We start from the raw sequence: 144,179 nt of genomic DNA on the forward strand, positions 1-144,179 counted from the left end.
TTCAAGCAAGGTGATGATAAAACACTCCCCTTTAAAAAATGACAGGTGTGAAAAGGCTAAACATGATGCATATCTGTGATTTGCCTCATGGCCACGTTTGTAACATGATACTGAAAGCCTGCCATACTGTTGCACTGCACATCATCAGATATGCTGTTTATGTGTTTAGAGGTGAAAATGATTTTGTCCTCTTTTCCATCACCTTTTCATTCTATCTGCACGAATCATTTGTTCACTACTTTGTCCTCTTATTCTTCATTTTTATTTCTTATTACACAATACAGAATCACAGTGTTGCAATGCATCTTCTATTATTAAAGGGATAGTTCACCCAAAAATAAAATTCTGTCTTCATTTACTTCCCCTCATGTCTTTCCAAACCCATATATCTGTATTTTATTCACCTTATTCTTAAAGGGTTAGTTCACACAAAAATGAAAATTCTGTCATTAATTACTTGCCCTCATGTCGTTCCCATAACACCCATAAGACCTTTGTTCATCTTCAGAACACAAAAAAGATATTTTTGATAAAATCCGATGGCTCAGTGAGGCCCATTCACAGCAAGTTAATTTACACTTTCAATGCCCAGAAAGCTACTAAAGACGTATTTAAATGTGACTACAGTGGTTCAACCTTCATGCTAGCAGTGGTTCGGAGTGTGCATCAAACTGCCAAAGTTACGTGAACCATTGAAATTTTTAAACACTTATGACTTAGCTTAGCCTCGTTTACTGAAATCACGTGACGTTCACGCTCCGAACCACTGATTCGAAACAAAAGATTTGTAAAGCTTCGAAGCTTCATGAAGCAGTGTCTTGATATCACCCATCACTAGATATTGTTGAATAAAGTTATTTAGTTTTTTTTGGCACACAAAAAGTATTCTTGTCGCTTCATAGCATTAAGGTTGAACCACTGTAGTCACATGAGCTGTTTTAAATATGTCTTTAGTAGCTTTCTGGGCATTGAAAGTGTAAATTAACTTGCTTTCAATGCAGGCCTCACTGAGCCATCGGATTTTATCAAAAATATCTTAATTTGTGTTCTGAAGATGAACAAATTCGTCTTACAGGTGTGGAATGACATGAGGGTGAGTAATTAATGACAGAATTTTCATTTTTGGGTGAACTAACCCTTTAACGTAAGAGCGGGCATGGCCATTATAACTTGATTGTGTTATGGTCTCGGTTCCATTTATTTTAGCTGTATACTAAAACTGCTTGAGATTGCCAACTGTACTTATTATCATGTTATTATTTTAATTTATTATCGTAATCATACACACATTGGTTTGTATATAGCTCAAATTACTTTTACATTTACAGCATTTTGTTAATGTTCCCATTATAGACCTTATAGCAGCAAACGAATCAGAAGTCCCCACACAATCACAGAAAATAGCTTAATGTGAATAGAACACAAAAGAGAAATTTTGAAGACATTCGCTGGTTGCTCTTTACTCTGCAATTACAATGAATAGGGACTAGGGATTTCAAATTTCAAAAAGGGGGCCAATGCACCTGAGAAATACCATAAAAGTGGTCCGACTTGCGCACTATATTCATAGTCTTCTGAATTCATATGTATGCATTGTGTGAATAACATACTGTGAGTTATTCACTGACAATCTCCTCCAGTGAGCTGTTAACTGCAGTGACCCACAAATTAAGTCAGTGAGTTGAACTTGTCTGATTTGTGAATTAATCATTCTGACGGCTTTTGTGACCTGGATCAACTGATTCATTGATAAAATCTAACTCAAAAGACATATTTGCTCATAAAACACACCAAAGAGAGCTAGGAAAATGGAACATGCGTCTCTTTTATGACACTTTTATGGTGCTTTTACCTTTTTTGAAACTTGAAGCACTTTTAATGTAATTGCATGGAAAAGAGTGACTAGTACAATTCCTCAAAATCCTCTTTTTCTGTTCCACAGAGGAAGAAACTCACACAGGTTTTCTACAACATGAGGATCAGTAAATAATGACCGAATTTTCATTTTAAGGTGAACTTTCCCTTTAAAAGTAAGAATTATATAATAATACAGCTGACTATATATTCTGCATTATGATGCTATTACTGCATGAACAGAGACATGAAGCTGGCGTTGATTTATCACTGCAGGCATGAGACACTGAAGCTCTGAAATCATTGCTGCAGCATGTGCCTCTATCTGAAATTAAGATATAAAACATGCTGACCTACACACCCTCACTCTCAATGACAGCAACACACACACACTTAAATCTCCATACACATACCTGTCCAATGACACCGTTTTGCTCTCTAACAATCTTGCTAATTATAATTGTTAATTAATTTTCTCGCAGTGTCCCCATCAGGAGACTAATAACCTACATTTTACATAATTAGACCTTCAACCTTTTACTCACTCTCCCGTTCCCTCCCTCTTCCTCTCATCCTCTCCTTCTCTTCACATCACCTCTTGGACTCTGTCTCACTCCTGTTCTCTGGATGTTAGTGGGTTAGTGTTATGTCCTAACACTGTTTCTTGCACCCTTGTCCTAATATAACAGCACTGTGGCCGGACCCCTCACTGTCGCCCATCCCTCCGGTCTTCTTCCCTCTTTTAATGTCAGTGTCTGACGGCCATCTTGTCTGCCTCCTCCCTCTCTCACACGTACTCTGTGACCTGGTTTCAGAAGCAGCTGTGAGTGCCACAGATAGCCACCTGTGTGCAGGAGCCTCATGCACCTATTTGTTTTCAGGGGGCACCGGGGGCACTTCTGACTCACTTTTGCTCTAGACCAGATAAGACATGTTTTTGTGTTATTGATGTGTTATTCTAGTGGTATAGTTTTTGTTTAGTGTGCAAAGGGACTGGGTTCAAATTCTCACATAATATATCTGTATATTATTTTATAATTATCCAAGAAAATGATAGGGCTAAGTTAACTTTTGAGCCACTGATTGCCATGCTTTTTTGTTATAATAATATAATAATTTTTATTCTATCTAGAGAGTAGAAAATGAGCATTATTTTTATTGTATATTTTTATTTTTATTCTCTCTCATATATTGTTATATACACAAGAGTTGACATTCGGGTGACGAGTGTGTATTTTCTTTTCTTTTTTTAACCTAATTATCTATTTTATTTTATACACTAAAATCTTAAAAGCTCAAACTTTTGAATGGTAATGTTTTAATGTTTTTGAAAGAATTTTTAATGTTTTTGCTCACCAAGGCTACATTTATTTGATCAAAAATACAGTAAAAACTGTAATATTGTGAAATATTATTACAATTTAAAAATAACTGTTTTCTATTTGAAAAAAAAAAAAAAAAAAAAAAAAAAAGTCAAATATAATTTATTCCTGTTATGGTAAAGCTGAATTTTCAGCATCATTAGTCTTCAGTGTCACGTCACGCTCCAGTCTTCAGTGTCACATGACCCTTCAGAAATCATTCTAATGATGCTCAAGAAATATTTTAAATAATAAATATAATAAAATACTTTTTTATTATTTTTTTGAAGAGAAACATTTAAATAAACAGCATTTATTTAAAAAAAAAAAAAAAAATTGTTTTTGTAACAATGTTATAGTAACTTTTGATCAATTCAATGTATCCTTGTGTATCCTTCAAACCAAAAATTATTTTTGATATTTTTGGTACATTTTTACTAGTGGGCGCAGGAAACTACAGTTAATTTATGTAAGTGAGGATAGCAAAATAAAGTAAATTGTGACATATTATACCCAAAGATTTTTTCATACAGTGGACTACCAGTAAAATTGATAAAAATTTGAGACCAAAAATTATTCAGACACTTTGACCTGACCATGTTTTGCTTGCATGTTATCTGACATAATTAAGATTAATGTTTTCTGACACAGTTTAACTCTGAGATCTTGTCATATTTTATTACCATTTTTTTATACTATAGTGAATAAACTGTAATAATGAATTAAATGTTCAATGTGTCTGAATAAAATTTGGTTTAACTGTATAATATAAAATAACTGTTCAATATAATTATCAAATAAATATTTAGATTTATTTATCGGCTGCCAAATCTGCTGTATAATGCTTTATGTTTCTCTTTTCAGGAATACTGATTTTCCTGTCTCATTCTCAGCGGTTCACTGGAACAGCCGTGAAGGCCTCAAAGTGCTTATGTATGAACATAATGACTGCCAAGACGCCCATCTGTCAAAACACTTTTATAGAGCGAGACTGGCAGCTTTACAGACTGAAGCTGATTATTGATCACTGATCGGATTTCTTTGCTTTCCATGCCACTGGAGCTACTGTCTGACCGAGGACGAGCGAGCCGGTGGCCAACATCTCCCTCTCTTTCTCTCTCTCTGTCCTCTTTCCTCACCCTCCCGTCATCTGTCTCTTTTTTACTCTCTAGAGAGGGGTAACCCAGATTTCAAAAATGAATTGCTGCCTATTTCTCTTCATCTACTCCCTCCTTTTTACTCCCTCCTCTCACTCTCTCTCTCTCTCTCTCTCTCTCTCTCTGTCTCTCTCTCTCTCACTTCATCCCCTCTTTCTGTTGGTAAAAACAGAATCAATCTTGGAAAGTGAAAATCGCCTCTTCCTCACCCCCTCTATACTCTCAATTGGATAAAGGAATATACGGCCATTCACTCCTCCTTCTCTCTTTCCTGGAAAGCTGCTGTATCACTCTTCCCTTCATTCTTAATTTCCTTTTTGGGGTTTGATTCTTCCTTTTTTTTTCAGGTGCGTTTCCTCTCTTGTAGACCTTCTGTTCGGTGAGGTTGTCTCTTTTTTTCTCTTACTTTTATGAGCAAAGGATTGATCGCATAGAATAAAAGAGTCTTAAGAAGAAGTGGGAGGAAGAGGAGAAACCATATTGCCACATTTAGGTATCTGTTGTGTTTGTATTCTTTCTTTCATTCTTTATTTCTTTCTTTCTCATAAATGTAGTCTTTGTCACTCATTGGTGGATGTCCTAAATTCTTTGTGTTTCCTTCATTCTCCAGCTCTGTAGATCTCCTCTTTAATTAATGTGACGATCATTTGTTCAGTGTCGTTATCCTGTTTGATTTGATTGTGTGTGTCATCATTCATTTCAGCTTTTCTTTATTCGTTCTCTTTTATTAATGTGAGTCTGATCGATCCTAATGCACTCCACTTCTGACTGACCTTACATCAGCTAAAAAAACAGCAGCCAGTTCTTTTCATAGATGTCCAGTTGTATGACTTATTTATTGCATTTGTCATTTCAGTTATATTTATTTTAGATGTGTAATATAATATATAACACAGTATAATATAATAATTATATTTTCATTATTAATAATTATATCATGTCATTTTAATTAGAATTTAACCCTCTGGGGTCTGAGGCTGATTTGGGGTCCTGGAGTAGTTTTGATATGCCCTGATATTTGTGCTTTTTTCAGATGCTTATAAACACATTAATGATAAAAGTCTCATTACACTGCATTCAGCACAAACTAGGCTACAATAATATGTGAGCAACAAGTATGTACATGTTTGTATTTGTGAGAGAATTACGTATATGCATGGTTTTTGAAAAAACAAAAGTCACTGAAATAAGGCCTCAAAACACATACTAAACATTTTCTCACAAGACTTTTGGGAACTGTATGTTTTAGTCTTAGAGTTTTTGCTTTAAAATGATGTGAAAATCATCCTGCCTATTCGGTCACATAAAACAATGTATTGATTTTACATTTCTAAGGCGTGAATCTTCATGAATAATGCTGTGATTCACACCTGAGGAGATTAAATGACAATTTAAACTTTAAACTGACATATATTATATTATATTATATTATATTATATTATATTATATTATATTATATTATATTATATTATATTATATTATATTATATTATATTATATTATATTATGATTTAGAATGTGGAGTGACAATGAGCTTGCAAAAAAAATTGGAAGAGCAGGTGGTGGGAATCTGTTTGACATGAGTGAGTGAGTGAGTGTGTGTGTGTGTGTGTGTGTGTGTGTGTGTGTGTGTGTGTGTTTTGAAGTAGGGCAGAAGGTACACTAATCGGTATGTGTTTTGAAGTCCCAGTGGAAGTTTCTCTTGGAGTGTGTATTAACCTCTATTTTACTCTGTTTCTCACCCTCCCTTTCCTTCTTATGGGAATTTCTTCTTTTTATTTCCTCAACATCACAAACTGAACTGCCATCACATCCTATTGAATTCCTTCCTCTATGTTCCATGTCATCTCTTATCCTTGATCTGTGTTTTACCAGACTTTTTTTTTTTTCTTATTTATTCTCCTCCTGTTATAAATCCTCTTGTTGTTCTTTCACCTCTTGGTTGCATAAACCATCTATCCCTCTCCCAGTCTTGTTCTCTGTGTCTTGCTCTGTCCAACTGGTAGCATGTCTACCCCAGTCTCTCCATCTCCATCTCTGTCTCCCCTGGCCCTGTCCTCCCCATCTCCCTCCTCCTCCCCGCTCCCCTCTCCTCTTTCTCCTCCCCCCAGGCTTCCAGTCTTCCAGAGGAAGGGAGCTCTCAAGCACAAGAGGGTCATTGAAGTGAAGGACCACCAGTTCACTGCCCGATTCTTCAAGCAGCCCACTTTCTGCAGCCACTGCACTGACTTCATCTGGTACTTCACACCTTTAACACTGCTGGCCACTTCAGAAACTTCTTCTGAACCCGTAACACTATTATGCTGTAAACTGATACTTTTACCTTAACCTTTACACTGCACTGCATTTATGTATTGATTTAATCCTAAAAACGTAATGCCTGTATCTTGATTCATATCATAACTCTCTCAAAGCTACACTTGCCTCGTGCTTTATAGTTCATACTGAATTGTTATGATATGAAGCCTCTATTATACAGTTAGCTTGAACACCATTTATTAAAAGACCACATTTAAAGACTAAATAACTTAGCATTTATGTTAATAACTTAACATTTACAGTGAGTACACTTTCAATGATACACACACGAGAGGGCAGAAGAACACCATCCCACATGTGTGTTACATGACCGTGCTTGTTCACAGTTCCCTCCATGCCTCATAAAACTCATGCCCTGAGGGGTTTCTTAAATTATGCAGTCCTCTCTGTTTGAGCTGCCATTTAACCACAAGCTTCACAGAACCCGCATGGAACTGTGGCCGGCCATATGGCCCATGCATTACCCACTCATATTCTGTGCCTCATGTTCATTAATACAACTCAAATAGCTTCTGATAGATGCATCTGTTTCTCTTTCTGTCCTTTCATTTCAGTTCATTGAAGTTTTATTATGTCTGTTGGAGTACAGCATTTTTCAAAGAATTGTGAAGTTGGGGAGACTTTTTTTTAGCTTTCTAGTTTTCCTTAACATAAACTACTACAAATCTAGTCTGCAATATATACTGTATTCCAACAGTACGAGTACCATCAAAACATTTACAGGGAGAAAGACATTGAATTTAATTAAATAAATCAGATTTTTACCAATACAAGTGAAACTGCAACATGAAGAAAATAAATGTATTATTATGATTATTATTATTAATAATAATAATACACAGGATGTTTTTTTTATTATATGTATATTATTTATATTATTATTATTATAGTATTTTTGTTTTATTTGCTTGAAAAAAATCTATGCCTAAATTTAATATTTATGTTATATTATTTGAATTGTACATAAGTAAACTTAATGTGATATTTGTCAGTCATACATAAATAAAATGGGTATGATTTCTGCACTCAAAGAAAAAGACTCATGGCATATTCTATTACTTTGCATCTACAGTATTTGTTGAAATTGCTTAGAATCAGCATAAATCTGTAAATTGTGAAAATTATGAGATTGAAACAACTTGAATTTTTTTGAGAATGTATGGTTATTGTATTTTTAAAGGTGCCATCGAACGTTTTTTTACAAGATGTAATATAAGTCTAAGGTGTCCCCTGAATGCTCAAAATACCCCATAGATTTTTTTTAATACATTTTTTTAACTGCCTATTTTGGGGCATAATTAGAAATGCGCCGATTCAGGGCTGCTGCCCCTTTAAATCGCACGCTCCCCAAGCTCTCGACTTTATCACTGCATAAACAAAGTTTACACAGCTAATACAACCCTCAAAATGGATCTTTACAAAGTGTTCGTCATGCATGCTGCATGCATACATCGGATCATGTGAGTATTGTATTTATTTGGATGTTTACATTTGATTCTGAATGAATTTGAGGCTGTGCTTCATGGCTAACGGCTAATGCTACACTGTTGGAGAGATTTATAAAGAATGAAGATGTGTTTATGCATTATACAGACTGCAATTGTTTAATAATGAAAATAACGACGGCTCTTGTCTCCATGAATACAGTAAGAAACAATGGTAACTTTAACCACATTTAACAGTACATTAGCAACATGCTAACGAAACATTTAGAAAGACAGTTTACAAATATCACTAAAGATATCATGTTATCATGGATCATGTCAGTTATTATTGCTCCATCTGCCATTTTTCACTATTGTTCTTGCTTGCTTACCTAGTCTGATGATTCAGCTGTGCACATCCAGACGTTAATACGCTGCCCTTGTCTAATGCCTCAATCATGGGCTGGCATATGCAAATATTGGGGGCGTACACCCCGACTGTTACGTAAAAGTTGGTGTTATGTTGAGTTTCGCCTGTTCTTCTGAGGTCTTTTAAACAAATGAGATTTATATAAGAAGGAGGAAACAATGGAGTTTGAGACTCACTGAATGTCATTTCCATGTACTGAACTCTTGTTATTTAACTATGCCAAGATAAATTCAATTTTTAATTCTAGGGCACCTTTAAAACACATTCACAATACAGAAATCTTACCTGTTCCTTTTATGTATTACTGACAAATATCACATTAAGTGTATTAGTTTGTTTATGTTAAAACTGTGTAATCCAACTGGATGGAAATCTTAAATTTAAGTATTTTTGTGAGTGTAGGGTGAATTCAGGTTAATTCAACTCTTTTTTTTTTTTTTTTTTTTTGACGTTGAGGTGACTGTGACTGCAATCAAATGTACCTAAACTATCCCTATACAGTACATAAATCACTACTGAATCCTATTAACTTGAATTCTCTTTTCCCTCTCTCTGTCTCGTTGCCCTTGTCTTGTCTCAGCCTATATTTCTGAGTATATGTTGATGTTGATGGCTCACATCTCTCAAACCCTGTCGACTGGTCTGAAGGACACTCTTAAAGAGCCATAGATACTCTCAGATGCATTTTAAGAGCAGATCATGCCCAAAGTGTTGGGTGTCAAAGTATCTTATTTTAGTACTTTAGGGATTTATGCTAAGTTGTGTTTTGCATAGCAAAGATGTCATGAGCAGAGCAACCTGTTATTATGGTGAACTGAAGAGCACTTAAATTGCCCGTCGGATGAGGATTTCTTGAAATTACCTTATCTGTTGTGGCCTCAGCAGCTTATGTCTTCTGTTTGCCCTCTGTGCTGATACACATATACACACACTCGACAGCTCTCTGTGATCTGCTCTTTCTCACATATCTATGCAATTACATAAAATATAATTAGACAGCATTATGTGAGTTGTTGTTTGTTTTACAGGGGAATTGGAAAGCAAGGATTCCAGTGTCAAGGTAATGACATTTTACTATATTTAAATTCACACATGTACTCAACTAAAAAGAAAACAGGGGCAGAAAATCCAGAATCACTTATTCGATCTGGGGCTTCCTATCAAAGTCACCTGAAAACTCTTTTCTTCATGCTCATTCATAGCAGTATTTCTTTTTTCATGAACCCTTCATTTTATGGCCTGTTTATGAATTGAGTAAAATTAAACGTTATCATAGATTGCTGTGAATGAGCATGAAGATCCTCTTCCATGTACCCCTCAATGTCTATGGCGGGCATGTGAAGATCAGAAAAGCGGTTTGCTGAAGCAATTCTTATTTGACAAAAGGTAAACTGAGACAGCAAAGTCTGAGCAAAGCCTTTTTTTGACCCAAGATCAAGTCCTGGCTTGTGGTCCTTTCTGATCCCTCTCTCTTTTTCCTGCTTTGCTTCCTGTCTGCTATCTGCTCTATCCTGTATAAACATGGCAAAAAGGCAAAGTAGCAATGGCCTGTAGCTATATGGTGTACGCCCTCCATATAATCTCACTATAATAGTATATTTTTGCTGCATCATTACATTCAAAAGTTTGGGGTCTGTACACTCTTAAATGTTAAATGGGTTAAATGTTTGCCTAACGTGCTGGGCAGTTTTATTTAACTCAACTATTGTTTAAAAATTTCTTTATTGCTGGCCTAAAATGAACCCAAAATAGGTTGGAAATTAAAAATGAGACACATAATTACTAGAGGCAATATTAATCAAAAGGTGAACATTTATTAATAAGCAATTTAATAAATGTTTATTGTTTAAATCATTATTAATTGAACTTATTAATAAATGTTCATTTATTAAACATATTTTGGGTTCATTTTAAGCAAGCAATACAGTAATTTTTAAACAATAGTTTAGTTAAATAAAACTACCCAGCAGGTTGGGCAAACATTTAACCCAACCACTGGGTTAAAACAACCAAATTCCTGGGCTTGTCCATTTTCAACCCAACTTGGGTTGTTGATTTTTTTTTTTTTTTTAGTGTAAGATTTTTTTTTTTTGAATAAATGCATTTTTTTTATTGAGTAAGGAGGAATTAAATTGATCAAAAGTGACAGTAAAGACATTTATAATGTTACAAAAGATTTCTGATTCAAAAAATGCCTTTGAAAATGCTTTTGAACTGAAAAATCTATAGCAGTAATATTAAGGATATTAATATTAATATTAATTATAAATATTAAGGATCATGTGACACTTAAAACTGGATTACTGGAGACTGCTGAAATTTCAGCTCTGCCATCACAAGAATAAATTACATTTTAAAATGTAATAAAATATAAAAGTGTTATTTTAAATTGTAATAATATTTCGCAATATTACTGTATTTTTGAATGCATAAACAACTTCTTTCAAAACCATTTAAAAAAAATCTTTTATCCAAACTTTTGAACGGTAGTGTATATCATGAATTGTCATCATCAGTAAATTGAATATTGTGAATTATCATGAATTATATTAAAAATTGTTTGTTAAATCTATTAAGTGCACTCATAAATTAATTTATTCATCTTTTAATAATCTTCTATAACCCCTAACAAAGGGAATATTAATAAAATGTTCTACCATTTTACTTGTTAATCTGTGATACTTAGATAGGGTTTCTTTTAATAGATATGTATACAATTGATATGTGTTTCTTTTAGTGTGCAGTTTTGTGGTGCACAAACGCTGCCATGAGTTCGTCACTTTTACTTGTCCTGGAGCCATCACTGCTCCCAAAGCAGAGGTATGTATGTAGCGTCTGTTTCTTTCTTTGTTAACTTGTACAGTATGTGATCCCCTTGTCATTAGCATTATTATTTTATTTGTTGTTGTTTTTGTGCTATCACTTTTGCTTGATCATCGTATAACTCTTCTTTTCATGCTTGATTTTCTGCTATGATCACCAGAGTTCATCTTTTATTCTACTGTATTATCCGTACCCCATCTGTCTTTCTCCTCTTCATTTTTGCATGGCAAGCCATTTATTTTTTGGCTGAGTAAGCCAATATGGAAGTAGAACTCACCGTCACACACATTTTTTCCTTTTCCTGACGAGCCTTTTATTGCTTTCTCTTGCATACCTTCTTTAAAAGAGGAGGCTTTGAAGGAAAAAGAATATCAATTTCCTCTCTCTCTTACTCTCTCTTACTCGTGCTACGGTATGATAAAACATGCAGGGGATGTGATATGACGGTGTTACACCGCTACTCACACTCGCGTAGTACAGAGTGAGTGTGAGAATATGTGTGAAAGAGAAAAGCAAGGAAGGGGCTTGTAACACACTCCCTCTGTTCCAAATCCTAGTTAGCAGTCTACGTAGGCAGCACTTTTCATCAAAGGCATCATGGGCCTCTTCCAAAGATTGTTTCAAAAGGGAGACATCTTAATTTTGCTGCCCCCAAATGCACTTTTTTTGGCATTCTTGTGTGGTGAAGGCATTCCCAGAATGCATTGCGATAAACTCATTGAAAAAAAAGTTTAGTGTAATTAAAAAAATGGTTTATTTTTCCTAAAAAAAAAAAAAATATATATATATATATATATATATATATATATATATATATATATATATATATATATATATATGCATATTGGGACATAACATAATATATAATAATAATAATAATAATAATAATTTATTAATAAATGTATTATAATAATATTATTATTATTATTATTATTATTGTTATTATTAATTAATTATTATTAATTATTAATTAATAATAGTTAATTAAATATAATTAATAATAATTAATCATTAATAATTTATTATATACATTACAATAGGACAAGCGGTTTGCTTATATATATTTTTATGCATATTGGGATACAATATAATGTAATATAACATAACATAAGTAAGGCTGTCAAACGATTAATCACATACAAAATAAAAGTTTGAGTTTGCCTAATATATGTGGGTGTACTGTGTGTAATTATTATGTATTATTATGTAAACACATTCATGTATATATTTGAGAAATATTTACAAGTATATGTATTTATTTATATTTTTATATAATTTATATTATATATAAATACATTTTTTGTACATAAAAATATTTCTCTTAAATATATACATTAATTTGTGTGTATTTATATATACATGTTAATTACACACAGTACTCACACATGTATTATGCAAACTCAAACTTTTATTTTGTATGCGATTAATCATTTGACAGCCCTAAACATAACATAATGTAATAACTTTTCTTTTGCTATTTTTGCCAATTCAGTTGAAATTAAAAAGCAGACTGATACAGACAAAAATAATTAATAATATATAATAATAATAATACTTATATATTATTCATTTATAATAATTGATTAAACGATTATTAATAATAATTAATAATTTACTATATTACATTACATTACATTACATTAGGATAAGCTGTTTGCTTATATATATTTTTATGCATATTGGGATATAATATAATGTAATGTAATGTAATATATCATAATATAATGTAATGCAATGTAATATAAGGTAACATAACATAAAACCTTTTTTGTTGCTATTTTTGCCAATTCAGTTGAAATTAAAAAGCAGACATATACAGACAAAAAAAAAAGTTTTTGTTTTTACTTAATAATTTATTATATTACATTACATTAGGAGAATGGATTGATGGATATTATATTGTTTGATATTATTTTGTATTGATACTATATTGATGGATGTTATATTAAGTCTATGGTATTCCTTTGCTCAAATGTGTCATTTGGGTTAAGTCATTCCCAGAATGCATTGGGACAAGCTTATTGAAAAAAAAAAAAAAAAATCCAAGATGGTAGACGAAGTGAGATAAATGTTGATTGTAAATCTATATTTCAATCAATACCAGAAAGTGTTGATAGAAATATTTCAGTGTAATTAAAAATATTTTTTAACAATACACAATATTTGTTTGTATATATTTTTATGCTTACTAGAGTATCACACTGTTAGCTTAGCAACATGCTAACATCAAACTACTGAAATGGATACAAATTGAGAGCATGAAGCAATGTTTGTGCGGCAAGCGCTCTGAATCTTCACTTCTGTGATAGTTAGGATGCTGTCTTAAAAGGCATCTGCAGGCAGTGAGGCAGCTCACTAGGTTTTGGAACAGAGCTACAGTATTTATTATCATCATGTCTTGCTCAGGAGCATAGTTTTTATGAGATTTTTTTCATAAGCAGCTAAATAGAATGATTGTAAAATGAGGTAAAGGAGGAGTGCTTGTGTGCGACTAGGCCATAAGGAAGGGTAGACAATGCCTGTGTGAAAGGCGGATGAGGCAGACTGACAGAGAGGGAGAGAAGTGGAGAGGAAGATTGTCAGAGGGTGAAGAAAAGCAGCGGGCAGCATGCAGAGAGTGAGAATGAGGTGGAGAGAGAGAAACGAGGGTGGGGTGGAGGGGGTTTAGGCATTTAGGAGGATTCAGTTTTCACAGCTGAGCTGAACTCATATATTCATCCACCATTCATCCTCAAAATAGCCCTAGCTAATTGGCTCCCAGTGAAAAAGTCACTTCAAAATGAAGCCTTTCCTCTGGACCTTTAAAGAGAGAGAGAGAGAACCAGAGGGAAAGTAGAATATCTGTGTTTGTTTGCGCATATGCTTGGTGTGTGTGTCTGTGCATAAAGCTTGTCCTATTTATAGAGCAAAGAACAGTATGAGAGGGCTTCTTATCAGACACATAATTTAAATCTCTTTTCCAAGAACTGGGCGTGCATGGTGCCCCTCTTTGTTAAATATGAAAACACATCAAAGTGCAAAGTGCCAACGGACTAAGCAATTAAATAATTAAATGAGTACAATGTTTTTTTCTGTCCTTCTCTCCAGGATCTCAAGAGCAAACACAAGTTTAAAGTACATACATATGCCAGTCCCACCTTCTGTGATCACTGTGGGTCTCTGCTCTACGGCCTCATACATCAGGGCATGAAATGTGCCAGTGAGTCTATACATATATATATATATATATAATATATTGAGCTAAGGATTATCCAAATGAAGTTCATCTAGACCAGGACTTGCACGTGGAAAATACGCGTTATGTGAACGTCCCTAAAAGAAAACGATATCGAAACTTTTGTGAAGTAAGTCAGTTCCTTCAGAAATGCATTCATATAAAGCCCAACCTAATTTAATGTGTAGAATTGTCTTCCAATATTCTGAGCATCGCAACAGTGAGCTTGCTTTGCCCGGTACAGTATTTTCTCTGCTCTTCTCTTTGCGTCCGTCTTCAGCGTGTCCCATCTCTTGCCTCTGATAAAGGCCACACAAATTACATTTTGGGAAATTATTGCAGTGCATATTGTGTGCAAGTCTGGGACAAAAAACGGAACTGGCTGGTTCTGATTGATGGTGGATAGACCGGTGCATCTCTACTACTGGCAACAAAAATAAAGTAGTTTGAACCATACATATTTCACTGCGTTATACACACCAACCGCTGCTGACTTTTCATTTTTGCCATGGCTCTCACAGCTGGTGTGAACAAGCTCGCGTCTTTTGTATCATAAAAATGTTATCGGATGTGATCGACAAGCTGAGAGACCACATATAGAATCAAAGGAATTAATTGACAATATTTTTGGATGTTGTGGGCGATCATATGGTGCATTCCTAGAAACTATACAAATAGGTTTTTCATATTCATGTTTGACCTCAAAGCATACAAACTCTCTAATATAATATAATATAATATAATATAATATAATATAATATAATATAATATAATATAATATATTTTTTCTAAATTCAATCGAAATAATTAAAAAGGAGACTTGCAAATAGAAGTGTTGTATTTACTTAATAATTATATTATATTATATTATATTATATTATATTATATTATATTATATTATATTATATTATATTATATTATATTATATTATATTATATTATATTATATTATTGTTAAGTTCATTCAAGTTTTGGAAGGATTGGGTAAAATTTAATTTACTCAAATTCTTTGTGCATATACTTGTTGGGGTAATCCTGCCAGCCATGCAAGCATATATAAATTATTGTACATTTTAATATTTATTCATTTTTCAAATTACAGTAAGTGATTTTAATTTAATGAATTAAGTGAGTTTCTTGCTCAAATTCTACATGAAGCACAACATTCATATAATTTAAATATTTTTTTTGCAACATTTTTATCCTGATTAAACTGTATCAGTTCTGAGATTAGCATATCATAATTATCAAGATCGCTGTTATTAAATGAACATTAATTTATGTAATGGTATCACACGTGTAGAGTGATGTTTTTCAGGCTTTTAATAGATATCTCATACTGTATATTAGATTGAATTAATTCCCGTTAACTATCGTTTAATCCATGAAATAACAACCGTGTCATCTAATATAATTTGCATGACATGATACACTTTCAGAAAATAATAAAGCAAGCTGTTGCAGCTGACAGCACTTGCTACTTCAGCATGTCGTCTCGTAAGGTACAACGTATGACAATGCATATGTTAACAATTACACTGTTTCTATTAGATTTGGAAGATTTATTAGACAGACTGGTCTTTTTTGTTTTTGGACTTGCAAGAGACTATAAGTACATCACTCTTTCTCTCTGTCTTTTGTTTTTGTGTTATTTGTCTGTTTGTGTGTGACTGTGCGAGAGAGGTTGTGACATGAATGTACACAAGCGTTGTGAGAGCAGCGTCCCCAGCTTGTGCGGACAGGACCACACTGAGAAAAGGGGGCGGATTCGTCTGACTGTGCGTGGAGAGAAGGAAGACATATATGTCACAGGTGAACATACCTGTAACTTCATGGCCTGGTTTTACAGACAGTGCTTAGATTAAGCCAGGAGTTGGCCTTAGTTAAATTAGGACATTTAAGTAGCTATTATAAACGTGCCTTAGAAAAAACATCACTGGTGTGCCTCTTGAGACAAAACAATGACACTGACATATTTTTAGATATGTCATTGCAAGCTGCTTTCAGTTAAAACAACTCAAACGTCCATTTTAGTATGGGACTAGGTTTAAAGGTGCAATATGTAATATTTTCTGTCTGCTAGAGGTCGCTAGAGGCCTATTTAAAACAAAGGCGTAGCTTGATGATGCCACGTTTGAGCGCGGAATCTTGGAACATGTGGTCTTAATTGGGATAGTACTCGGGAAGAAATCATGTTCATGAATGCGATTATTAACGTTACTGTAGTATGAAGCAGAGCAGGACCGAGTGTCGTGGGAGCTGAACGAGGCCGCTGGAGCGATTGCACAACACACGCCTCACGAGCAGCTGAACTTTTATTATGCCACAGTCACCGCCGCCGCTTCCGCTTTTCCGGTCATGAGTATGAGGTAACACAGCAGTGTTTATCACATTAGATACATTTATATGTGCTGAAAATGATGTTATAACGTTACTCTGTGCGTTCGCTCGGCGGCTGCTGTGAGACACTGTTACACACTGCAGTAAGCTGATCGATTTTAGAATATCATATTAAATATTGGATGGCTTTTGTTGATAAATGGCATGAAATTAATTTTAAACCGTATTGTATGATGGAGAAAATTATGTATTACTGTTACTAAAAATAAAGCTGCATCTGATTATGCTATGTTAGCTATTTGACAAATTAGCTTTTTTCTCTGAGGTATGGTAGAGCATGATACTCGCAAAAAATCAAAAATTTGATTTAAACAAAACTAAATATGTTGAGCTATATAACAATAATTAGTTTTCTGTCTATAAATATATCAAAACAGTTGTTCACTTGTCTATTGAAACATGTAAATATTAAAGTGTCTTTGGTGTTTCCATGGTTTCTACAAAATAAAACCGGAAACCGAGGGGAATGTGGTTATGACGCAATTGACAGGCGACTCCTCACACGTCCTGGAGCCTTGGTTAAAATTGCAGTTGGAAACATGACAAAATATATAACACTGGCCTAGTGGTTTTTGCATATTTTACTGCAAAATTCTTACATATTGCACCTTTAAGCCTTGCCTGTAAAACTGGGCTTATGAGTTTTAAAACTGAATGTTATGTTATTACAGTATCTGTTACATATTTTTATTTTTGTGCTGTCCCACATACGAGGTCTTGACATTCTTGACTGTATCCAACAAAACTGATACAACAACGTTATGATGTTGACATAATCCATCTAATTGATATTCGATTAGTTTTTGCAAAAAAATGCTTATTATTAATTAATTTTAAAGGGGTGGTTGATTATGATTTCACTTTTTTAACTTTAGTTAGTGTGTAATGTTGCTGTTTGAGCATAAACAACGTCTGCAAAATTACAACACTCAAAGTTCAATGCAAAGGGAGATATTTTCTATTAAAGAATTCTCTGATTAAGGACTACAACAAACGGCTGGTAGGAACTACAATGAGCTCCTTCCCGAGTTAGTGACATCACTAATCCTAAAATTGACATAAACCCTGCCCCCGAGAACATGCAACAAAGGGGGTGAGGCCATGTTGGGTTGCTTTAGAGAAGAGGAAGAGTTGTTGTAGTAGAGTGTTGTTACAATGCCGTCATTTTACGCCGGACTGCTTCACAAAGAGGGTCAATTCAATGCTTGAGTTGCACAAAAGATTAACATGACGGCACATGATAGTTGATGAGTTGAATCAACTCCACAGCAACTACATACATTTATCCACTAACAGTTCAGAAACATCCAGATCCATTCTATAAGTTGTAACTTCTTCCTGAGTCTCTCCATCAGTTTCTGACTCCGATTTGAACTATGTAAGGCTGAACAGCGTTACTGACAATCATCAATTTGGCTGCGTGAGATTCTCCAGCTTTGTTGTTGTTGAGCAACCAAAGTGCGAGCTGTTAAAGCTCCGCCCTCTTCTGGAAAGCGGCAGTTCATTTGCATTTAAAGGCACACACACAAAAATGGCATGTTTTTGCTCAAATCCAAATAGGGGAGAATTTGACAAGCTATAATAAATGATCTGTGGGGTATTTTTTAAACTTCACAGACACATTCTGGGGACACCAGAGACTTATATTTCATCTTGTAAAAGGGGCATTATAGGTCCCCTTTAATGACCAAAAAATTATGCAACCATGCCATTTACCCCATTACAGAACACAACCATTCAACCCTGTTCACAAAATTATTGTACGAAAAAATTATTAAACAAATGTTTTTCTTTAATTTGATAAATAACCCCTACCAAGTGACAGATTAAAGGTGATACAGAGGATCTTTTCGTCGACTGAGAAACCAAAGACTGTTACTGAGTTTTTGAAATGAGCGCATGCGTAAGAACAGCCCCCCTCCTTCACAGCTCATTTCGAGGGAACGCCTCCCAAAAATCGTGCACGAGTATTGGAACACGAGTGTTTGTTTACCACCGGCATTCACTGTGTCGTGTTAGTGGATTCATTATGTCGGACTCACCGCAGGTAACTCATAATCTGCAGTTGTTACTCCTGTCTCCTGACAAAAACATTGCATGCGGCGCCTGTGGAGTGTGGAAAGTTACTGGAGCGCGCAGCCGCGCACGTCTCTCACAAGGAACGTCATGGCAGTGATTGACAAGCCATAGGGCCAATCGTTTACACGATCATCGTATGTTTTTAAGGCCCTACCTCATGCACAGATGATGTATATTAACATTATTCCTTTCAGTGCACCTAATAAATAGTCTTTTATCAGTTAGTAAAGACAGTAATATTACTTAAAACATCCTCTTTAGCACCTTTAATTTAAGATACATATATATATAACTATAAATATAATATTAATTGTATTAGCTTATATTATATTCATAAATGTTATCTTATTTTAGTGCTATTTTATACAATGTAAAAGAAATATGTAGGTTTATACATGGCCCCAAGTTTTGTTAACTGGGTTGCAAAAATGTCAAACCCTTTAGAAAATGAATAGAAAATGAATGTCTGGCTGTCTTTGTTTTATACTCTGTTCATGGAAAGTGCTATGTAATGTTTATTAAGGTGCTCCTATTTATACCCCAATGAAGAATTATTCCTTTGCTCACAGAGAGAATTTGCTGTTTAAGGAAATACACTGGAGATGCATTATGAGCCGCTTGGCACAACTCAGCTTTCCTCCAGCAGAGGGAAATATGTGCATACAGCATCATCAGTACATGAGGAAAAAGCTAATTATACACACACAATCTGCTGTATTACAATGCATTAGCTGCACTGTGTCAACTTAACTAAGCCTGTGGCTCTTACATCAGCACCGCCATAGAGTCTAATGAGTAGTGAGAAGACTACTAATGCTCTACAGAGAATTTGAGCATTTGAAAAAGCACTGCTGTCATGTTTCATTCTGACAGGTCAATTTAACAGTACAACTAAACACACATTCACTATTCAAAGCATATAAACAGCCACATGTACATTTGTTTTGTTCTATTGCATAAGATGAGTCATGCAAATACTATTATGTATAAACACACATGCTTAGTTCTCAATAATATATATTTTATGTTTTAGTGCATGAGGCACGTAACCTGATACCAATGGACCCTAACGGCCTGTCGGACCCTTATGTGAAGCTCAAACTCATCCCTGATCCAAAGAGCCAGAGCAAACAGAAAACCAAAACCATCCGTTCTACACTCAACCCCATCTTCAACGAGAGCTTCACCTTGTGAGTGTTTATTTCGTTTGTTTGTATGTATGTGTGTACAATCCAGAAGTTGTTACCATGATGCTAGCGTGTTGTGGGTGGTTGCCAAGGTGTTGCTATGCAGTTGCTAAGGTCTTCTAAGTGGATGCTAGGCTATCTCTCTCTTTCCTTCTGTCTGAGTGTAGTTCAGTGCGTGGGAGGCAGTGGGACAGGCGTTTGTCTGTAGAGGTCTGGGACTGGGATCGGACATCGAGGAATGACTTCATGGGCGCTCTGTCGTTCGGCGTTAGTGAGATATTCAGACGTTCCGTCAGCGGCTGGTTCAAACTACTCAACCAGGATGAGGGAGAGTATTATAACATCCCTGTACCCGACCCAGACCTGCAGGTACTCTCAGATCTTGTGCTTTTACTGTTATTATACGTGTATGTAATTCATTTTTGTTGGCTGTGTGTGAGTGTTCTTGTATACATGGTTTATGAAGACACAAATGTGTATAATGACATGGGTATTACAACGTAAACATGGTTTATGAGGACACAAATGTGTATAATGACATGGAAATTACAACGTAAACATGGTTTATGAGGACACTTCCTGTATCCTCGTAAACCAAATGGCTTAAAAAACATACTAAACTGTTTTTTTTTTTTTTTTAATTCAAAAAATGCAGACAGTTTTCTGTGATGGGTAGGTTTAGGGGTAGGGGTAGGGGTAGGAAAGTCCCTTTAAGACAAGTCATTTCACTCGGCGGCCATCTTTGAAACGCCTCTCGGGCATCCTGGGCATCATGCAGCTCCTATCTCTTTGAATGGGGAAACATCAAATTCTCCAAAACTGTTCGCAAACCTTACGATTAAATTTCATATTTGAAATCACCAATGAAATCTAACAACAACCGGCTCATAAATTTAGTTTCTAAACGCTCGAATCATGACAAAAAAAAACTGTAGCTTGATCCAGCCTGAAAAATAATGCGCATGCTCTTCGGAGGCGCGCGTCTGACTGTTTCTATAGAAACCGGTGATTCTAACGGCCGCTGAAGTGACGCGATGACTTTACCAGTCGGCCATTGGCTCTTATTTAGAAGGCGGGACTTATTCCGCCATATTGCGCGTTACACTTTCTCCCATTCAAAACAATACGAGTGACACGTCTTGTGTTATTCTATAGTCTTTGGGGGTAGTGTAGGGGGATAGAATATACAGTTTGTACAGTATAAAAACCATTACGTCTATGGAATGTCCTCACTTGGATAGCAAAACAAACCAGTGTGTGTGTGTGTGTGTGTGTGTGTGTGTGTGTGTGTGTGTGTGTGAAATGGTCACATTTATGGTCTGATCAGCTATACAGCTAATTATTGAACTAAAGTTGATGATTTCAGCTTTAGTAACACTTTTTTGTGTGTGAAAATTGTCACATTTATGATCTGACCACCTTTATAGCTAATTTTTAAATTAAGGTTGATGTTTTTTCAACATTTTTGATAATTTTTTGTAAAGGTTTTATGATTTGGCCAGCTATACAGCTGTTTTAAACCAAAGTTGATGATTTTATTTTATTTTATGTGAAATGTATCACATTCATGTGTATTTCATTTTTTGGTAACACTTTATAATAACATTCTATATGCTAACACTAGTTAATGAAATAGCTAAAATGAAATAACATAATACAGCATTTATTTATCTGGGTAAATTTCTACATTATACTAATATATTTTTAATATTTCAAGTAGTATACATTAATAATAGTAACTGTATTATGAACATGAATTAAAAAAAAAAAGTTGAAAATAATTAGTTTAAAAAAGTTTAAAAAAAATAGTTTTTCCAAATTAACATTAACTTTCATAAAGTGATGTTGTAAGTTAATGAAAATTAAATGAAAATTCTATTTTCAAACCTTTCTGCATGTTATTGAACTTATTGTGAACAGTTCGGCCATGCTTATCTTTTATTTATTTATTTAGTTATTTTTTGACCTTGTAATTTTTTATCAAAATGTCATAACTGGATCTTCTGATGAAACTTCTCTGATTTCTCTCTGGTGACACTGTATGCCAGACGTTTCCAATTATTAAGACCTGACACTTCTTGTAACATATCACGACTTTAACAAATTGAACCTTATTGTGTTCATGTTACCTTTTTTGTATAAATACACCCTTGTATTACCTACTCTAAGCACTCGATAGTGTAGCCATCAAATTTTCAGTTGCCATCTAGAACTTTAAACACTAAAGTCTTCAAGTGACTGTTCCATGAAGCATCATTATTGTGCCCTTGAGCAAAGCACTTTACTCCAGTTTGCTCCAGGAGAGATTATTCTTGTAATAGGTGTATTGCAAATCACTTTAAGTAAAAGTGTCAACATGCAGTATTCAGCCAAGAGAATGCTAATAGAAGCCTTGGGCCATCACAGGTCCACAAATAAACGCGTTGATCTAAAATCAAATGTTCTATTTGACAACATGAAGTCGCAAACAGCCACATGTAACACTCAACCCTGTAGGAAAACATATTCTGTAGATGTCATCTAACCAACTTCTCCAAGTCTTCTTCAGTGAGAACCATAATTGTCACTTTCATAACACACCCACAGGAGGGCAGTATATGTCTGTATTGAAACAAACTATTTTTCTCTTTCTCTCTCTCATCCTGTGTTTCTCTTTTCTGAAGGTACCAGATGCTGCTATCCCACCCTCTATTCCTCCTGCTACGGTTACCGTGACAACGCCTGTTCCTACTGTGACCCCGGCTGCTCTGAGTCCGACTCCCACTGTACTGCACACGGGCAAAGGCCAAGTTGGACTGCACGATTTCAACTTCCTCATGGTTCTGGGGAAAGGGAGTTTTGGCAAGGTGCTTGAAATTACAGTGGGGTCCAAAAGGGAAATAAACAAAGTTTCAGGATTTTGAAAAATGGGAAACAAAGAAATGCTATGATGTAAAATGAAAAGTGCATGCTGCCACTACAGCAAATGAACACCAAATACTAATTCATGTTCATTTTTCAGTTCAACTTTTAACTCAAGGTTTTTGGACCCCGTTGTATGTGTAATAAATAGTTGTATTTCTTTCCTGGTTGTCAAAGGACCAGAAATCTTTCAAGCAAACTCTCTAGACTCAGAGTCAGACAGCACTCCCACGAACCGCCCACTCCGTTCACTGACCGTCTGATGCACCAAAATGGCAAGCGCTGACTATAATCAACAAGTTTCAGTCTGTTTGGGTTGTTTTGGGTCGTTGTCCAAGAGTAATGACAGAGTTTTTTGTTTTTTTAAATTGGTTTATCTGTAAACAAATTATGTTTACAAGGTACTAAGTTGAAACAATGAATGTTTTTAAAGGTAGGGAAGGTAATTTTCAGAGAGGCTAGCAATAGCGAACTAGCTTTGAAAGCATAAAGATCCCACCCTCCCTTCAGAGCGCTGTCCAAAGCCACGCCTCCTCCAAAACACATGAATGCACACAGCCGCAGCAGAGCAGACTCTGCAAAGCATATTAGGGGTAGATGAGGTACAAAATTGGCCTCAAGCTGTTGTACCCCTAAAGGTTCAATTGTTGGACGTTTTCTCTGACAGTGTTCTATTGGTCACATATCTTCAAGCAATATGAATTTGCTGGACAGAGTTCAACAAACGAAATCTGAAACTACTTTGCATGAGTTTGCATTTCCGGTTTCATTAGAACAAAAAGTGTCATGTCACCACCCCTTGAGCGTGGATAAATACATTTGACACATGCCCGCTTACGGCCCCTTCTTTTTAAGCTCTCAAATCACTTGCACATTTGCTGTTGTCCACAGACACAAAAACAGGCCTGAACTCAAACAGTGTGCACTGGAGTACAATTTGAAAGGCTATGTGTTCGGCTGTCAAAACTGAAGTATACTTACGTTTTTCTGTGTACGGTTATGCGTGTAGTGCGCGTGACATAAAATTCATCATCAGCATAGTACGCACACAGCCAGATTTTTCTAATCGCGAATACTCTGGCTGCGTTCCACTCCACTTTTAGACATGCACTCGTGAACTTCCCTAAGCACTTCCCCTCGGGTGAATCCCTGCCGCCATTTTGAAGTGCGTTACGTTCCACTTCGTGAAGTGGTCAAAGGAAAGTTTAAATGGAACTTAGCTCCCTCAATTTTGACCGTACTTCATATGTACACTTCAGGCAGCTCCATATACCACAATGCAACACGATTGTGACGTCACTGCATATCGCGTTTAATTTACCCTACCACAAACAACTCTGTGATAGATTAAATATTTTTTTAACAACCCAAACACACATATATACATACAGAATGCTGCATTAAACAGTTTCGTAATGCGAGAAAATGTAAATAATAAATCAGCTCCATAGCAGATTTCAAGTGATCAAGGGCTTAGGAAGTTCCAGTTCAGCACATTGCAAGGGTTCCGCCAGTAGTGGGCACTCATGCAACATAAGCAATGACGTACATCCAAGTCAACGAGACTGAGGGAAGTTAGCGAGGGAAGGGCATAAAAAAACGAACTGGAACGCAGCCTCTGTATTCTCAGTTCGCACATGCAATTTTTTTGCGCTAATTAGTTTGTCCTCAAGGTGGCAGCACTGGCCCGGCCCATTGTTTTGGTTTTGAAAATGAAACGGAAGAGACAGAGCAACAGCAACCACAAACTACTGGAGATGGCAACCACAATAGAGTACCCCAGGGATGACGTGTTTTTGTAGGCCAACCTGGAAGTTAGCGGCGCACGGGTTCCCTCGATTAAAAGCCTATGCTTTTTCCCATAGACTTTTGGAAAATCGCAGAAAATAAGCTCTGTGTTTAACAAAGGGTTATGACACTTACACGTTTTGTCTATCAAGATAATCTTTACAAGTGAACACAACATTTATAGATTTTGAAGCCTAAATAAAGTGGTCAGATATAAAAAGGCTAACAGTAGGCTATAAACGGACTACAGCACACCATGGTCGCGGATCAACGTCACCACCAAACTTCCTCAAACTGTATTTAAAAAACAACTTTATTTAAAAACATGCTCGCTGATTATGATCTGTGCTGTTATGAATACTTATCCACTTTTTCATGAGAAATGCTGTCCAAATGTCCCGTTTTTAATGATGACGTCTAAAGTCCCCGTCAAAGGAAGTAGTCCCTTTTAGCAATTTGTTAGCAACCGCCGATTTTAAGACACAGTAAAAGTTTTAAAAATCACAAGTGGGTTATAACTGGTGTGTTTTATGTCATAGATCAAAATGTGAAAGTATTTAGAGGCTTTGTTAACCACAGACCTTATTTCAGGCGATTTAGCAAAAACCCATTCAAAAAACCCATAGACTTTAGGGCGTTGGAACCGGAAGTCCTAAAATGCTAACTCGCTTCCGGGTTTTGCCTACAAAAATGCGTCATCCCTGAGGCACTCTATAGACAGCTGCATTGACAAGAGCCTGTGTGAGGCAATTAAGAGATAACCAGCTACTCTAGTTTAAATGAGTACAAAGACATTTTCTCACTTCTGGAGAGAAATAGTGCAAACACTGGATAAGGATGAAGCTTTCTAGCACGTTTCAAGCGCCTTTGTTCCAAATGTCATATACTTTGAAAGGCTTTAACTGTAAAAACTAAAGTTTTGTGCATCAAAACTGAAGTATACTTTGGGCTTCAGTCTAAGTAGGTGGTTTTGGGACAGAATCGGCTGCAAAGCAGACCAGATTTTTATGCGGAAAGTCAGGCTACTTGAGACTGCACTCACCCATCAACAAACACTTCTACTTCTATGTTCTCTGCAGATGCAATAAGGAGTGTGAAGGGTACGGCGTCCTTGGAACTGAATTAGGCCCTTGTCTCATTCGTTCCTGGGCTGCTGCTGCTAATTCAGGCAGAAGGGGAAACGTTAGCTTTTCTGGTCCCAGCTGCAAAGGAGGGGGCTGATTTCCCTATCTAAAATTTGCAGCTGTGGCTCTGCCTCACTTCCTCCAGGAAGCAAAAGCTCTAACTCAAGGCCCAGTGAGATTCGTACCTCATTCACCTTAAAATACCTGTAGATACATAGGCACATGGTCATTTCTGTGTTCGGCCAATCCCGTTAAGTGATAAATAAAGTGCAATTTGTGAGAAAAACCTGGTGGGGTTGCGTGTTCACAAGCAACCCAGGGGATGTTGGAATATTTCAGAGCGAAATGCCTTGTTTTGGTCGAACAAAGCACTGTTCCTCTGTCTGTGCTGAACATAATCTAAATTCTGTTGTCGTGTGTCAGTGCAGAGCACACAAGTGAAGGACTCTGAGCTGTCTGATCCCTGAGGAAGAATGACATGGGAGTGTGTGTGTGCATTTTGCACTCTTTTGTTTGAGCGTGTGGAGGAATGTTTGTTTGCCCTTGTGGTTGTGCTCATTTATATTAAAATTTTTAGAGTAGATGATGTGTACATGTGTTTCTGGTCTGCATACACATGTGCGTACACTTATGTGTGTGAGTGTGTGTGTGCTCACAAGATATTTGGTTATATAAGAGGCCAGGGTTATACTCAGTAGACAGCACATCCTCCAGGGCGCAGAACTGTGCTAAAGAAAGGATAAAAACGAGAGAAGAGATTAAAGAGAAGCGCAGAGGAGAGAAACCTGGGACCCAAAGATAGAAAAATGACACAAAGCATGGGGAAAAAGACACGAAGAGAACAGGATCATACGAGTAAATGAAATGAAAGAATTTCTGTTCATTTTTTTTTTGTTTGATTTGAGGTAATGTTCCCTTATGCATGTTAAACTCACTTTGAATGATGTTTTCTGCAGTCATTTTGTGTTTGCTTAATTGAGTTGCTGCTGGAGGAATGTGTGCTGAGATGATGAACTCTCAATTATTAATGTTCAAGAAATGTTAACGTGAGGTTTCCTTGTCATCCCGCAGGTCCTGTTGGCGGAGGAGAGGGGCAGTGAGCGCTTGTTTGCGGTGAAGGTGTTGAAGAAAGATGTGCTGTTTCAGGATGAGGACACGGAGAGCGCCATGGTGGAGAGAAGAGTGCTGGGCCTCGCTGGGCGACCTCACTTCCTGACAGCCCTCTACTGCGCCTTTCAGACCGAGGTCTGTGTGTTCATCGTTGTGTGTGAGAGCTTGTGTGAATGGTTAATGATTTATAGAAAGTGGGAGCCTGGGAATGAGGTTTATACATGCATATGCATGCACATTTGTAAATTATGAAATATATATGGGCTGAAATGTCATTCGTCCCTTAGTGATGGAACAGATGTGCTCTTCACCTTCAGGGCGATTTTTAAATTACTTTTTTGGCCTTGCACAGCTGGAACATGAGTACTGACATTTTGTGGGTCCTTCATGTCCACACGTGGCCTCCCAGGGCAACGACTAGCTATTTTTAAAGATGAATGCAGTAATTTTTTGTTTGTTTTGTGCTGGTTGATAGTATACTGACACCTAGTGGAGCGGATGCACCACCATCACACTGAAGTTTTCAGGTACTGATGCCATTCTGCATGTGAAAGTGTCTAATAACAGGGGAGTTACCAAGATAAAGCAAAGCATGACATTCACTGCATTTTGGAATTACCGTAATTAAGATATTCCTTGCGAAAAGCATTCACGTCCTTATAAAACTCTGAATTACAATTTGTAAACTGCAACATCATGTGGAAACATTCAAAATGGTGGTGGCTTCAGCAGTAAAATGCAGCTACGTTGTTGCCACATAATATTTCTGTTTAATTATTACTATAATTGACATTATTGTTAATGTGTTAATAATGCAAGATTCATTATAAACAGAAGACATACAATACAGTTTTATGTTAACACCGATTTAGATAAATTGTGGTTTTGTCTATTGATTACTCAAATTATACAGTTAATTTTGGAGTTAATAGTGTTGCCGTAAAAACGTATAATTCTGAGTCCGAGAACATGAACATCCACAAGTAGAATGTACGTGTTGTCATCTGGTAACTACAATAATTACATGTGGTGAGCACACCTAAATATTCAACTGGTCATGTGACTCAAAATGGTCGCCCCCATGAGTCCACCCACTCCATGTAAAAGAAATGGCTTTTATTAGGCTGTTGATATGCCTGTTTTCTTCCCCACATGTGAGTGTTCATCATTTTAAATATTCTTCAAAAGTAATATTTATTTCTATACGTGCAAAATGTTTTGTTTTTTTTTAAATGGGGAAAAAAATTACTGCACCTTGAGTTTCCTACAGCAGATTAATGATTGTGTTATCTATGGACTAAAGCTGTTTAATCATAGTAAAAATGAATGCGTCGTGGTTACTATTCTTCTTTTACCTCATTAAATGGTTGTTTGCATTGGCCTAGATAGGCACCAAAATATTACATTAATTTGCCCTGAACAAGGCTGTTAGCAGTCCTGAGAGGGAGAGGAGTAACAAGAACAGATTGTTGTTACAATTTGACTAACAGTGTTTATAAAACGTCAGCATGAACAATGGATGAACAAAATAGCAGAAGCTATTGACAATGTATTAATTATATTCTTGGAATGCTGTCATGTGAGTCCTAAACTGGCAACCTGGAACAACCTGCATAATAAAAGGTGATTCGTTGATCATTTTGCCACAATTCACTTTGACGTGATAAATAATTTTTCTAGCTAATGAATCTGGAGAGCCTTTTTGCGATGTTAGTTGTCTCATTTTGCTTTGAAAAATGACTTTTCATAGTGCTAATTGTCTGACCTCTTTCAGCAGACACGTATTGCAAAGTGGCAATCAGCCTAATGAAATACATTGGCAGCTGCTGTACTGAAAGAGAGAAAAAGAGGAGTGAGTGTGTGTGTTTATGTCCGGCTTTAATGGTTTGTGAAGGTTTGAATTACTCTTGGTAAATCGCTTGTTTTTTCCCCCGTCGATTGAATTTGTAACAAACACTCAATGTGACTGTTTAGTAATGACCTCTTTGTGTATTTAAACTGTGTCTCATTGTATCAAGTACATGAAATAGAAAAATAGAGTCAAAGCAATCAGTTGCCCAGTGGAAAAATGCAGCATCCCACTGATCAGAAGTTCAAGTCCTACAGACAGCAGATGCTGTAGTCAGATGCCTCTGTAGATAAAGTGGGCTGTTATCTTGTCTTGGCTGTAGGTGACAAATACTGAAGCAACAGAGAAAACTTGCTGGTCTTACAACTTACAACAAAGTTTGTGTAATTCAGGGTGTGTAAAGTACAATTAGTATTATTTATTTTTTTATGTTTTTGAACGAAGCCTCTTATACTCACCAAGGCTGCATTTATTTGATCAACAGTACAGTAAAACAGTAATACTGTGAAATGTTATTAGAATTTAATGTTTTTTCCATTTTAATATATTTTTAAATGTAATTTATTCCTGTGATGGTAAAGCTGAATCTTCAGCATCTTAAAAGGTTAGTTGACCCAAAAATGAAAATTCTGTCATGAATTACTCACCCTCATGTCGTTCCACACCCGTAAGACCTTCGTTCATCTTCGGAACACAAATTAAGATATTTTTCAACTTTCAGATGCCCAGAAAGCTACTAAAGACATATTTAAAACAGTTCATGTGACTACAATGGTTCAACCTTAATGTTATGAAGTAACGAGAATACTTTTGTGCACCAAAAAAACAAAATAACGACTTTATTCAACAATAGTGATGGGCGATTTCAAAACACTGCTTCATAAAGCTTTACGAATCTTTTGTTTTGAATCAGTGGTTCAGAGCATGTATCATACTGCAAAAGTCACGCCCCCCAGTGGTGAACCATTGAAATTTCGAAACGCTTATGATGTAACAAACCCTTGTTTAATGAAATCACGTGACTTTGGCAGTTTGATATGCGCTCCGAACCACTAATTCGAAACAAAAGATCCGTAAAGCTTCGAAACTTCATGAAGCGGTGTTTTGAAATCGCCCATCACTAGATATTGTTGGAAAGTCGTTATTTTGTTTTGTTTTTTGGCACACAAAAAGTATTCTTGTCACTTTATAATATTAAGGTTGAACCATTGTAGTCACATGAACTGTTTTAAATATGTTTTTAGTAGCTTTCTGGGCATCTGAAAGTGTTAATTATCTTGCTGGCAATGGAGGCCTCACTGAGCCATTGGTTTTTATCAAAAATATCTTAATTTGTGTTCTGAAGATGAACGAAGGTCTTATGGGTGTGGAACGACATGAAGGGTGAGAAATTAATGATTGAATTTTCATTTTTGGGTGAACTAAACCTTTTAAGTGTCACATGATCCTCCAGAAATAATTCTAATATGCTGATTTGGTGCTCAAGCAACATTTCTTATTATTATCAATGTTGAAAACGGTTGTGCTGCATGTGTGTGTATATATAATCAGGTACACTTGTTTCAATAGACAATTTCATCAGCCTTTCATAAGCTAGAAAGAAAGTTTTGTTTATTCTTTCTAATGCTTTAAGTTCAACTAAATGTAAAAACGACATATTTTTACCAGATACTTTACACATATATTTAATGTAAATACATTTTCACTAAATTATGATATTATATTAGCCATTGTGTGATCACAAGGTCTTAATTGTGTTCATATTCATGTATTTATTATCTTTTAATTTGATTTGATTGCTAATCTGCTGTGGCATTTGCTGCATTATTTACTTGTATAGCATGAGAACAAGTGAATTGATTGATGATTCATTTTTAGTTCCTATTAGTATTGTGAAGCTGCATATCTGCTGATTATTAATAATCAGTTTTGTGTTGTAGGATCGTCTGTATTACGTCATGGAATATGTGAATGGTGGTGATCTTATGTTTCACATCCAAATCGTTGGCAAGTTTAAAGAACCACATGCAGCGTAAGTTCGGCACTCCTCTTCTTTAACTTTTTATCTTAATCCTGCTTGCTTTTTCTCTGTTTATTCACCTGTTCAGCATCATTCTGTCATTCTGCAGAATGTGTGTTTAATGGAGTTAATGAGAGATTTTCATGTTGGCAGGTTCTATGCAGCCGAGATAGCGGTGGGTCTGTTCTTCCTGCACAACAAAGGCATCATATACAGGTACGAGACATGATGAGAATCTCTTTACACAAGCGCACCATATGTTACAGTCGTTTAATATTCTCTCGCTTTCTCTTTCTCTCTCTGATCCGCAGAGATCTAAAGCTGGACAATGTCCTGTTGGACAGTGAGGGACACATAAAGATAGCAGACTTTGGGATGTGTAGGGAAGGCATGATGGAAGGGGACACCACTCGCACCTTCTGTGGCACACCCGATTACATCGCACCTGAGGTTCCCCTTTGTCCGTCTCCATCTTTCTCCTGTCGTCTGATTCATCTTCTCTTCTTCATGACCTTGGCTCTGTTTACATTAACACTCAGTGGATGTGCGCAGTCAGCACATGTCTGCCCGTATGTGTGCTTTTGCGTGTCTCTGTGTGTGATTTCATTTAGGTTCACTGCGGTGTTTACTACACGGCGACATGATGGACATCCCACTCGAGTGATGTATGTGCTAAATCGTTAATGTTTGTGTTTTGCTGTTTGATGTAAAGGCGATAAGTGCGAATGTGGGTCTACCGAAGTCCAGTATGCGTCAGTACTGTATTAACCCAGCAGTTAAACTGGCTCACATTGATCACATTATGTAAAAAAGAAAAAAAAGAAAAGAAAAAGCCATTGATCTTTGTGTCCCTGTCATTTTGAAAAGATGCAATATGTGTCCCTGCAGGCAAGGAAATTAATCTCTCTTTCTCACGCTGTGACACACACTCACGGCTGACACAGAGACACTAGCATATTTATTGTGTAATTATCTTTAATATGATTTTCATGAGCTTATCTGCACATTGAGAGGCCTGTATTAGCAACTCTGTAAGGGGGATATTTCTAATTGATATGATTTTGAGAATATAACATTATGGATTTATGAAGCATTTAGCAGGGATGGGCAAACTTCAGAATTTATGTTTCGGCTCTTTTTCAGTTTATAAGTTGGAATGTGAGTTCAACTGGTCATGTTCCACGGGATGTTGAATTGGAATTTTAATTGCAATGATGGGAAGTAGAATTTACTGAATTGCAATTCAAAAAAATTCAACACAATCAGACAGCAGAGGAACAAAATTACCAGAACTTACCTAGTGCGTTTTCATCTTGCCATCCTGCTTTTTTGTTTGGCTCCATTTTAAAGAGTATTCTGTCAAGTATCATTTATTAAATATGTAATATTAAAATGATGTATAATGAAATACTTACACTACCATTCAAAAGTTTGGGGTTGTGGCGATTTTAAAATGTTTTTGGAAGACTCTGATGCTCACTGAATTTATTTAAAAAAAATAAATAAATAAAAAATGGTAGTATTGTGAAATATTATTATGATTTATTACTATTTTAGTATGTTTTAAAATGTAATTTATTCCTTAGATGTCAAAGCTGAATTTTCAGCATCATTACTCCAATCTTCAGTGTCACATGATCCTTCAGAAATCATTTAATATGCTGATTTAGTGATTTCTTATTATTATCATCTATATTGAAGTTGTGCTGCTTAATATTTTTGTGGAAACCATGATACATTTTTTCAGGTTTCTTGGATGAATAGAACATTCAAAACAGCTTTTATTTAAAATATATGAATCTTTTGTAACATTTTAAATGTCTTTATTGTCAGTCTTTTGATCAATTTAATGAATCCTTGTTCAGAAAAATGTTATTGACTCCAACCTTTTGAATTGTAGTGTAGTTTTATTTTATTAATTTCAAAAAATTACACATTTTAATGATATTACATATTTTAGATAAATATCAATTTAGAATACAAATATAAATTTGATCACATTTTAATATCATCTAATGTTTTGAGAAATACCACATATAATTTGTACAAGATAGCATGTTTATTGGTAATTCATACTACACTTATACAGTTATATACTGAATCTCATTTTAATTCAAATGAGAATTCTACATCAGCTGTTTGAGTTCAGCTGGAATTCAAAAGCCATTCTCAATTAACATTTTGATAAATCTAGACTAAAAAATTGTATTGTTTTCAGATTGTGGCTTATCAGCCGTATGGTAAAGCAGTGGACTGGTGGTCATATGGAGTCCTCCTTTATGAGATGCTGGCTGGGCAGGTAATTCTTCATCCTCTTCTTCCTTGAGCTTTAATTTTGTCCTTTCCTCAATAGATCTTCATCCCCGGCACCCTCTCCCTCTGTCTCACTATTTTCATCAGCCTCCTTTTGATGGCATAGATGAGGAGGAGCTGTTTCAGTCCATCATGGAACAGAGCGTTTCATATCCTAAGAGTCTCTCTCGGGAGGCTGTGGCCATCTGCAAAGGGGTAATCTACTTCCTGTTCTTTCATCTCTGCTGCCTACTTACTTGGCTCACAGTGCACGCAAAGAACAATCTATTCCATCTTTAATACTAACGTTACCTCCAAAAAATGTGACTTAAATTAGACGACAAGTGTATTTCCATCCTTTTTGTTTTTCTTACTTAAATTCTCCATCTGTTTCTCCCCCAGCTCCTCACCAAGAACCCTGCTAAGCGTCTGGGTGGAGGAGAGGATGCAGAGAGAGAGCTGCGGGAGCATCCTTTTTTCCGCTGGATAGACTGGGACCGGCTGGAGAGACTGGAGATACAGCCTCCCTTCAAACCCAGAAGTGTCAGTATCAACTATCGCAACACTTGTCTCTGTGTGTGGGTCAGGGTTTGCCCCATAAATGTCCCCACAAAAAACTTATGGGCTAATAAACATGCTAAATTATGTCCTAATGAATATGGAAAAATGCAAAAAGCTTTTTGTGATGGTCAGGTTTAGGGGTAGAAATCATTAGCTAAATAAAAACAATAGAAGTAAATGTTAGAAAAAACAAATGTGTACATGGGTTCGATTTCTATTTTCATTATCTAAGGTTATCAAAACTTCCCTTTGGAGGGATTTATGGGGATTTATTCATAAATTAAGGATGGATGGATGCACACTATAAAAAAATCCGTAAAAAATAGGGCATAATGTACTGTATTAATTTGACGGAATTTTCTGTATTTAATTTTTACAGGTGTTTTACCTGTTAACGGAAATGTCTGTAAAATTACTGGATAATGTCCTGGTAATTTTCCGTCAGTACATTATCCGTTTTACAGTGTGGATGGATGGATTATTTTTTTAGCTGAAAATATGTTTTCTTTAGTGGAATAATTTTATATATATATATATATATATATATATATATATATATATATATATATATATATATATATAGTAATTATATAGTAATATATTTTATATATTTATTATATTTTTTATATATTTATCTATTATATACATTTATATATTTTTACGGCAAATAATTTTTAGGGGTATAGAATTTGCTTGTCTGTAGTAATTATAATTAAAATATTATTAATTATAATTCATTAATTATAAGAAACAATAGAAGTTGTGCGATGTCCTAATTTTCTTAAAAAGTTTGTGTAATTGTGTATGTGTGCCAGTTTATTTTTTGCTATTTTAAACCAGTAACCATATAACTGGAAATGTATTAATGTGCTCTGCCTGCTCTTCCTTATTATTTTCAGCATGCATCTGTGTATGTGTGCTTTCGTATTTACTAGTGTTATTTTTTTCTTATGAAGATGGCAGAACCAAAATAAGCCTGACCCTCATTGCCTGTAGCTCTTTGCCCATATTACTCATGCTAATCTATGCGGTTATTATTATGCTGTGTGAACGTATGTGAGCACAGCAAATAAGTGCTCTGAGTTCACAGCGCTGGACTAACGTCAACAGCATCCACTCAGTCTGCTTGATATTTAATAGATATAAACTTAACCCAATTGATTTTGTGTGTGTGTGTGTGTTTCATTCTCACAGGGAGGCAAAAAAGGAGAGAACTTTGATAAGTTTTTCACATCCGCCCCCTCTGCCCTCACGCCCTCTGACCCGGATGTTCTCGCTGCCATAAGTCAAGAGGAATTCCAAGGCTTCTCCTACATAAACCCGGAATTTCCGCCCTCACCCCTCACAGCTGTCTGAGAAAACCTTAATCGATCCTCACCGACCATCTTGTGTTTTTTTTCTGCTCCTGTTTATGATTTAAACTACAGTTACCAAAAAAAATCATTGTGTAATCTGGCTTTAGCTTGCTTACAATAGGAGTCTGTCTCAATTAGACCAAACATTACCTTCTAAAACAACACTACACTGATTTTAATGATCTTTACAGTAAAAAAAAAAACTAAGCATTAATAATATTTAGCCAGTCCACTCTGAGAGCATCAGCCTGAATTATTTAAGGGTCATGCATTCATGCCATTATCTCATTGGACAATAGGATCTTATTGGATATCCTTTTGGATGCTACTAGTAGTTGCCATGACCTAATTATAACTGACTGCACCATAGAAACCAGCATGAACATGATTTCCCCCATGTTTTAAAGTTCACTTCAAGCTGATTATTTAATCTCCGATCAAATTCAGTCTTTGTGTGAGATTCTGTTTGCTCTGGTTTGGTTTAGTTAACCAAATAAGTGTAGACAAGTGAGCAAACACTGGTCATCCTTTTAGCATCTGACAACTGGTATAGAAGCTCAGTATTATGATTTAGAAGTCACACACATGACAGCTAGATGCAAAAAATGATTAATGCTTCAGCATATAAACTACTTGTTTGTGACATGAATGTTACTGTATATGTAGATGCATCAGAATTCAATCCAAATATGATTCTATACAGATTATAAATGTTGGCATCATCTTAGTATTTTACAAAAATAAGTTATTGGGATCCTTGTTCCCATGTTATTGAAACAAATGACTTTATTAAAAATGCTCATTTAGATATTTATGATTTATTCCATATATTTATATGCATATCTATATAAAGTGTGCAGTGTATTATAAAGTATACATGTTAATGTTTATTCAAAATAAATAATAGAAATTTTCTATGAACATCATTTTTACATCAGCATAAAATAAAAAATGACCATGTCATCATAATGTTGTCAAGAAAAAGCTGCCCCAACTGTTATCAACCAAATATTTATTTATTTACAGTGCATAGTATTATTAAACTTAAAGGGTTAGTTCACCCAAAAATGACATTTCTGTCATTAATTACTCACCCTCATGCCGTTCCACGCTCATCTTCGGAACACAAATTAAGATATTTTTGATGAAATCCATTGCCAGCAAGTTAATTTACACTTTCAATGCCCAGAAAGCTACTAAAGACATATTTAAAACAGTTCATGTGAGTACAGTGATTCAACCTTAATGTTATGAAGCGACAAAATAACGACTTAATTCAACAATATATAGTGATGGCCGATTTCAAAACTGCTTCATGAAGCTTTGCGAATCTTTTGTTTCGAATCAGTGGTTCGTAGCGCGTATCAAACTGCCAAAGTCACGTGAACCTTTGAAATTTCGAAACACTTATGACATAATGAAGCCTCATTTACTGAAATCACATTGTTACATGAACTGTTTTAAATATAACTCTAGTACCTTTCTGGGCATTGAAAGTGTAAATTAATTTGCTCTCAATGCAGGCCTCACTGAGCCATCAGAATTTATCAAAAATATCTTAATTTGTGTTCTGAAGATGAACGAAGATCTTACGGGTTTAGAACGACATGAAGGTGAGTAATTAATGACAAAATTTTCATTTTTGTGTGAACTAACCCCCTTAAGTATTACTTATTATTATTGCCAAATTGGTCTCATATCAGCCTTTGAATTCTCGTTTTTACGGATAAATTAATTGGTGTTGTGCTTATTTGGCTGAAGTGGGTACTATATGAATATGGTTATTTAGACACTATGAGGTCTCAGAGATCAGCATGTCCTGCATAGTGAAATTCATGATGTCTGACCTGGAAAGACCTGAGGCTGCACACTGTGCCCAAACTGCCCAACTAAACAACTTGAACATTGCACTGACGTCAAAAAAACTGCCAACAGAAAAGTAGGATGTGGGAAAGAAAGGGCAGGAGTAGTGACAGGTTAGGTGAAAGCAGATGTGTGAAGGTAGGATGAAGATAATTGAAATTAATTTACTAATTAAACATTAGTAAATTACTAATTTAAGTCCATTATTCCTGGAATTTGTAACAAGGCAAAATTTACTGATTACTGCCTGATTTCTGCAGATGTAGTTCCATTTACTTCACACCTGCCTGTAACTTTCTGTTGAACCCAACCACTTAGCAGCGGTGTTTGATTTGGGGTCAGAACTAAACTCTGTAGCAAAGTAGATCTACGCAAACAAACACTGGATTAAAAAAATGCTTAAATATTAATGTACTGATTAGTGAAAATTCCATGTATTTATGTAATTACACTGTTTACGATGTCCATGTGTGTTTCCAATCACAATAAACAGTTAAACCTCAGTATCAAAAATGATTTGTTTAAATGCACAGATAGATAGATAGATAGATAGATAGATAGATAGATAGATAGATAGATAGATAGATAGATAGATAGATAGATAGATAGATAGATAGATAGATAGAACCATTGCACAATAATTTTGTATTGAGTTGTTTCGTGTTTTCAAAGTGTGAAAATAAAATATGATTAAACCTATCACTTTTTTGTGTGTGTGTTCACTCCATCAGTCACCCGTTTGGCCTCGTCTCACTGGTCACGTCTCTGGCGTCTCTGGTGCTGATGAGACGGCAGACCTTTACACACGTCTCTCAATCTCAACACTTTCTCTCTCCACTCATCGCTCCCTCAGTGTCGTCCCAGTGGGCTCGAGTGATATAACAGGATACCCTTAGATACCCTGCCTATTAAAAACTACCCTAACCTCCTTACTGTAACTGTCTTCATCTCCGTCATTCCTCTTTTTGAATGCCCCAGTATGACTTTCTTTTTAGTTCTATGACCTCATCTTCTTTTCTTGAACTGAAGATTTCCAGCATCTGAAAGAATTTAAAAGAAATAAAGTGCTTTCAGAAATGTCTGATTGTCATGTGTTACTGTATATAATTTAGATCTCTGTCTCTCTGTGTCTCTCTTTCCCTCCTTCACTTCTTGAGGTCAGAGTGTACCATGCTATTGATATCATGTCTAAAAATACGTACACTAAAGTATAATGGGACTAATGGAGAAAAAACTGAGATAGGCTTGAGTCGAACATGGATGATGACAAATGTGAGCGCTTATCGGTGCATTCTTCTGAATTTAAACTGTTAGCCGATTAAAAAAATGCTAATTTCTTTAATATCTCAATTAGTTCTCTCAGACAGACTTCTGCTTGTGTCGGCTGCTTCTCAGATGTTTCTTCTGAGAAAAACACCCTAGAAATCATGCATCTCTAAAGTTTCTGAGGAAATGATGCACATTTTCTTTTGTTAAATCCAACAAAGATTCAGCTGCAAATACATCCCTTTGAATTCTGACCAATTGTCAAGGAAAATTGCACTAATATGTCCTGTGTCTCCTTTTCTGACTCACTCATTTACTGTAAATGATGCTGCTCTCTGACTGACTGTCTTCTCACAAAACACTATTGACTAAAATGTCTTTCCCTCCATACTTAAACTAATTTACTGAAGTCTCTTTAGATAAAGGAGAGTGTTGAAATTTGGCAGGTCAACACTTTTACAGACACCAAAATCATTCACACACAATTTTAAAGATTAACTGAAAGTTACAACAGACGAGCAGCTAACTAAATGTTTCAGGTAAAAACATTTCACGAACCTAACTTGAGAACATTATTAAAGACCAGATAACATTGAACGAATGTTTTATTAACGTTACTGGAACAATGTTTGCTCATAACTTTGTCACAATGTTAGCTAAAGTACTGAGACTGGCTCTTATGTATCCAAAATCAGTGATACCGATAAACTAAAAAATCTCTAATATCGGCCGATAACCAATACCATACCAATATACTGTGCATTTGTAAACCATAAATGGATTTCAAAACGTCTTTTCCCAGTCAAACACACTAACACCAAACATAAGCTTCAAGCTAGAAAAATATCTTTCCATCCATCCATCCAAAATGCAAAAGTACATTTTCCATTGCGCATTACTAACCCAAGCCATACTACATATTCACACGCACATTATCTGCGTTGCTTTCGCTCTCTTTCGTTTTGCTGGGATAAAAACGGGGATGGTGAGCGTGAAGATGTGAGGGAGGAGAAGATAACGGGGTATCAGTGGGAAATACGCACGTAAGAGAGAAAAAGAAAGAGGGAGGGAGAGGCGAGTGAGGGAGAGGGAGAGAGAGCGCGGATATTTTGCCAGGCACCCCTGGTGTGAGGCTTGTGCCTGCGCGCTCGCTGCATACTCGTCAGCACCACGCGCACGGGCAGGGTGAGTACACGTTTCTTCAGTCTGTTTTCGTTGTCCTTTACTGTTCTCAACTAATGCGTGACAGTCGAAACACATTTGAACTTTTGTCAAGTGTTATTGACAGAAGTTACAGAAAACGAACGGGTATGTGTTTATGGTTGTGCGTCGACCGTGTTACAAAATTCCAGCAGGTCTGTGAACGCATCGCATGTTATGTTAATATGAGCGGAACATTAATCATAGCACGTTTGAGAGTTGTTTTTGGTCCGTTGTGAATTGTAAACCTCCAGAGTCGTTTAGGAGACTGGCGTGCGGTGAAAACTAACATTTGCAGCTGTTTTTCTGTTGGTGAGTGAATGGTAGCTGAGGTAGTTTTGTGTGTAACTGGCTCAGTCAAGTGCCTCAGGAGGCGCGCGCTGGCATGTAGGTGGGAACTCCATCGTTACTGGGCCAAGGTCTTTCCATACATTAGCCTACATCTGGTTTGGCATTTTTTTTCTCTTCTCTCTGTCCCCGTTCCTTACTGTATGTCTGTTGTTAACACTGTATTTATTGTAATACATTCAGATATCCACTAAACATCTTGGGGTTCCTTTAAACAAAAAGATTTAAAGAGACAGTTCACACACAAAAAATCTGTTTACTGAACCTCATGTCTTTCTTTGCTCTGTGGAACACAAAAGATGAGATTTTGGAGAATGTTTCAACTGCTTTTATTGCAATACAATAAAAGTAAGTGGGGTCCAAAACAACACTGGACCTCATGGACTTTCATTGTAGGGAGAGAAAAAAAACACTAAGACATTTTTTAAAATATATTCTTATGCATTGCACAGAAGAAAGAAATGCATACAGGTTTGGAGCAACAAGAATTTTAATTTTTTGGGGTGAACTGTTCCTTTATATTTTGGATCAAGTGCACTTATCCCACACTGACATCATACTCCATCTGTTTAGAAAGATTTCCTTTAGCAAAGGACAAGATCAGACCCCACAAAAATGCAAAAAAAAGTCAAAATGCAAAAAAAAAAAAAAAAAAAAAGAAGTCGGCGCTGACTGACCGGGGAGTTTGAGGTCAAACTTGGACGGACTGATTTTGTCATGGAGAAGTAACCTCTCTTCTACATCAGTACACGCAGCCTTGAGGGGGTAGAAGCGCTGCGGGCGAAAGAGTCCAGCAGGAAAAAAAGCCTCTCAGTGCAGACAGTCAAGCTGGAGTTTGACACTGTTGTGTTTGCTTCAAAGCACTCAGCACCAGCACTTTTCCTCCACAGTGTTCTCGCTGTGCCTTTTTTCACTGCATTGCAAAATCTGTCCATCATTTGCTGGGGTTCATCATCTGTTGACAGCCAGTGTCAAGGCTTGTGTCATTCTTTGCGGCTGGACGAACGGCAAAAGGTTGCACTTTCTGATATTCACAGATGGCGCTAAGATCTCGTCTAGACACCTGAGATTCAATTTGGAAGCCAAGAGTCTTTTTTTCCCCTCTTTCTTACTTTTGCTCTTTTTCTCCCTCTCTTGTTGCTCAGGGTGCTGCGCTGAATCACCAGCTCTGAGAGACACACAGGAAATGACAGCATGAAAAAGCACACACACACACTCAGACACGTTCTCTCTCACACACACTCTATACAGCCTCTTCAAAAATAACCATCATAAAAGTCGCCATAGCAGCAGCAGCTGAGTGACTGCGGAGACAGGAAACTGATTCTTTCAACCTCATGCGTGTAACCGAATGACAGCATTCATTTCATTAATCTCATGTCAAATAATCTTTAAATAGGTAGAGAGCAAATGACAGGATGAAATCGTTCCTGTATCAGCTCAGCACAGATGCAGAGACATTGACAGAGAGCAAAACGCACATTTCACTTTGAAAAGACCTTTCAAGTTATCGTCAGCGCTGTCATCCGTTCACCACCGAGACAGAAAGCATCCCTCATTAATTAAGAATCGATCAGAGCTCAGCTCTGGGTGAATCAGAGAGATGCACATGGTCAGAAAGAGGATCTAATCTTAGTTTTACAGAGAACATGAGTTCATACTGTACACTCTGACATTTACATACTGCCATTTTTAGTTAGCTGCCCCATATATGGCCTCTCCTCATTCCAGTGTCTTTTCTTGCCCTCTGTTCCTCTCCAGTCTGAACCTTTCTTTCTTTTTTTAATGCAGTGTTGTTATTGATTACTAAAACTATTACAAATCATTTTTGTTATTTGATATAAAGCTGGAACTTAAAGAATGTAAAAGAAAATTAGAAATCTTGCCTTGGCAACTAACTGGAGTAAAATAAGTTGAAGTTGAAGTACTAAAATGACTTAAAGCTGCAGTCCGTAACTTTTTTTGGGTAAAAATGATCAAAATCAATTTTTGAGCAAGTACATAAACCAGCCAGTGTTCAAAACTATCTCCTTACCTTAGCTTGATTCACAACAGTAAGCTTGTAATAATGTTTTATAATAAATCAATACTGGTGGATTTCTGCAGGAAATTCGAACATGCAGCAGTTCCTTTATGCGTCATTACGTCGCGTCTGTAAACAGAAAGAAAGGAGTCCCAGCTAGACTATGCATATAGGATGCTACTGGTAACGGATCATTTATAGCCTTTTCTCACAGCAGCTGGAATAATTAAACTTATCATTTTGATGGCAGATTGTAATCCAAAAAGGTCCAAATGACGTAATGTCATCAATGACAACTGGAGATTCACCCGTAGTCAAAAACAAAAGTCTTCGGACTGCGGATTGGCTAGAGAAATTGAAATCTACAAGTAACGCTAATACACACTAAATACACAGTCACGCAATGCTGATGTTGTTAACATTAACAATTTGAGAACAAAGTATAACAACAATAATAATTTGCACGTTTTTATGCGATATGAGCTAAGCGATTGTTAGACTTAATCACCATTTGCAGCGCGATTTATTGTAGGCTAATCCTTTTCCCCTCAGTTGGTCAGAACAAAAGTGGCAGACATGTTACTTACTTGTTCAGATGACATTTTCCGGTGAAAATTCCTACTTTGGTCATACTTCAAGACTACAATCTGTGATTCCGAAGTACAGTATCCACACCGGTGTGGTGACTGACAGCAAACATTAGATTCATCCGCGTCGAGGAGCCGCATATCACTGCAATTGCAGGTTGCAAACAGAGATGGCGACAAAGAGGCAAAACTTACGGACTGCAGCTTTAAATTAAAATGAAATAAAATCAATTGATGCTAAATTGAAATATTACAAAAATAAAAACTAATAAATATGACAAAAACACATAAAATTATTCAAACTTAAAATGAAAACTGAAAATATAAAAATAAAAGATAATTAAAAATATGAACAAATAATATGACTTATAAACAATACTAAAATAACAATATTTTAAAGCATTACAGGAATAGAGTGCAACAGTTCCCGCCCCCTTTTTTCAGTGCCGCTGGTTCCGGAAGTATTTTTTTCATTAATTTTAAAATAGTCTTCATTAAAGAGTTATAAGCCATGAACCAAGCCAATCAGTTACAAGATGAATCACAACACTACAAACTTTGATTTGAAGCAAAAAAGCTTTTGAAAATGGGACAAAAAGACAAAGGTACAAGACTTTGTACTTAACGGTTTTAGTGAGGGAAAGAACTACAATCCCATAAAGCATTGCAAACAGCATAATTGAATTTAAAACGATGGAAAAATATAAAACTACTCATTTACAAATGTTGATTATATGCATAAAAACTATTTATTTTAAGTTTATTGTTGGTTTAACTTTAAAAAGTACGTTACCTGGTTCTCTTAAAATTTTGAGTTAATACAATGAAGGTGATTGGTTTAATCAACAGAAGCTCAAAATATTATGTTATCTGAACCACATTAAATTATTGAAAATGATTTGACAAAAGAAAAAATGTTGTGTTAACAAATCATGAGTGGGAGGAGCTATTTTGTAGTGTGTTGCTTTTTTCGACTCTGATTGGTGTAATTTTCTGTACAGCATCATGGGTAATGTAATTTTTCACCATGAATTCCACTGTTAAACACGATTATTTTAAAAATAAGCTGAAATATTGACGGCTGAATTCGGGAAATCATTCAATATGTGAATGATTGTTTCTCTAATGAATATCATCAATTTCACAAAACCAGTCTGAATGATTTGACTCATCTAGTTAAGTTCAATTCACCTGATTCAATTATTGGGTCACTTATGGCTCACTGGAGGACAAGATTATCATTGAATAATGACTTAAATTTCTGTCGATTCCTCACAAAACTGTTGTATGGCTTCAGATGACTACAGTCATATGGATCCATATGGATACATTTATGGTGCCTCAGTCCAATTCATTGTAGAAAAGAGTGAAAAGTACAGTCTTTTAAAATGTCTCTTTTTGTGTTCAACAAAATAATGAAAATCATAGAGGAGAATAATTAATGAAAGGATTGTAATTTTTGGATGAACTAATCTAATAGCAGCTTTTTGTGCGTCTGCGTTTTTCCTCTATACGGACGAGGTCTGTGTCTCACAGTAAAGCTATGACTCATGACTCTGTAGGCACTTGTGTGTGATGTGAATCACTGCCAATAATGTTTCACTTTCTGCCTCAATGACTGCCACCCGTTAAGCCTGGTGAACTTTGACCTTTTGTGCGATTGGTTGATTACCGCCACAGTGGGACAGGAACTATCTCTCATGATCTTTTACACTCCTCTCTGTTTTCTCTTGGCATTTTATTACTGGTGAACTGAAGAATAACACAGACTGTGCAGAAGTGTCTAGATTTTATAGTGCTGTTTCACTCCCCGCTGCTCATATCTTTAATGTTTTTGCTGTGATTTGGACCTTGGGTGCTGACGATTCATATGTGTGTGTGTGTGTGTGTGTGTGCAGATGAGCTCTTGCAGCAGCAGGGCTCTGACTCTGCTCTCCACAGTGTTTGGGGCGTGTGGACTGCTGTTGGTGGGGGTTGCCGTGGCGACGGATTATTGGCTGCTGATGGAGGAGGGAATCGTACTGCAGCAGAACCAAACTGTTGATGTCAAGATGGCATTGCATTCTGGCCTCTGGAGAGTGTGCTTTATAGCAGGTGTGGACACACACATATGCAAACACACTCAAGGTCTTCCATAGTACTTTTTGATACAACTTTTGGATGCCAAGGACGCAAAATAGGATGATCTGCCTGCAGGGGACCCCTTTTACAATATATATATTTTCTTGATATATTTATATATTTTATTTAGTTTTATACACTGCCATTCAAAGGTTTGGGTCATTTTGAAAGAATTAAAGGCTTTATTTAGCCGATAAATTGATCAAAAAGTGAGATTAAAGACATTTATGATGTTACAAAAGATTTCTATTTCGAATAAATGCTGTTCTTTTGAACTTTCTATTCATCAAAGAATCCTGAAAAAAAAAAAAGGTTTATGGTTTCCACAAAAATATTAAGCTGCAAAACTGATTTCAACATTGATAATAAGAAGAAATGTTTCTTGAGACCAAATAGCTTTTTAGAATATTTCTAAAGATAGTGACACTAGATGGAGTCTTTACATTTTAAAATGCATAAAATAGAAAATAAACAGTAAAATGTATATATGTAATTTAGTTTATATATATATATATATAGATAGATAGATAGATAGATAGATAGATAGATATCTTCTTGTGTAAAGACCCATTCATTCTTTGTAGGAAAAGTAATGTGAAAAAGACAATTTGTTGTTTGAAACATTAAAATAATTTTATAATTATAATTTAATTACAAAATATAATATAATAATTTATCATTGTGCTGATGCCAAATCAAGTTATTAAAATATTATATTATGATAAATATTATTTACTTTGTGTTAAGGTAAAGGTGTATCTACCTTCATTGTGTAATTTTTATTTTATCAAATTATTGTGACAGGTCTTTTTTTGTCCATTTTTTTAGGCCTTAATAATAATAAAAAACCAAAGATATGACATCCAAAATATGTAAGGTTGTACAACTATAGTTGTATATAGATCTATAGACCTCTTTTATTGAATCCAAAAGGTTTTAAATATATTTTGCTACATTTAAAGGTATTTTAAATATTTTGAAGTGTCAAAAGGTCATTCGGTTTAACTGTCCAAAGGCCAATACAGCCACTTCATTTGTGATTAAAATATCTTCAAATATAATAAATGTATTTATTTTTTTATTCTGGCATGATTTTATAACATCATATATTAATATGGTGCAAAATTGTATTAAAATTATGCGTAGAAGTCATTGCTTTGTTATGAGAAAGAATGTCCGGAAAAATGAATTTTATTGATGTCATTCGGAGTAACCAATATATAGAGACCATTTTGGATCAAGTCATGCGGTCAATATCATGTGACAGGATGTGACATCATTCAGATACCTGCAGAAAGGACCACATGGGCCCTGTCCCAAATGGCACCCTAAACCCTCACGGTCTTCCTCTGAGTCCGCACTTTCACGACGTAATGCCGCTTTGACTGCCGGGTAAATTCCTCTGCGTAGCTCACAGTCTTGCGGGCTCAGCTGAAGTGCGCATCGAGGGCGCATAGCAGCCGCAAAGGGGGCGCTCACGAGCACCCTTCTTTAAGCTTAAATGACGAATGGGACACCCTACGGTCTCATGGACTTAACGGACACGCGCACGCAGCGGCCATTGTAAGTCCACAAGACCGAAAGTGCACATGAAGTGTGTCATTTGGGACAGGGCCATGGTTGTGAAGCAAAGTAACTAACTCTCTTTTAACTATTTGAAAAATTAATGTTTTCACTTGCTCATACGTATGTCCTGAAACATCAGATCATTCAGTACAACCGCTATAAAATATGGAAAATGTTGTAATATTTTAAAAACTTTTTACTAAATATAAATATAAAATGTTTGATGGTCCTTTTGCTAGCTAGATATCAGCCTGTTAGCATTTTTTGAAAATATCGTCATTCGGTAAAACCAAAATTTTGGTTAAAACGAATGACTTTTTTTGGTGACAAATTTTGTCCATCTTGTAAAAAATAATAAAAGCAGTGTTAATTGATTATAAAACCACATATTCTCATTGTTAATACTTAATAAAACTTCAAAATTAATTATGTCTTCATTATGTTTTTTTACACTTTTAAAAACCTTATATGTCAATGACCCATCCTGTTTTTTGTTTGTTTGTTTCATACTGTTAAAATGCTGTCAATAGAATAAAATTATCATGATTATTTCCATGATTTTTGAAGTCTTTTAAAGAAAAATGAAAAATAAAGCATAATAAAACTAAATTCAGTAAATGATTTAAGAATCATTAATGCAACATATTTAACTTGTATCTAAAATACAAATTTCAGATTTGTTTTGTTTTAAATAGTGGTTTGTTGTTTGAAACATAGTTATTCTCCTCTGTTATTTTCCTGCAGTTATTCATCCATTTACAGTATATATCTGTTTTTCCTGTATTCCATATATACATGTATCTTTCAATACATCCTTTGTCTCACTCTTTTAGGTTCAGAGAAAGGTAGATGTGTCGCCTCTGAGTATTTCACAGAGCCAGAGATTGAAATCACCACAGAAAACACTGCAAATATCCTCAGTGAGTGAACGTGAGTTCTCGTCAAAGTAACACGTCCACATCTGCACACACAACTCTCACGCACATGTATTTGCTGTTCTGGCAGAGATGGTGCGGACAGCTACGCCCTTCCCTATGGTGTCTCTGCTCTTCGTTTTCATGGCCTTCATCATCAGTAACGTGGGCCACATTCGTCCACAGCGCACCATCCTGGCCTTCATTTCTGGAATCTTCTTCATCCTCTCAGGTAAGGAGAAACCTGTCCGTATATAAGGTGAACATTGCTCTTAGGCCACGCTTGCTGAAATAAAATTGTATCCCTTTATGAGTTTTTAGACATTTTACATTTATACTGAATATATTATTGCTATAACAGCTATAACATTTAGAATAGATGTTGTGCCATTTATAATTATGTCATCACAAAATAAGCCTGGAGGAACATTTTTTTGAATCAAGTCTCTTTCTAAAATACTCTTACTGTTAAAAATAGTTCATAGCATGTTTAATGCAGATCCTTTTCAGGAGGATTAGATGTGTGAGGACTTTGTGTTCTGTACTCACCAGAATGCAGCAGTACCATCTGTAGTGCATTAATGATGTCTTCTCCAATCACAAACCTGCGTCTGAGCATGAAATCACTCCATCTGTTTAGTATTTATCAGTTTTTTGGAACCAGTAGATGCAGTGCCAAAGATTCTTTGGTGGAAGTGCTGTATTTGAATTGCTTTAGTTATTCTGTAAAATAACAAATCTATCATATGGGTGCCATAACTAAGCCATCTGTCACGTGACTCTCTATGCGGTTGCATATTTTTTACTCTTATTAGTTTCTCATGAGCAAAAATGCAGTCATCTATTCCCGTAGGCACAAATGCCTGGTGTGTCCCATATTATGTAAATGTGAAGATTAAACTCATCAGTCAATGGTGCCACATTTATTTCCCAGTAGAAATATCTGAACGTGCAATTCAGTTCTGCACCAGCAGAGGTCAGCAAGTTTATAAAATATAAAACATGCTTATTAGTGAGAATCAAGCAGTAGAGGGTAGTAGGCATTGCTGTATGAACTCATATACATAAAAAAGGCTCCTCTGAAATCAGAGACATTTAATGACTGTTGTTTATTAACAATAATTGTTTTTATTAATCAGTTGAGTTTACTGTTTTTCTAATTTTCAGTATTATTACAGCATGTGATGTAATGCTGCTTTGTAAAGTACCTTGATCAAGCTGTTTATGGGGGTGGAAGGGTAACTATCCAGCCCCCTCAGTCAAGATGAATGTGAAAATAGATTTTAATCATGAAATACAATCAACTGACACTTTTAAAAATCACAATTGCCATGTGCATAGGCTTTCTAGCATTAATATTAGGCTACTATAGCAACATTTTAGTTAAGGGCAGACTGTTTTACAAAGGCATATTTGACATGTGAAATTCACGGAGAATGCAGATATACTGGCTAAAGGTATGATGATTTTTTTTTTTTTCATGTTTAAAGGACTAGATAATTGGTTGTAGTTGGTTGATTATTTCACTGTATTGTTATTGTTACAGTTCAGGCTGACTTACCAGAAAATTATGTATCTGTTAAATGGGTCATAATGAGCATGTGTTTTATAGCAAAGCAGACACACAGTTAATTACTTTTGGTGGTGGTATCACTTGTACTTCATGGTAAAACTTCTGAAATTGTGTATCTAAGACGTATTTATATCCAGTTATGTAATTAATTTCATGGATATCGATGAGTCGAATTTTCGAATATGTTTGTCTAGACAATTTTCCTTTTTGTTCTATCTAGTAATACTATTACATTCTTTGCCATCTGTATTGGCTCAGAAGCTTTTAGTTGAATAGTTGTAATGACAGGTTTGTTTACGGTTTTGACGAATATGTGAATGGGCCACATGAGTTTTTCTAGCTGGGGATACTTTGTGTTACGTCATGCTTTCGTCACTTCAGAATCCCCCAGTGCTCCGCTGCCACCGGCTCTGTATTTGTGGTGCAGCAATTTAAAAAAAAAAAAAATTGACATTGACATTGAAAACAAACTAACCTTAAAAGTATGTTTTGGAAGGAGGTAAAGTGCCTATAGAAAGACATCATACCCCTTTGAAATAGTTACAGTTCTTTATTTGTCATACAGCCTGAAATCAATACCCATTACAAAAAAAAAAAAAAAACTTTTCCAGCTTAATTTACAAATTTTGCCTTACAACATAAAAGTAATGAAACAAAAAAACAACAGTTCTGAAAATTAATAAAAACTGAAAAATAACAGGGTTGGAAAAGTCATTAGTCTTTAATACTTTTTAGAGCCACCTTTTGCTTTAATTACAGCCGCTAATCTTTTTGGACATGTCTGTACTTGTCAGGGATCTGTTTATGTTTTCCGTGTCACATGTTCCTTTGTTCTCAGTTTCCCGCCACTTGTTTGTCTCCTTGGTTACAGATTGATTAGTATCCTTAGTTCAGGTGTGTCTTGTTGATTAGTCTCATTTGCTCCTCTGTATATATTCCCTGTGTTCTCTCTCAGTCTTTGTCGGTTCTCATTTGTGTTTATGGCTGGTTTTTCTTTTTTACTCCTGTTTAATTTCATTATAGTCTGTTCATCGGACTCCCCTTCGTTGTGCGCTTTGTCTACCACCATGAACCGTTACAGTACTAACTTTGCACACCTAGATTGGGGAATATTTGCCTAAGTCTTCCTTGCATGATTGCTCAAGTTATATTCCGTGGTGTGTGGCAATGGACTGTTCTCTTCAAGTCCATCCACAGATTTTCTATCGGATTTGACTCGGGGCTCTGACTTGGCCGCTCAAGGACATTCACCTTTCTATCCTTAAGCCATTGCATTGTTTTGTGGCAGTATGTTTAGGATCATTGTCATGTTGGAAGGTGAATGATCTGCCCATCTTCAGCTATCTAGCAGAGTGATGTAGATTTTTCTCATGAATTTGGATGTACTTGGCAGCATCCATTTTCCCTTCAATTCTGACCAGTCGCCCAGTCATGCTGAAGAGAAACACCCCCACAACATAATGCTGCCACCACCATGCTTCACAGTAGGTATGGTGTGTTTCGGGTGGTGTGCTGTGTTTGCTTTTCACCAAACATAGCACTTGGGCCTTTTAAATTTTGGTCTCATCAGACCATATCACCTTTTGCCAAATGGCATCAGAGTCTTCCAGGTGTGTTTTTGCATAGCGCAAACAAGACTGAGTGTGGCACTTTTTCAGGAAAGGCTTCTTTCTTTCAATGCTATGTTTGGCAACAGTCCAAACTGCATGTGGCACATTCATGATAGAGGCGGGGTGTATGGAGATACAAGGTTTCTGCCTGACTATCGAAGCACAAGATTTTGCTGGAGAACATGATCATCAGGTTTTAACAAACTTGTGAAGTTTGTGCTGCTGTCATTAACCCTTGTGTGGTCTTCGTTTGGGAAGTACACTCAGGGTCTTTGGGGTCTCCACAGACCCCAGGCAACAAAATGCAATTTTGTAACAAAATGTTTTTTTTAAACAAATGTAATTTTATTCTGTTTATTAATGTTTTTACTCCATATTTGTGCAGTTTTTTTATACAAAAACAGCTTTTTATGTAAAATTCACTTTATAAAAGACCCTCATTTCTAAATTTCATCCATGGGGATAACATGGATAATTTGACATGGTTTAGTGTAAGATTTTTGCCCATCTTTTGGAAAATGCAGTTTTAAAAGTAAAAAAACTATCATTTTTTCCAGTAGACGGCTCCAGAGCTCCACTATTTGCTATGTGTTATTTGACTGACTGAAAGATGTCTTTTCACAAGTATTCTTCAGTTGGATTCATATCTGAATATTCTGAAATCACAATTATAACAATAAAAGCTACTTTTTGTCAAAGTTTAGTATTTTTTGTAATGAAAAAAAAAATCAGTTTTTCAATATTGTTACATTATGATGAGACTCCACTTAGAAAATGGACAAAATTCATCCTCAAAATCAACATTTTTGAAAAACTTTTTTTTTTTTCAGTACAAAAAAATTTTAAACTTTGACAAAAAGTTATTTTTATTGTCTTTTATTGTCATAATTGTGATTTCATAATATTTAGATATAAATCCAAATGAAAAAGATGTCTTTCAGTCAGTCAAATAACACATAGCAAATAGTGGAGCTCTGCAGCCGTCTACTGGTAAAAGTGATATTTTTTTACTTTTAAAACTGCATTTTCCAAAAGATGGGCAAAAATCTTACACTAAACCATGTCAAATTATCCATGTTATCCCCATGAATGAAAGTTAGAAATGTGGGTCTTTTATAAAGTTAATTTTACATAAGCTGTTTTTGTATAAAAAAATATTAATTTATTTATTTATATAAATTTAAAAGATATGACAAATCCTCCAAAGCTGCACAAATATGAAGTAAAAACATTAATAAACAGAGTAAAATTACATTTGTTTTTTAAAAAACAATTATTTTGTTACAAAATTACATTTTGTTGCCTGGGGTGTGTGGAGACCCTGAAGACAATGAGTGTGACCCTTTTTTTTTTTTTTTACAATAACATAACTAGATATCACTCCAATTTTTTTTTTCTTTGCAGATCTTTGTAAAAAAAAATTATTTGAGCAAATGTCGTTTGGGGTCTGTGCATACCCCAAAAACCCTATTAGGGTCAAAGCAAAATATCGAGCACTAAGAATTATTTGATTTTTTTTTTTTTTTCACTATTTTTACTCAAATTGTTATACTTATTATATACTTTGTAATGAACAAAAAATATTAAATAAAAAGTGCAAAATAAAAGCATTTTCCCTCATGAACTTGGTATGAACCCCAATAGAACATAAATGTGCATGAAAAAGCACTTTCATAACAGACTTCAGTGAGAGTCTAACCCTAACCCACTCTGAAAGTAGAACTTATTTGTATGCAGATGTCGCTGTTGTTTACTGCATTGCTGCCTCAACCTTGCACACGGCCAGAAAAGACCTTCAACTTTATCAGAAACACCTCTCTCCTCCTGCAGCACAAACTTCCTGACAGACCGCCCTTGAAAAACACCTTTTTACTTGTCCTTTTCTCTCTGTGTTCTCTATCAGCCTGCTGCTGAATATGTAATGGGCATTTCAGACTGTTTGGGGCTGATAAAAGTGCTTCAGTTGAAAGAAGCCATTAAAAAATAAAGATCAAGCATGCTGATAGTGCCGTTAGATGGAGCGGCTGTGAAATGTAGCTGATGTTTGCAGGAATGTTGTGTTTTTGCTTTTTGTATGTGGGTGAGAGAGACTCAAGTCGGTCATTCTGCTGTTGCGATAAATATTACAGGCATTTCTCGGCTTGTGCATGTTGAGCTTTTCTCATCCATTCTCACCTGTTCCTCTTACAGTTTTGCTGTCATTCTCTGTCCTATCTCACACACATACACACATTACTCTGCTCCCTTCATTTTATCTCCTCTGTCCTCCATTCATCTCTGTGCTGCAGTGAGGAGTATGTGGGGCTGTGATTTATTTAGATGAAGCTTATGTCCTCTCATCAGTGGCTGGGGATGTGTATGTACAGTACTTGTGTATCTGTTGAGTTGGCCGAGGTTGAGCAGTAAATCCTCAGGGGTCTGACTGGAAGGCTGATGTCCTCATCACAGTGCAGTTAATTATCTATATTGTTTATTACTGTTGTTGTTATTTCTCTTTTTTCATGCAACTGCATTTAAAGCTGTGGTACATTTAACTTAACTTACAACTAATGGTACATTTATAATAAGTGTTTAGACTGGACTGGTAGGACCCGCCGCAGAGTATCACAGTAACTGCGTGCCTCGCCATAGACATACACAGAGAAAAGTAGCTCCGGCTACAATGTTCTTCCGCAAGACGCGTGCAGTTCTGTTTATTAACCGCTAGAGGGACAAAAATCACTGACTGCAGCTTTAAAGGTGCAGTAAGTGATTTTCGGGAAACACTTGATATTTGAAATCAACCCAAACAAACACATTCCTCCCTTAATTGCTCTGCCCTCAAAATGCACAAACATGCAATGCGAGAGTGGATGTCTTTTTTGTCTTTATCATAGCTGAAGCAAAGCTATATAATGCTTCACGAAAAATAAAGCGAATATGACGAACGAATGACAAGGAAGAACAACAAATGAGCATACAGTAAACAAGAGTATATACAAGCAAGAGTTTGTTTTTAGTCACCAGCAGCACATCAGCTCCAGACAAACAATAGCCGCGTTTCCACTGCCGGGCCAAAGCCGAGCGTGCTAGTGCGTGCCAGGGCCGGTCGCGTTTCCACTGTCACTTCCGGGGCTTGATCGTGCCTCTTCGGTGCTTCCTCGGTGCCAAAGGCACAAACCTTGGTCCAAAGCAGGCCAGCTGGGGCTTGAGGCTCGGTCGAGGTGAAAGGCGGAGCTAATCGTAGTCAGGTGATGGTCTACACGCTGAAATGGGTTGGGTTGTGTGACGTTTGATTAAGGGAGGTTTGTTTAAGGGCGGTTTTTAGATCAGCGCTGCGGAGCTAGCGGACCGACAGTGGAAACGCAATTTGATTTTGGCCTCGGTGCCTAAGGTCTGTGGCCATAGGCCCAGCCCAGCACGCTGTTAGCCCTGGCTCGCACTGGCCCGACAGTGGAAAAGCGGCTATTGACACTCAAAACTGTAGGACATGTTTGGTTCACTTAGTTTTGCCATGGCCATGACATATTAACTTGTAGGAATGTGATATGTTGTGGCCTTGAGATATTAATTTGTGGGAACATCATAATAACTTGTGGGAACGTGAAAAGTCATGGCCACAAGATCATTCAAGAAAAATATATTGTTCCCTCAACATAGGATCTCGAGGCCATGACTTTACATTGCGTGGCCATGACATAAGGATGTCATTACCCCAACAAAATGATCACGTTCTCACAAGTTAATAAGTCGTGATTTCGGTTCACTTAGTTTTGTTGTGTGATAATTTTGCCACAACAAAACTAACTGAACCAAACGTGTCACCGTAGTTACTATAGCTAACATTACAATAACAACATATCTTGGAAAACCATGGTTTTATGGTGTATTGATTACCATTTGTATAACCACACAAATACCATAGTTTTTTGTAGTATGTTTTTTGTAGCAAAACCATGGTTATTTGTGGTTACCATGGAATAACTACAATAACCATGTTTTTTTGCTTTTATTCGTAGTAAAACCATGGTTAATTTTCATGAGGGCTTCTTTTTCCAGTAATATTCCTTTGGCCTTTTCTGTTTTTTAAAGTCTCTCAGCCATCTCACTTTCTACAGTCTTTCTTCAAATCTCACTCTCTCCTCCCCCATCATGAGTGGACACGCTCCCTACTGCTGATTGGCTACAAGTGTGTTGTGCTGCTCGGTTTGATCCACTTTCAACAGCATTTCTCAGAAATCACTTACTACACTTTTAAAGGGGTCATGAACTGCATTTTTAAAACTTAATGTTCTCTGAGGTCCACTTATAATGCTATCAAGATTTTTACATCAAAAAACATTCTAATTTAGAAGCAATAAGCTATTTTCTATCCTGTTTTTGACCCTCTCTTTCGAACACTCTTGGAAGTAAACACTCATGCAAAACTGTTACCCAATGATAGCAATATTAAAATAATTTTCAACATCCCTGCCATTACACATGTGGAATTGTTTTGAAAACTTCCGATGTTGAAAAATATCTTGCTACATATTTGAAACATTTGCCAACCATGTAAAATGTTTATGTATTACATATGCATTTATAAGTCTTGGTTGTGGCAAATTAAGTTTAAGCACTTGGAGTTACCACAGTTATAATTGGCAAAGGATGATTTATGGTATTATGATAAACGGAATTATGAATGAATGTACCATTGTTTGTCACACTGTCATCCTTATACGGTATTCATAGTTCATTCTTTTCGATAAAGTGAAAAATGTATACATTGTCATGTTTTAAATACAACCCAAATTTGAAGAAAATGAAAATTAAAAGACTTTCAAATCACATGAGCCAATATTTTATTCACAATAGAACATAGATAACATAACAAATGTTTAAACTGAGAAATTTTACACTTTTATCTACTAAATGAGCTCATTTCAAATTTGATGCCTGCTACAGGTCTCAAAAACGTTGGCACAGGGGGCAACAAATGGCTGAAAAAGCAAGAAATTTTGAAAAGATTCAGCTGGGAGAATATCTAGCAACTAATTAAGTTAACTGATATCAGGTCTGTAACATGATTATATATAAAAGGAATGTCTTAGAGAGGCAGAGTCTCTCAGAAGTAAAGATGGGCAGAGCTGTGAAAGAGTGCATAAAAAGATTGTGGAATACTTTAAAAACAATGTTTCTCAAACGTCAAATTGCAAACGCTTTGCAAATCTCATCTACAGTGCATAACATCATCAAAAGATTCAGAGAAACTGGAGAAATCTCTGTGCATAAGGCACAATACCGAAGACCTTTATTGGATGCCCATGGTCTTCGGGCCCTCAGACGACACTGCATCACTCATCGCCATGATTGTGTCAATCACATTACTAAATGGGCCCAGGAATACTTCCAGAAACCATAGTTGGTAAAACACGATCCGCTGTGCCATCTGCAGATGCCAACTAAACAGGGGCGGATCTACCGGGGTGGCACGGGGTGGCAACTGCCACCCTAAGAAAAAGCTTTGCCACCCCATCTGCCACCCCAAAATTATCAGAGAATAAAATATAAATGTTAGCAGTGTTTCAAGTACTACTGCTTTTCAGCAGCGGCGCTTCAATGTGATGACATAAAAGACAGCGTATTGCAAAATAATGGCAAGAAAACACGTCTTTCAATAAACTGCATGACGGTTGCACGCGAACGCAGCGCGCCCAATGTAGTCAGCTTCATTAACAAATGACTCTTATGAACCGGTTCTTTGGGAGTCAAAAACACAGCGCATCCAAGTTCACTTACGAATTGTTTTCCATTTGTTCGTGAATCGGAAAATTACTGCTTGTCGCCTAACTCAGAAGTCATTATTTTACTGTATCTGTAAATTTATTTTTGTATAGTGTAGTAGACAGTGAGCTGCAAAATAATTCCTGAATCCCAGTAAGCGGCATTTTTGTTACAGTGTTACATGAATTGGCCTCACTAGTGTTCACTGGGCAGTGCAGTAGTCTGTGTATTTGTTATGTTTTGTGTGTCATCTGAGGCCAAAGTTTGATTTTGTCAAACAAGAATAAGTTTTTGACTAAAACATTTTATTTTGACCTGGAAGTCTAAAGTTTGTACAAGTTGGTGCATAGTTTTGAGATTGTGTTTATAGTTGTGAGAAAATGTTGAATTGTTTCATTTCAACTAGATTAAAAAGTTTGAAAGACAAATTTATGCTGGCTTGTCATAAAGCCAACTTAAAGTCTTGTTTAAAAAACATAAATAGTTTGGTCAGTTAGGCCAGAATATAGATGTTCTGGGTGATTGCTAAAGTGTTGCTAGGTGGTTGCTAGGAGATTCTGGGTGGTTGCTAGGCTCTTGCTGCAATTGCTGGGGAGTTGCTAGAGTATGTAGTTGATAGGGTGTTCTGGGTGAACACACACAGACATTCCCACCAAGTTTTTGTTGTTCTTTAACTTGCACTAAAACATGTGATTTATGCCATCGAAGTAACCTGTGTAATATTAATAAAACTGCTCATCTCCTTTAGTGATACAAGGTCAGACTCATTTTAAAGCTGTTGATGTTTTTTCATATAGTGCCTTTACTTGGTGCCATGATGGATATTGAAATCTTTTTATTTATTTTGGTAATGCAATGTTTGTGAACACAACTGTACATGTCAGGCCATAAATCTCCAAAAACTATGCATGGGTGCTTGCTTTGGTGTTGCCACCCCTCATAGACCTCATGCCACCCCTTTGCCACCTTATAAATAATTTTCTAGATCCGCCCCTGCAACGAAAGCTCTATCATGCAAAAAGGAAGCTGTATGTGAACATGGTCCAGAAGCGCCGTCGTGTCCTGTTGGCCAATGCTCATTTAAAATGGACTGTTTCATAGGCAGACAAGTCCAAATTTTACATTCTTGTTGGAAATCATGGATGCCGTGCCCTCCGGGCTAAAGAGGAGGAAGACCTTCCAGCATGTTATAAGCGTTCAGTTCAAAAGCCAGCATCTCTGATGGTATGGAGGTGCATAAGTGCATACGGTATGGGCAGCTTGCATGTTTTGGAAGGCACTATGAATGCTGAAAGATATATAAAGGTTTTAGAGCAACATATGCTCCCCTCCAGACGACGTCTATTTCAGGGAAGGCCTTGTGTATTTCAGCAGGACAATGCAAAATCACATACTGCAGCTATTACAACAGCATGGCTTTGTCGTAGAAGAGTTCGGGTGCTGAATTGGCCTGCTTGCAGTCCAGATCTTTTACCTATAGAGAATATTTGGTGCATCATTAAACAAAAGATGACCACGAACTCTTCAGCAGCTGGAAACCAATATTAGGCAAGAATGGGACCAGATTCCAACATCAAAACTCCAGAAACGATGCCCAGACTTCTTCACACTGTTTTGAAAAGAAGAGGAGATGCCACACCATGGTAAACATGCCCCTGTCCCAACTATTTTGAGACCTGTAGCAGGCATCAGATTTGAAATGAACTCTTTTTGTGCATAAAATTTCTCAATTTAAACATTTATTATGTTATCTATGTTGTATTGTGAATAAATATTGTTTCATGTGATTTGAAAGTCTTTTAGTTTTCATTTCAAATTTAAAAAAAAAAAACCATCCCAACATTTCTGGAATTCGGGTTGTAAACTGAAACGTGTTGTAATGTCTTACTGATAACAAAACAGAAGATGTCGCTCACTGAAGCTTTTATTCAGGATTGCAGCGAATGGCTTAGATCAAAATAATAACAAAGCAGAGTTCTCTACCTGCTTTCTTCCGTATTCGATAAATCCAGTATATTAACTGCATAAATGCCAAAGCAAAGGAAAGAGGAACTCCTCTATTTACTAGCCTCAATGTGTTTATAACACTGGCCTACAGCCAAAATTCTTCTAAAAATAAATGTTGTCAAACTTTTACTAATTCTGGGTCCCTGACAACGAAAATGATGCTTAAAATTGTGGATTGGCTCTAGTTTTCAAGACATGCTATTGGGTCAGTATATACGACCATTGAGGAATTGTGGAGGATAAGTGAGTTATAAAGTGAGTTATATGTTTCATGTGTAAAAACATTACTCTCATTTGTTTATGTACAGAACTCAGAACGAGGAAGTATACAGGACGTCATCATCCGGAAGCACAGGAGTTATGATCACGTAATATGATTGACAGATCTAGACCGAATGAGCGCTCTCTGACTCATAACACATGCGCACCCAGAAGAAAACAGACACACAGTGCTCTGTATGCTGTTTCAAGCTGTTCAGATCACATAATTCAGTGGAAAATTAATAGGAATGATATTCTGTATAATGAAATATGAGTAACGTGAGAAAAACATCTGTTGTCAGACACAAATGATAACAAGAACATCCATTCTCTTCTCTCTTCTGGAATGCTTTTTTTTGGAGTTTACACAGGTTTTCAAAACAGCGTCATCTTTTTTTTTTTTCAGTGAACCAGGGTGATGCGAACTTCTAGGTTAGCCTAAAAAAACATCATCACTGCAGCATTCTTGAAACACATAAAATAAGAATCGTCAATTTCATTTTTAGCTGTTTTTGCAGGAGGTGGCAGCCACAATCTTGGTGTTCTGTTGATTTTTCTTCACTCATTTGTTATTGTCTCTCTTTTTCTCAGGGTTGAGTCTAGTAGTGGGGTTGGTGCTGTATATCTCCAGTATCAATGATGAAGTAATGAACAGGCCGCGGGAGCCAGAGCAGTTCTTCAACTACCGCTATGGCTGGTCCTTTGCATTTGCTGCCAGCTCATTCCTGCTCAAAGAGGTCAGAAGATGACATTTCATTCAAAAATATCAATTTATCTGCCTTTTTCGTATGTCATTTTGTTTGCTCAGAGTAAATTCAAGCTCCTTGGCCTTGAATAGCCAAGATGTAGTCATATTTCTTGTGAAAGCTCCGATGACTTGAGCATATCCATGCTTCTAGGCCTGAGGGGCTTGACAAATGACGGTACTGTAATTATGTCACTCGATGCTGCTGAAGCAGATGCTTTTAACATGACCCTGCCCTGACACACACTTCAGTCGATGGCCAGACCTTCGAGTGCGCTCTTTATGTATTATGAATGTGGATCTTCAGATGTGCTCCATTTTAGTTATTACTCTGGACCTGAATACTGTATTTAGAGCAGTTAATCATATTGTTTTCATTGACTGCAAAAGGAAAAGATTAAGTAATCTGAGCTCAAGGAGGTCAGTATAAGGGATTTTACCATGTATATATTTCTTTCTATTGCTACACATGATATTTTAGATTTTCAAATATTGATTCAAATGCAGATGTTATTAAGGTGATTATGAAAGTCATTTTGTGAAGAAGACAAAGTGGATGATGGAGCGGTGAGTGCTACAGATCACAGGCTGTCTGTCAGCTGTTTTCTTTGCCCATAAAGTGAGGATTAAGCAAAATTGAAGTTCGAACTCTCTTTCCTGCTTAAATCAGCAGGATCCTTTTACTTTTATGGTCGCTGAAGGAAACATTAGATTGTCAGTGTGTGTGAGAGGGAAAATTAGAACCAGGGTAAATAAGATATTTTCAACAGATCAGCATTTTAGAATGATTTCTGAAGGATCATGTGACACTGAAGACTGAAGAATCTTATGTTTTAAACACAGGCCTGACAAAATAACTGTTACCATAAAGCAAGAAAATCAAATTTGTCCCATATTCTGGACATTTGGAATGTGGCATTTATGACATCACATCTCCTCACTGTCTCTCTCTCATTCTCACATATTCCCTCAGGGCGCCGGTGTGATGTCAGTGTATCTCTTTATGAAGCGTTATGCAGAAGAGGAGATGTATCGGCCTCACCCGGCTCTCTATCGCCCCCGTCTTTCCGAGGGCAGTGACTACAGTGGCCAGTACCTGCACCCAGAGACCTGGCCTCCCCCCCAGCGCGCACGGAGCGCCTCTGAAATCTCCAGCGACATCTCCATCCAGCTCACTCAAAACCCCCAGCACCCGCCAAAGAGCAGCGGCCAGCAGAGCACATCATCTCCGGGAATCACCGCAGCTTCCAGCCCCACCTCCGGAGCCGGTTACCAGCTGCCATCGTCAGGTTCTGGAGCTCAATTTCCCCACAACCATCCCCTCCACCCTGGGGCGCACGGGCCAGCTGCTGCATCCCAGACCCTTCCCATGTCCGCATCACCCGCTGCAGTGCCACCCCCACACTATCACACACATATGCGCATGAGCGCCTCTCCATGCTAATCGCAGAAGGAAGAGAAAGTTTATAGAGTATTTGTTTTTAATTGAGATCAATGCATAAACGAGAAACAGAAAATATTATACAAGGCAAGATATAGTTTTTTATATGAGAAAATGAAGTTAAAAAACTGTTTGTAGCAAAAGGCCTCTTTTTAAGACTGAATGTTGTTGTTGTGAAATTGTAGCATATTAAACTGCACTGGATCGAATGGGGTTCATGCAGAACACTTGACAATCGCACACACCAGAACTGACGATTCATTTATTTAGACATGCACATTAGCGCACATAAGAGAACTGTAACTATTGCCTTTAATTCTGGAGATAAACTTAAGTTATTTCTCATCATGAAATCTGTGAATTGTTCGTTTTATTGTTAATATTATCATCAAATGCTAGAGTGGGAATTACTTACGAACAAATTTAAAATGCAGAACATATTGTTTGGATTTGAGATAAGAGTGATTCATAAGCCTGAGTTCAGATATATTGCTTAGTTCTTGTGTAAATATTGTGTACTGTTGTGTTTTGGCTGTGATTTGGTTCACTGCCTTTCTGCAGAATGTTGACAAATTCGGTGGGGAAAAACTCAATTAAAATGCTTTAAACGTTCTTATTTTGTAAGACTCTTTTCCTGATTTATCATATTATGTAGGTTCACGAAAACGCATTTGCCTGACATCATGTTTCAAATTGCCAGCGCTCATAGCGACCTCTAGTGGTTAAGAGATTGTATTGAAACTGCGGCGTTATGAGAAGCGCTGTCCCTGGTGCTGAAAACATTCAGGCTGCTTGTCAACACAGACCATGCAGCAAAAAAAAGTCTATAAATATTTTGAACACAGTCAAATGTTCCATAAGGCTTTATTGCAAAATTAATGTTACATTAATGTGAATGAGCATAATGAATGACATGAATGGAATGAATGGAACAATTTGTTTCTTGCAAATGGCCACTATGATTATTACATCATTAGGATGTTTGTGTGTGTGTGTGTGTGTGTGCGTGTGTGTGTTTGTATGTGTTGAGAAGGGTGTAAAATTAAAGATGCCCTAGATTCAAAATTTGAATTTACCTCGGCATAGTTGAATAACAAGAGTTCAGTACATGGAAAAGACATACATTGAGTTTCAAACTCCATTGCTTTCTCCTTCTTATGTAAATCTCATTTGTTTAAAAGACTTCCGGAAAACACGCGGATCTCAACATAACACCGACTGTTACGTAACAGTCGGGGTGTACGCCCCAATATTTGCATATGCCAGCCCATGTTCCCAACATTATGAAAGGCATTAGACTAAGGGCAGCCAGTAACGTCTGGATCTGCACAGGTGAATCAACAGACTAGGTAAGCAAGAACAACAGCGAAAATGGCAGATGGAGCAATAATAACTGACATGATCCATGATAGCATGATATTTTTAGTGATATTTGTAAATTGTCTTTCTAAATGTTTCGTTAACATGTTGCTAATGTACTGTTAAATGAGGTTAAAGTTACCAACGTTTCTTACTGAATTCACGGAGACACACACTTGCAGTCTGTATAATTCATAAACACAACTTCATTCTTTATAAATCTCTCCAACAGTGTAGCATTAGCCGTTAGCCACGGAGCACAGCCTCAAACTCATAGAGAATCAAATATAAACATCAAAATAAATACTTTACTCACATAATTCGAAGCATGCATACAGCATGCATGATGAACATCTTGTAAAGATCCATTTGAGGGTTATATTAGCTGTGTGAACTTTGTAAATGTGCTGTAATATAATCAAGAGCTCCTGTGGCAGGGAGCACGCGAATTAAAGGGGCGGCGCGCTAAAAAAAAAAAGTGCATAGTTAATGATGCCCCAAAATCAGTTAAAAAAATTAATTAAAAACAATCTATGGGGTATTTTGAGCTGAAACTTCACAGACACATTCAGGGGACACCTTAGACTTATATTACATCTTGTGAAAAAGCATTCTTGGGCACCTTTAAGCATTACAATATGCATTGTTCTTGCGCCACTAGCGGCAACAGACAGAATTACAGATATAATGATCGTTTTCAAACAAGTTTCCTGAACACACCCCTTTTGTTCTATTGGTCGAACACACATATAGCCCCGCCCCAAACTCTGAGCCAACATTTGCGGTGTCGAGCAAAAAGACAGTAAACATTTTCGGGGAAAGCAAGGTAATAGCTTACTTATAGTTGTCCCTGCATTACAATGGAATAGTAAATGTATTTTAATATTAACAACAACAACAAATACTTAAGCTTTCAACGATAGACCAATGTGAATGTGTGTATATTTGCGTGTGTATTTTCCGCACTGGGACTGTTAAGTGCTTCTCTGCTCTGCGGTTCATCGTTCCATTGCCTCAGGGAAGCGTGCAGTCCAATTGATCAAAACTCTCTCTCTCCCGCTCTCTCTCTCTCTCTCTTTCTATTTCTATCCCTTCATGTTTATGTTTGAGTAGGATGTCATAACAGTCGCATTTCAGTAATTCCTTTCGCCAAGGTGTTGCACTTGTGTGTGTGTGCATGTATCCTGCTTTGTCTCAACAGCTAATAGATTATGTGTGTTAGTGTGTGTTTATATGAGGGGGTGGGGGTAACTGCGCGTGTGTGTCAGTCAAGAGTTGGATATAGCTCTCTTTTCACCAACATTACTGCATGAAAGAGCTGTCACCCAGCATTAGCCATTCGTGCTCCGTGTGTGTGAGAGGTAGAGAGAGAAAATGAACACGAATATCTGTCGAGAAAACCTTTGAAGGTTGTAGTTCACTGTACTACTATGCAGATGTCTGAGTTTGGTCATTTGACAGTCTGCTTAATGAGGAATATATCTTGGCAACGCCATGAGCTCACACGAGACTAGACCAATGGCAGGCTCCCAAAAAAACCCTCCCTTGGACTAAAACTGGGACTAGTCTTTTCACATGATTACCCATCACGCATTCACTATACTCGACCTCAGATTATTTTATCCACGACCGGGAGTGTTGCTACACACACACATACACACACACACACACACACACACACACACAACACACACTGAGTGTTCATTGATCTTTTTAACGACATTAAGCATAAGAAATAGACTCTCACCCGCTCTAAGACAATTCTGAGGCATCTGTCGCATTCAACCTGCCATTTTCACTTCCCTCCCTCCACACACCCCCCCTCTCCGTCTCTCTCTCTCTCTCTCTCTCTCTCTCTCTCTCTCTCCCTCTGCGGAACTCAGTGCTCTTTCTCAGGCTGGATAGCATTGCATTCATTAGCAGTGCGGTACTAACATCATCTCCGAGATGTTTCTCTTAACTCCTGCGAAGGACAATAGGTTGAGCAATAGGTTGCTTTGTGTTTCTGTTATGGTGGGGACTTGACTTCTTCTGCTAATGATATTGTCTATCACCTAAACCTAAACCTCACACAAATCTTGTCGCGTTTTATATTTTCATTGAAACATTATTTTGAATTTTTATTATATATATTTCATCAATGACTGAATCTGCAAACATATTCCGAATAATATCAGCATATGGTCATATTACGATTATGCAGCCTAAATATCATTATTACATTACTATATCATCATAAACGGATTAGGCTATGTCAATATTCTGGTTTCTAAAAACTTGAGTAAACAGTTGGCATATGCCTGAATTAGTCAGAATTTTTGGTCATGTAAAGGCATTATTCAGAATATCCACTGTAACTGAAATTTTATATCTGTGCATGTCCAAACAAATGTAATTCTGTGTGATATTAGATACAGACAATTGTCAGAGATCAGGTAAGTTTTATGTTGGCTTTTATTTATTTAATTATACAAACATTGCAATAACTGATCATAAAGACACATAAAAGCACCTCATAACCTACATTTTGCAGTTTATTGGGTTTTTGTTTGCTGTAGTCAAGGAAAATATATTGATTAAATCATTGTGCAAAATACAAACAAACAAATAAATAAAAAGAGAAAATACCTGCATTATTTCCACAAGAGAAAATATTTAAATGCATGTTTTATTTATTTATTGGAATATATGCTGATTCCAAAGGAATATTCCAACTGCTGTAAAATGATGTGCATGTAAAATTTGTTAGGATATGCGATTTCATATTGTACTGTCCATTTGGTCCCCAAAATGCAGGTAACCCCCCCAACACACACACACACACACACACACACACACACACACACGCACACACACACACACACACACACACACACACACACACAAACAAACACACGCACGCTCTAGTGCTCACATTGTGAATGATCATCTGTCCCAGGAGATGGTGTTTGTGTGTGACGGTGGTCTGGAAAAAGGCTTCAATTTCAAAAGCACAATGGCGCGAATATTTCGTCTGGTCTGCCAGGATTTTGTATGCGACAAGTTGCTTTACGACTCACTCTCTCTCTCTTTCTCTCTCTCTCTCTCTCTCTCTCACACACACAAACACACACACACACACACTCAGGGGGTAAGGAAAGGGACGGATAGAGCGAGTGAAGGGTTGCGGCGCGGGCGGGGGAGACGCAGTCGCGCACACGCATTGGCTACACGCGCTGTAGACAAATCCGTGCTCGAGTGACGTGGGGACGTGTGCGCGCTGAATATCTCTCCTATACTATCTGTCTTGAGAGAGATTCACATTTGTAACTTGGTTTTTTTTTATTATTATTTGACGACATTTTAAAAGCGTCAGTCCCCGAGACGAGCAAACCCCGCAATTCTTTTCTTTGCTAACTCGTTTACTGTCCATTTCTCTTGATATGCAATTATCTCTCCTCGTCTTCCTCTTTGGGAGCGCGACGGTCTTCAAACAGGAGACAAACTCAACTGGTAAGCAATAATCTCAGATTTTCTGTAGTCTGCGTGTGTGCTCGCGATTTTTGGGGGCTGTTTGGATGTTTCCGTTTGCATGTGTGTGTCCATGTGGAATGTAAAGAGCGGTCAATCGATGCCAAATTGCAAGCTTGCAAGCTCAGCTGTCGATTTTCTCAAAGCTCTTCCCCTGCGTTTGCTTGTCTTTGCAATTGTTTGTTAAATCAAACCGAACGGGGGGAAAATTTGGTAAATGATGACATCGTCTTCATAGTGGATCTGCAAGCGCATCCTCGCATTCATTATGCATGTGCAGCATAAACTCCTCTTATCTGGAGCTCGATGAAACAAACACACTGATATAGTTCTGGAACAAGTCTGTTGTGGCCCACTGAACACATCCTGTCCGTTTAGCTTTTTGGAGCGAGAATGAAGGGCTTTTTCAGAGAAAGGCGTCCATTTTCGGTGTCGGTGGAGGGCTCCTCTAATGAATGCACTGCGGCTCGCATCAGCGCCCAGCCTCCCCCTGTCAACTCCCACACTTCACCCTGACCATTTATCTGATCTCACTGATCACGAGCGTGGACCTTTTCACAGCCCTGCTCGTGCATGTTTGATCCATGCTTTTCAATCTCGTCATGTGACCTTAGGAACATGGCTTTTGCTGTCAAGAGGCCTCTATTTCAGCATTAGGCAATTTTCAAAGGAAAAGATGCACTGGTCACACTGATAGATGATAAAGGTCTAAGGCTCCTGTATGTAAAAATGCAGTAAAATCTTCTCAATTGGTTAAGTGTAAGTTATGTGCCCATTTTAAGACAATACATAACTCTACTGGCAAATGTTGTTAAAAAAAGAAATACATTTTTTTGTAAAGTTTCTTTATTAGTTATCAGTTTAAATGTATTTGTTCATGTTTACTGTTGTATTTTTCAGTTTTCATGAACTTTAAGGCATCATGTGTTCTACACTGTACACACTGTACCACTGTAAAGCAACTATTAATAGCTGAAACAGGTTGATGCATTAACATTTAATTAATTATATATATACAGTAGCAGAACTAAGTGTACACTGTCACTAAAATAATTGTATTTTTACAGCAACATCTACAGCTGCCTGTTTTGTTGTTGTTGTTTATACTGTAAATGTAACTAAAAAGTATTATGCCAGATTCCTTGGGTACACCTGTCAACTTGCATTATAAATGTGTGGCTTTTCTGCATTTTGAGTATCAATATTTCTCCCATTCAGTGTCATTCTGTACGATTTACTGTATAAAAAAAAAAAATGAATGAATCAGATAGCAGTTAACAGTCGCACAGCAGAAGCTAGTGATGGCAGTGTCTGGCTTTGGCACAGAAACCTTAATCAGCATGGCTGTGTGCTCACAGGAAGCCTAAGATGTACCTCCATCATTTACATGGCCTGTGACCACACAGAAATGTTTTAATGAAAGAAAACACCTGGTCAGGGCTCAGGTTGTATCGCTCTCCTTTGGAGGATTCTGTTTAAGCAGATTGCGTCTCCTGGGATCATAATTATGTAATACTCTGAAGATTCCTGTGTCAGCATTGCTGTACCAACACCATTTTCCCACGATCTATACAGGAACTGAGAGCATTTCAGAATACAACAAAGGAAAAGAAACCCCAGCGGATGGCCTTTTTGCAGTTATTAAAGAGTGGACCCCTGACTGAAATTATCTCCTTTATTCACTGTATAATTTAAAGGAGTGAACTGTAAAAAATAAGCTGCAGCTGTAGTGCTTCAGACATAAATGACAGATTTCATATTTGCAAGTTGAAGCTTGTGCATGGTTTTGAAACTGATAAATGGTGAAATATGATCGAGACATGGAATATTATTTTAGCAATTGGCTTCTCTTCGCTATGCCATCCCATGAAGTGCACATTGTGTTAGTCGTGACACTTTCCCGGGCACACTTGTTCTTTTCCCCCTAGACCAATACAGCTTTTAAAACTGCCATACTGCAGCAGACAAACAAAGTGGAGTGAACTGACCCCTCATACACCCGATCAATGCTGTCTATAGCAAAGCCGTATCCCCACAACAACACCGGTAAAAGAGTTTTTCTCACTGCCAACATCAGTGATGGAGGTTTGCACTGTTAAAACAGATTTAGAAGTTGGTTAAGTAAGAACTATTGTTCATATGCAGACTGTTTATGGTCAGTGCAGTTAAGGTCCTGTTCATGGTTATATTAGTGTGGCTTTTTAACAGACAGTGACATCAGATGAGTCAGGCAACATCTGTTTGCGGTGTGCTTACTTTTACCCTAGTGCAATGATGCAATAGTACTAATTTTAAACCATTTTTGGTACAGATGACTGATGTCTTTTTCCAGCAGTTTATGCCAGTAGTGCTATTTAAAAGTCCTTACAGCATTTTAGATTTAAATACTATATAGAAATCATTCATCAGCATGCATCAATTGGATGTAGCAGAGCAAATTCATTTTGTGTTGTGTGATCAAATATTATAATATAATACAAGTTATTTAAAATTGTAATAATATTTCACAATATTAAGGTTTTTACTGTATTTTTGATTAAATAAATGTAGCCTTGGTGAGAATAAGGCTACACTTCAAGCCTTAGTGCTCAATTCTTATTTATTGCTCCGATCTGATTTTTTTGGTATATTTGATTTGAAGACTTAAGATGCAAAAGCCTCTAAGTGCTGTCTGAAATTTTCTTCTAAAATGAGCATTTTTATCAAGCGTGTATGTTTATGTTCAGTTATTTCACTTTAATGGCAATGAAAATGACCTATTAATTGCCATTAAAGTGAAATTACTGAACCTAAACATACAAGCTTGATAAAAATGCTCATTTTAGAAGAAAATTTCAGACAGCACTTAGAGGCTTTTGCATCTGAAGTCTTTATTTGTTCATATTGTTGTTTCAAATGTGGCCAATATCATATTCCAGTGTGAACAGATCATGGTCCTGGACTGACCCACATGTGCAAAAGAACAATAAAAAAACACACAGCACATTAAGCGATTACGTGTTTATTTATGGTGTGATCTGCCACAGAAGAAAGTGAATTTATGTGCAGGCAATATAAAAAACAAAGACGAGGATGCAAAAAAAAAAAAGGAGCTTTTAAACATTTATGATACGAGCTCTCATGTTTTGCTTGCATATAGAGCTGTCACTGTAATACTTATAAGTTCTGACACATCATTGTCCTTTCACTGACTACCTGTCTTGATATAAAATCTTTGAAGTGACTCCCATGAGCACAGGATTGTTCATCTAAGTGACGTAAAAGTCGCATGAATTCCGGTATGACCGTTTCAGACTGAGGTCGCACTGCAAAACATCTGATCTGATTTAGGACCACATATGGAAGTGGCCCAAATCAGAATTGAAAAGATCAGATTCCATGCGGTTTGTGCTATTCACACTGTCATGACAAAAACAGATTTGAGTCACATATGAGCAAAAAAAATCGATTTGGGCCACATTTACGTTCAATCTGAAAGTTGCCTAAGAGAAGCATTAAAAAAATCATATTGACACCAAACTTTTGAACAGTATATATATTTGGGTCAATGACTTGACGGGTCATTTTTTTGTCCAAAGGCCTTAATAATAGTAAAAAACAAAGATATGACATCCAAAGTATGTAAGGTAGTACAACTAGATCTCTTTTATTGAATCCAAAAGGTTTTAATTATATTTTGCTACATTTAAAGGTATTTTAAATATTTTGAAGTGTCAAAAGGTCATTCGGTTTAACCATCCAAAGGCCAATACAGCTATTTCATTTGTGATTAAAATATCTTAAAATGTAATAAATGTATGATTTATAACATCATATATCAACATAGTGCAAAATGGTATTAAAATGCGTAGAAGTCGTTGCTTTGTTATGAGAAAGAATGTCCGGAATAATGAATTTCATTGATGTATTGTTTTGGAGTAACCAATATAAAGAGACCATTTTGGATCAAGTCATGCGGTCAGTATCATGTGACAGGATATGACATCATTCAGACACCTGCAAAGGACCACATGGTCATGAAGCAAAGTAACTAACTCTCTTTTAACTATTTGAAAAATTCATGTTTTCACTTGCTCATACGAATGTCCCGAAACATCAGGTCATTCGGTACAACCGCAATAAAACATGGAAAATGTTGTAATATTTTAAAAACTTGTATTAAATATAAAATGTTTCATTGTTTTTTTGCTTGCTAGCTAGCAAGCTAACTAGCTAGATATCAGCCTGTTAGCATTGTTTGCAAATCAATTCATCATTTGGTATAACCAAAAGTGTCATTCGGTAAAACTGAAATTTTGGTTAAACCGAATGACTTTTTTGGTGACAAATTTTGTCCATCTTGTAGAAAATGACAAAAGCAGTGTTAATTGATTATAAAAACCACATAATCTAATTGTTAACACTTAATAAAACTCCATTGTGTGTTTTTACACTTTTAAAAACCTTATTCATCAATGACCCACATATATCATTCATCTCAGAATTGTTCCGATTCCAGTTTACTGTGGAATCAAACTGAACAGGTGACATATACACTAACATAGTCTCATATACACTCATTAAGGCTTTTAGATTGCCCTTGAGCTGTGATAATTAACTCTCCCATCCATCGGTCCCAAATGGGACCAAAACTTTCATGGAATGAGAATTCTCTACCTTAAATACAGATGTGAGAGAGTGCAAGAGACAGACTGTGATCATTTGTTCCCTTCATGCATAGTCAAACAGAACCTATAGCAAGCTGTAAGCAAGAGAAAATGATTCATTTGGTTGGTTCATACATTCTTTGTCTGGATCTCAAAAGGAATTAAGAAACAAGGTAATGCCGCTTGTTTAGAGACTGTTAATTGCTTGTGGGAGGAGATACGGACATCCAGGTTAAGCAAACTAAATGAATATCCTCACTCGGTCTCTCTTCCTTTGAGCTTCCTTCACAGATACAGCTGCATAACTGGAACTATGTTATTGTTCATCATTCATTGAGCAGCTGCCTCACGGCAAATGATCTTTATGTCTGAAGTTTATCTGAAAATAACTTTACTGAAATAAAAGAAGCATGGATTTATTAATGTATTAGAAAGAATATACCTGAGTAGAAATGCTCATATAGAGCAAGTACTGTACTGCCTGCTACACTGACTGCTACTGTACCATTCATACAAATACCTATCAGATACCCTTAAAACAAGGGTTTTCAAACTTGTCCTGGAGCACTGCACATTTTGGATGTCTCACCTGATTCAACTCATCAGCTCATTAGTAGAGACTGCAAGACCTGAAGTGTCAAATAAGGAAGATATACAAAATGTGCAGTTTTGGAGGTGCTCCAGGACAGGTTTGAAAACCCCTGCCTTAAAATGATGTGAGTGTAGGTATGATATTTTCTATGGTGGGGAATTAAGCCTAGATGTGTTTATTAAGTGTGATTCATTTAATAAATAACAGTAGATCAGTGCATGAATTGGATGATGGCATTGTTAAACTATAAGTGATCTTTTGCTTTGTGCTGTGTTCTGACTTTTGAATTTAAATCTTTAAGGTGACCTCTTCCTGAAAGCCTTACATGTTTAGTTTATGCATATTGATATTATGCAAATTACCTCCCCTCTGATAGAGTATAAATATACTGCCTGCTGGTCCATCACAGAGTTACACATTCTTTCCTTAATAATATTAGTCATGTCAGCTCATAGTGTTAGAGCTTGCCTGGTAAGAGAAGGAGGCTATCACTATTGTGAACTATCACTATTCTGCTCTTGAGCAAGCCACTTAACCAAGCCACATAAAAGGTTGCTTGAGGGAGACGTCCATGTAACAAAAAGTACTGTAAGTCACTTTGAATAAACGTGTCCGCTAAATGACTAATTAGTTATGAACTCATTGTCTTGAAGCACAATATAGGCAAGATTCGGCACAGAGTTCAGTCTTTGAAGGGAAACATGATTTGAAATGAACACTTCATTTCATGTCATGTCTGAATCTTTCTTCTATGTGTGTGAACACTGGTGTCAACCTACACTCTTAAAAATAAAGGCTCTTTATTGGCATTGATGGTTCAGTGAAGAACCTTTAACATCCAAGGAAACGATCCATTGCACAAAAGTTTTTTTTATACTGAAAAAGGTTAGTTTTTATATAAATATTCTTTACACTACGAAATAAATGGTTCTTTTAGGAATTGTTCATTGAAAGATTCTTTTGGGAACCCAAAATGGTTCTTTTATGTCATGCCTTTTGGAAACCTTTTTTTTAAGAATGTAACCTTTTGTTGGCCACACACTACATGTTTTTAGCTTTGATTTTCTGTTCACTGACAGGTAATGGAAATTGTCGACAAAATCCCAAAATCGGAAGAAAAAAATTGGGGAGTGAATTTCAAGGGGGATGGAGTTCCAGTTCAAAATGTGTAGGATTTCAATCTTTTATCCACATAATAGCCTCCATACTCTATAAAAATGTATACATAAATTAGTGGGATTTTATGCATCTATGGTTTAAAAATATAAAATATGTCCCAAACTAGAGTCCCCCCAGAGAATCTCTGTCATTTCCACCACTGGCGACGACACAGTTGTGTAGTGTAAAAAGAAAAGCAATCCGATTACTCTGAAAGTCATGTAGCGTAGGAGTGTCCAGTTCGCGAATGAATCGCTCTTTTGACAAACTATAAGTGATCTCCAGTTCTCGACTGGAGTCAGCAAAGATCTACAAGTTATTTAATCAAAACTCATTTTCAGACATGCCTGACAGTCACTCTGACTCTAAATTAGTGATCGACCGATATTGATTTTTTATAACCGATACCGATACCGATTATTTGCATGTTTATGTACCCGATAACCGATATGCAGAACCGATATTTATTTACTGTTATACTTCTGTTTTTGACAATTATTACAACACAAATGAGCTGAACAAACCATTTTATTTATAACAATCACTCCCTCCTTGCATACAAAAAAAAACTTTATATTTATACACAAATAAATAGAGGGGTCTGAGTCCAAAAAATTAAAGTGCAATTAACTAAATAATGGTTATGTAGTAAATCAAATGATTATATAATCTAGGGTGTTTAAACGAGATAATCTTGTCAAAAATTTCATGCAGTGGCCGTGCTTGAGGCTTCCTGATCATCAACCCATTCAGGTGCTGAGCAATATGAAAGAACTTTTTTTTCCGAGACTATATAAAGTTAAACAGCACTTGTCAGTTGGCATTTTATGATCTAAATTTAATCTAACGTTAAATCATGAAATGCCAACTGACAAAGTGCGCTGTTTGACTATAACTTAATCAACCGCGATCGCGCATGGAGATAATAAATAATTAATTTCCACAAAGCGGTAGGCTATATTTATATGTGTAGTAGCGAAATAATTGTTATGTAGTAAATGATAATATAATCTAGTGTGTTTAAACAAGATAATCTTGTCAAAAGTTTCATTCAGTGGCCGTGCTTAAGCCTCCTGATCATTCGTCAGTTGCTAAGCAATATGAACGAATTTTTTCTTCTAGACTAATGGTGAGCAAATACAACAGAGAATTAAATTCAGCGCTTTTATTTTCAACATGCACTCATTCATGTCTGTTTTATTAAATTCATGTAAAGTTACGTCTTTATTGGGGCAGGACATGACGAATTACACTACGTGACTCAATGAGTTCGTCTCAATTGTTTAGAAACATGCTGCATAAATTAACTATATCAGGAATTTATGTCTCAGATCTCATTTGTGCATATCTGTTATGTTAAATAAAGTTGATTAATTAAAGCAAACCAAGTAGAACATATACTTTACCTGTGCACTGAGTTGTTGACTGATCTCCTCAGACGCCCGGGCTGCAATGGCGGAAATCTCAAAACGGCCACAAGATGGCGCCGTAAAATCGGCGAATCCGATATTACAAAACCGATACCCGATTATGGAAAAATGCTTAAATATTGGGAAAAATATCGGTAAACAGATATATCGGTCGATCACTACTCTAAATGAACTAATATCAAGGAGTATTTGATCCTATGATGCCGTATTTTGCCAACTCATTCAGCGCTGTAGTTAGTCCAACAGTGCACTGAAATGAGAACTGTACGGACACGTCCGGCATGGTGAGAACTTGTCTGCTGAGGGTTTCATTTGGGGCAAAATGTATGTTTCTGGTGTCTTTGCTGAAAAGCATAAAGTATAACAAATAAAATGCATTAGAACTGATTTGATGGCAGTAGTTCTCTTCTCGAGTCAACAGCAGACTGCAGTATAATGATAGCAGTTCTCTCTTCAGTCAAGAGTTGGTTAATGGTTACAACAGTTCTCGAGTCACTAGTACACTGAACTGAGCACTTGGACATGTCTGCGAAGAACGGATTAGCTGCTAATACAAGCATGCCTGAACCAAGCAGTTGACTGATAATGTTTTTTTAATGGTTTTTGTAAGTTTTTTGATTAGTCCTTCTTAATACATGGTCATGTTTATGAGGATGAAATAATCACTGGATTTTTTCAAGTTTGTCAGGTTAGCGGAATTAAAACTTAAAGGATATTCAAAGTTTTGTATGAGTCACTTATTAGCAAGTTAACCAGATATCCAAAGCAAAACTGCAGATTTCACTTTATTTTCTGAGTTATATCTGTATTAATGTACTTTCTATGTTTGGAGGGACAGAATATGTTCATAGAATCAGTCTATACACATTTCCCGCATTTTTCTCAGTGTTTTCTATTTGTTGAGACAGACAAATAATTCACTCCAGTGTGTTGTTGTGGTATATTGTGGAACTAGACCTAATGCTATTTAGTTAAAGGGTTAGTTCACCCAAAAATGAAAATTCTGTCATTAATTACTCACCCTCATGTCATTCCACACCCATAAGACCTTTGTTCGTCTTCGGAACACAAATTAAGATATTTTTTGATGAAATCCGATAGCTGTATGACTCCTCAATAGAGTACCTCAGATATGACGTGTTTTTGTAGGCCAACCCGGAAGTTAGCGGCGCACGGGTTCCCTCGATCGAAAGCCTATGCATTTTTCCCATAGACTTTTGGAAAATCGCAAAAAATAAGAACTGTGTTTAATAAAGGGTTATGACACTTACATGTTATGTCTATCAAGATAATCTTTAGGGGCCAGTTGTTCAAAAAGTTTAATCTGGATCAGAATGATCTGGATTTGGAAATCCCATGTTTTGCTATCCAGGATCAGGTAATCCATCTTACTTTTGTGCTGGTTTTTCAAAGAAAACTTGGATTGGATCACCTTGATCCAGATACACACTTTTCCAGATTACCAAATCTGGATTACCAGTGCTCTACGGAGCACCTAAAGGGACATGATGATAGAAAGAATATGGGTTTTGAATTAAATATAATATTTTTGTTGGATATTTACAGCTGTTTGGGGATTGTTTTATGGCACCAAAATCTTTTTTACTTTATAGTAGGTTACCGAAAGGCTAAATATGTAGGTTAATGTCTACTTCTAATTTATTTAACAGTTAAACTAATCAAGAGCAAAACAAAAAATGTGTATGTATATTACATGATTTAAATGTTGTATTTTTTGACCAGTTTTAAAGTTTTACTACATTTTCCTCCTGGAATCCACCTTGAAATCCTACCCCCTGTTGGGATCAGGATAATCCTGTTTTTTTTTGGATCAAAGTTATCCAAATCCTACTGACAAGTTTTGAACAACACAAACTGAAGGTTTGATCCAGATTAAAACTAGGATTGGATTTTGTGGTCTAATCTGATTTCAGAATGTTTTTTTCCTTTTGAACAACCCATTTTCAAGATTTGATCCAATCTGAAAGCCGGAATCCGATCAGATTACTTTTGAACAACTGGCCCTAGAAGTTAACACAACATTTATACATTTTGAAGCCTAAATAAAGTCGTCAGATATAAAAAGCTAACAGTAGGCTATAAATGGACTACCATGGACACACCATGGTTGCGGATCAACGACACCACCACCAAGCTTCCTGAAACTTTATTTAAAAAACAACTTTATTTAAAAAACATGCTCACTGATTATGATCTGCGCTGTGTATGAATACTTATCCTCTTTTTCATGAGAAATTGTCTATTCGTTTTGTCCAAAAATGTTAGAAAATAATTTTATGTGTGCCTCTCTGAGATATCTTTATCTTTTGTTAATAATGTTTTATTTATTTGTTTATTATTTTGTTAGTTTATATAAACCTTAATATTATTTTCTTTGTGTTTAATAATTCTTATGCTTGATCATTGTGCCCCAAATAAACTTTAAAGATTATCTTTCACTGTATTAAGTTTGATTGTATACTGTGTTTGCATACCATTTGCCAATTTGCCAGAAAAAAAATGCGCTTACCATCTCAGAAGCACTAGCTATGGCCGTATCAATTTCAAGTCTTATATTTGTCATGATAATGTCTAAAGTCCCCGCCAAAGGAAGTAGTCCCTTTTAGCAACTTGTTAGCAACTACCATTTTTAAGACACAATAAAGTTTTTAAAAAATCACAAGCGGGTTATAACTGGATGTTTTATGTCATAGATCAAAACGTGAAAATATTTAGAGGCTTTGTTATCTACAGACCTTATTTCAGGCGATTTAGCAAAAACCCATTCAAAAAACACATAGACTTTAGGGCGATGGAACCGGAAGTCCTAAAATGCTAACTCGCTTCCGGGTTTTGCATACAAAAACATGTCATTTACTCTATAGACAGCAATTTAACAACCACATTCAAGGTCCAGAAAGCTACTAAAGACATTGTTAAAATTATGTGTTGTATGTCTGGGAGTGGAGCATGCCCTATCAGCTCTCGAGGGAGCTGGCTGTGAGCATTGCGAGTTAATACCACTTCGCACGCTCCGCTCCCGCCTGTGCTCAGGCTCACGTTCCTCGTGGTTCTGGTCCCACTGCTGCAGAGGACAGAGGCAGGGGAACTTGAAGACTCGCCACTTCTTTCCCCTGCGTATGAGTAGCTGGTGGAGGTATAACTCATGCCGTGTCTAAGTTAAGCATCGATTGGCAGGCTGAGAAGCAAGGTGCTCATCCTAAAAGTAAACTAGATGGGCGCTTTCTGTCACTAAAATCATTACCTCCTCCATTGGGCCTTCCTTTATTTCTTTACCTCCATTAAGAGATCGTGAGGTTGTGGAATAAGCCATATTCTCCCTATATTTTCAGCCACCATGTTCATTTATTTTCAGACATAAAGGGGCTGAAAGAATATGGCTATGGGGTGATGCCTAGGGTTGAACAGACACTCACAAGCTATCTGTCCCCTAGCTCAGCATCGTCCCTGAAGGCCCCGACGCTGTCTACTAAACTGTTGGGCATCATAATGTAGAACATTATCTACATTAGTGGGCAAAGTGTATACAGCAGCAGGTCAGGCCGGGGCGTGTCTGCACACAATGCCCATCCTGCAGGCATACCAGGCCGACCTGCTGAGAGACCTCGATGATGGCGAGGGGGAGGGGCCTGACACTGTTCGAGAACTGCATCAGGCCACGGATTTGTCTCTCCGGGCCACTAAGGAGACAGCCGGAGCCATCGGCCAGTCTATAGCAGCCCTGGTGGCCACGTAGAGGCATCTCAGACAGGCAGCAACGTTCAAACAATATCTCCCTTGGCGAACTCAGGTCTCTGGGCCTGCTAGAAAAAATAGTCGCTTGCCACACCCCTCCTCAGAAATCATGGGGGTCGGGGCGGCACTCTCAGCCAAAGCGTTCCAATCAGAAAGTGGATCTGAGGAACGTTATTCTAGTGAAGAAGGCTTCGCCTAAGAAGAAGTCCTCTGGCATCAGACTTCTGAGGGCAGCCCTCTCCAGGGTGGAGCGATGTACACCTCATCATACAGTGCCCACTTTACCTGGGTGCCCTCAGGAGGCGGTTCTGCCAAAGGTGCCTCTGTGCTTCAAAGCACAGAGACTTCCTGCAAGCACAGGGACACTCACAACCTCTGAGGAGGTCAATAGAGCGGTCAGGTTGGTTGTTCCCTGCCAATTCACTTCAGAGCACCGAAGTGGCCTCTCTGATACCCCCTTTCCACCAGCACAAACCGGGTGCTAGTTCAGAGCTAATGCTAGTGCCAGTTCGGTGTTGGTTCAACTGACAAGCCTTCTAAGAACTGGTTTGCCTTTCCACAGGCTAGAGAGCCAGCACAGAGCCAGGCCTTACGTCACTATGCATCTCATATTTCACAGCAAAGCTAGCGCTGCAGCACCAAACACAAACACACCAAGCTTGTTCGAGATGCATCGGCTTTTCGCAGAGCGATCGGTGGCTGACATCAAAGCATCCCACGGACCTGCGGCACTCCGATGTCACCCGCCGATCGGTCCGCACTGCTCTAATGCATCTCGAACAAGCCTTCCATCAACAATGGCGGACATTTGCAAACCTACATCGGCATTAGGGGTGTAACGATACGCTCAGGTCACGATACGGTACGTATCTCGATACGGAGTTCACGATACAATACGTATCACGATATTTTGAACAAAATGAAACTGAAATTCAAATAAGATTTATTAAAAAAACATGAACAAATTTCAATAATTTTCCTTGTTGTACATACAAGATCACATTTCAATAAAATAAATAAATATAACATTTTAATTAAAACCTTCTGTATTCAAATTAACAGTTGAATAGGGCTGTCTGTCACTGAAAAAAAATGTTAAATTTAATATGAACTTAGAATTATGAATAGGGGCCATTCACATATCGCGTCTAAAAACGCGTGGAAGGCGCGGCTGCACCGCTTCTTCTTTCCAAAGCGCTTGCGCTCCCGTGTCGTCGGTCGTTGCTATGCAACCATGAACTGAGCTCTCCAAGAGGATCAGAATGTTTCTGCAAAGGATAAATGATTTCTAGCCCTTGCATTTGTTTTACTACGAGATATATTGATGGAGATAAGATATAAAAACCACCATGTACAGCTATGATCAGCTGTTCGGCTGAGCTTTTGATGTTTTGTTACGGAAAGGCCATAGCTGATCGGTTGATTCTTGTCACACGACCTGCGGTGCGCTTGCGGAATTCTGAGAAGTTGAGAATTGCATGCGCGTCGCGACCGCATTGATCCCATTATGAGCGTGCCTGCCGCGCGGCTACATTTGAAAATAATAACTGACTTGCACGCGGAAAAGACGCAATATGTGAACGGCCCCACAGAACTTCTTAAAGCAAAGCATCGCAAGCGTCTTTTGCTTTTCTGTGAGCACAGCTGTTCCTGTGCACTGCGGTGAAAGAAAGCCACGACTTTTCTCACGCGACCATGCAAGAGACTGACATGAGAAACGTTTAAACCTGCTTGCAAGATTCAATGTGTGCCCGAAACACTTACTGAACTAGAGAGCTGATTGAGACACACCATCTACGATAAATCGTTACACCCCTAATACTTATAGTAATTTAAAAATGTGGTAGCATTGGATCTGGACAGGAAGGATAACTCTGGGAGTTGGAAGGGGTGTGTCGCGATTCTGCCTTCTTTTTTTTTTTTTTTTTTTGCGATTCTGCCTTCTCACATCGCAATACAGGTTCGTGGACCTGCGTATCACGATTTCGGTTTCATATCGCATATCGTTACAGCCCTAATCGGCATCCAAACACGGCTCGGCGTAATTTGTTTCTAGACAGAGATTACAATTGAGCTGCTATTAGCTCAATTAGCTGCTATTTCAACAATGGCGGTCTCAAGTTTCTTGTTGGTCACGGTAACCCCGCCCCCAGCCCCTGATGCAAGCGGTTCTTCTAGCCCAGCAATGTTTTGGTGCTACTTACGAACCACTTTTCCTAATTCGGAACTGGTGCTTTGGGTGTCGAAAGACAAAGAACTGATTTGATACTAGGCTCTGGCTCCAAACCAGTACTTAAACTGCCTTGGTGGAAAAGGGGTATGAGTATACCAGAGGCCAGCCTCAAGAGTCTGGTTCCCTTAGTAGATTATCTGGCAGAATGGAGGCTTCTGCCAAACATATCTCAATGGGTCCTGCAGACTGTAGAAAAAGGTTACAAAATCCAGTTTGGTTCTCGACCACCTCGAATTAAGCAGGGTTCTACTTAGAGTAGTGGACCCCAAGCAGGCTCTGATAATGGAGCAAGAAGTAAAAATTCTTTTAGGCAAGGAGGCTATTGAATGGGTGACAGAGAATTCACCTGACAGAGAATTCAGGTTCTACAGCCGATACTTCATTGTTCCCAAAAAGGATGGAGGGTTGCGTCTGATATTAGATCTAAGTCATCTGAATCGTTCAGTCAAGAAGCTCAAGTTCAAGATGTTGACTTTGAAGCAGATCGTGACTCAAATCATATCCATATCATATCTATTTGTCTCAATAGATTTAAAGGACACATACTTCCATGTTTCCATCCTTCCACAACACAGGAAGTTCCTGAGGTTTGCTTTCAGGGGCGAAGCATACGAGTATCGGGTTCTTTCCTTCAGTCTAGCTTTATCACCCCGCAAGTCCATGAAATGTGTGGATGCAGCTCTGGCTCCGCTGAGGCTTCAGGGCATTGTTGAACTATATAGATGATTGGCTCATTCTAGCTCAATCAGAACAAGAAGTGGTGCAGCATCAAGATGTCGTTCTCGCCCATATGCAAAAGTTGGGGTTGAGACTAAACGCCAAGAAAAGTAGGCTTTCTCCAGCACAGAGGACCAGTTTCTTGGTGTGGTGTGGGATTCAGTGATGATGCAGGCTCGTCTATCACCAGCTTGTGTTGCTACTGTCCCCACAGCTGTGAAAGAATTAAAGCTAGGCCAGTCACTCACTGTCGAACTGTTTCAGAGATTGTTGGGTCTGATGGCAGCTGCGTCCAACATCCCCTTCAGTGGTGGCTCAAGACTAAGGGGTTTTCCCTGAAGGGGAACCCACTCTGTATGATGAAGGTTATGCACAGGTGTGTTCGTGGCTTGGTGATATGGAAGAAGACTTGGTTCTTCTCCCAAGGTTCTGTGTAAGGAGCTCAGTGTCATCGTGTTGCACAACAGATGCGTTGGGGAGAGGTTATGGAGGGCCGCTCAGCTCAAGGTCTTTGGAGAAGTCATCAACTCTTGTGCCACATAAATTGCCTGGAATTGATGACTCTCTTCCTAGTGTTGAAGCATTTCCTCCCAGACCTGAGAGGTCATTATTAGGGCTGCACGATATATCGCATGAGATTGTCACGCGCATTTCGTCAGTAAAGCCGGTTCCCTGATTACCGCTAAATCGCCATCACCTGCTTTCAAATGGCGGCATTTAATAGACAGAACCGTAGATCACTGAAAAGCCACGCAATATCGCGTTCATATCGCAGATGAATCGCCTTCGATAATGAACGCGATATTGCGTGGCTTTTCAGTCCTTGTTCACACGGACAACACATCGGTGGGTACTTATATAAATCATCAAGGGAGTCTATGTTCATGACCCCTATGCAAATTGGCTCACCAAATCCTCCTGTGTTCACTGGGAAAGTTGCTATCTCTGAGAGCAATACACAGTATCTCACAGAAGTGAGTACACCCCTTAAATTTTTGCAAATATTTTACTATATCTCTTCATGTGACAACAATGAAGAAATTACACTTTTCTACAATGTAAAGTAGTGAGTGTACAGCTTGTATAACAGTGTAAATTTGCTGTCCCCTCAAAATAACTCAACACACAGCCATTAATGTCTAAACCTCTGGCCACAAAAGGGAGTACACCCCTAAGTGAAAATGTCCAAATTGGGCCCAAAGTGTCAATATTTTGTGTGGTTACCATTATTTTCCAGCACTGCCTTAACCCTCTTGGGCATGGAGTTCACCAGAGCTTCACAGGTTGCCACTGGAGTCCTCTTCCACTCCTTCATGACGACATCACGGAGCTGGTGGATGTTAGAGACCTTGTGTTCCTCCACCTTGCATTTGAGGATGCTCCACAGATGCTCAATAGGGTTTAGGTCTGGAGACATGCTTGGCCAGTCCATCACTTTTGCCCTCAGCTTCTTTAGCAAGGCAGTGGTTGTCTTGGAGGTGTGTTTGGGGTCGTTATCATGTTGGAATACTGCCCTGCAGCCCAGTCTCCGAAGGGTGGGGATCATGATCTGCTCATTCATGGTTCCCTCAATGAACTGTAGCTCCCCAGCGCCGGTAACACTCATGCAGCCCCAGGCCATGACACTCCCACCACCATGCTTGACTGTAGGAAAGACACACTTGTCTTTGTATTCCTCACCTGGTTGCCGCCACACACGCTTGACACCATCTGAACCAAATAAGTTTATCTTGGTCTCATCAGACCACAGGACATGGTACCAGTAATCCATGTCCTTAGTCTGCTTGTCTTCAGCAAACCATTTGCGGGCTTTCTTGTGAATTATCTTTAGAAGAGGCTTCCTTCTGGGACGACAGCCACGCAGACCAATTTGATGCAGTGTGCTGCGTATGGTCTGAGCACTGACAGGCTGACCCCCCCACCCCTTCAACCTCTGCAGCAATGCTGGCAGCACTCATAAGTCTATTTCCCAAACACAACCTCTGGATATGACGCTGAGTACATGCACTCAATTTCTTTGGTCAACCATGGTGAGGCATGTTCTGAGTGGAACCTGTCCTGTTAAACCGCTGTATGGTCTTTGCCACCGTGCTGCAGCTCAGTTTCAGGGTCTTGGCAATCTTCTTATAGCCTACACCATCTTTATGTAGAGCAACAATTCTTTTTTTCAGATCCTCAGAGAGTTCTTTGCCATGAGGTGCCATGTTGAACTTCCAGTGACCAGTATGAGAGAGTGAGAACAATAATACCAAATTTAACACACCTGCTCCCCATTCACACCTGAGACCTTGTAACACTAATGAGTCACATGACATCGGGGAGAAAAAATGGCTAATTAGGCCCATTTTGGACATTTTCACTTAGGGGTATACTCACTTTTGTGGCTAGCGGTTTAGACATTAATGGCTGTGTGTTGAGTTATTTTGAGGGGACAGCAAATTTACAGTTATACAAGCTGTACACTCACTACTTTACATTGTAGCAAAGTGTCATTTCTTCAGTGTTGTCACATGAAAAGATATAAAATATTTACAAAAATGTGAGGGGGGTATACTCACTTCTGTGAGATACTGTATATTCCAGGGTACCAAAACATAGGAGCAGATGTCCTGTTTAGGCAGGGGCTGAAGCCCAGGGAATGGAGACTTCACCCTGAGGTGATGGAGCTCATTTGTGAAGTGTATGGCCAAGTGGAAGTGGATCTCTTTGTGTCTCAGGATACAACGCACTGTCCACTTTGGTTCTCCCTCACACACCCAGCTCCACTGGGACTGGATGCCATGGTACAGACGTGGCCAAGGTTACATCTGTATGATTTTCCCCCTATTGCTCTACTCCCAGGAGTTCTGTAAAGAGTCCGTCGGGACGGGGTCAGTCTACTTCTAGTTGCGCTGTTCTGGCCGGCCCGAATATGGTTTTCGGATCTGGTGTCCCTCCTCGATGGCTCTCCCCTGGAGATTCCGGTCAGGATGGACCTTCTGTCTCAGGCAGGGGGCACAATCTATCACCCCCGCCCAAAGTTAATGGAAGCTCATAGACTCATAGACTCGGGTCTCTCAACTGATGTTGTTGAGACCATGCTTCTCTCCAGAGCTCCTTCCACAAGGAAACTGTATGCGTTAAAGTGGAGAGTATTTATTTCATGGTGCAGAATACAACAGTGGGACCCAGTTAACTGCCTGGTTGGTTCAGTGCGGGAGTTCTTGCAAAATCGTTTTTCCACAGGGCTATCCCTTTTCACACTGAAGGTGTACGTGGCGGCCATATCTGTCTACCATGTCACTTTTTCTGTGGGGTATCTGTGTCAAGAAACCTGTTGGTGACACTTTTCCTTTGTGGTGTTTTGGGGCTGAGGCCTGCAAGTTGGACCAGAGTTCCAGTTTGGGATCTGGCCGTGGTGCTAGAAGGATTATCTGTGGCTCCCTTTGAGCCTATTGAGACTGTTCCAGAAAAGTTTCTGACTCTTAAGACAGAATTTCTTCTAGCTATCACATCTCCTAAGAGAGTTGGAGACCTTCAGGCCCTGTCAGTGTCCCCTATGTGCCTTGAGTTTGCACTGGGGATGGCCAAGGCATTCCTTTATCCTTTAAGGCTTTACTTTCTGGTGTGTCCCTTCAAGATGTTTGTGATGCAGCGAGCTGGTCCTCTCCGCTCACATGCATGCCTGTGATTGACTTGCTCTGGCTAATTGAACGCACCACCGGTCTTCTCGGATGCGCCTTTATGCTTTCCTGGTCGTGACGTCACCCACCCGTGACGTACCGTTTCGCCATTGGACTGATTTCACATACATGCTTCAGCCACAGTCACGCAGAGGCATTCCCAAAGCATCATTGACGCAGTGTCTCATTCCCTTCTCAGGAAACAAGGGTTAGAGTTGTAACCCCGAGAAGTTTCTTAAGCACCCAATCAGCATATTAGGGTGATTTCTGAAGGACCATGCTACACTGAAGACTGTATTAATGATGCTGAAGATTCAGATTTTTCATCACATGAATTATGTTTTAAAGGCAGCCTTGGTGAAAAAAAGAGACTTTTTCAAAACATTAAAACTCTAATAGATGCCACAGTTTTTAACAGAACTGTACATTTTATCAGTTCATGAATTGAATCGAACTCATGACCTTGTTAGTGCTGTGCTCTACTGTTCAAGCTACAGGAACATGATGTTTCAAAATTCAATCAGGCTATACAAAAGAATGGAAAGGCTATTGACATCATTCATTTTGTGTTTCTAGCACTTAAAGTGAGAGTAGGATGTATACAGTGTCCACAGCTGGAGCATATTGGAGGTGAGGCTGGCAGAAAGGGAGTGTTACGTATGACCACAGTCAAAGAGAGGAGTGGGAATGTGAGAGGTGTTACAAGGGGTGTGTGGGAATGAGAGGAGTGCATGAGAGCTCAGGTGTTATACTCTAATCCTTCATTAGCGATGTCATCTCTCAGCTCAGTGCGGTCTCACACCCTCAGCATGACGATGATGCTGCAGCAGCGCTAAATTCATCCAAACAGAAAGGTGAAGGTAGTGTTTTATTGCATTCATTTGATGTATAATGCTATTCACTTTTCAAAGTGAATCATTCAAGTGTTTCCTTTCACAAAGGTATTTCAAACTCCAGTGTGCTTTTGTTTGATGTCATTCACACTCTTCATGATTATATTGCTTTTGCTCTGTCCATTCTCTCTCTGTCTGCTTCTGTCTCACACTCAGTCTCCCTCTCTTCTGAGCGAAGCAAAAGAGGTCATAATTGACGCTCTTTGTCATGATTGCAGCAGGGACTTATGTGCTAATTATTTTGATTCACGAGTCATAATAATTGGACGCGTTTCCCATAATTACGGCTTCGCCTTTCACAGTCATGACATGATTTGTCTGAATGGTGTATTAATTGTCTGTAATTTTGATCGGTTACTTGACGTACACATCTTTACATGTCGAATGTATGGTGAGAAAGTAATGATGGTGGAAATTAGTTATTTTGTGTCATATCTTTCCCCCTCCCCCCAGGCCTTGCAAATCAATTCTCACATGGCAGCAATAACTGGGAAGTTATGAATGGAAGCACCATTGTAGCTGATTACGTGACCGTCTCATGAGAACAAGATCGCTGCTATTTTTTTCTTGTCCTTGTGTGATTATAAATAGATGTAAATAAATCTGTGATTTTTGTGGTCTGCCAAGCCATATGTTTGTATGTATTTACTGCCATAGTAAGCGGCAGACTTTGGAAACACAGAGGCGATCTGCTTCGTAAGAGGTGCTATGTGTGTGGCTCTCAGATTTGATACTATTTTTTTGCTTACTGCAGTTTTAAACATAGCAGAGCCATTAGACAGAAACAGACACTAAAAGCTGCTGACTGTCTTCTGAGTGACTCTCAGGCCGATTAGTTTGACATATAGAAGAACAGTGTATTTCATACAGCATCAGTTTATGTTTCTGTGGCCTGCAGAGGTGGAGTTAAACCCCTCAGGGTTGTTGAGTTCTCACTGGCTTTCTGGGCAGTCATGATGATGGCCTATTATTAATCAGTAACACTTGGTGTTTTGGACAGTGTTTTTGTGGGAGGAATATAATTATTCTTCTTTTGAGGAGAAATAATGATATTTTGTTACATATCTATGATATAGTAAATGCTATAATGCAGTGGTTCTCATTTGTTCTGTTTTGTTTTTTCTTCTGCACCCAGATTTATCCAAAATGTCCTTAAAACATTTAAATTATATTAGGATGAACTGCATAGGCTAGATTAGAATATGCAACATTACTTTGTAGATATCTCTTAAAATGTAATGGTTTCATGCTATGGGCTGCCAGTAATTCTTTGCATTAGCATTGTTTTTCCCTGCCGTCTACAATGCTATGAGAACAGGCCACATTTTGGGGTTTTGACCCATCAGTGGAGAACTACTGCTGTAAGGTACACTACCGTTCAAGTTTAAGGTCTGTAATTTGTTTTTGTTTTTTTAAGAATAACTAATAATTGTATTAAGCAAGATGCGTCAAATTGATCTAAAGTGACAGTAATGATATCTAAAGGAATATTTCACCCAAAAATGAAAATTTTGTCAACATTTACTCACCCTCATGCCGCTCCAAACCCGCAAGACTTTCATTCATCTTAGAAAGACAAATGAAGATATTTTAATGAAATCTGAGAGATTTCTGTTCCTCCATTGACAGTCTATGCAACTACCACTTTGACACCTCAAAAAGTTAAAGAGATCATACTAAACTGCTCTATTCATATGGATTAATTTTACGATCTCTTTATGAACTTTTTGAAGCGTCAACATGGTAGTTGCGTGGACTGTCAATAGAGGGACAGAAATCTCTCAATATCTTCATTTGTGTTTTTAAGATGAACGAAAGTCTTATCGGTTTGGAACAACATGAGGGTGAGTGTAAGATGACAATTATTTCTTTTTTGGGTGAACTAACCCTTTAATGTTACAAAATATTATGTTCCAAATAAATGCTTTTCTTTTTAATTTACTTTTCAGCAAAGAATTGCACAAAAGCATCACAACTCTGATAATAATAAGACATGTTTCTTGAGCAGCATATCAGCATATTAGAATGATTTCTGAAGGTTCATGTGACACTATTCAGCTTTTTTTTTTTCATGAAATAAGTATCGTATTAGTTTATAGTATTTAGCATTAATATTTTTTTGTTTTTGTTTGTGATAAAATATTGCCTCAATGCAGTTAACTATTTTTTTATTAGTAGTTTGGCAACCTATGAAGCACAATCAGTGATTAGACAGCTAGAAAAGAGGCGTTTGTGATCTGTGAATGTGACTTTGTGACGATGACTGCTGGCAGAGACAGGAGCTGTAGTGATGAAGACTTGGACCTAGTTTACACAGGTTAATGTCACATGATGGTTTATTCCCTGCTGAGACTCGAGTGAGAGTAAGGAAATGCCTGTTGCTTCACTGTCTCCATTTTTCTTAGTTTCATTATCAGATTCTTGCATTGATCAAAATAAACTTATAGATTAGATGGGAGATTTTAATCTTCTCCGTCTGCTTTTATCAAGTTATTTTTTCACTGGTATTTTTTGATTAATAACTTTACCTTTACCTGTTGTCATATAACAAAGTTAAAACAAAAAAAGCCTTTCTAAGATAGATTAGCTTCCCTACAGTGAAAAGAAGTGTTTAAATCTTAAATATATATATTAAAAAACCTCCACTTACTGGACTGCAGATAATTGTCAGATTTATGTTCAGTTCGTTTTAGTTTGCTTTGCCCTGTCTGCCTGTCCATCTGTATTCACTAGTTAGTTTCCTTGGTTACTGATTATGTTACACACCTGTTTCAGTTTCTGTTGATTAGCCTCCTTTGTGTATTTAAGCCTTCAGTTCTCTCAGTTCTTGGTTTGGTATTGAACGCCAATATTTTACATGGTTGTGTTTCTGTGATTATTATCCTGTTATCTCCTGCGTGTTGCTGGTTGGTTTTGTGATTAAAAAGTATGTTAAGACTATGTTACTATTATTGTTCCTTCATTGTGTTCATCATCACAGCAACCCAATTGTGACAATAATATATTAATGAACTAAAAGGCAACAAAAGTGTGTTAAAGGGTTAGCCTAGTTCACCCAAAAATGAAAATTATGTCATTTATTACTCACCCTCATGTTGTTCCACACCTGTAAGACCTTCGTTCATCTTCGGAACAAAAATTAAGATATTTTTGATAAAATCCGATGGCTCAGTGAGGCCTCCAAGACAATTAACACTTTCAAATGCCCAGAAAGGTACTAAAGATATATTTAAAACAGTTCATGTGACTACAGTTGTTCAACCTTAATGTTATGAAGCGACGAGAATACTTTTTGTGTGCCAAAAAAACAAAATAACAACTTAATTCAACAATATCCAGTTATGAACTATTTCAAAACACTGCTTCATGAAGCTTCGAAGCTTTACGAATCTTTTGTTTCGATTCATTGGTTCAGGGCGCGTATCAAACTGACAAATTCATGTGAACCTTTGAAATTTTGAAATACTTATGACGTAACGAAGCCTCGTTTATTGAAATCAGGTGACTTTCACACTCCGAACCACTGATTCGAAACAAAAGATTTCGAAGCTGGCTTAATCTAAGCCCTTTCTATGAAACCAGGCCATGAATATGTACTTAGAGTCCTACTTAAGTGGGTTAAAAAGCTCTATAAGGTTCAGCTAATTTCATTTAAAATAAATTTAAACTACAATACATTTTCATTATTTGCAATTACATGCAATTAAGTGTCCAAAAACATTACATTCAGTTCACATTTAAGTATATTCTTTTAAAATGCATTATTTCCATTATAAGTACTTTATTTAAAAGTGCGCTAAAGTGTGCTTTTTTCCCACAAGTGTTATTATCGTAATAATTATCTTTAACAACATTTTGAAAATTGTGTAATTTATGTGTCATAAAATGGTTTGCATTGTGTAACTTGTGCATTTGTACAGATTATATTTTGTTTGTGCTAATTTATATTTACAGTCTCTATAGTCTCTGTCATCTTATCAATCATCTTACACTTGATAGACATCTTTAGCTAGAATAGTTTGGATTGCAAGACGCAAAACTGCATCTTTTTGTGTTAATTTTTTTTTAATGTGCCACTGACACATTAGAAAACAGCTCAGATTTTCCATCCATTTACTCGAAAGGGATTTTTCTATGAGCGCTACAAATCTGTACTGCAGAGGCTCACCATGTGAACAGGGTTTAACCCATTTTGATGGCTGTGCCATATTGCATTATAAATTATTAACAGCCAAGGCAGCCCTGCATTATGTCTGCTAAATTATGTTTGCTAAATTATGCGTACTGCACGATTGTCCTCTGTTTTTTTTATAGGTTTTCACTGTGTGTGTGTGTGTGTGTGTATACGTGTGCGTCTGTGTCTCCTATAGGTGTGGTTAACATATAAAATCCTGAGCTGTGAGGTAATGCCTCTCCCTATTGCTTGGTCAGGGACTCTCTACAGATTCATTGCAATGATCCAATTCATGTAATGTTGCTGAATTGCATGTTTGTCAGTTATTCCCTTATCTCGTCCCAAGGGATGAATACACTGCCCCCTCCCATCTCTCCATGCTCAAGCTTTTGCAATTCAGCGTTACTATGGTAACAGTGTAGACCTGCCTTTGCTCTTTTCTCCCCAAGTTCTTTAGAATCATTCCTTGCCAAAGTTCCCCCAAACAGTTTTTTTGCGGAAAAAAAAATTGTGGCAGAATCCAATCTCTCTCCTTTCTTCCTTTTCTATCTCTAGGTTTTTTCATATCAGCAATGACCAGAACTGACACAAAGTAAGACTACATACATACGAAGGGATCACAGAGACCAACACAAGCTTCTCTATTGTGGTCGGCCTGTCAGAAGAGAAGCGGGGGAGTAAACGAGTGCAGGAAGGAGAGAAGGAGTGTGCGAGGACAGTCGATGGATGCTGCCCGGATTGAGGGGACAGCACATTCTCATCTGACGAGGAAAAGAAAGATTTCAAAATTGAGTCGAAGGACAGAAACTCGCCATCAGGTAAGCTTTTTCATCCAATCAGGTAACAGCATTGAATGGCCTTGAGGTTGAGGGCGTGATTAGAATCGAGTATAAAAGGAGAAGATTAGGAGAGGAGAGAACTGCCTCTCCCTTTATTTCCTTCATCTTTGAATCTCTTGCTCTCTCCTATAGGCATGGTGTGTGAGAAGGGCATTCAGATCCTTCTCACCATCGTGGGTGCTTTTGCATCCTTTGGCCTGATGACGGTGGCTATCGGCACGGATTATTGGCTATACTCGCGGGCGCTCATCTGCAACAGCACCACCAACTCCACACAGGAGGATCCCCATAATAAAGACAAGAAGGACCCCGGGGCCTTGACGCACTCGGGCCTGTGGAGGATCTGTTGTCTGGAGGGTCAGCCACTATCTTGGCTCTTGGTTACATTGTAGGGGTGGCATCTGTGTTTCTGTGCACTAATTTGGAGAACATGAGAGTTAAGATTTATTAACATTAGGGCACTAGGGCAGTCCTATGATGCTACAGGGTTTATCATGCTAAAACATAAAGGCCACAGTTTGGAAAACAAACAATAGTACATCAGATGGGATATTAAAAATAGTTGTGTAACATACATTAGAAAATATGTGACTAAGTCTTAGATCGGTGGTTTTCAAACTGGGATCCATGGGGAAAAAATATTTCTGTCAAAGTTACTGTGTTGACTTATTATATCAATTAAATATGTTTAAATCATTATATAATGATAAATGCTTTGATATTTTGATATTTCAGTCTAATATTTAATCTACAGACTAAGAAATTATGAGATAAACAGATATTTTATTCTATTGACAACCATAGTTTTTAACAGTAAAAAAAAACAAAAATGGGGGAAAAAAATCCGTATATATACAATATTGTTTAAAAGTTTGTGATCTGTGAGATTTGTAAAACTGTTTTTGAAAAAAGTCTCTTATGCTCACCAAAGTTGCAAATATTTGATAACAAAATACAGGAAAAACAGTAATATTTAAAATATTCAAAATAACTGTTTTCTATTTTAAAATATTTTAAAATGTAATCTTTTACTGATTTCAAAGCTGTATTTTCAGCATCTTTACTCCAATCTTCAGTGTCACACGATCCTTCAGAAATCATATTAATATGCTGATTTAGTGCTCAAGAAACATTTTCTTATTATCATCAATGTTGAAATCAGTTGTTCTGCTTAATATTTTTGTGGAAACTGTTACACTCAGGATTCTTAGATGAATAGAAAGTTCAAAAGAACAGCATTTATTTGTAATAGAAAATTTGGAACATTATAAATGTCTTTATTGTCACTTTTGATAAATTTATGCCCAGTTTCACAGACAAGGCTTAAGCCTAGTCCCAGACTAAAATGCATGTTTTAACTGAAAGCAACATTGTGCCATTGTTTTGTCTCAAGATGCACTCCACTAATGTTTTTTTTGTTTGTTTGTTTTTTTCTTTCTAAGGCACATTTATTAAAGCTACGTAAATGTCCTAATTTAGCTAATGCCTACTCCTGGCTTAATCCAAGCCCTGTCTGTGCCCTGTCAAGCCCTGTCCTTGCTGAATAAAAGCATTAATTCCATAAAAAAAAACCTACTTACCCCAAACTTTTGAACGGTAGTGTATACATAGCTATAATAATTGCAGTGATCATATAAAATGGTATCTTTATAATATCACACTATTTTCAATATGTATATTTTAGGAAGAGGGTCCCTCGCAAGAGGATAGTCATTTCTAAGAACATTTGAAAGTTTGAAAACCCCTGTCTTGGAACATTTCACAGGCATGGCAATGTTTCCAATTGCAATAATATTCTGATCGTAAGATTTTTATTATTTACTTTAATTATTGATCAAACGAATAGGATCTCACAAGCTTTACATAATGCATTTTATTAATCTATTTTCATAATCACAAATGCCTTTAAATTATTCTGAAAATGGCTAATATGCCTGTATAAAAGATGAAACCATTTCAAAAGTAATTAAATTCTTTATTTAAATGGTATTTAAGGATAATTAACGCACACAGTATCATAAAATCTACACACATCCTGAACCCTGATATGGCTGTTTGCTGCTGAGGAGATTTAAATTTAGGAGCACAGCCCAAAAAGGCCTGTAAAGGCCTAATTAAAAGGCTGAGCAGATTGCATTGGGAGGTCAACACAGAGGGACAGCAGCCGCGGTCTTAGGGGCCGTTCTAGCGCCTCATGTTCTCACTCATCCCCGTGTAATACGCTCTCCGCTCCGCCTGCAGCCAGCCATTGTGCTCTTCTAATTTAGCCTTATGGCTAAGCTCTCTGATAACAAAGCATTCAATTAAAGATAAGCCTGGATTCCCAATCATCACAGCGACGGGGCTTCTTTTTTCTTTGTTTCTCTCTCTATCTCATTAAAGCTTCGCTTTCCCCTCTTTCTTTGCCCCTTTGGTCACTGCAGTATTACAGCACTCTTGGCATAGTTTAGAGGTCAAGACATCCTTGCTTCCCAGAGGGATTAGAGCCAAGATGGATGCTTAGTAGAAACACAATTAAGAGCAGGTGAAGTGGAAAGCGGACATTTTGGATCTGCATAATAAATGTTGCCGCTAAATCAGCCCGAGCAGCACTGCTGGCCTCATGATGATAGGTGCACTGATTGCCACATCACCCGATTCAATTCTAGACATGCACACACATGCTGGGCCTCGTCCTGCCCTTCATCTAGGCTCTTCTACTGCCGTAGCAATCGATAGCATAGGCTAATGCTACTCTCAAAGCTAATGAGTTGCTTTCATGTGTAACGTAGCTTAGATCGGTGGTTCTACAAGAGAGAAAGCAAGGTCATTTGTAAGCTGGTAAACTTCCTATTGGACCAATTTGGACCAGCTTGAATAGCTTGTTGCTAGTCTTAAAGGGATACTTTTCCCAAAAAATGAAAATTCTTTCATCATTTACTCACCCTCATGCCATTCTAGATGTGTATGACTTTCTTTCTTCAGGTAAACACAAACAAAGATTTAAAAAAAAAAAAAATATCTGAGTCCATATAATGCAAGTGGATGAACCCTCCAAGTTGACACTTCAAAAATCAAACAAAGCGAACATGACGGGAATCCGTACGGCTCCAGTTGATGAGTCAGTGTCTTCTGAAGTGAAAAAGATAGGTGTGTGTGTGAGAAAAATACTAATATTTAAAACTTTTACACTACAAACCATTGCTTCCGTCTGGCTGTCAAACACGGGTTCATGAGTTCACACCTGACATGAACATCAGCACTTTGTAAGCATGTTTTGAAGCTCTAGCAAGAAGTGATGCAGAAGCACAGAGGACCATCACTTCACAACATGCTGATGTCAAGTGTGAACTCATGAACACATATTTGACAACTGGCTTAAAGTGATGCTTTATGGTGTAAAATATTATTATTTTCCTTACACACCTATCGTTTCTCTTCAGAAGACATTGATTTATCAACTGGGGTTGTATGGATTACTGTAGTGTTCACTTTAAAAAAAAAAAAAAAAAAAATTAAAAGTCAGTTTTGGAGGTCCCATGCATATTTGCATTACATGGGCTCACAGAGATTATTTTTCTGAAAATCTTAATTTGTGTTCATCTGAAGAAACAGAGTATATATCTAGAACACCATGAGGGTGAGTAAGTGAGGAGAGAATTTTCATTTTTTGGAGTATCATTTGGAGTATCCCTTCAACACCCTAGCTGGCCTTTAGGCCGTGTGTTCAACAAAGCATTTTTAGCCAGCTGAAAATGTCAGGCGCTCTTCTGAAAACACCAAGCTGCAGGCGCTTGAGGCGTTTTTTAAGTTGAGACATTTTGGTTGATATGATATGGAATGCCTGCAAAAGTCCTTTGCAAACGAAATATTTCTCCAAGCATTATTTTTCATATCAATACTGTGGTAGTCCAGGGATGCCATCTGGTACAGACATGAATACTCAAAGACAAGTAATAATAACTTGTCCATTGTTGTTCAGTCGTAGTACAAGTAGGTGTGGTATTTTCCCCTGCCCTCCCCCACTGTGATTGGAGGATGGGTAAAAAGTGACACTGATGAGCACCGCGTTTTACTTAAAGTTGTACATTTGTCAACTCTCAGCGACCAGAAAATAAGCCAAAAGCTCAGCGTGGAATAGTCACTCAGTGGCTCATCATACTACTGCCTTTTTTGTTTTTCTTTTTTTTTTTTATATGCGGCTCTTCCACATATTTGCATGCTGATGCAGACCTGCCAACCTGTATGCCTTTTGCGTAGCAGGTACGCATTTTGACCTACAAGCACTGATTTGTGACTAAACTACACGAAAAGCTATGACCTCTTTCAGTTGTGCATTTGCAGTTCTCAAGTCAAGCAAGAAGCAGCAGCTTGAAGAATCAGTTGGAAAGGAAGGAAATAAAGAAAGACATTAAAATTAGCATCGTAATTTTACTGTTCTGTAAAGTAAAATCATTATTAAATTATTATTATTATTATACAGTATAATAATATTATTTCTACAGTAATATGCTGTTTAAGGTTTGTAATTTAATAAAATAAAAATATTCTTATAATAATTAATATTGTATAATTATATTGAATGGCAACAGTCCATCTTGTTCACTCGTTCATGTACGTCATTGCTTACGTTGCATGAGTGCCCACTACTGGTGAAACCCTTGAAATGTGTTTTAATGTTACGCCCTAAGCACTTGATCACTTGGAATCCACAATTGAGCTGATTTATTATTTAGTTTTTAGATTTAGGAATTTGTTTTATTGTTTTACAGACCATTCTATAGCCCTGTATGTATGCTTGCGCCGTAATTTAAAAAATATATATAATTAAATATACAAATATTAATTATGAATATATTCATATTAAATATAAAATATTAAAAAACACAAACAAAAATTATAACAATACAATAAACCATAACTGTGTTTTAAAAAAAGCAATGAACTCAAGTATTTAATGCTGTTAAATGGTAAAATAAGTCCTATATTATAGCTGTGTGGGGTGGGGGTAAATTAAGTGCAGCCAGCTGTGATGTCACAATCATGGTGCATTGTGGTCTATGGATCTGCCTAAAGTGTACATATTGAGTAGACTCTCTCCCTCTGCCAAAATTTGAGGGGTTGAGGGTCTGTCCAAATAAACTTCCCTTGTCCACTTGACGAAGTTGAACACACTTTAAAATGGGGGTGGGGATTCCCCCGAGGGAAAGTGCTTAGGGAAGTTTGCGAGTGAATGTCTAAAAGTGGAGTTAAATGCAGTCTGAGGCATGTTTATAAAAGCTACTTAAATGTCTTAAAGGGTTAGTTCACCCAAAAATTACATTTCTGTCATTCATTACTCACCTTCATGTCGTTCCACACCCGTAAGACCTTCGTTCATCTTCGGAACACAAATTAAGATATTTTGATGAAATCAGAGAGGGGTTTTTTATCCTCCATTGAAAGCAACAAAATTACCACATTGAATGTCCAGAAAAGTACTAAAAGTATTGTTAAAATAGATAACATGACTACAGTGGTTCAACCTTAATTTTATGAAGTGACGAGAATACTTTTTGTGCGCAAAAACAAAACAAAAATGACTCTCCACGTCTCTCCTCTGCTAAGCTATTTTCGTTGCAGCTTCTAGGTTCTTCGTCCAAACGGTGGCTCAGTATTGGCCGACACCTCTTCATGTGAGCAGCACGAGGCATTTGTGTGATGCTGGCGCAGGAGCCGGCCAATAATGAGCCGGCGTTCGGACGTAAACATGGAAACGCAGCACTGCGCCAACTGCTTAACCGACTGACAGGGAAGAGGAAAAATTGTTGAATAAAGTTGTTATTTATGTTTTGTTTTTGCGCACAAAAAGGGTAACACTTTATTTTACAGTGACGTAGTTACATGTTACTACATGTACTTACTATAGTAATAACAGTAAATTAAGCATAATTACAAGTAACTAATCCTAAACCAAACCCTAACCCTAATTGTAACTCTATAGTAAGTACATGTAGTTAAAGGGTTAGTTCACCCAAAAATGAAAATTATGTCATTAATGACTCACCCTCATGTCGTTCCAAACCCGTAAGACCTTCATTCATCTTCGGAACACAGTTTAAGATATTTTAGGTTTAGTCCAAGAGCTTTCTGTCCCTCCATTGAAAATATATGTACGGTATACTGTCCATGTCCAGAAAGGTAATAAAAACATCATCAAAGTAGTCCATGTGACATCAGAGGGTTAGTTAGAATTTTTTGAAGCATCTAAAATACATTTTGGTCCAAAAATAACAAAAACTACGACTTTATTCAGCATTGTATTCTCTTCCGGAATCCTTTCCATTGAATTGATTCCATTGAATCCTTTCATCTGTCGGCGTTGGTAATGCACTTTTACATCGCCATGGTTGTTTTTGGCGATTAGGACATCCGCGACATGCACACTTACGCGCCATTTTAAAAAATATAGCAATACCAAAATACAATGTAGAATAGCTTGAATACAGCGTGCGTCTCCCTCAGACTGTAAACGAAGCTCGGGCGCACCGGATAACACGTCAGCAGCGTCACTGCGGAGTCGTGAACCCGGATTGACAACAGACCAGACCCGGAAGAGAATACAATGCTAAATAAAGTCGTAGTTTTTGTTATTTTTGGACCAAAATGTATTTTCGATGCTTCAAAAACTTCTAACTAACCCACTGATGTCACATGGACTACTTTGATGTTTTTATTACCTTTCTGGACATGGACAGTACACCGTACATACACTTTCAATGGAGGGACAGAAAGCTCTCGGACTAAATCTAAAATATATTAAACTGTGTTCCGAAGATGAACGTCTTACGGTCTTACGGGTTTGGAACGACATGGTGAGTCATTAATAACATAATTTTCATTTTTGGGCGAACTAACCCTTTAATTAATAGTACTCAGTACTTATTTGAGTAATTACAATAAACTGTAAGCACAAAAAGTATTCTCGTCGCTTCATAACATTAAGGTTGAACCTCTGTAGTCACTTTTACTATTTTAACAATGTTTTTACTACTTTTCTGGACACTGAATGTGGTAATTTCGTTGCTTTCAAAAAAAAACCTTTTAAAAAAACAAAAAGGATTTTAAAAAAAAAACCTCTCTGATTTCATCAAAACATCTTAATTTATCCTAAGATGCAGGTGTGGAACGACATGAGGGTGAGTAAATAATGACAGAAATTTCTAACCTCTAATTGAACTAAGGCCTACTCCTGGCTTAATTTAAGCCTTGTCTGTGAAACTTTCCTATAATAAATTAATAATATGGTGATGAGTGGGGAAATAATCTTGTGCAAAAGCATGTGAACTGAGGCTTACTCTATTGTTGTACTCAAATGATTCTCCCAAGGTTGGCAGGTCTGGTGATGTGCACTTGATGGCAGTAAGGTCAATTGCTGAAAGCTGCAGTATCTTTAACAAAGAAACAAAATGGTGATGCCAGATTCTCCTACGCTGACACCTTTCCCTTTTGTGCCCTCATCTCTTTCCTACAGATTAATGTCCATAAGAGGAGGAATATAAAAAGACAAAAACAGCTGTGAAAAGAATCCCCCATACACCTGTCCACCTGTATCTCCCTTCGTCTGTCTCATCAATCCATCACATTCCCACTCCATCAATCAACACCAGTCATGATGTCATCATAGTGCGTCAGTCTGTCTGTCTGCCATAGGCCCTCAGCACTGGAGCGGGTAGCTATTCAATCCCCAATTGACTCCAGGGCTATATTTCTGTGGTGCATGTGTGTGTGTTTCTCTGTTCCATATCTTAACAAATGAACATAATGAATTAAGAGAATTAGATCTGTATCAGGAGCTACAATGCAAAAATTAGTTCCCTATCTAATTTAAAGAGATTGGATTGAGGATTAGACCATTAATAGATATTTCAGAACTCTTGTGGCATTTCTAAATGAGATTTTTAAAGTATCTATCTATCTATCTATCTATCTATCTATCTATCTATCTATCTATCTATCTATCTATCTATCTATCTATCTATCTATCTATCTATCTATCTATCTATCTATCTATCTAATTGAGCTCACATCAATGTTTAATAGTAAGAAAATAATAGAAAATTGATATTCCAGCATTTTACCATATGAGACAACACTTGTTTATATACACTACTTGTTCAAAGGTTTGTGGTCAGTAAGATGTTTGTGCGTGTGAGGGGGTTTTATGGAGGTACAGTGATGCAGTTCATTCTCAATTAAGCTCAGGATTCACATATGCGCAGTATGTGAGGGTTGTTGTCAGGATGTCTTACCTCTGATGTTCCCGTGTTTTTGCTTGTAGGGATGAAGCGTGGCGTGTGCTCCCAGATCAACCACTTCCCAGAGGACGCTGACTTTGATCATGATGGAGCAGAATACGTCCTGCGTAAGAGGCTGCCTTTTATTATTACAACAACAGAATTTATCATGACAAAGCAGTTCTGCAGCATGAATGGAATGCAGCAACAGCAATGGCTTTGCACTGTTAAAGGAACAGTTCACCCCAAAATAAAAAATGGTCATTATTTACCCCCCTATCCACTGCATTGTAACAAATGATTATGATTTTACACATTTTTAATAATTTTTAAAGAATTTTAAGTAATATTTTTTTAAAATACGGATTAGAAAATGATTTTGAATTCATATGCTTCTTTTATGTGACATGCTGCAAGAAGAGCTTTTTCAAAGTGACATATTGCAGATTCAAAATAATTCTGCAGATTCAATCCTATGCTTCATATCCCCTCAAATGCTCCAAGACATTTCTGTGCTACAGCTTCCTGTGTGCACGTGTGCATGTCACGCGCATAAATGCAAGCACACACACACACACACACACACACACACACACACACACACACAGGTTGGCATTTTGGTTGGTATTTAGATGGCATTTCCTTGCACTGTCCCAGCTTGACTGGTCCCAGATGGGATGCCCAACTGCCAGGGGAAGATTTTTCCTCTGGGGCTTTTTAACATAGAGAGCATAATGGCATAATTTAATTACCCAGGTGCATCATTTTAGCTTCATATTTATATCTAAAAATACAAATGCACAGTGTTAAAGACCTGAATAGATCTGACTCGCCTGCACTCATCACGTCTCACGCTTATAATGCTCTGCGTCTCTCACCCTCCCATCTGTCTCTCTACTCTGCTATTTTCTCTTTCCCTGCAGGAGTGGTCCGGGCCTCCAACATCTTTCCCATTCTTAGTGCCATCCTGCTGCTAATGGGAGGGGTCTGTATCGCAGCCAGTCGTTTCTACAAGAGCAAAAGGAATATCGTGCTGGGAGCTGGCATTCTGTTTGTGGCAGCAGGTAAAGTGTGTGCATTGTGTGTGTACATGTATTGGTGCAGGAAGAAATGTCCAATTACACCTAATATTAACCAGAAATATAAATACAGTGGTGTCCAAAAGTCTTAAAAACCTAAGATAAAATGTATACAATTTAAAATCTGTGAATTTAAATTAAGAAAATTTGATGATATAATTTGGTTTTATATATATGTGTGTATATATGTATATATATATATAAAATATGTATGGGTCATTAAAAGTGTAAAAAAACATAATAGAGATATAATTAATTTTGAAGTTTTATTAAGTGTTAACAATGAGATTACGTGGTTTTTATAATCAATTAACACTGCTTTTGTCATTTTTTACAAGATGGACAAAATTTGTCTCCAAAAAAGTCATTCGGTTTAACCAAAATTTCTGTTTTACGAAATGACACTTTTGGTTATACCGAATGACCATATTTTCAAACAATGCTAACAGGCTGATATCTAGCTAGCTAGCAAAAGGACAATTAAACATTTTATATTTAATACGTTTTTAAAATATTACATTTTCCATGTTTTATTGCGGTTGTACCGAATGACCTGATGTTTCGGCACATGTGTATAAGCAAGTGAAAACATGAATTTTTTCAAATACTTAAAAGTTAGTTACTTTGCTTCATGACCATGTGGTCCTTTGCAGGTGGCTGAATGATGTCACATCCTGTCACATGATATTGACCGCATGACTTGATCCAAAATGGTCTCTTTATATTGGTTACTCCGAATGACATCAATGAAATTCACTTTTTCCGGACATTTTTTTCTCATAACAAAGCAACGACTTTTACGCATAATTTTAATACCATTTTGCTCATATTTTGTTGATATATGATGTTATAAAATCATGCCAGAATAAAAAATATATACATTTATTACATTTTAATATATTTTAATTACAAATAAAATAGCTGTATTGGCCTTTGGACAGTTAAACCGAATGACCTTTTGACACTTCAAAATCTTTAAAATACCTATATATGTAGCAAAATATAATTAAAACCTTTTGGATCCAATAAAAGAGATCTAGTTGTACTACCTTACATATTTTGGATGTCATATATTCGTTTTTTAATTATTATTAAGGCCCTTGGAGAAAAATAAATAAATAAAAGACCCGTCACATGATTGACCCATATATACATATAATTAGAATTAAATGAAATGCAAGCTAGATGTAATACAATAAGCTATATAATATATTATTTAATATGTCTATCTCACATTGCATTGAAGATACACATATTATATTACATTATAGCAGACACTTTCATCCAAAGTTATTTAAATTGCATTTAAAATATACATTTAATTAAGTCTGATATGCATAAATGAAAATGGTTGAAAATATAATATTCTGCAGTTTTCATGCCATCATTAAAGCAAAAAATATGAAAAGACTTTTTTTGATATGAAAAAAAGACATTATGACGTTTGGACCCCAATGTGTGTCCAGTTTATACTGACAATAGAAAACACAGAATGTTTTATAAAATGTCTATAATTGCATGTGCCTGTACAGAATTATCCACAATATCCAACAAATTTTATGTGATAATCTAATTGTCAATTACCATATTACACTGCAAATGCTTCTGAATCTTTGTTATTTTGCTAACAAAAGCTGCATATCACCTGGCGCAACAACACATTTTGATCAGTTGGCGTGTTTTTGACCCTTGATCTTTAGGCCTGAGCAACATCATTGGTGTGATAGTGTACATTTCTGCTGCTCTGGGTGACATTTCCCCAAAGAAGGACGAGGATAAGAAATGGCAGTACTCCTACGGCTGGTCCTTCTACTTTGGTGGTCTGTCCTTCATCTTGGCTGAGATGGTGGGTGTGCTGGCAGTAAACATCTACATTGAAAAGAACAAGGAGCTCCGCTGTCGCTCTCGCACCGATATCTTTAAGAGCACCACTCACGCCATGCTACGGCTCCCGAGCTACCGCTTCCGCCGCAGATCACGTTCCAGCTCTCGATCCACCGACCCCTCACGCTCTCGAGACCCGTCCCCCGTGGGTGGCCCTCCGGGGGGTAAGAACTTCGGAATGCCCCCGTCAGCTCTACTCTCCCAGGGGCCCATCTCGGTGTCCACTCTACCCAACCCCCACTCCCGCTCCGCTCTGCCAGGGGGCGATATTTCCCTTTACACCCTCTCCCGAGACCCCAAACTGGGTGGTTTAGGAGGGCTGGGCGCCCCTCCGCTGTACGGCACAGTGGACCGCGCCACACTATACCAGCTGCACAACTGCTTCCCTAAAGAGAGCGGAGGGGGCGGAGGGGGAATGATGATGAGTGGGACGCTGCCCTCTCTCAAATCCCACAATCCGTCAGTGGTCCAGAATTCTTCCAACTCCAACGCTCCGCTCAGTAACTCCGTCCCGTCCTCCCAGCCTCCACCTTTCTCCTCCTCTACGGTGGAGAGGGAACGAGGGATGGGAACGTTGGATAGGCTAGGGAAAGGTGACAGAGAGAGTAACTCCAACACGCTAAATAGGAAAACTACACCAGTCTAGACAGATCGAGGGTTGTGCAAAAGCGAGAGATAACGTAGACGGAAAGACTGGAAAACAACTTAAAAAAAAAAAAAGGAATAACTCTCTCGGTATTGACAAATGTTTCACTTTATGAAAAAAAATATAGAGTAAAAGAATGACAAACATCTCATAATAACAACAACAATCATGTTTTTTCAGTACTGTTTTATAACATGTTTATTCTTAATGAAACTATAATCATGGGATACTGTGATGTTTATTATTTTGCTTGATTTCAAAGATGTGGAATTTAAAGATGAAGACAAAGTGTTGTTGTTATTATGAGTACGTTTGAACTGCTAGCTCTTAACATTGTTAAATGATTCTAGTTTTTGAACTAGAAAGACAAGATTTTGACTGTGATTCAAAAACGTGATACTGAGCACTGCAGAAACATGAGTGTATTGTGAGAATGAGATTATTATTATTACAACTAACTTTGTGAGAAACATTTTATTTATTTTAATGAAAGTTTTATTTTCTACCCTTTGATAACACGCAATTTAGTGTGTAATATCTGTATATCTGTCTTCCAGCTCAGTAAACAGATCAGCACCATAATTGATGGACTGAAACGACAAAGAGTTCAAATGAAAAAGATTTTTATATAAACCTACCATCATATTATTTTTGTTAAATCACTGTTAGCAGTAGAAGTAGCACTTGTTGAATTGAAAACCTTTGTTTTGGGGCATTAAAACATTCCCTCACTTGGTCAAAGAGGGACAGATGATATATTTGTATAGAGAAAATGGTGATTGACATTCAGAAATGGGACTTCTATCCAAAACTGTGCTTTTCAAATGGGCGGGGACAATAAAGGACCAGTGGAATTGTAAATCGACAGGTCTGCAGTTGGAGGGGGGCTGAAAAAAAATACATTTTGAAACGCAAATGTATATTGCACATAACTGTATTTGAGAAAAAAAGACTTTAAAATTCAGAGTCATGATATGTATTGGAGAGGGTAGAACGGGTGGGTGGGTCATTTTTTTTTTATGTATGAGGACACTGTCTTCCTTGAGCTCTGATTGGGCTACACTCGTATGTTGGGGCATGCCCTGTGTCATTTGTGTTTTCCCTCCATTGTGTCATGTGATCATGACAGTATCCCAAAGGCAAAGCTCCCCTCCAAAAAAGAAAACAACAACAAAAAAAGAACAAAAAACAAACGTTCACTGTGCTGCACCTGACTCCCTTTGACCCGTCTGCTTCTCTAAATGAGAGATTATATATGTGGACTTTCTGCTAACCTTTAACCTTTATTCCATGATCCAAGCCAACAAGAGGTCAACACAGGACATAACATAATAGAGTGCAAATGGGCATCACATCACAATCTCCTGTTATCGGGGGTCTTTTTTAATTCATAAAAAAATGTGAAAAACTACACACAGACAGCATTTATGTGCTTAGTTATAAATATTACGTAGTGGAGAATAGATATATCTAGAGAAAATATGGTTTATCTTAATGTGTGATAAACTCTAACACTGTATTGCACGGATTTTATATATAAAAGAAACAACAGACAATCTATGAGTGATGTCATTTGTGTCTTTTAAAATCTTGATCCTTAGAAGATAACTTTATTAAAATTGTTGTCTATGGAAGCACATCTTAACCTCAGAGTAAAAAAATATAACTAGATAATTAGTTTTAAAAAAAAAGTCAAATTATAAGATATAAAGTCACATTTATGAGACTTAAGGTTGCCAATGTGAGTTGAAAACTCGCAATTGTTGTTAAAAGTCGCAATTATGAAAAATAGTGTTGCGATTGTGAGATATAAAGTTGTAATTATGAGATAAAGTCGGAATTACATATATTTAGATGATCATTTTCTTATTTTTTTTATTATTTTTTTTTACTCTGAGGACAAAATGAGCTTTCATAATCTTATAATACAGTGGTTCTCAACCCAAAAATCAAGAATAAAAAAAAAACTTAATTTTAATTAACCTCCTCAATTTTTGTTTGTTTTTCTATAAAAAACGAGGACTCTCAGGATATTTGAAAACCTATATATATGAGGTAGCCTAATTTTGTGATTTCTAGACCTGGAAAAGTCATGTAAATGAATAAAATTCCATTAATATTTTTATAATGAATATAAATTGTTCTAGTTATACCATGCTCTAAATTTTTTATTGGGTTGAAATTGCAAGTAAAAATCCATACCCTTAAAGGGTTAGTTCACCCAAAAAGGAAAATTATTAATGTAATTATTAACTCTCATGTCGTTCCACACCTGTAAGACCTTCGTTCATCTTCGGAACACAAATTAAGATATTTTTGATAAAATCTGAGAGCTCAGTGAGGCCTCCATTGCCAGCAGATACCCAGAAAGCTACTAAAGACATATTTAAAATAGTTCATGTGACTACAGTGGTTCAACCTTAATGTTATGAAGTGACGAGAATACTTTTTGTGTGCCAAAAAAATTAACTTTATTCAACAATATCTAGTGATGGGCGATTGCAAAACACTGCTTCATGAAGCTTCGAAGCGTTACGAATCTTTTGTTTCGAATCAGTGGTTCGGAGAGTGTATCAAACTGCCAAAGTCACGTGATTTCAGTAAACGAGGCTTCATTACATCACGAGTGTTTCGAAATTTCAACAGTTCACCACTGGGGGGCGTGACTTTGGCAGTTTGATACATGTTCCGAACCACTGATTCGAAACAAAAGATTTGTAAAGCTTCGAGTCATCTGAAAGTGTTACTCACTTAGCCATCGGATTTCATCAAAAATATCTTAATTTGTGTTCCGAAGATGAACGAAGGTCTTACGGGTGTGGAACGTCATAAGGGTGAGTAAGTAATGACAGAATTTTAATTTTTGGATGAACTAACTCTTTAACCCTTATCCAGTAAATCACAAACAAATGGGAAAGTCATTGGGCCTTTGAATATTGTAAACAATGGAGGGCCTTGGGAGTCAAAAAGGTTGAAAACCACTGTTTTAATAATAACTTAAAAAAAAAAAAGAAAAACCTAAAACTAAAAAACAAACATGAAAAATAATACACTATTACCTTCTGTTGCCCTCTACCCTACTTTTAACAGGGCCTTTAAGTTGTAATCTAGATATTTTGCAGAATTATTTTTAGATTTTACTACTTTTTTGTGTGTAATTTGGAAGATGATTATTGAGCTAATTTTTTCCAAATTTCCAGACGGGTGGACCATCACATGCCACCCCAGTTCTTCTGTTATTGGAAGTATTGAGTGTTTTATCGTACCCACCCACAAACGTGCACTAACTTCTGTCCCGACCAACAATTAATAATGCTGCGAGAGCAGATCCGGTGTTATTCCCCCATGTACTCGGACACATAAAAAGTGAAAGAACAGCCCGCAAGTCTGACAGGTTCTATTAAAGGGCTATATATACTAGCAGACTTCTGGCTACAGTGTCAACCTACAGGCTCCAATTTCCCTACTTCTGCACCCACCCATAATCCCCCCAGCTGATCAAGCCAAACGCTCCTATGCTACAGACCCAATACAGATTCAACAAATTAAAAGGGCCAGTTATAAGCATGCCGTATGACACGTCGAGGCGGTTGCTCCAGGAACACGCTCGCCACCTGTCATTTCTGCGGTTTGAGGATATCTAGATTGTTTTGCACAGGATGGAGGCTTTAGTTAGACTGGACGAGAGACGTGCCGGTTACTGAGGCTCAGACCTTTCCTCACTTCCCAAATGTACTGGCACCGCATTCACAAACACTCAGCTGGGAGGGGAGGAATGGAACGGCAGACGCAGGGAAACAGCAGCTCCACCCAAACCCTCGGAGACACCCAAGAGCTATCAACATCGAGAGAACGTCGAGGGTGGGCATAGTTGACATACTAGGATAATATTTCTCATCCACTTCAACATGATGTGCTTAGATGAGCAATGTACTAATTTTAGACTGAGCGAGTGGCAAAAGAGAAGGAGTGAGATTAAGAAACAAGCGATGGAAGGAGTGCAGGAGACTGTCTTAGGTGAAAGACATTTAATCCTCAAGCAAAACTAGTGAACGAGAAAGAGTGTGATGAATAGAGAGTGGCACAAACAACCAAGTGAAAAACAGATATAAGAAAGAAGGAGAGGAAGAAAGTTCAGTGAAGGACAGTGTCTTCAGTAAAAGGACTAGGTACTCTCATATTGACTGGTGTACAATATAAACACACATTATTTACAGAACATTGTGGCTCAACAGTGGGTCCGTATCATCCACATCAATATATTTCATTCATTTTCATACACACATCTGTTTCATATGTATAGTATTAAAGGGTTAGTTCACCAAAAAATGAATTTATGTCAATTACTGAACCTCATGTCATTCCAAACCAGTAAGACCTTCATTCATCTTTTGGAACACAAATTTAGATATTTTTGATGAAATCCGAGAGGTTTCTGATCTCTCTATACACAGCAATGACATAAATTTCAAGGCCCAGAAAGGTAGTAAAACGTCGTTAAAGGGATAGTTCACCCAAAAATGAAAATTTGATGTTTATCTGCTTACCCCCAGGGCATCCAAGATGTAGGTGACTTTTTTTCTTCAGTCGAACGCAAATTATGATTTTTAACTGCAACCGCTGCCGTCTGTCAGTCAAATAATAGGAGTGATTGGGAACTTGAACAATAAGAGTCGAAAAAACTTCCATAGACAAATCCTAATTAAACCCTGCGGCTCATGACGACACATTGATGTCCTAAGACACGAAACGATCAGTTTGTGCAAGAAACCGAACAGTATTTATATCATTTTTTACCTCTAATACACCACTATGTCCAACTTCTTTCAGCATCCTGTTAGTGAGGTCAAAAAACCCGCTCTGCTGACGGAAGTGATGTCTCGCCCATATACTTCAATGAGCGCGAGACATCACTTCCGTTGTCAGAGCGCGATCAGACCTCACTAACCGGAAGCTGAACGGAGTTGGACATAGTGGTGTATTAGAGGTAAAAAATGATATAAATACTGTTCGGTTTCTTGCACAAACTGATCGTTTCGTGTCTTAGGACATCAATGTGTCGTCATGAGCCGCAGGGTTTAATTAGGATTTGTCTATGGAAGTTTTTTCGACTCTTATTGTTCAAGTTCCCAATCACTCCTATTATTTGACTGACAGACGGCAGCGGTTGCAGTTAAAAATCATAATTTGCGTTCGACTGAAGAAACAAATTCACCTACATCTTGGATGTACTGGGGGTAAGCAGATAAACATCAGATTTTCATTTTTGGGTGAACTATCCCTTTAAAAAAGTCCATGTGACTACAGTGGTTCAACCTTAATGTTATAAAACGACAAGAATATTATTTGTGCGCAAAAACAAAACAAAAATAACTACTTTTTTAACAATATAATTCTCCTACGCTTTACACATAGTAAACAAAGTGCAGCACTTCCAGGTTATACGTCAGAACGTCGAGTCATTATTGGCCGGCTCCTGCGTCAGCATCACACGCGTGAACAGCAACGAGAATATTTTTTGTGTGCAAAAACAAAACAAAAATAACCACTTTTTTCAACAGTTTCCTCTCTTCCATGTATGTCTCCTATGCTGTTGACACAGTGCAGGCTTCCGTGTTCACATCAGAATGGCAGCTCAGTATTGGCTGACGCCGTTCACGCGTGTGATGCTGACGCAGGAACCGGCCAAAAATGACTCGCCGTTCTGGCATATAACCTGGAAGTGTTGCACTTTGTGAAAAGCGTAGGAGACTGATATTGTTGAAAAAAGTCATTTTTATTTTGTTTTTGCACGCAAACAACATTCTTGTCGTTTCATAACATTAAAGGGTTAGTTCACCCAAAAATGAAAATTCTGTCATTTATTACTCACCCTCATGCCGTTCCACACCCGTAAGACCTTTGTTAATCTTCAGAACACAAATTAAGATATTTTAGTTGAAATCCGATAGCTCCATGAGGCCTTCATAGGGAGCAATGGACACTTCCTCTCTCAAGATCCATAAAGGTACTCAAAACATATTTAAATCGGTTCATGTGAGTACAGTGGTTCAATATTAATATTATAAAGCGATGAGAATATTTTTGGAGCGCCAAAAAAACAAAATAACGACTTATTTAGTGATGGCCGATTTCAAAACAATGCTTCATGAAGCATCGGGGCATTATGAATCAGTGTGTCGAATCATGATTCAGATCGAGTGTCAAACCGCCAACAGCTGAAATCACGTGACTTTGGCGCTCCGAACAGCAGATTCCATTAATATTGAACCACTGTACTCACATGATCCGATTTAAATATGTTTTTAGTACCTTTATGGATCTTGAGAGAGGAAGTGTCATTGCTCCCTATGCAGGCCTCACGGAGCCATCGGATTTCAACTAAAATATCTTAATTTGTGTTCTGAAGATGAACGAAGGTCTTACGGGTGTGAAACGGCATGAGGGTAAGTAATAAATGACAGAATTTTCATTTTTGGGTGAACTAACCCTTTAAGGTTGAACCACTGTAGTCAAATGGACTTTTTTAACAATGTCTTTAGTATCTTTCCGGGCCTTGAAATTTATTATGTCATTATAGGGAGATCAGAAACCTCTCAGATTTCATCAAAAATATCTTAATTTGAGTTCAGAAGATGAACGAAGATCTTACGAGTGTAGAACAACAAGACGGTGAGTAATAAATGACAGAATTTTCATTTTTGGGTGAACTAACCCTTTAAGCATCATTTTACATTTATATAATGTAACTTAAATCTATGCCTGGAAATCTATGATATTTAATCTGCTGATTACTTTGTTAATTGAAAACCCAGCAGAATAGGCCAGTATAAAATTATCCCAAAAAGTATTTGGACATTTAAATGCATAAACATTGCATTATATAGCAAAATATCAAACCAAGCAGCATTTAATTTAAAGAAAGATGGCGCAAAAAACTAAAGTTGCTAGGTTTATAAAACAATAGATGTTAAAAATTACTTTCACATTTTTAAAAGTGTTTTGGGATCACTGTAGCTGGTCACCAGCATATGTTGTAAAGCTAATGTGCTGATGTCCCCATTAGGCTTTTTAACTAGCAACCAGCTTCACCATAAAGATCATTCTGGCCAACAAAGCTCACCTGCCAAGTTTTGCTAGTAAACAGCATGGCTATGATGGTTCACAAGCCATCTAAAGACCCGTTCAAAAAAAAACGTGATAACTATAACCATAACTATAAAGTTTTAATACATTTCTAATTCTAATTCAAGTTCTATTTTTATGACAATAGGGAAGCTAGCTTTAACGGTAACGACACAGGAAGGATATCATTGGAATCACTTTCAAAACAATCATTTTCCAGATTATAAATGATAAAGACATTTATAGGCAATCAGAATCCACCCAACTATCGTGACGTATATCTGAGTGAAACGGCTTCTGGAATGAGAAAAATGTAGGGCGGATTGTAGGAAGTTGGGTGTTGCTAACTAAATAGAGGCAGATCTGAATGTCAGTTTGCAATCAGTTGGATGATATTTAGCCTCAAACATATGTCATGAAGAGAACAGACGTCATTTCGAAGAGGAGGGGAGGTGAACGTTTTTGATTAAAGATTACATAAGGGCATATGATTTTTTTTTTTTTTAATAATGATATGCATGGATAAATCATTTATAATAAGCACTGCAACATTCTGTAAAAAAGAATTATTAATTTTGATTTCATGGTGACTTTAAAGAGCTCGAGCATTTAAAGCTACAGATGACAAAACTGCAGCACAACGTTTATGATAAACAGAATATTATCATGCGTTGGTATGGATGCTAATATAGTTATAGTCATTGTTCTTGATGTGAACAGGCCTTAATTCTACGAGAATAGGGAAGTGCACAGAGGAACGATATTGTTGGAATCATTTTCAGAAAAAAATTTCCAGCTGATGAATGATAAAAATCTCAAGCATTTAAAGCAGCAGATGACAAAACTGCAGCAGGCATATAATAAGCAGAATGTTATCATGCATATTAGCGTGGATACTAATCTTATAGTTATATTTACAGTTATCATTCTTGGTGTGAACAGGCCTTTAGCGCAGATAGGATGGCCTGTTTTTTTTTTTTTTTTAAAAAGAAACGGTTTTACACTTTCAACCTGCAGAAACCATCAGTCAGAAGTCAGTTATATATACCAAATAATCAAATCAGGTTTCTTATACAAATCAGCAATGCAGATAAATGAACAATGCATAATGTTCAGCATGTTATGTAAATGAAGCCTTTAAAGAGAGTAAACAGATCTGTTGGTCACTGATTTTATGTACAGAGCCATCATAGAAATTCAGTGTATGTGTATTAGGGTCTATAATCTTATTCATAAGCAATTCTAATGCAGGTTATTGCGAAACATTATGAACATTAGCTTTTGAGAGTCCTTTATAACATCAGTTAATCTCCACAAGCAGCATGAGAGTATAAAAGATCTTCTGCTACTTAACTCACTGGCAGTCCTTCTGACAGCTAACCATCACTACTGCTCTGCTGACCAAAACATTTGTCCAGGGGGTTGTAGGGGAGGGAAAGCAACAGGAACATAAGCCCTCCAAAAATGAGAATGGCCCCAGCCGAGCCAACACAAGCCACTGACCAGGACAGCTCGTGATGGAGGGGGATACTGTGATCGCTTGCCAATAAAGCCAGCACAGACTGGTGGAAAACAATGATGGACAACAGGACCAGGATACCTGGGAAAAGTAGAGATGAAAGGTCATTTCAGTTAAGGGAACAGTTCACCTATTTTGATTTAACAAGAAACATTTAGGAGCAAAATGATATTTGTATTTGATAAATTACAAAATTTTTCAAAAGCGCTTCCTACTTTAGTTTAACTACTTAACAGGTGTCACTGTGTGCTGTGACGAAGGGACATTTTAATATATAGACTATGACAGTTTAAGTTTTATAAATTAGGGTGTTTTCTAGTCAAAGTTTAATGTAAATTAGATTCACTCTAGCGATCCTGATTGTATTTGTGTGATAAAAATAAATAAAAATTAAAACTTTATGGATCTCCCATGCTAAAAACAAGTAACATTTTTGTTTAAAATATTGAAATGTTTTCTTGGAATGCTTTTACTAATTGATTACAACAAAACATTGTGAATATGAAACAGGTTAATAACACATTGTCATAGGAACAACTAGTTAGTCGATATACTGATGTAAGTCAAGTGACGTCACAGTAGCGTGACTTGCAGTTCAGTAAGGGAGTCATTTATGAGGATTAAAGGGATAGTTCACCCAAAAATTAAAATTATCCCATGATTTACTCACCCTTAAGCCATCCTAGGGATATATGACTATCTTCTTTCAGACGAACACAATCTGAGATATTTTTAAAAAATATCCTTAGTCCTCCGAGGTTTATAATGGTTGTGAATGGGGGTCCGCATCCATCCATTATCAAAGTAATCCATACAGCTCCAGTGGGTTAAAGGATTAGTTCACTTTCAAATAAAATTTTCCCCATAATTTACTCACCCCCATGTCATCCAAGATGTCCATGTCCTTTCTTCAGTCGAAAAGAAATTAAGGTTTTTGATGAAAACATTCCAGGATTATTCTCCTTATAATGGACTTCAATGCCTTCCAAACGGTTGAAAGTCAAAATTACAGTTTCAGTGCCGCTTCAAAGGACTTTAAACGATACCAGATGAGGAATAAGGGTCTTATCTAGCGAAACAATTGGTCATTTTCGAAAAAAATGTAAATGTATATGTTTTATATAAACAAATGATCACCTTCCAAGTGCTTCTTCCAAAACCGCACTTTCGTATTCTTCAAAAAGCTTATGCTGTATGTCCTGCGCCTTCCCTATTCAACTTATGGAACGAACGCAGCGCCAGTTCCATTTTTGCCGTAAGTAGAATAGGGAAGGCGTAGGACATACAGAATACGAAGAATACGAAAGTGTGGTTTTGGCAGAAGCACTTGGAAGGCGATCATTTGTTTACATAAAGCATATACATTCCGATCGTTTCGCTAGATAAGACTCTTATTCCTCGTCTGGTATCGTTTAAAGCCATTTGAAGCTGCACTGAAACTGTAATTTTGACCTTCAACGCTTTGGAGGCCATTGAAGTCCACTATAAGGAGAATAATCCTGGAATGTTTTCATCAAAAACTTGAATTTCTTTTCGACTGAAGAAAGAAAGACATGAACATCTTGGATGACATGGGGGTGAGTAATTACCAGGAAAATTCTATTTGAAAGTGAACTAATCCTTTAATAAAGGCCTTTTGAAGCGATGCATTTTTGTAAGAAAAATATCCATATTTAAAACTTAATAAATTCAAATATCTAGCTTCTGGCAGACGACCGTGCGCATACTGTGCAAGTCGATTTGGGCGGAAGAGCAACCTTTGACCCGAACGCATTGACGCAATGATGAACACGGAGGCGTAGAGGAGAGAGCAAAACAAAACACCAGTCATTAGAAGTCTAAAAAGAGAAATTTAAGTCTAAGCTTACGATACTCCTACACCCTGTGTTATACATCGCGTCAGAGGATTACTCATATAGAGCAAGTCAAGTTACACAGTATGCGTATTAGGGGTGGGAATCGCAGGGTACCTCACGATATGATACTATCACGATACATGGCTCACAATAACGATAATATTGACATTCAGCGATTCTGTGATAATCGATATATTGCTAGACAATCCTATAATGATACATCACGATATCTGTCTAACTATGAAACCAAAATGCCAGTGAAAAGGTTAAGTGCAAGTTTTCTATCTGCAAAACGGATAAATCCAATCTTCGGTTCCTGCGCTATATGCAGATTTAATGGAGTTCACGTCACCGAAAGCAACAAATATAAGGTGCATTTTATTGACCATCAGCTAATTTCAAAATCAAAGACCGCAATAGGAGATAGCGGCAACAGCATTGGTAAGGTCTCAATACTTTTAATTAAGATAATTGTGCGTTACGCGTCTGCGACTTACTTTCACTTGTTTGCACATCAGCTTGCTGAAGAGATACTCAGCTGTTCATCTGCGGCGATGCGTGATGCAGTAGCGCTGTCATATCTGGCTCTCACACGTTTCAGTTTTAGTATTTTTTATGAGAGAAGTACAATTTACATATGTAGTTTCAACAACCAGATGCATTTAGACTGATGCATAGATAGTTTTGACTGGAATGCATCCCAGACCACCTCCTGAAGTGATTTGAGCGATCAGTTTTATATTCGTCTTGAATGCGTTCCGGAGGGCATTTAGACCTGGTCTTTTCGCGATCGGATAGCTATCCAATCAGAGAAAATGCATGAAGTGACCAGGTGCAAATAGACACTTTGACGTTCTTCACCAAACCAAAGATACCAAAGATATACACGGGAGTGTTCGAAAGCAGGCATCTATCAGCAGATCGCTAATATTTCAAATGCTCCCGTGTATATCCAAGCACTCGGTGAAGAATGTCAAAGATGTCTATGTTTGTCACATCAATGGTATAAAAGTGCGTCAAGACTTTGAACTTAAACATGGCCTCTATTTTACTCACATTGCTGAATGCTATCCTGTTACAAACCTTTTTTTCTTAGGCTAGTTAACTTATGTTCACGTTTCCCTCATTCAAGCGTTGAGCGCCGCCTTGAAGTAGCAATGCTTTGAGCAGAGGAATCTATTTATAGCGCTTTATTTTATTAATTAAAATATCGATATTTGGCGTAGCGATACGATTTGTATCGCACAGAGAAGGACGACGATATATCGCCATATCAATATTTTGTCCCACCCCTAATGCGTATGCGGCCGTCCGCCGGAAGCTAGTTATTTGAATTTATTTTTATTTTTGTTTTAAATATGGATATTTTTCTTACAAAAACCCATCACTTCACTTCAAAAGGCCTTTATTAACCCACTGGAGCCGTATGGATTACTTTGATTATGGATGGATGCAAATTTTTTTTTTTTTTTTAAACGCGGGCCCCTTGTTGTGCTAAATTTCGAACCCCTGCCAGATTATTACCCCCCTAGTATTGGTAGGTTTAGGAGTAGGTGTGGGGGAGGGGTTAGGATTAGGGGTGGGGTTAAGATTAGGCAATCAGGTAGCGACTTCAATGAGGGGAGTAATAACACCTGTGTTGTGTGCACTACAAATGTGCACTACCATTATAAACCTCGGAGGACTAAGGATATTTTTAAATGCATCTCCGATTGTGTTCATCTGAAAGAAGATAGTCATATACACCCTGGATGGCTTGAGGGTGAGTAAAGGGTGTATTATGTCGAAAACATAAAACTTTTGGTCTTGTCACACTCTGTTAGGAATTACATGAATCACAAACTTTCAAATCAAAACGTCCATATTTGAGAAAAAAGTCACGTTGTTTCCATTTACATCCTCCCTGACTATCTCAACATTAAACTAATGTTTCGCACAGGAATTCACGCCCTGCTTCTGTGAACAGTAAACCCCACCTACTTTGATTTGATTGGCCATCTAGTGAATCAGTTTCAAATCAGTTGTTCGGAGCGCTAAAGTCACATGATTTCAGTAAACAAGGATTCGTTTACGCGATCCACTGATTCAAAAATTTTTCTGAGTCAAATTCCACTGATTCGAAACAAAAGATTCGTAAAGCTTCAAAGCTTTCTGTTTTGAAATCGCCCATCACTAGATGGCCAATCAAATCAAAGTTGGTGGGGTTTACTGTTTACGGTGCACAAAAAGTATTCTCGTCGCTTTATAATATTAAGGTAGAACCACTTTACTCACATAAACTGTTTTAAATACGTCTTTAGTACCTTTCTTGATCTTGAGAGGTTCAGTGACATCTTAATTTGTGTTCCAAAGATGAACGAAGGTCTTACGGGTGTGGAACGACATGAGGGTGAGTAATTAATGACAGAATTTAATTTTTGGGTGAACTAACCCTTTAAATATCAGTGGTTACACCTGACTTGTGAAGTGACACTGAAATATGGCCAGCTGTATTTCTTGAGATGCCTGACATTGAGATGGTTGAGGTTTGAGCTCAGAATCTCAGCAATGGAACATAGTGCACTTGACAATTGCCAATCCTAGTGTAGAACATTGACTCATAGGACGCCTCAATTAAATGTAGCCTCCTCCATAACTACTTCAGTTTTACTGCAGATCAATGGTGCTAATGTGATTTAAAGTCACTGGATGCAGTTATGAGGTGTTTGAAAAGTACCTGAGAAGACGAAGCAGATGGTAGCAGGCTTGAGGAAGAAGGGCACACTCTTACTGAGAGACATAGTGATACACAGAGAGCCCATGACCATCAGAAACAAACTGAACAAAGCCAACATAGCACCTGTTATATGCAAACCTAAGAGAGAAACAAAGCAAGCACTGAGTTATACTGGTTTTAATACTAAAAGTCTGCATCACTTTACAATATAGGCAAAAGTATGTGGACAACCAAACCCTGGGGCATTTAATTTCAAAACCACTGGCATTAATGGCCCTCCCTAAGAGCTTGCACTCTTCTGGGAAGGCTTTCCACTGGATGCTGGAACATGGCTGAAGGGATTTGCTCCCATTCAGACAGAAGAGCATTAGTGAGGTCAGGGACTGATTTTGGCCGATGGGATCTGGCACATGTTCGGCATTCCAGTTCATCCCAAAGGTGTTCAATGAGGTTCAATCAAAACTTTTAGCAGGCTGGATTCAGTAAATCATTTCTTATATTGTTAGTGTCATGCTCTACCAGTTAAGATACAGGAACACTATTAGCTCAACTGGTATAAAACTTATGCTATATTCCAAGCCATTTGAAGTCATACAAAAACTTTAAATGAGCAACAGACCCAAATTTAAGCCATTATTCACTGGAAATCCTGATTGGAAATGAATCAGTTGAGCCAGTTAAGAAAACAGTCTGAATGCTTTAGTCATGAATCAAACTGATCAGGATCTTGAGTTTAACTTACTAACAGTAAACGGTTCACTGGTGGGAGATTTTCAGTGAATAATAACTTCAATTTCAGTCTGTTTCTCACACAAAATTATTGTTTGAATGAATTCAGGACAGGAAACATAACTTATGTGCTTTTGCATTCTTTTTTGATTGTAATTGCATGGAAAATGTGACCAGTACATTCTTCAAAATGTCTCCTTTTGTGTTCCACAGAAAAAAAAAAAAAAAAGGTTATACAGGTTTGGAACAACATGGTGGTGAGTAAATTATGACAGAAGTTTCATTTTTTGATGAACTATAACTTTAATTGCCATTGACAAACCTGTTAAAAGAGATATTTTTGGGCATATAGTGTATTTTGTTGGGGCATTCAGGAATAACGTAAACTGAAATAAGAATTGAGCAAGAAAGGAGCTCAAGAATGGTAAATTCTTGTGCATGTATGGGAGGTGGAGAGATGGAGAGACATGGAGCAGGGGGAGGAGACAGAAACACATGACTGATTTTCAATGAGAGAAACAGTGTGGAAGGAGAGAGAATGAATAGACGAGAGAGCAAAAATGAGGATCACACATAGAAGGCAGAGAGAAAGAGGGAAGAGTATACAGGAAGAACTTACTTTTTTGTGTTGTTTTCTTAAATATGACAGCATTCTCTCCAGAAGTGTAGAATTTAAAGAATGTGCAGTTTGATTCTGAGGGTGAAACATAAGACAGTGAGAGAGGAAAATAAGGCAGAGAAGGTGAAGAATAAAAATCAGTCAGAGAAACAGAAAAAAGCACTTGAGCTCTCTGCTGTAAGCCCTGTGAGGGTCATTGTGTATTAATGTGTCGAGGACACAGAGCAGCCCTCTCACATATGGCACTGAAAGAACAAGAGAGACGGAGAGAGCGAGGCAGATGGAGAGGGAGGGAATGAGAGCGAGGCAGATGGAAAGAGAAGATGAAGGGCAGAACAAGGAAGAGGGCTCAGGTTAATGTATACAAAATAAAATCCACATTCACTCTCTCTCTCTTGTCCTCTGCAGCTGTAGTCTTCTTATATTTCCAGATTTTTCACTCATGTCCTCTATATTTAGACTTGCAAGGCAGCAGTAAGATTGCAGTTTATCCATACGACTGACCTTTCAGCTATAACTGTGACCCATCACACGTGTCATTTTTCCAGAACTTATCCTAACTGGAAAAAATCAGTGCTCACTCCAAATTTTTATAGTCAAATTACAGCTAATATTAGATTTAAAACAAAAATCTAATTAGATGATATACCAAAATAAGGAAAATATCCACATATATATATACATATATTTGTAAGCTTTAACTAGACATACATAAAGTGTCTTTAGAAGTCAATATATTGTTTTTTTTTATTTTCACATCAGTGAACATAAACCTATTACTGACCTACAGTCCACAGAAATCCATTTTTTGTCAATTTGTTCGAGGTTGATTCAGGGTCAGTTCACAGAACACATTCTCGCATTCTCCGTCTATGGTATTTTTTAAGTACACATAAGTCAGACTGATGTTTTTGGCCATATTGATGTTTCTTGCTGTTCTTTCTTGCGTATCTCACCATAAATGTCACGTTTCAAGACACTGTCAAAAAAGTTTTGAAAAAAAGGTTATGAAGATTCCTTTTTACGTGAGCGCTATTATTTACGTATGGGTCAAGGCATGATTAAATGTGGGCTTTTGTTAATAATTTTGTTTTATAATTAGATAAAATATAATTTAAAGATCTTATATATATAAATACTGATTAATTTGACAGCCTTATTTAAATAGAGGCACACATACACGACATGTACACAGTCAAGTAAGGTCACTGCTGAGAGCTGCACTAGATATGATTAGCATAGAGCTGGTAATGTAATATTGAACAGATCTCTTAAAAATGCATCATGGAAGTCATAACCGAGAATGAAAGCAGGTCATCTCTTTATAACGTTCAAACATCAAACTACTGAGAATTTTTCGTTATCACCATTTAAATGTCCGACGCAGAAACCAATCTAGTTGCCTTTTCTCTGAATTTGCCAAATCCTTCTAACTTTGCCAGGAAAAATAGCCCAAAAAGTTGCTGCTCTGCATTCTCAGCTAAAGGGGTGTCGTGTTATGATCTGTTATGACAGGTTCAAGTAGAGAGTGGAACTGTTCCTTAACAGAGCTGGCAGTCGGACCAATGGCACTGTTACAAGAGACATCATCACAGTCCTCTGGGTCTTACAAACTGAGGCAAATGAAACTCCCTGGCTCTCTGTTTATGCGTGTTGTTATTTGAGAGGTTAGATGAATATCACGAACCAGAACTAGGTAAACTAAGCCACTCTTACGGCATCACAGAAAGTCAACTGTCATTAATAATATCACTGTTTGGCTGTATGTGAGCTGAATGCTGCTTTGTCTTTAAAAATAATTATGCATGATCTGTTCCTCCTGCTGACCCAGATACATACATATAAGTACGCCGTATAATGTGTTCAAACAATACACTATATTATTAAAACTCTAAAACTCTAAGTGTAACAACAACAACATGTCAGATTTAGTTTATTAATTTAGTAAATCTAATCATTTCTTTATAGTTCCTTATTAATTTGTATTTTTATCTCATGATGTCAGCCTCCAGCTTCCCCAGGAGCAAAGCAAACACTGGATTGGTAGGGTGTGTATGGTGACGAATGGAATATTATCATACTGCCTAGTGCCTATTGAATTTTACACTGTAACTTTTTAAAAATAGTATGTGAAACAGAATGCATTATGCAACAAGAAATGTATTAAACAGCATTAGGCTACATTATTGTCCACAATCTCATCATGCTGCATGTTTAATGATGGCATGAAATGGAAGTTGCCATTATCTTTTTTTCCCTATTGTGACTTGTATCTGAGTGAAATGGCTTCTTGAGCAAGAAACGGAACTTGATTTTGTTCATCAGGAATTGATTGGTTGGTTGTGGTTTGCTATTGCTGTGATGTCATGTGAGTGACAGGTTGTCCCGCCCTCACGCCAGTAAACACATCATCAGAGAAGAGATTTTGCTGCAAGCGGGAGGGGAAGTTATTTTAATTAAAGATTACGAGGAGGGCACATGAATTAACAGATGAATCATTTATAATAAATGCGATATTCCATAAAAAATAAGAATTGTCCATTTTGACTTTATGGTGACTCATGAAATAAGTGTCCAATTATCATATCTTGGAAATAAAAAAAAAAAAATTGTTGTTTTCCATTTTAAATACTATTTTTTACAACAATTATATTGTCCAAAAAAAAAATTTTTGTAAAAGAATATTAAAAAAATATTTAAATAGTGAGTCAATTTAAGAAACAGATGTTAAAATTCACAGCATATATGTTAATATTCGAGCACATTGCATTGTGGGATACAGTATGCAGCAGAAAATCTACATACTATATACTACCATATACTGCAGAGCCAGTGAGAGAAGTACCATGGTAGTATGCTGTTTTGAATATAGACAGCTACGATGAATCCAAATAGTGTTTATGTGAACGCTAAATAAAGTAATCGGGTTGATGTGCGCGTTTGTCACAAGCTTCAAATTGAAATTGAAAGATCAAAACAAAGACGATGAGTGGAAGGAGAAGTTTAGAATGAAACGACAGCCATTTATGACACTTCATTCAACAACAGCTCTTTTCACAAGTCATACATCAGTACGCCATTTCTACATCATTGCACATGCGCAGTAATTTCCGGTTTTGGGTTTCAATACAATCTTTTTGATCGTATTAGATAATGTTTGAACCACCCCTTACAATTCGAATGAAATTTTAATCGGATTTGGCCAGTTCATTCTGATTGACGTGGTTAAATGTTAGTGTTGTCACGATACTGGAATTTCTAACTTTGAAACGATACCTTGAAAAATATCGATATTCAATACCATTTTCGATACCACAGAGAAAACTGTCATATATACTGCCATACAGATCTTTTTATTATCATGTATTTTTGTTGCAATACACACAGCACAGCAAGGCTTTATTTGTATCATTACTAGAAAAAGTAAACAGTCACTGATAAAATAAGAAATAAGCAAATTGCAAATGAGCACAAATAAATATAAAAATAAAGAATAGAATAGAATAGAATAGAATAGAATAGAATAGAATAGAATAGAATAGAATAAACATGGCTTTAAGTTTTTCAGGTGGGTCTAACAGTAGTATTCAGGTACTGCTAATACTACAGAAATTAAATAATGTAATCAAGTGTAAAATAACACTGGATAGTCTTCATTGTAAAAATTAAACACAGATTGACTTCCAATTAAATGTACAAAAGTTATTCAGTCAAGAGCAGTGAGAGATTTTCTCTTGTTTTAATTTACATTACAGACAGCAACAGATTTATTAGACTGCTGTCACTTTAAGAGCTTATGCACGGATCCAATATACTGTTACACGTGCCCTTTCTTTCTCAACTATTTACGTTCCAAAACTGACTGTTTACCTGAATACTCACCAAGAAGGGCATTCTGACATAATTTTGTGTTTAAGCACATGATAAATAATAAGCCATGAAAAATAACTTAATTTGGTACTCGTGAGCTGTTTGAAAGGCGGTGCCACTTAGATAGATCAGTGACGCACGTGCTTTTGTTGTGAGCGCAAAAACTGCAGGAATGAATAAAATCATGCACAATACGAGCACTATTCAACCAGAGCAAATGAAATGAGTGAGAGAAGTGTGTCAATTCACTGTCTAAGAGAAGAGAGAGCGAGTATTGGTGTATTGATACTGCAGAAAAGAGATATTGGAACCATTTCAGATATTTCAGTATTGATGCATATCGAAATATCAATATTTTTGACAACACTAGTTACATGTGACCTTTTTTGCTACTAGTCTGATTTCAACAGTCGGTTTATTAGGGTCCATGTATTGAGTGAGTGAGTATGTGAGATAGAGAAGAACAAGTGCTCTCACCTCCAGGCAGTTCTGCAGGTCCACAGCTCTCTCTCTCCGGGTCAATATCTGACACCCATAGCGTGCGAATGCATGATTTCCAAAGGCCGTAATGTGCCATCTCACACGTCTGGTTGTTCCTGAAGTGTTTTGGCTGGGATACCTCCACCCAGAACTCGGTGCCCATGCCAAGTACCGTCAGAGTCACGCCTATGAGGGCGATGAAAAATGCCAGCTTGATTTTGCCCTCCTGGCTGTCACTCATTCGAGGGGGCCTTGGCCGTTTACCTGCACGCCCGCTCTTACTGCCAGGTCCACCTACTCTCCCATCCTCATCTTGTGGCAAAAAAAAGTTGGACCACATGCCGGACACAAAGCTTTGAGATGAGAGAGGAAAACTCCCAGAGGCAAAGTCAAGAAAGGGGACAAACAGAAATAACTAAAGTAAAAAAACAGGAGACTAGAGAGATTAGTCTGGAGTTAGCTGGACCGACAGCTAACGAGAATGCAGAGAAGTATATTAATAGAAAGCTCAAAAAGGAACAGGAAATGATAGCGAATTACAATGTTCTGTGATTTAAAAAGAATCCGGCGTGCAAGAAATTCAAGTGACAGGGGGTCATTTCTGAAGAACGTAGAGTGGGAATTAACTGACGCCTACAAACGCGAGAAGGTTTGATAACAAACTAGACGGGAATAATGGGTAGATGAAAAGAACGACTTGATGAGAGACATTGGATTGAGGCCTTATAGAGTTGTGAAAAGATGATGCATTCCTCTTTTTAAGAACCTGCAGAAAAAAAAGAAGAAATAATAGTAATCAAAAGACATAGTACATAGAGAGTATCAGAAAGACTGAAGAATACATTTATCATATGATCTACAATCTTTTTTTCCCTTTAGTCACTAAACATTGCACTTTTTTTTTTTAAATAACTTGCCAATGGGCTAGAAAAACTTTATTCAAGATACTCTAGCTTACTACTTCTAATTAATAATTGTAATTCTAACTTCATTCTAATGTTTTACCAATTTCATTCTAACACTACAGCATTAGTAAATGCATTAGGTATCATGAATTTACAACAACAGCCAATATTAACCGCAGTTCCATTTATTAACATTAGTTAAACACATTAGTAATCATGAACTTTCAACAATGAAAAATACTTTAAAGCATTAACCATTTCAACATTTGCTAATACATTATTTAAATAAGAAGCTGTATCTTCAGCTAACATTAACTAACAAAAATCATTTGCATATTAACCAACATTAACAAAGATCAATAAATACTGTATTGCAAATGTATTGCTCATTGTTAGTTAATGTTAGTTTTTAGTTAATGCATTAACTAAAGTTAACTAATGGGACCTTATTGTAAAGTGCTGCTGCAAGAATTAATTTAATAATAATTCAAAAATATTTTATTTATGTTCAGTCATCACACATTAACTAATATTAACAAAATCAACCTTATTATAACTTTCGAATTTAGAAGTAAAATTAGAATTCAATTAAGAAAATCGGTAACACTTTATTTGTTACACATATTAGTTACTGTAGTATTAACTATAAATTATGCATAATTACATGTAACTAAGCCTAAACCAAACCCTAACCCTACACTCTAAAAAATGCTGGATTAAAAACAACCCAAGTTGGGTTGAAAATGGACAAACCCAGCAATTGGGTTGTTTTAACCCAGCGGTAGGGTTAAATGTTTGCCCAACCTGCTGGGTAGTTTTATTTAACTCAACTATTGTTTAAAAATTACTGTATTGCTTAATTAAAATTAACCCAAAGTATGTTGGATATGAACATTTATTAATGTTCAATGAATAATTATTAAACAATAAACATTTATTAAATTGCTTATTAACAAATTTATATTAATAAACTATTAAACTATTCAATTTATATTAATAAAATATTAAAGCTTATTAATAAACATTCACCTTTTGTCTATTATTGTTGCCTCTAATTGCATCTGGTTTTTAATTTCCCAACTATTTTGGGTTCATTTTAAGCTAGCCATATAGCTATTTTTAAACAATAGTTGGTATAAATAAAACTACCCAGCAGGTTGGGCAAACATTTAACCCAACCGCTGGGTTAAAACAACCCAATCGCTGGGTTTGTCCATTTTCAACCCAACTTGGGTTGTTTTTAACCCAGCATTTTTTAGAGTGTATAGTAAGTACAAGTAGTTAATTGTTATTACTCAGTAATTAAATATATAATTACACTGTAACACGGACATCTTAAAATAAAGTGAAACAGGAAAATCTAATTAAATTACAGTTAAAATTATTATTTAAAAGCAATTTAACAAGACAATATCTTAAATTCCCTAGTGAAAAAAATATAATAAAATGTATTTGAAATACATGTTTTTGTACTAAGTGTTCTAAAATACAATTACATATATACGTGCTAAATAAAAATACCCTGCAATTGTACTTTTGGTATACTAAACTGGTATACTAAATTGGAAGAACTAATTTTGTACTTAATGCACTTTAATTGTATGGAAGTAGTGCTGAGGTCAAACTAAAGATATACTGAAGTATATTTGATTGTGCTAAAGTGGAACTATTGCAAGTACACTTTAGGAATACCTTAAATATCTGGCATTTAAAGATTGATATTATACAAAGATCATACAATCATTATTATTAGTGATATTAAAACACTTTTTAGGCATAATATTAAGAAATGTTGTGCATTGTGCAATAAAGAAATACTCCAAATAAAGTTTAATTATAATTTCATATCAGTAAGTCTTAAAGGATTAGTTCACTTTCAAATGAAAATTTCCTGATAATTTACTCACCCCCATGTCATCCAAGATGTTCATGTCTTTCTTTCTTCAGTCGAAAAGAAATTAAGGTTTTTGATGAAAACATTCAAGGATTTTTCTCCATATAGTGGACTTCAATAGAGCCCAAACGGTTGAAGGTCAAAATTACAGTTTTCAGTGATCCCAGACGAGAAATAAGGGTCTTATCTAGAGAAACCATCACTCATTTTCTAAAAAAAAAAGTTTAAAAATTGTATACGTTTTAACCATAAATGCTCATCTTGAAAGGTGCCCTAGAATTAAAAATTGAATTTACCTTGGCATAGTTAAATAACAAGAGTTCAGTACATGGAAATGACATACAGTGAGTCTCAAACTCCATTGTTTCCTCCTTGTGTAAATATCATTTGTTTAAAAGACCTCCGAAGAACAGGCGAATCTCAACATAACACCGACTGTTACGTAACAGTCAGGATCATTAATATGTATGACCCCAATATTTGCATATGCCAGCTCATGTTCAAGGCATCAGACAAGCCAGTATTAACGTCTGGATCTGTGCACAGCTGAATCATCAGACTAGGTAAGCAAGCAAGGACAATAGCGAAAAATGGCAGATGGAGCAATAATAACTGACATGATCCATGATATCATGATATTTTTAGTGATATTTGTAAATTGTCTTTCTAAATGTTTCGTTAGCATGTTGCTAATGTACTGTTAAATGTGGTTAAAGTTACCATAATTTCTACTGTATTCACGGAGACAAGACTATTGTTATTTTCATTTTTTAAACACTTGCAGTCTGTATAACTCATAAACACAACTTCATTCTTTATAAATCTCTCCAACGGTGTGTAATGTTAGCTTTAGCCACGGAGCACTATCAAACTCATTCAGAATCAAATGTAAACATCCAAATAAATACCATACTTACACGATTAGACATGCTGCATGAGGAACACTTTGTAAAGATCCATTTGAGGGTTATATTAGCTGTGTGAACCTTGTTTATGCTGTTTAAGGCAGTCGCGAGCTCTGGGGGCAGAGAGAGTACGAGAATTTAAAGGGGCCGCAGCCTGAAACGGTGCATAGTTAATGATGCCCCAAAATAGGCAGTTAAAAAAATGAATAAAAAAAAATCTATGGGGTATTTTGAGCTGAAACTTCAGAGACACATTCAAGGGACACCTTAGACTTATATTACATCTTTTAAAAAGACGTTCTATGGCACCTTTGAACTAGCTCTCTTCTTCTTCTCTATTTGAATTCCAGCAGTGTAGACGCTGCTAAGTGTATTACTGCCCTCCACAGGTCAAAGTTTGAACTAAATTGTCATATACAATATGCTAGTGCAAGTATATATCAATTAGTTCAAACTTTGACCTGTGGAGGGCAGTATTACACTTAGCAGTCTACATTGCTGGAATTCTAATAGAGAAGAAGAAGAAGAAGAAGAAGAGAGCTAGTTCAAGATGAGCATTTATTGTTAAAACTTATATATATATATATGTATATATATTTATTTTTTTTTTAGAAAATGGCCAATGGTTTCTCTAGATAAGCCCCTTATTCCTCATCTGGGATCGTGTAGAACGTTTTGAAGCTGCAATAAAACTGTAATTTTGACCTTCAACCGTTTGGGCTCCATTGAAGTCCACTATATGGAGAAAAATCCTGGAATGTTTTCATCAAAAACCTTAATTTCTTTTCAACTGAAGAAAGAAAGACATGAACATCTTGGATGACATGGGGGTGAGTAAATTATCAGGAAATTTTAATTTGAAAGTGAACTAATCCTTTAAGTGATGTGTCAATAAATATGTTAATAGATTTGAAGTATACTTAGTATGAAATAAAAGTATTTTAAATATATTTTGGTATAGTTTTTTTTTTTTTTTTTTTTTTTTTTTTTTTACTGGGGTTAAGTTTTTTTTTTTCCCCCACTGATATTTTTACCAGACAACAAGACATTCTGCAGCATATACTATAATATTCATTCAACAATACACTTTTAATTCTGAACCTATTTCTTTGCTGTTAAAGTTAGTAGAGTTAGTAGACAACGAACTGCCTAACACATGGAAAACAACATTGTACCTTTGTCCTCTGTTCAATAAGCACCCAGGCAGCTTGCTTTCAGAGAGGGTTAGTATGGGTCATGATTAGGTCACATTGTCTAAGAATTAGCTATGCCAGATGCGACTCCAAGATAACAACACATACCCGCATAACCCGGCCCACTTTAGCCCAGCCTGTTTGATCTGTGCCATTTTAAGGCCTCATAAATACCCGAGCATTACGTGTACAGAGAACTATTAGATCTATGAACAGAGAGTTTCAAGGTGTTCGGCGTTCTGCTAAAAAAAGACGCGAGAGCGGGAAGAGTTCAATGTGGACTGCACAGACTCAAGGTTGATTGAGAATGAAGGCGAAAAGAGCCAGGTGAAGCAGTAGGTGTTAATTCATGTGTGACAGGCAAACCAACAGAGGGTCTAAAGTCGTTATCACTGTCCCTGTAGACAGAGGGAGTACTACAGGACAAGGCTCACTGAAGCCAATCACCCACAGAGGAGCAATAAGAACACAACAAGGCAAGAAACAAGCATGTGCCCCATGCTTCAAACGGCAGACACGTTTGAAATAGCCATTACAATAAATCTCCAAACATATATGTATTGTAATATATAGTACAAACAAATGATATTTAAACTTTTTTTTAACTTTCAAAGCTTTAGAATATCTTATTAAAAATATACCCAGCCCACACTAAAATGCGTTTTTGAGCTGTTTTAACTGAAAGTAACTTGTACTGGCATATCTTAAAATATGTCAGTGACATTGTTTTGTCTCAAGATGCACACCAGTAATGTTTTTTTTTTCCAAGGCACATTTATAAAAGCTATTTAAATGTCCTAATTGAACTAAGGCCTAGTATTGGCTTAATCTAAGCCCTGACTGGTGAAACCAGGCAATAGTCTTTATTAACCAAAATTAGCATTTTTAGCAGCACAGCAAAAATAAACAACTTTAATAATAATAATAATAATAATAATAATAATAATATGTTAAAATAGGTATACAAGATAACTTTACTTATGCAAAATTACAGAGAATATTGAACTAATTTTATTTTTATTAGCCCATAGGCAAATAGTTTAAGTATACACTACTGTTTTTTTTTTTTAAAGACAATGATAGTTTTACAAAAAGTACTTATCAAAAGTAACTCTAAAGTATTTTACTTTGTTACAAAATGTAAAATGTCTTTTTCACATAAATTATGTAAACTTTCTATTCATCTATAACTCCAGAAAAGAAACACTTTCCACAATAATAATAAAACAAAAATATTAGGCAGCACAACTATTTTCAACACTGATAATAAGAAAGGTTTCTTTAGCACCAAAACAGCATGAATGATTTCTGAAGGATCACTGAAGACAGTGTCACATCAAAATAGAAATGATATTTTAAAATATTTTACAGTTTTTACTGCTTTGATCAAATAAATGTAGCTTTGCTGAGTATAAAAGAATTCTTTCAAAAACATAATAAAATCTTACATTTAATACAATACAATACATGTAAAACATGAAATTGCAAATGAGGTGAGAAAAAGCATCTTAGTTCCATTTATTCAGCTTTAAGTCAATTTATATCAGAAAACAAGCCTGTTATTTCACTGGAAAACAAGATAAAAATCCAGAATAAGAAATCTGCAGTGTGACTACACACATAGACATGAAACTAGTTATTCAGTAAAAGTTTTGGGGGCCATTTTATGTTTTGTAAGTTACAGTCATTTGAGATATAACTGTCAAAACACTAAACATGACCTGGAAATGTAACACAGGCTATAATTAACCCACCAAGATCATCTCTACCTCCGTCGCAGCACTTTAAATTACCCCAACTCTGTCAAAACTTTCTTCAAAACAGTTACGCTAATATAATATGTATACTATACTTTGCTAGCTGTTGCCTCAGAAGGAAAAAGTCTACACCCATTCCTAAGGGGCTCACATCTCAGATAAGAGACAATTTTGTCAGACAGAATAAAAGAAACCAAATGTCATTTTAAAGTAACAGGGCTTCAGCCCCAAAACTCGCACACTAGATCTACAATATATATACTCCAGAAGCCATGTATAAACATCTCTCATCACAAAAAATTACATCCAGACCAATGGAACTGCCTAAATGTTTATAGTGTATCAGACAGTTAGACATATGCAAACATAACTTCTGACACATCAAGTTACATATTTAACACTGATGTGATTATGTGATGCAATAAAATGCTCAATTTTAATTAATTTTTAAAATTCTGGTTAATATACAAAATCATTTACACGTGTAGCAGTTCAGAAAGAATACATTACATCCATGCATTTTAGATTCTGATTTTTAGACAAAAATAAATAAAAGTTGCGAAGTTATCAAATGCGCAATCACTCTTCCTGAGAGCATAATAAAATCATTTTATAAGCTGCACAACATAAAACTTCTAAATTTAAGGCTTGTGTCACAGATTTTTATTAAACTACGACAGTATGCATGTGTGCAGTAAGTGCATTGAAAAGCCATCAAGCTTTAGCAACAGTGAGAGCAATCAAATCCTGACCTGTTCTGTGTGAGTGCAGATCTGATGACTAGATACATGAAACTCAACTGAGAGAGTAGGAGAAGGAGGGACGCAAAGAGAGCAAGAGAGAAAAAAAAGAGAAAGAGAGGGTGGAGAAAAGTGGGACTGGGGCTCATGCAATCAAGTTGAAGATACTTTTAATGTATGAAAGCTTAAGCATGAGTAGATGGTCCAAGCTAGAGTAGTTTTCTATGCATGGATAGATTTTGAATTTTTTTAGTGTATGTCAGTGTGAGTTTTGCATGTGTGCGAGAAATAAAGTCGGGTGTATGTCAGCTGATCCATGGATGTTTGCGTGTGCGCGTATAGGCAAGGGGTCTATTTTGGACAAGCACCTGTTAATGACATTAAGAGCGTGGGAGTTACAGTTGCAAAGACAGAAAAGAGAGAGAGGACTGTTTATAAGGCTGATAGGGCAGCTTAGAAAGTTATAATGGCATTAAATCAAAGAAGATGTGCGAGAAAGAAAAAGGGTGAAAATGAAGATGGTTAGAGAGCTGGCTATAACACATAATACTGGGGCATAGGTGAAAATCATAAATAATGAAGCCATAAAGATGGTCACTAATAAGCCAACAGAACATGTGTCTATCCATCCATTAGTAGTAGTTTATTCATATAAAGCCAAAGCTGTTCCATAAATGGTATGATCTCTCCAAAGGAATGAGAACTATTTCACTGAACAAAGCAGAATATAAAACTACACTTGAGTATATTATTTACTTGCTAAAACTTGGTCCCATTAACGTCACATTCAACCAGTGTTGGGGAAAGTTACTTTTTTAGGGAGTAACGCAATATTGTAATGCATTAGTTTTAAAAGTAACTAATTGCGTTACACAGTTTATTGAAAGTAATGCATCTGGGCTGGGCTATTTGTTTGTTTATTTTTATAACAACAAAAAAAGTTTTATTTTTGGCAAATTTAAAGGCCCTTCCACACCAAAAGTGAAATGAATAAGCCTCAGGCTGAAGGAGATGCAAATTCACGCCTGTACAGTAGAGGGCGCAGTTCAAACAAACAAGCCTTTCAGCTGTGCTGCCATTCTGGAATACAGAAGAATAGGGTAAGTAGAATAAGTAAATGAGTAAATTTATGCTCACATTTAGTCTACTAGTAGTCTAGAATAACCACAATGTTTACACAGCGCACACAACGCCTCTTCACTTACTCCTGATTTCTCTCAACATGGGGACAGCAAAGGTGTCAGTAAATTGGGGAAAACAAAGTAACGCAGATATTTTGTTGTAAATTTAAAAGTAATGCGTTACTTTACTAGTTACTTGAAAAAAGTAATCCGATTACATAACTCGTGTTACTTGTAATGCGTTACCCCAACACTACATTCAACATTGTTGCAAACTGCTGATTTGTTACCATGATAATGTTATCCAGCTGGCTAACATAGAAGAGGTGCAAAAACTAAAACTTTGTTTCGTACCATATGCCATTGTTTTCCTGCAAAAGTGTTTAATTTATTGACATTGCAGGTGATTAATTTTCAGGTGTAAATGTTTTGTTAAAAGTGTAAAATAAAAAGTTGTATAAACAAAAATAACTTATAGTAAATACATAAAAATGGTTAATTCTTCTGTGGGAGAGCACATAAATGGTAAACAGAAGTACTGGGCTGACTGAACCAAAGATTTTATATAAAAAAAAAAAAAAAAAAAAAAAATCCTTACTGTTGAGCTTGTGAACAAATTTTTCCTGGCTCCCTGAAAAGTATTGGTCAATAGGTTTGGAATATATTTTCAGAATTTTTTTTTCACAACATGCATCAGGTGGTCCACAGTTGTACCACTGGCGACTGAGACCAGGAGACCATGTATTAACTAGTTATGCAATTTGTTTTCTACATAATAAAAATTATATTCACCCTTGCCAAGCAGCTAAAAGCAGTTTATTATATTCTATTAAAATTAACCACCCAATAAAGAACTTTTTTCCCAGTATTCGCAGAGCATTTTATTCAGTTTCATACTCCTGGATTTGTGAAGCACATTCTGCTCCTCATAATCTCTAATTCTCTGCATTTGATCATTTCCAATCAACTCAAAGACGCACATGAGTATCTGTAATCAACATATTTCATTGATATTTTTTCCTGTTTTTTTTTTTATTTGAGGAAAAAAACAAAAACAAACATACAACACCCCCCCCCCCCCCCCCCCCCCCCCCCAAAAGTCTAAAAACAGACTGACTACAGACTGACCCATTGCTCATAATACTCGGATACCGTATCAGAGTTAAACTAGTTAGAAGCAAGCAGTGCCTGTTAGCACTATCTGCTGGCAGAATACAGATGCAGTGTGTAGCGATTCAATTCAAACGCATTGGGTTTATTTCACCAGATTGTTTCTCTGGTCCTCATACATAAATGCACTGTATTAAATCAACTCAGCTTATTACAGTTTTAAAAAAACAGCAGTGGACAGTTAGATACAGAATGTATAAAAAGAAAACAAAAAACAAAAGAAGAGACAAGTTTCTTTTTCACGTGTATAAATTTGGTTAGATGGGGCCAGGAAAACAGGGTTCACAAGAAACAGTACAACTATTATAAAAGGAAGGAGAGATAGCAGGAAAAAAAGAGAGGAGGGGGGAAGATAGAAGACAGTATAGACTTAACTGGAAATATTCACCCTCTACAAGATAGATGCCTGTAGCGGCTTTACCTCATACATGTGGTGTCAAAAACAACCCAGAAACTCCTCTGGCCTTTTAAACTCTACATTTTTACACAGGAAACCTCTTTTTCACAGCCTAAATAAAAAATAACACACTTCTCTCCTCAAATACCCCCTCTCACCTTCTCTTTTGAGTGTAACATTCATTTTTGTTGTTGTCATCATTTCTCTTCCCTCACTTGCTCCTTTACATCCTCCTCCCACTCCTATCTGACCAGTCTGGCTCAAAGTGTGAGCTGTACAGATGATAGAGCAGGTATTTAACATTGAGAAAAAAAAAAACTGACACGTAAAATCACAATGGGCCAAAATTAAGCTGGAACATTAGTGTCATGTCTAATTGTATCATTTTATGTAGACAATGACATAGTACGGTCCATTTTTCCATCTTAAAGCTTTGCACATACTTCAATGTTGCCATCAAAAAAACAAAAAAACAAAAACATGACAAATAATTGGTTCGCTACATTTTGACCAATCACAAGTCATGTTTTTAGTCTGCCAGATTTTTAAAAAAAGCTCACACCGTCTCAGACCTCATAAACCTACAAAATAAGGGGTTTCCGAGAGATTGGTATCACACCATCTGCGTCTCTCTCGTTCTCGGTTCTGTCCCGTTTCTACCAGAAGTCGCGGCGGTGATAGGCATCAGGGTCGCAGTATTTAGTCACCACCACTCTGTTGGCGAATTTCCTTCCCGTTAAGCCTTGCATTGCCTTCTGAGAGTCAAACACTGACATAAATTCCACAAAGATCTAAGGCAAAGAGGAGGGAAAAAAAAACAGACAACAGTTAACAAGTTACTTTTAAGATTTAAAATTCAAATGTACATGTAGTTATCGAACCTTTCCAGTGCCAGGAACTTCCAGGCCGTCTACAGGGCGTGGAATCTCGATGCTCTTGACTTGACCGTATTTAGAGCACTCGTCTCTGACGTCTTCCACGATCTCCTCATACTCTTCATCATCCAGCAGCTCCTCTGGGGCCACCATGTTCATCAGACACAATACTTCTGTGGGAATGCCGCCCATCTGAGTCATCGAGCTGTTCATGAGACCTGGAACTTGAAGGGTAACTGGGGTCTGGTTTATACCCGTCTTCAGATGAAAGAAAGAGGGGACGAGAGTGAGAAATAGGAGATAAGGTCCACGTGGCCTACATTCAGCACAACCACACAGGAATGTACTCAATACTTGATAAACATATTCACACTGTCCCTCACCAGTGTGGTGTTCTTGGAGCCGACGCTTGCTCTCTGGACCAGGAGTTTCTTGTCCCCCAGCTGCATCCCGTTTAGCCCCGCGATGGCCTGTGATAGTGAACAGTGTGCCTTGGAGAGGTTAACATGGGTGTCAATCAACAGCTCTGACACGCCACTAGCTCATCTCCTGTTCTAGCCCATGGATAAATCCTGGCTAAATTATTTCATTCTCATGGATCTACAGATACAGTCCATGTTAAACAGTATATGTAATATATGTACATATATGTAATGTGATGGAGACCACAGAACATGCAGAGGTCAAAGGTAAGTGTCAAGTAATGTGTAAGAGTGTTGTATAAGCTTTTGTTGTTTTCTGGGAGTTGACAGACTCATTATGTAGTAGGGCTGCACGATATATTTTAGCATCAATATTGCATGTGCGAATCAGCAAGAGTCACATTACAGGATATGCTATATCAAGTATAAGGATCGTAGTTGATTCGTACAGACCAAGCAACATGGTTTGAAATGCATATGATTCTCAGATTAATTGCAAAGTTTAACCATCATAGTGTGAAAGTTTATCATTTGCACATTTTAGGTTTTATACCATTCAACCACAAGACGACAATTTGGAACTTGCACGCTGTTTTCTGTGTGCACAGAGCCGCACAAACAGCACACGAACACCAAATTTTGTTCTCTTACGCATCTATTTGTGTTCGAACAGACCCACACACACAAAAAATGTCAAAATGCTGGTCTTGGTGAGTATCCTCGTAAACACAGTCGCTTAGAGCTTAGGTGAATGTAAACAATTGAGAAAGAAAATGGATGTATATAACTATATTAAATCCGTGCATTTGGTCTTAAAGTGACAGCATCCTAATAAATACCTGCGGCTATCTGTGTCATTAATCAAACAACAAAACACAAAGAGAAAATCACTTTTACAGCTTTATCAAAGATTAATTATATTTAATTTATACAGTGAAGACTATGCAGTGTTATTTTACATTTGATTATTCAATTTCTGAACCTGAATACGGTTAGACTTACCTGAAAAACAAAGCACTGTTTAATTCATTTGTATATTTGATCTATGCTTGTAATTTGTTTATTATTTTCTATGCAGATTAACCCCAATCATTCAAGAAGGATTCATTCTTTCCAAATAGAGCTATTCAAGTCATCTGGTGATATAATTTTTTATATCGGAAAAAACAAAAAATGAAATTTTTTTTTCCAATATCGTGCAGCCCTATGGTGTAGCTTTAATGCATTGCGTTTTCATCACCTGGTCACTGATATTGACGTCAACATATTCACAGAAGGCATAGCCCTTAGAGAGGCCTGTAGCGCTGTCTTTGACCAAATTAAAGGCCTTTAAAGGACCAAATGATGTCAGCAATTCTTTGACCTGTGGAACAGAGAAAAATTATTTACTCAAAATTATTTTTATAGAAATATTATACTTATATGTGTGTGTATATTCATAGACCTGAATTGGCTGCTAAAAAAAAAAAATTATTTTCAAATAAAATAAATACTACTACAAATTGTAATATTTCACAATATTACTGTATTTTTTGTCAAATAAATGTAGCCTTGGTGAGCATAAGAGGCTTCTTTCATAAACTGTCATTAAAATATTGAGTTTTTAAAATCCTATATACATTTTTCACAATGACAAGTAGTTTCTTGAGCAATTAGGTTACTTTTAAATAGTTGCCACGGGTTTGACATACTGCATAAATTATATCTGAGTAAAATATTTTATATTCTACCAATGATAAAACTGTGTTAAATGTTAAGTTTTGTGAGGGAGGGGAACTGGTAGGGAGCCCTTGTGCTCATGTGAGCTCCTTTATGAAAACAGACTGTGCCTATGATTACTACTAAATAGTGATTTTCAAGTTGAATCTGTGTAGAAGTCATAACAGTGTAACAGGTATCCAAGTGACATTTTGAATTTGATATTTGGACTATTTTTGATTGGCCAATGGGCTAGTTTTGTTACGTAGACATGGCAACCCTGCAAACATGTAAACTTAAAGGCTTTAAAGTTCAATATCATTGATCCATCTGTTCTGTGGAGCATGAAAAATGTTTATATTTCCTTTAGTAAAGCATAAAATAATTAACCAGATAACTCAAATTAATATGAACCCGCTTCTTCACGTTATCACAGTAAAAAGATTGGCATATATGCCAATATCAAAAGCTATCATAATCACATTGTTGTAGATGGTGTTGTCATCAGGTGTTAAGGACCGCACAGCCACTAAAAACAACAAGCCATGCCAAGTTATGCAAATACCATTGGTAAAAACAATTCTACTTTAATTAAATTCAAAATAATGGCAAATAATAAGTACTGGGAAATCAGTTCCCAATCAATAGTTAACTCAGCAACTCTTAGCACCCGGCACGTGCTGCCACATAATGCCATTTTAACACAAACCTGGTCATCGTTGAGGTAATTTGGCAGACCGCCAATAAAGAGTTTATGGGCCGAATCAGGCACCACAGTGGAAACAACGCCTACAAAGAGAGAACCAGAGGGTGACCAACAATGATCCACATTAAATAAATCACTAAAGTTTCAATGAAATTATGACTGAAGAGAGCAAAACATTGAGCGTACAAGAATTGGGGGAGCTAAAGAGTGACGTGCCTGGGACATAGACACTGGGATTCTCACTCATGCCGGGCAGAGGCTGGTAGTCGTGTGGTCGGCGAATCTTCAAACTCTGTCCCTGGAAAATGATGCCATCAAATGCCATGGCCTGTGTCGTCTCATCCACCGAACGGAACTGTATTACCAAACATAAAAATAACATTCAAATTACACTCCCAAAACGTTCTGAATCATTAATGTGAGGATCTACAAATTGAGCTCTACTGCTCAGAATGAAGACTGACCTCTAGAAAGGCAAAATTCTTGTCCTGGTTGATCTGAACAGCAAGGACTGGGTTTCCTGGGGCCTGTGTCAGGCCACCCAAACGCATCTGAGCATTGAAGAAGTCCATCATAGACTCCTATATATGTATATTTATAAAAAAACAGAAAGCACTGCTATTATCATACTGGAACAAGAACAAAGCAAAGCATAAAAAAAAATCTGTTGTACTCCAACAGAATACAGATGATTCATTATGATGATGACAGAAAGATCATCACATCTTCTAATACACCAAAATACTAGTGCATGTCAAAGATAATAATGAACCTCACCTCTGTGATGCCAAATGGGATGTTGCCCACGTAGAGCCGCCGGGCCTGTCGAGTCATCTGACTGCCCACGACAGGAACAGGTGTTGGGGTCACAGCCAGACCCTCAGGGGTCATTGTGGGCAGCAGAGCAGTGGCCGGGATCTGACCAGCAGCTGAAGTCAAAGAAAGGTTTACAAGTATGTTAGACATATGGTGGGCATATGTACACTACGGTTCAAAAATAATATTGTGAAATATTATAATTTACATTTTTATTATTATTATTTAACACATTATAAAATGTAATGTATTCCTGTGATGGCAAAGCTGAATAACTCCGGTCATCAGTGTTACATGATTCTTCAGAAATCATTGCAATATGCTGGTTTAGAGCTCAAGAAATATTTCGTATCAATAACAATTTTTGTTCAGGATTCTTTGATGAATAGAAAAAATTCAAAAGAACAGCATACTTTACTGTCTATACTGTCACATTTGATCAATTTAATAAATCTTTGCTGAGTAAAAGTAGTAATTTCTTTCAAAAAATAAAATAAAATCATACTGATCCCAAACATTTGAATGGTAGAGTTGTGCTTTAACAATTGTTCAGAGAGACAACTTTAAGGCAGCACATAACCAGAAAGATTCAATACCCATTCACCGTTGTCCAGGGCTGCATCATTATCATATTTGCAGGCATAAACATGAAAAACAGACTCTTACCCTGCATGGCTTTGTACTGCATGGGTGTGATGTGTTCAAATCCAGGAGGAGGAACATCCCAATATTTTTTCACTTTAATCTTTTTCTTCTCGCGGTGTGGAGAGCGACTGCACAGGGAGAAAGAGAAACCAACAATGACGGCATATGAAAATCCACAGGCTCTTTTCATGAATGCCCCTAAGAATTTTCCCCCACATACCTGCGTCTGTGTCTGCGGTCCTTGCTATCTCCATGACGTTCTCGGCTTCCTCTCCTTTCTCTGTCTCGGTCCCGGCTCCTTCTCTTCCTGTCCCGGTCTCTACTACGACTTCTCGAACCACTGCGCCGGTGGTGCTTGTTCTCCTTGTCTCGGTCCGCTGCACATTTGAGTTGCAAAGCAAAACATGAAAAAAAATTTCATGTATGTTTATTCAAACTGATATCTGCTTGCTAATTAATCACCAGTGTCAGAAATAAGATTTGTAAAAGTAATATTTAGTGGGTGAAATTAGTATTTTGTACATTTATGAGAGCATATATTTTTGACATTTGACATTATCTACTGGTGGGGGAAAAGTTTCAGTTATTTGAAATGGTCACTGCTTTATCTAAATCCTTAAAGAGACAGGTCACCAAAAATGTAAAAATCGGTATCATTTACTCATTCTCATGTTATTCTATGACTTTCTTCTGTGGAACATGAACATATTTTGAGAAATATATATTAGTCCATTCAATGGAAATCAGTGAGCACCAAAACTCAAACATTCTGCGAAATATCTTCTTTTGAGTTGTACATCATGCAGGTTTGAATCAACATGAGGGTATGACAGAATTTTAATTTTTGGGTGAACTATGCCTTTAACTGAATATAACTAGATAACAAATGCTATTTTAACTGTCACATTTTTGTCCTAAGCCCAGGTAACGTTTTAACATTGACCAGCTCTAACCTACTACTATTTCATGCATATATACATAAACATAAAGCTCAATATCTCTGTGAAAACATCACACTAACACACATCCTGTGCACATTAGGTTTGCGGTACACAAGCACTGCATTTGTCTGGTGTTCTTCTGTGCAATATGATGCAGACCACCCTTCTGGCTGCAGGACCATCCAGGGAAACAAACCCACTCACTGACCACTAACGCATCAACTTTAACACTTGACCAAACCCTCACTTTCATCACAATTATACCTTTATTTCTCACCTTGCTTGTTTTCGGTTAGCTGTCTCTCAAACTCGTCAAAATCTGACATTTTCCAGCTGCTCCAACGCGCCGAATGAGAGTGAAGCGGGCTAGCTAGCAGCTAGCAATTCGTTGGCTGCGAATATCTCGCAAACAAAAAAAATAAAGTTCACACCAAGCGTAAAACGTTAAGAAACTATAGTTTTTGTAAGGGAAAAATGCGTCCCTGGGAAAGCAAAGCGGAGTTTAATGAGAGCAGCAGGAGTCGAGCTGGAGTCTTCCAGAAACGCTCAGAACATACAAAGACAAGCATGAGGAAAATGTGCTTTCAAAGAGACCTAGAGTAAACACACATGCACCAGATGATGTGCTGGAATAAACGAGTGCTTGGCTCGTAGAAGAGCTCATGTATTCCTCAAAAACATCGAGATACGTTAAATACAGCCTCTATTTTCCACAAAATCTCTGTGAAACGCCAAGGCCGTGAGAGTGCGCCCACTAAGGTCAGTGGCCACTCCCAAACACTTCCGGGTCGATTTTACATTTCGAGCCATTAAAATATATTACAATATAACGAGTATCTATTACTGTTGCTTATTTTAATATTGTGTATATGCATTTAAAATCATAAAATGTAAATTCACATGTTCAGCTGTTTAGTACAAAAAAAGAAAGAAAAAAACTACACTGTATTGTTTTGACTTACAGCGCCCCCTAATGGATCTGCTCATAGGCAGTGAATAGTGGTAGGGATTTTGATTCATCACATTGACTCGAATCTTTTGAATCTGTTCATTACATTGTTTCATTCAAATTGCGTGATCCGGTTACACACCGTTACGCCAGAGGGTGCTGGCGAGTGTATTGTTCTGTGTTAGAGTTATGCCAGTGAATCATTTACTCAACATCTGCATTATTCATTCAGTTCGTTCACAAACGAGATGACTCGTTCAGTGTTGCTCCGTCCGAGTCTCAAAACACCGACTCGTTCAGTGAAGGGGGCGTGTTCGTTGAGTTGGCCCAACCAATTAAATTCTCATTCACAGCACTTACTCGAATTCTATTGGCTCTTGCTATAATCAGTCTTTGAATGGAGCTAGTTGGTGTGAATGATTCGTTCTGAATCGTTCATTTGAAAGATTTGTTCAAAATCACGAGCGAAACGCCACTAGTGGGCTCTTATCTGGAGGTTTGTGTAATGTAACAGCGAGCGAATTGTGCTGCATTGTTGTAATATTAATCAAGGAAATATATCTTTCAAGGGTACATGTAGATATTAGGATATATCTTTGTGCTGTGTCGAGTCGCTGTATCTGCATTCTGTGCGCTGCTGTCCTTTATGAATCTGTTAGTGTTGTGCTCGGCTTACTCATTATTACCATATAAACTTCTCCTGAGTTTTAACTAATAAGAGCATTTGACACTTCTATAAAACACAGGTAACGGTGAGCTGATCTATCTTCACTTGATCTTTGAGGTCTGAGACTCCCTCATATTACACTGCAAACAGTAAGTACTGCTCGTTGAATGACATTGAACTCTTATCAACGCAGTGTAATGGCTGAAAACTTTGTATTAATGATTTATGAGAAGGATTCAATGACATGCAGGACAGCAGGAGCACTGCTTACGTACTTTCACTTTATTGCTACACTGCGTTTTAGACATGCTGGTTTTTATTTTCATTATAGTTAAGGTTACACTCTCTTAACATAACTGTTAAGTAATGTAAAATGTAAAACAGCAATGGTTCTCAATCTCTCAACTCCAAGGCCCCCCTTTATCCGAATCAATATTCATAAACTCTCCTAAGCAAATATGTACCTCTGGTACTTCTGTTGTAATAAAACAAATAAACAAATAAATAAGATTGCCAAGGCACAAAGACACATACAGTTTACACGTGATACATAATTATTTGGTTGTCTCCTCAGTGGCAGGAATTGGCAGGCTGTCCACCAAAGGCTCAGTGCTGTTACTGTGTGACATTCAGGAGAAGTTCAGACCCAATATTTTCCAGTTCACAAACATCGTGAGCAATGCCGCAAGGATGCTACAGGTACAATCAGCACCTTCAGTTAATGAGCACTGCTGCAGTATTCATACAACACAGTCTATAATCATCATATATTTAATGTGCTGTCATCACTGCATCTCGTCAGCTTTCTGATTTTCTATGCATTATCTATATCCCTCTAGTTGTCTTCTGTCATTTTAGACTGAAAAATGTAAGTTTTGAGGGGTTTTTTTTTGTTTTTGTTTTTTTTGTTTACTTCATCGCAATGGTACGAAACTGCTATTTGAACACAAGAAATCATGGACATGATTAGAAAAGGCTAAATTGTCTCTTAAAATTGACTGTAAAATTACAGTCATATGAAATTAATGGGAAATACGAAAAATATGAAAAATCTATAAATCAATATAATATGAATCTATAAATCAGCCATGATTAATCAGTGTTTGATAATGTCTAATGTCTAAATACAGTGGCAAGAAAAAGTATGTGAACCACTTGCAGAATCTGTGAAAATGTGAATAATTTTAATAAAATAAGAGAGATCATACAAAATGCATGTTATTTTTTTTAGTACTGTCCTGAGTAAGATATTTTACATAAAAGATGTTTGCATTTAGTTCACAAAACAAAAAAATAGCTGAATTTATTAAAATGGCCCCATTCAACAGTATGTGAACCATTGATTCTCAATACTTTGTGTGGTTACCTGGATGATCTATTAGGACAACTGAGGGACTCAAACTCTTAAACTATTAAAAAAACTTCAAACATTCACTGATGCTCCAGAAGGAAACACGATGCATTAAGAGTCGGGGGGGTGAAAACTTTTGAATTCAAAAAAGGTAAATTGTACTTAATTTGTCTTCCGGGAAACATGCAAGTATCTTCTGTTGCTTTCGAAGAGCAGTACTAAATGAAAAACAATGATATTTAAACAAAATAAGAAAAATTGTGACATCTTCATCCTCTTCAAAAGTTTTCACCCCCCAGACTCTTAATGCATCGTGTTTCCTTCTGGAGCATCAGTGAATGTTTGAAGTTGTTTTAATAGTTGAGTTTGAGTCCCTCAATTGTCCTCAGTGTGAAAAGATGGATCTCAAAATCATTCAGTCACTGCTGGAAAGGGTTCAAATATGCAAAAATGCTTGAAAACTGATGAATCTGCAGGAGCTGAAGGATTTTTCTGAAGAACAGAGCTCAGTTTAACTGCTCAGGATAAACAAGAGACTCATGAACAACCATCACAAACCAAAAAAAACAGTCATAGATCATCCAGGTAACCACACACAGTATTGAGAATCAGTGGTTCACATACTTATAATGGGGTTATTTTAATAAATCCAGCTATTGTTTTGTCTTGTGAACTAAATGCAAACATCTTTTATGTAAAATATCTTACTCAGGACAGTACTAAACAAAAAATAACATGGATTTTGTATGATCTCTCTTATTTTATTAAAATTATTCACATTTTCACAGATTCTGCAAGTGGTTCACATACTTTTTCTTGCCACTGTATATATGTATATAATAAATAATAAAAGTTATTATGTAAATACTCCTACAAGCCTATATCTAACTAGCTATAGCTATATCTAACTATCCATCTATATATATATATATATATATATATATATATATATATAGTTTATAATTTAGAGGTGAATATTTTGATATTTTGTAGTACCATTAAATCCCCTCAAAATACAAAATATTAAAGAATAAATGTTTTTGAAACAAAATATTGGACATTCATTCATCAAAAAATGTTAGGTTTATTGTGTTCGTGTCTGTTTTGACTGCTGGGAAACACAAATGTGACCCTTACAGTAAGTGAAGAATACCAGAGGAATATCCATTTAAATCTTAACAATTAAATGGACATGATCTTGGCAGTTAAAAGGAACGTTTCTCTTCCAGGCATGTCGAATCCTGAACATCCCTCAGATTTTAACCGAGCAGTACCCTAAAGGTCTGGGCCCCACTGTTCCTGAGCTGGGGGCCGAGGGCTTGAAGCCTCACACAAAGACCAGTTTCTCCATGCTGACGGAGAGTGTCGAGAGCTCACTCAAGAGCCTGGGAGACCCTCAGCAAGTCATACTATGTGGCATCGAGGCTCAAGCGTGCATCGCGGTAACGTCAAATGGGTGTTTAAACTGGCACTTTTTACTTTCACAGACACATACTGTCTCCTGATCATGATCTTTAAGGTAGTTATTTTACTGTAGTGTACAACCTATGATCTCCTGGAGCGAGGCATGGAGGTCCATATTGTGGCAGATGCTGTCTCCTCTCGAAGGTACAATAATCATTTTGTTTAAAATATACAAAACTGAGAACTGTTGTGATATTCATGTATCTTATGAAAAGAGTTATGTGATAAGTATGAAAAACTGTTTTAAATCAATGCAAACATGAGACCCACACCCACATCTTTTCAAACACAAACTCAAGTCAAATGATGGATGACATTTATAAGCTTTTTTCTAAAGGTCTATAGAAACTGGAGGAATTTCAGTGTTTGCTTACAGATGAGATGGTTTTGTAAAATCCGATGCGTCCTATAAGTCAATTCTTTAAGTGATTGTCAAAAATGATTTGATAACACATCTGCCTGTTGTTTTTCAGTCAGACGGATCGTCTTTTTGCACTGTCACGACTGAAGCAGAGTGGGGCGTTTCTCACCACTACAGAGGCAGTTTTATTACAACTAGTGCAGGATGCCAAGCATCCCAACTTTAAAGAGGTACCTGCCAACCTGTCTGTCAGCCATATTTTAATTCTTTTAAACCCTGAAGGTATTTTGTCATCATCTATTCTAAATCAATCATATTTTTTCTTGTGCATATTAATGTTTATATATTAATAATTTATAACTTTTCTTATTTTTAATTCAAGAAATTTAAAATGTGTTTGTGTGTGTGCATATACATATGCATTTATACTCTCACCACCACCACTTTATTAGTTTCACCTGTTCAGCTGCTCGTTAATGCATATATCTAATCAGCCAATCACATGGCAGCAACTCAATGCATGTAGACATGTTCAAACTGAGAATCAGAATAGGGAAGAAAGGTCATTTAAGTGACTTTGAAAGGGGTCTCAGACGGGCTGATCTGAGAATTTCAGAATTCATTTTCATGCACAACCATCTCTAGAGTTTACAGAGAATGGTCCAAAAATATCCAATGAGCAGCAGTTCTGTGGGCGGAAATGCCTTGTTGATGCCAGAGGTCAGAGGATAATGGCCAGATTGGTTGGAGCTGATAGAAAAGCAACAGTAACTCAAATAACCACTCGTTACAACCAAAGTATACAGAAGAACATCTCTGAACGCACAACATGTCGAACCTTGAAGCAGATGAGCTACAGCAGCAGAAGATCACACTGATTGACACTCCAGATAGCTAAGAACAGGAAACTGAGGCTACAATTTGCACAGGCTCACCAAAACTAGACAATAGAAGATTGGAAAAGTGTTGCCTGGTCTAATGAGTCTTTATTTCTGCTGCAACATTCAGATGGTAGGGTCAGAAGTTGGTGTAAAAAAACATGAAAACAGGCTGCTGGTGGTGTGGGGGATATTTTCTTGATATTTTCTTATTTCCCCTTAGTACCAACTGAGCATTGTTTAAATGCCACAGCCTACCTGAGTACTGTTGCTGACCATGTCCATTCCTTTATGACCACAGTGTACCCATCTTCAGCAGGATAAAGTGCCATGTCACAAAGCTCAGATCATCTCAAACTGGTTTCTTGTACATGACATTGAGCACGTTTACATGCACACCAGTAAGCTGATAACTCACAAATATCAGCTTATTGAAATAACCAGTTTTCCCCCTTTACATGCAAACCAGTAAACTGACAATGCAAGTAAACCACGTTTACATGACTTTATTAATAAATCGGGTTATTTCCCTGTAGTGACGTCAAGAAATAATCATTTGAGTATCTGACTCTGAGTATTCCATATGGAATGTCAATTGTGATGTTAAAGCTTTCTACATGTCAGCAAGAAACTTAGGGCTCATATATTATTCTCTCATGCAGTTACAGATACAGCGTTTTTACTGAACCACTTCTACTTCTGCCGCACGAGAGATGAGAACACATTTTTACAATTTTCTGGGTCTTGAAAGAGTCTGCGTTTGTGATATTACTTCTTCCTTTCCTGCAAAACGCTCACTCTGTGTTTAAATCTGCACTAAGGATGCGTTTCTGTCACGTATCACACATGCGTACTTCAATAAGCCGACAGAAAGCAGGTTAATGTGTTTACATGCCGCGTGAAATCGGGGTAAGAGGCAAAAAACTACCTGTTCCGACAGGTTCATGCTTAAGCCGTTTATGACCTTACTCTGATAAAAGAAAATGGGTAACCGGGTTTACGTGACCACATGCATTGTCGGCTTATTAAGCATAATCGGGTTAAGGACGTTCATGTAAATGCACTCAATGAGTTCACTAAACTCAAATGGCCTCCACAATTACCATATCTCAATCCAATAGAGCACCTTTGAGATGTGGTGGAATGGGAGATTCGCATTATGGATGTGCAGCCAACAAATCTACAGCAACTGTGTGATGCTATCATGTCAATATGGACAAAAATCTCTGAGGAGTGTTTCCAGCTCCTTGTTGAATCTATGTTATGAAAAATTAAGGCAGGTCTGAAGGCACAATGGGGTTCAGTCCGGTGCTAGCAAAGTGTATCTAATAAGGTGGCTGGTGTATATATATATATATATATATATATATATATATATATATATATATATATATATATATATATATATATATATATATATACACAAATAATATATAAATAAATATAATGTAGGAAAAATCTTAATGCACATGCGTGTTAAACACAAGGAATTCAGCACAAAATTTGCATTGGCTACATTAAAATTGTTTGTACATTTTTAAGCTTAAGCAGTACATTTTTAAGCTTAAGTGCAGCACTCGTTAGTAAGGTCTGATCGCGCTCTGACAGCGGCAGTGATGTCTCGCTCTCATTGAAGTATATGCGCGAGACATCACTGCCGCTGTCAGAGCGCGATCAGACCAAACGAATCGAGTGATGAATGCAGTTGGACATAGTGGTGTATTAGAGGTAAAAAATTATATAAATACTGTTCGGTTTCTCGCACAAACCGATCGTTTCGTGTCTTAGGACATCAATGTGTCGTCACGATCCGCAGGGTTTAATTTGGACTTGTCTATGCAAGTTTTATTTACTCTTATAGTAGAAGTTCCCATCCACTAGCATTATTTGACTGACAGACGGCAACGGTTGGAGTTAAAAATCATCATTTGTGTTCTACTGAGGAAACAAAGTCACCTAGACCTTGGATGCGCTGGGGATAAGCAGATAAACATCAAATTTTCATTTTTGGGTGAACTATCCCTTTAAGGAAATAATGATTCTGCAGTTTTTTGGAAACAC

General features: G+C 37.0%; 6 protein-coding genes across 13 annotated transcripts in view; 4 read left to right on the plus strand and 2 right to left on the minus strand.

Annotated features, from left to right (window-relative positions):
* The first annotated feature begins 1,115 nt into the window (after positions 1-1,115).
* Positions 1,116-36,368, plus strand: prkcg (protein kinase C, gamma). Of its 3 annotated transcripts, XM_048152119.1 has the most exons (18): positions 1,116-2,677; positions 4,080-4,865; positions 6,247-6,608; positions 9,573-9,604; positions 11,282-11,364; positions 14,455-14,566; positions 16,264-16,392; positions 20,093-20,249; positions 20,414-20,615; positions 22,910-23,092; positions 27,131-27,304; positions 30,959-31,050; positions 31,192-31,254; positions 31,350-31,488; positions 33,257-33,337; positions 33,439-33,546; positions 33,733-33,873; positions 35,086-36,368. In XM_048152119.1, the coding sequence occupies exons 3-18, from the start codon at positions 6,379-6,381 to the stop codon at positions 35,245-35,247; spliced, it is 2,088 nt and encodes a 695-aa protein (XP_048008076.1). In that variant the 5' UTR covers positions 1,116-2,677; positions 4,080-4,865; positions 6,247-6,378; the 3' UTR covers positions 35,248-36,368. The 3 variants fall into 3 exon arrangements, 2 of the variants coding, with proteins under 2 accessions (XP_048008076.1, XP_048008077.1); XM_048152120.1 differs by lacking the exon at positions 1,116-2,677 and having other exon boundaries at positions 3,889-4,719; positions 6,342-6,608; XR_007178957.1 differs by lacking the exons at positions 1,116-2,677; positions 35,086-36,368 and having other exon boundaries at positions 3,887-4,865; positions 31,350-31,703; positions 33,733-33,872.
* Positions 36,369-39,300: 2,932 nt separating this feature from the next.
* cacng7b (calcium channel, voltage-dependent, gamma subunit 7b) lies at positions 39,301-61,128 on the plus strand. Its single transcript, XM_048153791.1, has 6 exons — positions 39,301-39,560; positions 44,432-44,627; positions 47,054-47,140; positions 47,226-47,366; positions 58,922-59,067; positions 60,049-61,128. The coding sequence occupies exons 2-6, from the start codon at positions 44,432-44,434 to the stop codon at positions 60,517-60,519; spliced, it is 1,041 nt and encodes a 346-aa protein (XP_048009748.1). The 5' UTR covers positions 39,301-39,560; the 3' UTR covers positions 60,520-61,128.
* A 2,598-nt stretch (positions 61,129-63,726) lies between these two features.
* cacng8b (calcium channel, voltage-dependent, gamma subunit 8b) lies at positions 63,727-101,661 on the plus strand. The gene is made up of 6 exons (XM_048152775.1): positions 63,727-65,367; positions 89,202-89,464; positions 89,618-89,842; positions 97,785-97,868; positions 98,664-98,804; positions 100,520-101,661. Exons 3-6 carry the CDS (start codon positions 89,620-89,622, stop codon positions 101,347-101,349), a joined length of 1,278 nt encoding a protein of 425 aa, XP_048008732.1. The 5' UTR covers positions 63,727-65,367; positions 89,202-89,464; positions 89,618-89,619; the 3' UTR covers positions 101,350-101,661.
* Positions 101,662-107,796: 6,135 nt separating this feature from the next.
* cacng6b (calcium channel, voltage-dependent, gamma subunit 6b) lies at positions 107,797-129,843 on the minus strand. The gene is made up of 5 exons (XM_048151810.1): positions 127,670-129,843; positions 120,261-121,029; positions 115,914-115,988; positions 114,566-114,703; positions 107,797-110,074 (listed from the first exon to the last, which is right to left on the minus strand). Exons 2-5 carry the CDS (start codon positions 120,601-120,603, stop codon positions 109,851-109,853), a joined length of 780 nt encoding a protein of 259 aa, XP_048007767.1. The 5' UTR covers positions 120,604-121,029; positions 127,670-129,843; the 3' UTR covers positions 107,797-109,850.
* A 169-nt stretch (positions 129,844-130,012) lies between these two features.
* On the minus strand, positions 130,013-137,241 carry u2af2a (U2 small nuclear RNA auxiliary factor 2a). Of its 4 annotated transcripts, none has more exons than XM_048151814.1 (11): positions 136,726-137,241; positions 135,728-135,884; positions 135,529-135,635; positions 134,824-134,975; positions 134,511-134,627; positions 134,263-134,401; positions 134,050-134,129; positions 132,883-133,005; positions 131,604-131,690; positions 131,227-131,478; positions 130,013-131,136 (listed from the first exon to the last, which is right to left on the minus strand). In XM_048151814.1, exons 1-11 carry the CDS (start codon positions 136,772-136,774, stop codon positions 131,002-131,004), a joined length of 1,398 nt encoding a protein of 465 aa, XP_048007771.1. In that variant the 5' UTR covers positions 136,775-137,241; the 3' UTR covers positions 130,013-131,001. The 4 variants fall into 4 exon arrangements, with proteins under 4 accessions (XP_048007771.1, XP_048007770.1, XP_048007769.1 ...); XM_048151813.1 differs by having other exon boundaries at positions 131,604-131,711; XM_048151812.1 differs by having other exon boundaries at positions 134,233-134,401.
* A 527-nt stretch (positions 137,242-137,768) lies between these two features.
* isoc2 (isochorismatase domain containing 2) overlaps positions 137,769-144,179 on the plus strand; it is an 8,877-nt gene continuing 2,466 nt past the window's right edge. Inside the window, exons 1-6 of one of the 3 annotated variants that reach the window (XM_048153535.1) lie at positions 137,769-137,893; positions 138,144-138,213; positions 138,639-138,763; positions 140,645-140,857; positions 140,953-141,023; positions 141,353-141,470. In XM_048153535.1, coding sequence (XP_048009492.1) covers position 138,213; positions 138,639-138,763; positions 140,645-140,857; positions 140,953-141,023; positions 141,353-141,470 — 528 coding nt within the window. In that variant the 5' untranslated portion in view covers positions 137,769-137,893; positions 138,144-138,212. Of the gene's footprint in view, positions 138,052-138,143; positions 138,214-138,638; positions 138,764-140,644; positions 140,858-140,952; positions 141,024-141,352; positions 141,471-144,179 lie in introns of all 3 variants that reach the window. The other 2 variants (XM_048153537.1, XM_048153536.1) reach the window with 2 other exon arrangements.

The sequence above is a fragment of the Megalobrama amblycephala genome, linkage group LG13 (assembly GCF_018812025.1).
Source record: "Megalobrama amblycephala isolate DHTTF-2021 linkage group LG13, ASM1881202v1, whole genome shotgun sequence".
Taxonomy (NCBI): Eukaryota; Metazoa; Chordata; class Actinopteri; order Cypriniformes; family Xenocyprididae; genus Megalobrama; species Megalobrama amblycephala.

Excerpts from the sequence above, each read along its gene's own strand:
- u2af2a (XM_048151811.1), bottom strand. The coding sequence starts at position 136,774 with ATGTCAGATTTTGACGAGTTTGAGAGACAGCTAACCGAAAACAAGCAA. Across the intron at positions 134,628-134,823 it reads TCCCATTTGGCATCACAGAG|GAGTCTATGATGGACTTCTT; the intron begins GTGAGGTTCATT and ends ATACATATATAG. Across the intron at positions 131,712-132,882 it reads ACGTCAATATCAGTGACCAG|GCACACTGTTCACTATCACA; the intron begins GTGATGAAAACG and ends AACCTCTCCAAG.
- prkcg (XM_048152119.1), top strand. The coding sequence starts at position 6,379 with ATGTCTACCCCAGTCTCTCCATCTCCATCTCTGTCTCCCCTGGCCCTG. Across the intron at positions 27,305-30,958 it reads ACTGCGCCTTTCAGACCGAG|GATCGTCTGTATTACGTCAT; the intron begins GTCTGTGTGTTC and ends TTTGTGTTGTAG. Across the intron at positions 33,547-33,732 it reads CTGTGGCCATCTGCAAAGGG|CTCCTCACCAAGAACCCTGC; the intron begins GTAATCTACTTC and ends TTTCTCCCCCAG.
- cacng7b (XM_048153791.1), top strand. The coding sequence starts at position 44,432 with ATGAGCTCTTGCAGCAGCAGGGCTCTGACTCTGCTCTCCACAGTGTTT. Across the intron at positions 47,141-47,225 it reads AAACACTGCAAATATCCTCA|AGATGGTGCGGACAGCTACG; the intron begins GTGAGTGAACGT and ends CTGTTCTGGCAG. Across the intron at positions 47,367-58,921 it reads AATCTTCTTCATCCTCTCAG|GGTTGAGTCTAGTAGTGGGG; the intron begins GTAAGGAGAAAC and ends TCTTTTTCTCAG.
- cacng6b (XM_048151810.1), bottom strand. The coding sequence starts at position 120,603 with ATGTGGTCCAACTTTTTTTTGCCACAAGATGAGGATGGGAGAGTAGGT. Across the intron at positions 115,989-120,260 it reads ACCTGCAGAACTGCCTGGAG|AATCAAACTGCACATTCTTT; the intron begins GTGAGAGCACTT and ends TTTCACCCTCAG. Across the intron at positions 110,075-114,565 it reads CATCTGCTTCGTCTTCTCAG|GTATCCTGGTCCTGTTGTCC; the intron begins GTACTTTTCAAA and ends TACTTTTCCCAG.
- cacng8b (XM_048152775.1), top strand. The coding sequence starts at position 89,620 with ATGGTGTGTGAGAAGGGCATTCAGATCCTTCTCACCATCGTGGGTGCT. Across the intron at positions 89,843-97,784 it reads GAGGATCTGTTGTCTGGAGG|GGATGAAGCGTGGCGTGTGC; the intron begins GTCAGCCACTAT and ends TTTTGCTTGTAG. Across the intron at positions 97,869-98,663 it reads TGGAGCAGAATACGTCCTGC|GAGTGGTCCGGGCCTCCAAC; the intron begins GTAAGAGGCTGC and ends CTTTCCCTGCAG.